The 144,179-nt window shown below is 39.3% G+C and overlaps 1 protein-coding gene across 1 annotated transcript; it reads right to left on the bottom strand.

Moving 5' to 3' along the window:
• Nucleotides 1-21,622: 21,622 nt before the first annotated feature.
• On the bottom strand, nucleotides 21,623-116,865 carry Ets98B (DNA-binding protein Ets98B). Its single transcript, XM_065222261.1, has 5 exons — nucleotides 116,081-116,865; nucleotides 51,949-52,804; nucleotides 51,717-51,877; nucleotides 50,925-51,150; nucleotides 21,623-22,020 (listed from the first exon to the last, which is right to left on the bottom strand). The coding sequence occupies exons 1-5, from the start codon at nucleotides 116,114-116,116 to the stop codon at nucleotides 21,623-21,625; spliced, it is 1,677 nt and encodes a 558-aa protein (XP_065078333.1). The 5' UTR covers nucleotides 116,117-116,865.
• Between the last annotated feature and the right edge of the window lie 27,314 nt (nucleotides 116,866-144,179).

The following is a 144,179-nucleotide window of genomic DNA, read 5'->3' on the forward strand; positions in this document are numbered from 1 at the left end:
ATGAAACCGTCGATTAATTCGAACGAAACGAAGGCTCGCGTAACTCACAACCAGAAGCAATTGAACACACACGAAACACTGCGCACTCTAGTGGGGCACCTCACATTACAAATTGGCACCTCCCCCTGTACAATGAGCAATGAGCCGCACTTTTTTCGGTTTTCCTCTGTAGCACACCTGTGGAATTTGCAATTCGCGTGATATGACGTCATCACTTAGTTTGCATTCCAGTAGTGCAGAACTCGCGCGCAGCTCGACGACGACTCAAATCCCGAACATTCAATTGAGTAAATTAGTTCACCAGACACACACCACTCTTGCGCACAATTAATTAATCCGGAATATTTTGCCAGCGAACCCACGGATGACAATAATCGCTTGATCGCGGCGGCGCACACGTAAACAGCTTAGCATTCGAACAAAAAAAACAAAGGCCACAATCCAAACCTGAATTTCGAAACAATAAAACCAATGAAACAAACTAGCAAAGCACGAGAAGGCGTTAAAATTAAGGGATAAACTCGCGAAATCAAATCCCGACGACGACGACGACAACGACGATGATACACAACAATAAAGCAAAGCTGCACTCTGTCCGAAGCTGTATAGTGCTGTATGTATGAATGGCTGGACGCAGCCTATCGTCGGGAAGTAAAAGAAAAAAAACAAAAACACTCCACCGTGCGTGCAGCTTACATACATCTGTAAAAAGGTGGTGCACACACAAGCACGCATAGCACATCAACAAGCCGAAATGTGGTTTGATTTCGGGTGAGAAGCAGCGGTTGGATGGTTCGAGCGTAGGGGATGAGCGACCAGAAGCCATCGGTCGGTTTGACGTTTCATTTCCCTTTTATTTTGATGTAATTTTTATGGTAATCGTCAGGGCTGTTTCGGTGGTGTTGGTGAGGTAACGATTCTGACGTTTCTCTGATGCAATCGCGAAGCAATGAAGTTTATATAAGGGCCAGGTCAACAGGCAGCTTGCTGGTGTTAGAAGCAAAAATATTGTAAACATTGCTGAGCACTCAAGTGACGACGTCACTCTACCCTAACATTCCATACTGCGAACAGTGAGATTTACGTCACTGCCAACAGCTGTTTCGTGAAAAAGGATAAACATTGCGATGAAAATAATAAATAATACTAAAAATTTGAACACGTCACTAACACCAATAAGCCTGTTGGCCCAGACCTCACATAAATGACATTGATCGAGAATGGCATTTTGACATTTTACGTTGGTAGTGTGGAATGACGACACCTGGTGACTAGTAGGAGAAGTGGAAAAAAATATTCTCAAGGTTATATTTTCAAGCTAGTTGGAAGAGATCAATTTGACAGTTGGTAATGTTGCATGAATCTGAAATTAGCGAACTGACGGCAGTAAAAAAAAATAATAATCATACAATATAATACATTCCCAACAATCATACATTGCCAGCATTGCATGTAGGGGAAATGGCTCTAATGTTGGCCTATGGATCTAAGATTGGGCCCATTGCTAAAAATCTACTATTTATCAATTTTATCTAGATGAACGCGTCATTGGGACGGTACTAATGAATATTTTTGGTCGCTATTGAAAATTTAGTCGATTGCTGAATTTATGTATGGGCCCAAATTAGGGGCATCCTCTTTCACTGTCCCTTTCTTCCAATGAAAACCCCCCGTATGCAAGGTGTTTTTGTGATTATGCTGTCCCCTCGATAGAGTTGAAACTTTGCCCTTTTTTATCAAAATAATCACACTCAAAATCAGAGATGCCAAATTTTTTAACTACTCAATTAACAACTAATCAACTATTTTTTGTTCACTGTGCTGCCATTTTTTTCACCGATAAGAGTGCAGGACATGTTTGAAACGATGGGTGATAATCCTCCGGAGAAGTTAATGCTTGTATCGGCATGATATATCCGATAACTAATATATTACTTTTCGGTTCGTTAATCGATTAATCGATTATTAGAATAAAAATTGGACATCACTAGATGAATGTGAAACGTCATTTCAAATGTAAGGGCTGTTCATAAATAATGACACAAATTGAAAGGGACCGGGACTAATCACAAATTACGTTCCCATGGTAACTGAAATAAACACGAGTGTTGACCGGTTGATACGACCCATATAGTAAGAATTTTCAACAATAGAAAACAATAAAATTGATGATAATTGGCTCAAGTTTGCTCGGGAAAAAGTGATATTTGGTATGGTTAGGTTTTTTTTTAACTTTATTTAAGAGATTTTTAGCCTTAGGCTAGTTCATCTCTTTTGTATGGTTAGGATACATAACAACCCCCTTGTTCTATTGTAGATTTCCCAATATAGCATAGATCCTATTGTGGAAACAATAAATTATTTTGTTGGTTTATCGTTGTGGACAATAAGATGTATTGTATATAAAATCAATTCTATAGTATGTTTACAATACATTTCATTGAACCTCTATGACCCTTTTTTTTTACGGGCGAGCTCTCACGCTAGAATCTTAATGGGAACAAATTTCAATTTAAAATTATCAAACTGCCAGCAAACTCCTAGCTAAAGTCAACTGATACGGTTTAGCCACAAATGAAGTGACAGACCGAGTGGCTCAAAAACATTGGTGACAAACTTGCTATAGGCGAATCCAATAGAAACTAAGCGATCGTTTCAACCTCTGGTGGTGAAAAAGGGAACCATGAAAAGAGCGATGATGGCGAGGGGGTGACTCTATCTACGATGCAGGAAAAATAGTATTTTATTGGGCATAGCTGCGCGCATGCTGAGTAGGTAGAAAAAAGATTGATGTCGATTATGAAGATTTTCTGCAAAAAGATGATGCGCGATGCAAGTAGATGAGAGAAATGAAAGAATATTTTTAGAAGTTTAATTCGCTAGTGTGAGATTTGTTGAGCATCTAGAATTGAAAATTAGATGTGTCGCCCCCCTCAGATGAGGGCTGAATTTTTCGCCGTGAAGCATAGGAAAGAGGCAAACGTTTTTACCTTTTCTGATTAATTTATCCATCGCAGGTGCTTGTAATCATCATCCACATGGAATATTTTGTTTTCTGTATCGATTTTGCAGTGATCGGTGCTTCCATATATTTTTGGTGAGAAAAAATAAAATTTATAAAATTGTCCCAGCGGTTATGATCTTCCGGATTTTAAATGTTTGGTTATTTCAGTTGTAAATCAGTTCAAACACAGCAAAACACAATCTTTTCTGCATCGTAGATAGAGTCGCCCCCCTCGATAGAAACAGCCTATTGCAAATTTTCAGTGTACTACATGGCAACTCTACTACTGGATTGTACTAGCATTTTCACCAAATGTACTAGAATGTTTGGTTCCATCTCATTCACTCTACTCTTAACTGAAATGCATGAAAAATGACAAAATGATGCACTCTTTGCACACTGTCAAAGATCATTGCACACAAAATCAACTTTGTTCGAATCATAACAAAAATACTAGCCCATCTGGTGGCTGCTGGCACAAGCTTCTAAGAAAATTGTATTACAGCGAACCACATTATTTTAATTGATTTTTTCGCCAGTTAGTCGTCTAGGCTAGATCAGCAGCGATCAGCATCACAAACGAAGTGACAAACGGAGCGGCTCGAAAACTTTGGTGAATAACCTGCTATTTCAATTTTTTAGTGTACCACATGGCAACACCACTACTACTGGATTGTACCACATGGCAACACTACTACTGGATTGTACTAGCATTTTCACCAAATGTATTAGAATGTTTTGGTTCTATCTCTTTCACTCTATTCAAAACTGAAATGCATAAAAAAATGACAAAATGATACGCACTCTTTGCACACTGTCAAAGAATCATTGTACACAAAATCAACTTTGTTCAAATCAAAACAAAAAAACTAACCCATCTGGTGGATGATGGCACAAGCTTCCAAGAAAATTCTATTACAGTGAACCACATTATTTAAATGGATTTCTTCGCCAGTTAGTCGTCTGTCAATTAATGGGAGTAGATTCAGTTGACGTCGCAATTGTCCGTTTTTACGGTGAGCTCTTTTTGAATTTCTTGGCGATATCATAATCCGACAGTCCTGGGTTTTCCCTAACCGTTCTCAACACCTTCAAATGCAGCTTCCGATCCTTAGTTCCACTTCGACGTTTGCTATGATCCTGCTGATCGATAACTCTGCACACGGTCAATTAGCCATTTTCAACGACTTCGCGATTTTTAACCTGACTACATCGGATTTTCCAACTGGGTGTCCAAAATTAATTTTCGGTTCGCGGCGTCCATCAAGTATAACTTCTTTTAAACAAAATGAATCGTGACGAAATTTTCAACACTGAAAGAGAAAACATTTCAAAACAAACTGCTGTCAAAACATTCCAGATCCGACCGCTAGAAGCACTGCAGTAAAATAAACAGTGCATCCAGATATGCAGGATTATTCTGCGTGGCGAACGAGGTGAGGTGACTCGAGTCACTCGTGTCACCCGATTCCAGCTGGCGAGTGAGGTGAGAAAAGTCACTTGGGATGAACCCGATGAACTCTCACCTTATTCTCACAGTCGTTTTTCGGTGACAGAAGTCGTACTGAAGTGACGATTTTAAGTGACAAGAGTCGTCACCTTCGCAGCAGTCCACTGGAAAGTAAACAGTTGCAAAAATGGACGAGAGGTGGTTCGCGATCCTGCCATGAAAGTTATCTGGCGGGATTTGCAAAAACAAATTAAAAAGCGATTCTCTGCCCTGAGGAACAAAACTTTTGAAAATAATGTTTCTAAATTAGACCCGAGTTCCAAACCCTTTTGGAAACTCACAAAAATTTTGAAAAAACCTCAAAAGCCAATTCCAGCGCTTAAAGAAGGTGGTAAAATTTTGATCACAAATTTGGAAAAAGCTCAGAAACTTGCTAAGCAATTCGAGAGTTCCCATAATTTCAGTTTGGGTCTTACTAGTCCTATTGAGAATCAGGTTGCTGGGGATTTTCTGAATATTTTCTCTCGGGAAAATATTTTTGATGATTCCTGGGGGACTGATTTGGACGAAGTAAGGTCTATAACTAAAAAGTTTCAAAATATGAAAGCTCCAGGTGATGATGGAATTTTCTATATCCTCATCAAAAAACTCCCAGAGAGTACCTTGTCTTTCTTGGTAAAATTATTTAACAGATGTTTCCATTTGGCATACTTTCCTGATAAATGGAAAAATGCAAAAGTTGTTCCAATTTTGAAGCCGGATAAAAATCCAGCTGAAGCTTCTAGCTACCGTCCAATAAGTTTGCTTTCTTCAATAAGTAAACTTTTTGAAAAAATAATTTTGAATAGAATGATGCTACACATCAATACGAACTCAATTTTTGCAGATGAGCAGTTTGGATTTCGCCATGGGCATTCAACTACTCATCAACTCTTGAGAGTTACCAATTTAATTCGTTCAAACAAATCTGAAGGCCACTCAACTGGAGTTGCTCTTCTAGACATAGAAAAAGCATTCGACAGTGTTTGGCATGAAGGTTTGATTGCTAAATTGAAAAAGTTTAATTTTCCACTTTACATTATGAAATTAGTTCAAAATTATTTAACTGACAGAACTCTGCAGGTAAATTATCAAAATTCCAAATCTAATCGACTACCTGTTAAAGCAGGAGTTCCTCAGGGTAGCATTCTTGGGCCTATATTGTATAACATTTTCACTTCGGACCTCCCTGATTTGCCTCAGGGTTGCCACAAATCTTTGTTCGCTGATGACACAGGCATTTCCGCTAAAGGAAGAAGTCTTCGTGTTATTTGCAGCAGACTTCAGAAAAGTTTAGATATTTTCTCTTCTTATTTACAAAAATGGAAGATTTCTCCCAACGCTTCCAAAACTCAACTTATAATATTTCCACATAAGCCTAGGGCTTCCTTTTTGAAACCTAGTAGTAGTCACATAGTCACTATGAACGGAGTTCCAATTTCCTGGTCAAACCAAGTGAAATATCTTGGATTAGTTCTTGACAAAAAATTAACTTTTAAAGATCACATTGAGGGCATTCAAGCCAAATGTAACAAATATATAAAATGTTTGTATTCTCTTATAAACAGGAAATCCAAACTTTGCCTGACGAATAAACTTCTAATATTTAAACAAGTTTTTAGACCGGCCAAGCTTTACGCTGTGCCAATATGGTCTAGTTGTTGCACTACCAGGAAAAAAGCACTTCAAAGGATTCAGAACAAAATTCTGAAGATGATTTTGAAGTTGCCTCCCTGGTACAGTACTACCGAAGTACATAGAATTTCGAATGTTGAGACTTTAGCACAAATGTCTAACAAAATAATTAATAATTTCCGGCAAAAATCGTTACAATCCTCAATTGCAACGATTAATTCCCTTTATACTTAGATAAGATTTAGTTTTAGTTATTTAGTTTTAAGCTATCAATTGTTATACTGACATGCAGGTTTAAAAAACCTGTTTAAAATACTGAATTGCCAAGACAGGAACAATGTTAAAACACTTAGATATATATCATAACAATTAAGGCTGGTAAGTTACTGTAGTAACTGGAGCACCTAGGTTAAAAATGAAATGTAATTTATTTTGAATTTGGAACAAATAAAGAGTTAAAAAAAAAAAAAAAAAAAAAAAAAAAAAAAAAAAAAACGAGAGGTGGTTGAAATTATTTCGGTAAGTTCTTAAATCAAATATATCGCTGTATTAAGGATTGTAAATTTATTATTTTTTTTTTTCTAGGTTCATGAACATCTTTTGAAGGGCGATGTTGGAACATATGTGGTGATATCTAAAACAGCACGTTTATAAATATGCTCGGAACACCGGACAGGAAGCAATCTGGATACGGTTTAAGAGCTCCTAGAGTGCAATCTTTAAAACCAAACAAGATTCGTTTGCATACTACTGAGTTGCCAGAATCAGGCTGTATTCCGTTCGAAATGGATTTTCCATACAAATTTTGTTTTGTATGGTAAATTCAATTCGAACAGAATACAAAACAGGGTTTTTAACGGATATAGTGGAAAACCTCTTCAAAAAGTTAACTCTATTTGGAAGCTATTGAGCATAGCTGGCTGAAGTTAAGCATCTAAATAAGGAGAACCATAGTGTTCAATGTAAATAGAACACATATAAACATAAGAATAATAAATTGTACAAATTGCTGTATTGCAAGCAATATAATCAACAATCAATACGAAACTATCGATTTTAAATTGGCTCACTACTTGACTAGCCTGTTGGTCCCAAGCAAATCGATTAACGTATCCCATTTCAGTCAAAATTCTAGTACTACTCAATGTTTGTTTTGACTTGCTATGAAGGTTTGACAGATAAAATGAGGGGTTCGTGGATTTAGCTATGTTTCGAGAGGTGCATCGATTAGCTTGGGACCGAAGATAGTACCAGAGCTGAGCCTAAAAGTTGAGCACATTTCTTCGGGACCTTCTGGTCTTAGAGTTACCTCTATGATATAATGTTGTTTAAAGTTTCAACTCTTCTCGCTGAGACTACAACAATCGTTATAACAACAAAATCTTCTTAAATCTTATTTTCAGAAATTCTTCATGAAGTATAACTTAATTATTTTTAAATGGCTTTCTGATGTGTGGTTGAGTAAATTTCCTTTTAATACCGTTATAATGCTATATGTATTGACAGATATGGGTATTTCATTCATTACTTGTGGACTTCCTCAGACTTCCTCAGTGCTCATGGTGAAAAGTCCAAAAGAAGGTTTACCTTTTCTATATTTTAAATGATCACCGCCTTGTTAGGTGAGTTTGGTGCTTCATTTCGCAATTCCCAGATTTATTTTGTTAAATCAGTATAACTTCTAGGCACTTCTAGCATGCTAATACTGATTGATTTCTTCCATCATATTTTTTCAATGACGCTTATAGCACACTTCGTTTGTGCTTATAGAATATCTAATAACTCTGGTACCAGCATCAGAACCAGCATCAGGCTATTGAGATGTTGAGGAAAAAATCTTTCTATCGGAATAAAAGCTTACAAAAACAAATAAGAATTCCCTCCACATATGCGGTGGTTGGTACCGTCCACCCACTGATATTTCTCGGCTGTCCTTCAACCAATTTTCTGTAGATAATTAGTTTATGATTGACACTAATTACATTGTAAATATACTCTATGAGATATTTTGGACATGCTTCATTGCAAAGGACATTGTTGACACGATAATCTTGTAGATCAACAGATTTGAACCTAAACCATCTGTTGATTTGGTAGATCATCTGATCTAAACGCCACCACGATTTGGAGAATCTAGAACATCTGATATTCATGGACATGGATCGTAAATTATGCGGACAGACGGTTTGAATATGTTTAGACATGGATTTTGGCGCTAAGGTCATTGTTGAAGTCGTTGCAAGGAGAAGCCTCGTGAATGATTCAGTTTGGATATGTATCGTTTTGCTTTTGCATTTTTGGTTTTATAGTAGCATGTAGCAGGTATTAGTGTACTGCCTATAATCGCATATCAGTACCATATGGATTTGCGTTAATTTTGAGATAACAAAGGTAGTGGGTCAATTAGCATTTACTTTTCACATTATGTGATAAAACTATGAAATTTGATCATGAAAAATGTGAAAACAATATCAAATCAGTTTGTCCCATCAAGCAAAATTATCGCATATCAGTCCCATCCTGAAATTCAATCGTCTATAGTTCAAGTTATAGTTCAGCTTTTCAAATTGCCATATTTTTTACTGATATAACAAAACAAGCTAGCTTCATTGCAACTGATTTTAGCTTTAAAAATTTATCAATAAATTTTGTAGGATTTTTAAAATATTTGCAAGGAATTTCACTTCGTATTTTTGACGGTAATTTTCTCAATGCCTTCTTTTTCTATATGGGACTGATATGCGATTATAGGCAGTGTGGCACTTAGTAGTTCTGGTAAGTTCTTAATTTAGTTAATGTATAGTTTATATCAACATTTTAATATTCAGATATTATATATTAATTTTCATTAAGCAATCCTTATTCAATTTGTAATATTTCTGTTCGAATCCAAACCCTGATAAATTCCCTTCTGTTTATTGCTATGTATTAAAAGAGAATAAAATCTTTTCATACCACGTCAAATTTATCTAATTTGCACGAAACTACTCTACAGCTGATCAATAAGAAAATTGTAATTCGACAGTGAGCATGCATAAGGGCCTATACGCGATGATCGATTCTCTTCGTCGATTTTCTCTTTTGTTAATAACTCGCTAGATTTAACGTTTCTCGGTGCGTTTGCTGTTGCTTTTGATAGCCAATACAACCTTTTATTACTCTGCATTGAACAAATTCTAGAAAATTGTTTCGCTTAGCTGTAGCAATGCAAAGAGAAAATCGATGAAGAGAATCGATCATCGCGTATAGGCCCTTATGCATGCTCACTGTCGAATTTATATTTCACAACACAATAAGCTCCCTACTGCTCTTATGCCTCGTCTTGCTCGTCTCATGCAGGGAATCAGCACCATCAACTCCACAGACTACCTATTGGAACTTCATGAATAATATGCACGAAATTTCCTTAGATGTTTCACCAAATTAGAAGCATAAAGATGTCTTCAGAACAGGCAGCTGCGTTATGGAAACCGTCAATCCGGAATTATCTCCATGTGCACCGGGACCAGTCTGAGCAATACCGATGGTATTAGATCATGTACTAGATCTTATTTTTTTATATCCCATATCTGATTGGATATTGCACTATCATATTGATTGGATATTGCACTGGTCTCCCTTCGCGTCAAGTTATGATCTGCCGGTGACAAGTTGATCGGAAGTCTTCAGGGCTACTTGGAAACCATCAATCCGGATCTTTCTAGGACTGCCGTGCATAGCATAAACCTATGGACCAATAATGGGTTCGTTTTTTAGAATGCATTAAAAACCAGCAATTAAACTGATAAATAAACCGATAAAAACTGCGAAGATCCTTTTTGAAAAACAAGACAAACTGACATTTCTGCGAATGAACACCGTGTCTTTTGCGGTTCATTTTCTCACTCACCTACAAATGAACCTCTCACGTCACCCGAATCGACTGCTGGAATCGAGTGAGGAAAGTCATGTGACTGCGAGGTGACAATTCGACAGTGAGCATGCATAAGGGCGTATACGCGATGATCGATTCTCTTCATCGTTTTTCTCTTTGCATTGCTACAGCTAAGCGAAACAATTTTGTAGAATTTGTTCAATGTAGAGTTGTAATAGGTTGTATTGGCTTTCAAAATCAACAACAAACGTTAAATCTAGCGAGTTATTAAGAAAAGAGAAAATCGATGAAGAGAATCGATCATCGCGTATACGCCCTTATGAATGCTCACTGTCGAATTGTCGTCTCACCTCAAGTGAACCCTACACGATTGCTTTTATTGACAATAATCGTATTGTCAATACATGCTATATTGACGTCAATATATCAAGATTGACAATATTTCTGAATTCACACCATCAATATTATTGTCAATAATTCCCCTTCGCGTCAATATATTGATGCGTGTGGGGTTTGCTTCACACGCCGCGCAGAATAACCCTGATTAAATGATTCCGACAGTGAGCATGCATAAGGGCGTAAACGCGATGATCGATTCTCTTCGTCGATTTTCTTTTTTGTTAATAACTCGCTAGAAATAACATTTCTCGGTGCGTTTGCTGTTGCTTTTGATAGCCAATACAACCTGTTACAACTCTGCATTGAACGAATTCTAGAAAATTGTTTCGCTTAGCTGTAGCAATGCAAAGAGAAAATCGATGAAGAGAATCGATCATCGCGTATACGCCCTTATGAATGCTCACTGTCGATTCAAGCTTTAAAATACATTCAATTCATTGGAGAACCTGCTAGCTTCGGATCTAGCATCTCATCGATGCCTTTTCGCTGGGATTTGAACAGTGTGTGTGCCTCAGAAGAAAGGCCGTGGTATCATGTTTGGTCTGTGCTAGACCCTTTCAGTTTTTGCTGTTTGTTGTTTTCGATTGCAGCGAAGATTTTTTTTTTCCGATCGTGTTTTTTTTTAATTATTAATACACTGGAACCTTCATTTACGAACCAAACCGGCGCGACGGTTCGTAAATCAAACCAGACGTAACAAAAACCCATTGCTTGGGATTAATTTCATAAAAAAGTTTTTTGAAAATATTATCAAATACCCCACAATATGGGTATTTGTGGTATCGGGGTGACGTGCACGGACCGGACATCGATGTCTGGGGCCGTTTTGAAATTTAAGATGGCGGCTTCCGGTTAGGGAAATACTACCAAATCACTCACAATATTGGGTATTTTTTTAAATCTTGGTGACGTGTAGGAACCGGAAAACCATGTCTGACGCCTTTTTCAAGCTTCCGGGAGGAGAAAAACCTTGGGGATTCTGTGAAAAACATCTCAATGTGGATATTTTTGGAATCTTGATGACGTGTAGGGACCGGAAACCTGTGTCTGACGCCTTTTTCAAATTCTATATGGCTTCCGGTTGGAGAAAAACTCGGAATTTTTGTCAAATATACCACAACATTGGTATTTTTGGAGTCGGGGTGACGTGTAAGGACCGTAAATCGATGTCTGAGGCCTTTTTCAAAATTAATATGGTGACTTCCGGTTAGAGAAAAACTGCCAAATTACCCACAATAGACGAGTGCACGGGTGAACTTTTGTTCATCTACTGAAAAAAATTTGACACAACAGCGGGGCCCTGTTTACTAAAAATGAACACATGAATAATGCTCGCGTAACATTTGAAAAGGGCCTATCAACTTTTGTAAATAATTTGCTAGGTCCTTTCCACGAGAACCGAAGTACGTCCACGCAAACCAAGAGCACTATCGGGAAGGGGATAATTTCCCCTACCCGATGGTGTTGTTAGTTTGCGTGGGCGTATTCGCTTCGCGCGAAAAAGGCTTAACAAGTTTTGTGTACGAAAGTTGATAGGCCGGTTTCAAATGTTACGTGAGTATTATTCATGTGTTCATTTTTAGTAAACAGGGCCCCGCTGTTGTGTCACTTTTTGTCAAGTGAGTGAACTCAAATCCATCCGTGCACTCGTCTATATGGGTATTTTTGGAATCTTGGTAACGTGTAGGGATCGGAAATAGATGTCTGACACCATTTTAAATTCAAGATGCCAGCTTCCGGTTGGATAAAAGCTAGGAAATACTGCCAAATTACCCATAATATGGGTATTTTTGGAGTCTTGATGACGTGTAGGAACCTGAAATCGATATACAAGGCCGTTTTGAAATTCATGATGTCGGCTTCGGGCTAGAGAAAAACTTGAAAATTCTGTCAATTACCTCACAATATTGGTATTTTTAGAGTCGGGGTGACGTCTAAGGACCGGACATCGATGTCTGAGGCCATTTTAAAATTCAATATGGCGGCTTCCGGGTAGAGAAAAACCTGGAAATTCTGTCAAATTCCTCTCAATATGGGTATTTTTGGAATCATGGTAATGTGTAGGGACTTGAAACCCATGTCTGACACCATTTTGAAATTCAATATGCCAGCCTTCGGTTAAAGACAAACTTGGAAATACTGCAAAATTACCCACAATATTGGTATTTTTGGAATCGGGGTGACGTGTAGGAACCGGACATCAATGGCTGACGCCTTTTTGAAATTCAATATGGCGACTTCCGGTTAGAGAAAAACTGGGAAAAACTGCCAACTTACCCACAATATGGGTATTTTGGAATCTTGGTGACGTGGTTCGACCGGAAATAGATGTCTGAAGTCTTTTTGAAATTCAATATGGCGGCTTCCGGTTGGAGAAAAGCTTGGAAATTTTGTCAAATATCCCACAATATTGGTACTTTTGAAGTCGGGTGACGTGTAAGGGCCGGAAATCGATTTCTGCGGCCATTTTTAAATTCAAGATGGTGGCTTCCGGTTGGAGAAAAACTAAAAAAATATGTCAAATACCTCTCAATATAGGTATTTTCGGAATCTTGGTGAAGTGTAAGGACTGGAAACCCATGTCTGACACCATTTTGAATTCAATATGCCAGCCTCCGGTTAGAGAAAAGCTGGGAAGTACTGCCAAATTACCCACAAAATGGGTATTTTTGGAGTCTTGATGACGTGTAGGGACCGGAAATAGATGTATGAGGCCGTTTTGAAATTCAATATGGCGGCTTCGGTTGGAGAAAACTTGGAAATTCTGTCAAATACCCCTTACTATGGGTATTTTTGGAAACGGGGTGTCGTATATCGACCGGAAATCCAAGCCCGGCGCCATTTTGATATCCAAGATGGCGGCTTCCGGTTAAATTAAAACTGGGATATTCTGTCAAATACACCGCCTTATGAGTATTTCAGGACGTGTTGGGACCGGAAATCGATGTCTCACGCCTTTTTTTTTGAAATTCAAGTTACAGAAAAAATTAAAAATACTATCAAATACCCCTCAATATGGATATTTTTGCTTGTGGTGATGTGTAGAGACATTTTGAATTCAATATGGTGGTTTCTGTCCGAGAAAACTTGGGAATTCTATCCAATTGAGGGCTAAATATGGGTATTTTTGGAATCGGAGTGACGTGTATGAACGGAAAACCCATCCGTATTTTTCTATTTTTCTGTATTCGGAAGCCATCAAATTGGATTTCAAAAAGGCGTCAGACATTGCTTTCCGGGCTCTACACGTCACCTCGATTCCAAAAATACACACTTAAAAAATAGTACCGAACTCGGTTCAATTTCAACCGAGTTTTTATCTGCTGAACGCTCGGTAGTCTGTTCGGTTCAAAAAGAAACAACCGAGTGTTCGTTAAAGTTTCTTTTCCCACAACCTGTCAAACTAACCGAAAAAACTCGGTTGACAAAAAGTCAATTCAAGCAGGAATAACCGAACATCGGTTTACCCAAGTATTACCGAACGCTGTCAAACAAACCGACTCACCGGTTGCAATCACGGAATTCGGTTCTTTTTGACAGCGCTCAAATCCAAAAACTTACGATGTTTCGAATCAGAAATAAAACTAGTTTTTTTTTTAATGAGATGCATGATTTATATTATATTTGTCAGATGTTGTTTTAATGCATAAATATGCTTTGTATGTACTAACTATTGACAATAAACTTGAGACGAACCGGAAAATTATGGCTCACCTGTGCGGGAGGAAAGAGAGGGTTAACCCCCTTGAGGGAAACAAAAAACTTCTCACACGTCGTGATAATGCCTCCTACATGGAATTCAATCAAACATGCAGTTCCTCCAGAAGTTTTTCCATTTTCAAATCAATTCACCGTGTGACACTAACAAAAAAACACGTCTTGCGAAAAAAAACACAACGCGCACCCGCGAGAAAAAAATGGCTGACGATATTTGGTTTAGCTGAAAACCGAGTTTCGGTTAAAATTTCCGTCGTGAAGTTGAACCGAAGTTGTGAGTTTGACGTTTGAGAAAGTTTAGCGAATATTCGGTTCAGTTTACTGAGTTTTCTCGGTTTTCAAGTACCGAACTGGTAAATATCGCTACTTTACCGTACTTTTCGGTTCAGTCTTCATTCCTATCTGTCAAATTCAACCGAAATTTGGGTTTGACTCGGAAAATACGCCTAAAAACATATTTTTACACGAATTCTTCGGTTCGTTGTTGGTAACCGATGTAGTTCGGTAGAAAATTAAACCGACTTCGGTATTATTTTCTAAGTGTGTACCCATATTGTGGTGTATTTGACAGTGTTTCCAAGTTTTTCTTCTACCGGTACCCACCATCATGGATTTAAACATAGCCTCAGACATGAATTTCCGGTCTCTACACATCAACACAATTCCAAAAATAATCATATTGAGGGATATTTGACAGTATTTTTATATTTTCCTCTACCTGTAAACTCCCATTTGGATTTCAAAAAGGCGTCCGATATGTATTTACGGACTCTACACGTCACCCCGATTCCAAAAATACCCATATTGTAGAGTATTTGACCGAATTTTCAGGTTTTTCTCCAACCGGAAGCTGCCATCTTGAATTTAAAAACGGACTCAGACATCAATTTCCGGTTCTCACACGTCTGCCCAACTCCAAAAATATCTATATAGTGGGGTATTCGACAGAATTTCCAAGTTTTATAGTTCGCCAACCGAAAGCCGCCATTTTGAATGTCAGAAAGACATAAGACATGGTTTTCCGGTCCCTACACATGTTTGCCAAAACATCAGCCTTATACATTCCATAAGACAAATCACATAGGTTCTTTAAGAATGCATAAAAGGTATGTGTGACCGCTTATACATTTCATTTGACACATGATCTTCATTAACTTTTTGCAAGGCGTCTGTTTATTAGCTGACTTATACATTTTATTTTTTTTGGGCTACAAAATGGTGAGTTGACAACCTGGAAGGAGCGGAATACCTAGCCCTGGTCCTCACAAGTTCCTACTTCACGCCTCCTCGAGTCATATGATAACAAAAGACTACCAGCTGAAACATGGACACAGCTGGTTGGCGTAGCCTGGGCAATGTTGCCAGTCCGGCAATAGCAAAGTGAAGAGGTGCGACGCGAACACTGGCGCGGTAACCATAGTACGGTGATAGAGGAAATGCTTCACCAAACCTGAGCGTCTGCTCACCATGGAGGTGCGGCTCAAAACGGCGTCTGTTCTCCATGTTAGGAGCGGCTGATCACCGTCCTAGTGCCAGCGTGGGACTCTAAACAGAGCTGTGCACGATGGTCCCCCGGCGAGACAGGGGGTTGGGGCAGGCCCAACAAGCCGCCCTGGAAAAAAAACAAAGTTGCAAATACCGAAGAAAGAAATACGGATCGGAACAATCGGCACAGACCTACGCGACGAAATAAGGACTACGATTGGAAACTCGGAACATGGAACTGCAAATCGCTCGGCTTCCCGGGTTGCGATAGGTTAATCTATGACGAACTTCAACCACGCAACTTCGAAGTCGTAGCACTGCAGGAACTTTGCTGGACGGGACAAAAGGTATGGAAAAGCGGGCATCGAGCGGCTACTTTCTACCAGAGCTGTGGCACCACCAACGAGCTGGGAACCGGCTTTGTAGTGCTGGGTAAGATGCGCCAACGCGTGATTGGTTGGCAGCCGATCAACGCGAGGATGTGCAAGTTGAGGATTAAGGGCCGTTTCTTCAACTACAGCATCATCAACGTGCACTGCCCACACGAAGGGAGACCCGACGACGAGAAAGAAGCGTTCTATGCGCAGCTGGAGCAGGTGTCCGACGGCTGTTCGCAACGGGACGTCAAAATCGTCATCGGCGACATGAACGCTCAGGTAGGACGGGAGGCAATGTATAGACCGGCAATCGGGCCAAACAGCCTGCATGCCGTATCGAACGACAACGGCCAACGATGCGTGAACTTTGCAGCCTCCCGGGGTATGGTAGTTCGAAGTACCTTTTTCCCCCGCAAGGATATCCACAAAGCCACCTGGAGATCACCTGACCAACACACAGAAAACCAAATCGATCACGTTCTAATCGACGGGAAATTCTTCTCCGACATTATCAACGTCCGCACGTACCGCAGTGCGAACATAGATTCGGACCACTACCTAGTTGCAGTATGCATGCGCTCAAAACTCTCGACGGTGCATAACACACGTCGAAGTCGAACGCCACGACCCAACATTGAGCAACTACGGGACACCGGAGTTGCCCAGGACTACGCGCAGCAGCTGGAAGTTGCACTACCCACGGAAGAGCAGCTTGGCGCAGCTTCTCTTGAAGATGGCTGGAGGGACATCCGTTCAGCCATAGGTAGTACTGCTGTAGCGGCACTAGGTACTGCAATCCCGGACCGAAGAAATGACTGGTTTGACGGCGAATGCAAACTGTTAGTAGAGGAGAAGAATGCAGCACGGGCGAGAATGCTGCAACACCGCACGAGATTGAATGTGGAGCGATACAGACAAGCGCGGAACAGACAAAACTCGGTTTTCCGAAGGAAGAAGCGTCAGCAGGAAGATCGAGATCGCGAGGCGATGGAAAATCTGTACCGCGTAAACGACACACGGAAGTTCTACGAGAAGCTAAATAGTTCGCGCAAAGGCTACGTGCCGCAAGCCGATATGTGCAAGGACTTGGACGGTAACCTTCTCACGAACGAGTGTGAGGTGATTGAGAGGTGGAAGCAGTACTATGACGAGCACCTCAACGGTGAAGCAGCAGAAAACGAAGGTGGCACGGCAACAGACCTTGGAGCACGCGCAGAAGACGACAGGCTACCGGCCCCTGATCTTCAAGAAGTTGAGGAGGAGATCGGTCGGCTGAAGAACAACAAAGCAACTGGTGTAGATCAACTACCAAGTGAGCTATTGAAATACGGTGGTGAAGCACTGGCTAGAGCGCTGCACTGGGTAATTGCCAAGATTTGGGAGGAGGAGATATTACCGGAGGAGTGGATGGAAGGTGTCGTATGCCCAATCTACAAAAAGGGCGACAAGTTGGATTGCTACAACTACCGCGCGATCACACTGCTGAGCGCCGCCTACAAGGTACTCTCCCAAATTCTATGCCGCCGTCTGTCACCATATGCAAGAGAGTTCGTGGGGCAATACCAGGCGGGATTCATGGGTGCCCGCGCTACCACGGACCAAATTTTCGCGATTCGGCAGGTTCTGCAGAAATGCCGCGAATACAACGTGCCCACACATCATTTGTTCATCGATTTCAAATCCGCATACGACACAATCGATCGAGATCAGCTATGGCAGATTATGCACGAGTACGGATTTCCGGATAAACTGACGCGATTGGTCAAGGCGACGATGGATCGAGTGACGTGCGTTGTTCGAGTATCGGGGACACTCTCGAGTCCCTTTGAATCTCGAAGGGGGTTACGGCAGGGTGATGGACTTTCGTGTCTGCTGTTCAACATCGCGTTAGAAGGTGTGATCAGAAGAGCTGGGATAGACACGAGTGGCACGATATTCAGGAAGTCCATCCAGCTCCTTGGTTTCGCCGATGACATTGACATTATGGCACGGAACTTTGAGATGATGGCGGAAACGTACATCAGACTGAAGGCTGAAGCTAGACGGATTGGACTTGCCATCAACGCATCAAAGACAAAATATATGAAAGCAAGAGGTTCTAGGGAAGACAATGTTAGCCTCCCACCCCGAGTTCAGATTGACGGTGACGAAATCGAGGTGGTCGATGAGTTCGTGTATTTGGGCTCACTGGTGACCGCCGAAAATGATACCAGCAGAGAAATACAAAGACGCATTATGGCAGGGAATCGTGCCTACTTTGGACTCCGGAGGACGCTCCGGTCGAATAAAATTCGCCGCCGCACGAAGTTGACTGTCTACAAGACGCTGATTAGACCGGTGGTCCTTTACGGCCACGAGACCTGGACTATGCTCGTGGAGGACCAACGCGCCCTTGGTGTTTTCGAACGGAAGGTGTTGCGTACCATCTACGGTGGAGTGCAGATGGATGACGGAACGTGGAGGAGGCGAATGAACCACGAATTGCACCAGCTGCTGGGAGAACCATCCATCGTCCACATTGCAAAAATTGGGCGACTACGGTGGGCTGGGCACGTCGTAAGAATGCCGCACGACGACCCAGTGAAAATGGTTCTAGAAAGCGACCCAACAGGAACAAGAAGAAGAGGCGCGCAGCGGGCAAGGTGGATCGACCAAGTAGAAGGTGACCTGCGGACCCTTCGCAGACTACGAGGTTAGCGAACTGTGGCCATGGATCGAGTAGAGTGGAGACGACTTCTTCGGACAGCAGAGGACAACAAGGCCTTAGCCTGATTGGTAAGGTAAGTTTTATACATTTTATGAATAATCAGCAAAAGAAATTTGCCAAAAGGAATAAGAAGATTTCTATCCGTGTTGTAAAAAGTGTCTTAAGTGACCATACAAGGGGGTGGGGCACGTGCCCCCCTGCCCCTCCCCCCTCGAGCCGCTAGTGGCTGAGAGTTGATTCGACACAAAAATGGATTCGTTGTACATCGTTTTCTTAGAAAGAGAAAGTATAGTTTGCTATCTCTATTTACTCGTCACCGATGGCAGACACGAAGCTACTGCTGCCAGCAGTGTCGGTACTATCGGGTCCCGTTCGGATGTAAAGCAAAAATCATGAAACTCAAACTCACCACGGTTCGGTTAGAACTGTATTTGGTGACTTTTGTAAGCTTGATATTCGCAGCTAAGGCTGTGAACCATTTGCCGAGTTAAATTTAACTCGTGGTTAAAAGTGACATTTCGAAAGTTATTTTCTATGTTCGAAAATCCCCGTGCTGTCGATCGACCGGTTTTTGAGCCACAGTTGTCAAAATTTAACTTCTTGTCTGTCAGAAATAACCATGCTCGGATAGCAGGGTTAATCGATAACTTTCCATCTGTCAAATTTTAACCAAAAGTTAAAATAATCCACCAAATGGTTCAGAGCCTAAGGCTGTGAACCATTTGCCGAGTTAAATTTAACTCGTAGTTAAAAGTGACATTTCGAAAGTTATTTCTTATGTTCGAAAATCCCCGTGCTGTCGATCGACCGGTTTTCGAGCCACGGTCGTCAAAATTTAACTTCTTGTCTGTCAGAAATAACCACGCTCGGATAGCAGGGTTAATTGATAACTTTCCATCTGTCAAATTTTAACCAAAAGTTAAAATAATCCACCAAATGGTTCAGAGCCTAAGTAGTCACAGCTTGTAATCAAGCATGATCGTGGCCGTTGGTGTGATTTGATTTTTTGATATTTTCCCATTCTAAATGGAGCTGAGCGGAATGAGTTTTTTTAGACTTTCCCTCATGAGGGCTTAGACTCTTTTGCCAAAGGATTTCTTTTGCGTTCCATCAACGGAAAACCAGCATGGTTCGGTTATCGGTTAGACTACATCTATTAATCATGATTAATAAACCTAAACAATGATGATGATTATGACTGCCTTACACAATGCAAACTCGGCGTTAGCCATCTTAAAACCTAAACCTAAAACGCCCCAAGCATGATAGCTGGAAACACTTTGAAACCTTGGTTCACTTGAAATAGTATATAATAGTACGCTTAGACAACTCCTGCGCTGATTAGATCATACACTTATGTTAACGATAAAAAAAAAGATTTAAGACAATGACATTAAGTGGAAAACATTATAAAAATATCATTAAGGCACTTAGATCACAATTGGTTAATTTTGTTTTTTGATTGATGTGTGTGTTGTGGGGGTAGTGCTTAACGTAGCTAGGCACTCCATGAAACTCTTGTGTTTATAAATCTACCTCGTAAAATAGTACCCTGCCACCGTTTCTTAATAATCCTACGCAGTTGGATTGGTTCATGTGTGTAATACAAAGTGCTAGAAATGTATGGAAAAAGTCTTCGATGAGAAAGTGAGCTCTTGTTTCTGATCGAAGACTTTTGGCCTGACTTCTGACTGACATTCTAAAAAACAAAAACAAAAAGAAGCTAAAACTAACGCTTTCGATCGACCATTCTGCAGGGATGGCGATCGCCTAAAACCTAAGGATTGTATTGCAACGATAGCCTAGCAGGTTTGCTTATTTACATTTTTTTTTCATGAAACTTATCAAGTAAGGAAAAGTAGAAGGAAATCGACGTATTTACTCCGGATTAAATACCATCTTAATTGTATCGTTCATAGAACTTACAATAAAAATATATCATAGATATATGGGACCAAAATTACCGATCCCCAACCTGCGGTCCTTATCTTACCACCCCGACGACGTTTGAATCGTGCGAGGTTTAAGGACCGTTAGAATTGGATGACTCGGTAAACAATACAGCGAAAAACCTACAAAAAAGTTCAGATCTGACGACACTATTCGATATCGTTCGCTTCGGATCGATCCTCCAGTTGGATTCGCGTTCCTTACGGGAATCACACTTCCCTCCAATCGGGAAGTCAGGTCAGTTCCCCGGAAGAACAGAGAAATTACCTTCTCCGCCTTCCGGGCGAATCAAACCCGTTCATGATGATTCCGTCAAGATAAGCGCGAACCCTTGTTTCATGCCGGAGCGATCTCTCCGTAAGCCTCTCGGTTGAACAACAAGTTTGAGATTCTTTAGCGATAGAGACTTCGGCCTGCCCGGCAACTGTTACTGTGTACTTTGGGGGGAGGTTGTTCGTCATACTAACGTTGCTCCCCGCCGTCCGACAGACAGTGCTCGGATGCACTTGGCCTTTCACTTACGAACTAGTAACAAGTGCAGCACACAGTCACCTACGACGGTTCGGTTGTGGACTTGTCAGTTATTGTTATAAATCACATCGTTTTAAGAATATTATCTTCCGCGAGACAAGTTAATACCACTTGCCGCCAGACGGATCTTGGTGCGATAATACAAAAGAGTGATTTTATGTTGTTGCTAAGTTTGAACTTATAGGCTATACTCACGCGGGAAAATCATTCTTTGGGAGGAAATTTTCCATCCACCTCATTAGGTCATAATTTTCCCCCGAAAGAGATTTATGCACTTTCTCACACTCTCACGTTGGTAAATAACTTAAAATAGCTTAAAGTAAACAAACAAACAAACAGACAGACAGACGGATCCAATCTCGCACGCGCATCACTACAAATCATCACACTCTTAAATATCTACCCCTCCTCCCTCCCTCCCCCCGCTTACGACGTCGAAGCCTGGCTTCCCGGCTTACAGCGAATACGGATGACAAAACTGGTACACCAGCCGTTGCGAGCGTTCCGTCTTCTGCATGATGCCCTTCTTGTAGTACTGCCGGATCGAGCGGGACAGCTTGTCGTAGTTCATGGCCGGTCGATTCTTGCGGCGGCCCCAGAGGCGAGCCACCCGGACGGAGTCTTCGATCTTGAACACGCCCTTGGTGCGGTCCATCCAACGGATGGCACTCTGGTGCTGCTCCGGGGTGGCGAGCAGTTCCTTCAGGAACTGCCACAGATGGATGTGCGATCCACCCTGGCGGGGTTTGCCGGTGGGGTTGGCAGAGGTTGGGGTGGCTCCCGCGGTTGATGGGGCAGCTGATGAAGAACTGGGGACTGCAGCTCCTTCCAGGGGCATTTCTTCGTCTTCGTCTGTAAAGGGTGGAAGGGAGAAGAAGAAATGGTAGGTTAGACTATGGTCGCTTCGGTATGGGTTTTTCTAAACGAGAACATTTAATTAACTATTCAAATTGATTAAGGCGCTTGTCCGCTTATAAATTTCTACGATTGACTCAAATACTTCCTTCAGAGACATCTGAATGACATCCATCTATTATGAACAATATTCTCCGTCGATCATCCACAGCGTTGCCAGATATACCGATTGAAAACTTAAGGGCTACTCAATAGACATATAAAATAGAAAAAAATGCTTGTTTTCAGAATTTTAGATGCATGCATGGATTTCAGCTTTTCTACCGCTGTAACAGCAACAAGATTTTGCAAAATAAAAGCATTTCAAGATTGCACTCGTATACCTCCCCGTGGAAAATTTTGAAATCATTATCATTTTCATTGTTTGTTCTACTATTCTCCAAGGGAGCCAACTTTGAGTTGCCAATTGGATTCGCCTATTAAGCTGGGTTTAGAAAGAGCAAGTCAATTGATCAAGTCAGTCGAATTCAATTGAAAATGTTGAACCAGGCTCAACTTTTCAAGCCAATTGAATTCAACTGAGTTGATCATTTAACTTGCCTAGTCTAAACCCAGCTTTATCTTTTAAGAACATCACCAGCAATGTCAATGAAGTATGTAAATCAGCATAGCTTCGATTTCCAAAACAAAGCCACAAGGATCGAATGAGTTGAGTAACTTTCTCCCAGTTTGAAATTCGATTTTCTGCATGTCATGAAGAGCGTGCGGGCTTCCAACCGCAAGGCCTGAACGTTGTTGTTGGCAGCAAACAAGCGGATAGTTTTGTAATGTCATCCGTACATGTGTTTTCAAATCCAGCTTGTATTATTTAGATGGCAAACCCCCCCCTGTCGGAAACCTGCAAAATGCAAGCCAAAGACCTGTAGACCTCATTATACTACGCTCCGGTCAATACATCGATCGCTCGTTGGGTGTTAGATCATCCAATAAATGTAAACAATGCGATTTGATAATTGTTTGATTGGGCCTTATCTCGCGGTTCGCGTGTGCTCGCAGTATCCCCCCGTCCGAGCGTGCTTTCCGAAAAGCCGAGAGAAGAAAGCAAACTATACATGGGACGATCGTGTGCATAAGTTTTGTCTTGTTCGAGTGAATCGCGCACAACCGGTCCCCCCTTCAAACTCGAACACCAATACCATGGATCGAGGAAGAAATTTCGCTCGGATTGCCTAACATGCCACACACCACCGCATGGGGTCTCACATCACAGCCCCCAGCGCGCGGCCAAACGTCCTTGAGAGGTTTTACCTTTGTCCAGAGCGAATGATAATAATAATAATAATAGTAATAAAAGAGCAGCCAAAGAAGCAGCCAGAGTTGCATTTCTCTTAGCCCGACCGTCGTCCGTCCCGTCCCGTGTCGAGGTCGTTTCGTCCGATGGGGGCTTTCTCCGTCGTTCGCTTTTTAAGTAGAGGCATTGGGCCTTTTTACGTGCATGTATTTTATGTATTGTGAAGTCGAGTGGACAACGCAAGCCGTGTAGGTTCGGCGACGTAGGGCGAACGAATGGTCGAGCGGCGGGGGACGATGCAAGATCACCTTTTACTTTGATTACGATAATTACTTTGTTGGTTCGTTGTTTCGATTTGACTCAAGACTCTGTCGCTCTTTGTTGTGGGCTTGAGTTGTGTACATTTTTTTTTATTCATTGCGATTTAAATATTTTTTGCGCGCTCCAGCAATCTTGCCGATTACGGGCGATGCGGCGATGGCTGGTGGCCTAGGTTGGCGAAATGGAGGTTTCTAAATATTTACAACTTGTTGCTTTTAATACGATTAAAGTACCAGCCAAGTGATTAAACACAGAATAACGACTTGCATTCCTTTCACTTTGTGATCTCAGGTGTTGATCAGAAACATGGCTCGACGTGATCGCTGGTTGCTGTGACTTGCTGTGGGTAACGATTAAGGCCCCCGTCTGGAAGTATTATTGATATTATTCCCTTGCTGGGATTTTTTAGAACATCTGGGAAAACCCGCAAAAATGAGCTAGAAAAATAAGCTAATCGAAAAATCGAAGCACACTACGTTATAGCATAACTTTCTGGCAACATGATAGTTGGAAAATTTTTGGGAAAATCCAACCCACAAAAAAACTGGGTTGTTTTTCCGACATGAAGACCACCCAATTCCGGCCACGTGATTGCATAGATGTAGACACCATGTTCTATCTTCCCCCTCTGATAGCTCGTGATCTTTATTCTAAAGTACCAGATAATTATATACTATAAGATTCGTAAGAATGTGAGGAATCTTTTGGTGTACTCCAAAGTACAATTTTCCGACTTTCCTCGCATCGTTTTTCCATTTTCATTTCATGCATACCATTTTCCCGTTGTACCGGTACATGGCGAACAAGGCATGGGAAAGAAAAAAACTACTAAACACGAATACGCGCGAGGAGCTTTCGGCTCACATGATTTCTGCCGACGGCTGACTGCAGCATGCGAATAGTGGTGTCGTATATTTAGCAAAAAATAATTCAAGTTGTTGATAATGAAAAAGGTCATCAAGAAATAAAATGCCTTTCCCTACATCCTCCATTTCACCCTGAATGACAAAGTGTTCTCTGCAGGTCGATGAAACTAGCTAGGTTATTTGTGTTTTCTTTGTTTGGAGTAAACATATAAATATTGTTTGGGAAGCAATATAAGCAATAAGCAAAATATCCTCCCACCTTGATATTGACTATATAATCTACACAGCAGGTATTATTGATTTCCGTATCTAAGAATCACATTCAAAACGTCATATGGTATAATTGCCAATACCTCAAAAAGCTCCGCGATGCGGACAGAGTCCCTATTGACGGTGTGACTTGTTGTAAGAATCACCGAGCTGATTCAATTAATAATTACGATATTACAGCCGATAATGACAAGACTTTGCTATGATGTATTCTGAAACTTTGCATTAAGTTATCAGCAGAAAAAATAAATGCATCAGTTAGTTACAACATAGGCAATTGCTTTATTGCAAATGACAGTAACGTTTATTGATAAAGTGAAAACATTTCTCAACTGTTGTAAAAAGTTAATGCTTCGTTCAGAGTTGGGCACATTTCAGTTAATCCACTAGGAACATTTTCGATAGCGATTATCGCTTCCGCTAATTTTTAACCGATATAAAAAATCAGAGCAACCTTTATTTTGAGACATTCATGATTATAATTTATAATTTTTACACTAAAAGACTCCTGAAATAAGGTTGTTTAGCAAGTATCGAATTATACTGACGTATTATCTGTAATAGAAGTAATAGTAATAGTTTTTGGTTAGTTTGACAAACCTCGACAACTTTACATAGATAGTGTAACCACAGCGGTGCCGGTGGTGTAGTGGTAAGCGTGATTACCTCTCACCCCAGCAGGCCTGGGTTCAATCCCAGTAGGCACCGCCGGTATGTTCTGAGGCATAACATCTCACGTCTTCCTTCGGAAGGGAAGTAAAGCCGTTGGTCCCCGGTTCATGAGTTGATGGGTCGAAAGGTAGGGTCCAGGTGTGGGAGCTGCCTTCCTGGCGTCGGTAGCATTGGTGCTCAGCACGGAAAACAAGATCGACGGAAAAAACAAACAAAAGGAAAAAAAAATCATGCATTTATTTACATTCATTTGCCTCTAACTTTTTTCATCAACAGCATTCCACAAAATGATGTATAGAGCTTTAGTAGGTTTTATTATTAGCTACAACTTTTGTCCGTAACTCAAATCTGTATCTTTTATGCATCACGAATTAGCGCGGGCAGATCATGTTCCTGTTTTTCAGTGAATGTTAAATACATTCACTGAAAAACAGTAGTGGCTTCTGTTCGCTCTGGTTCGTCATGCATAAGATAAACGGATTTGAGTTATGTACAAAAGTTGTAGCTACTAGCAAAACCTACAAAAACTCTATACATCATTTTGCGGAATTCTGTTGATGAAAAAAGTTAGGGGCAAATGAATGTAAATGAATGCACGAAATGAATGTAAATGATTTTCCATGCCTGAGTGTAACAGTCAATTTCCGGCAGATATGAAAAGCCACAATTACTTGCGACTACGATACATATCATTCTCATGAGAAGTGATCATCCCTACTTTCAGAAGAAAGAAATATTTATTTGCTTCGCGAAGAACCTCGTCAGCTTAGCGTACACTACTGTTCATAAATTTGGGGTTCCCTAGATGTTTCACTATCATGTATCTCGCATAATATCTCTCAAAATATCATAATATCAGGCATAACATTTGATAACGGCACAAAAGCATTTGTAAACAATCTTTCTATGCCCTTTACACGCGAACCAAAGTACGCCCACGCAAACTAATACCACTTTCGGAAGGTGATAGTGGCCCCTATATGATGATGCTGTTTGTTTGCGTGGGCGTAGTTTGGTTTGCGTGTAAAGGGCCTTAGAAAGTTTGTTTACAAATGCTTTTTTGCCGTTATCAAATGTTATGCCTGATATCATATTATCTAACATCAGCGTAAAGGTACTTTACAACATTACTCGAAAAAATTACAAAGATTATCATCAACATTTATTCATCATATCATTTTATCCTTCATTTCCACATCAAGGTCAGATAGGCTAGGTGATGTAGAATTTAATTTTTCATTTATGTGTTCCCGAACTTATCCTTGGTAGTGTACGAACAGAAACAGTGCAATGACGTGTACTAAAACCGAATATGAGCAACAGTTGTTCGTATTTTTGATTTTCATAAACCGGACCGACGCATCGATCAGTTCCAGTCTACAGCATGATGTGCTCCTCTCTACACATATCAGTCGGGAGTACGTAGACTTTTAAGTATGATGGTCAGCATTCTTATGTTGAACCGGCCTTCCCCGATACTGCGCCTTGAAGGATGTTGCTTATGACCATTTCTGAGATCCGAAAATATTTTTCCAGCTTTCCGAGAACGCCAAGTAACCAACTCCAGTGATATGTAAGAAAAAAAAACCCGTGGTTTCAATACCTACATGTGGTGTTCAGCATTTTCCCGGAGAAGCTACCTCCCCGATACTTGAAAAATTGTTCCTGTGAACATTCCTTAGATTCGGTAATATTTTTACGAGTTTTTCGAAATGCCAAGTGACCATCTTCATTCATTCAACTACCGGTGTTTTCAGTAAGAGGAATTTATCCTAAATGTGGGTTCAGCATTTTTATGGAGAACCGACCTTCCTAGATACTGAACCATGAAGTTCTCATGGCCATTCCTGAGCTCAGGAAATATTTTTAAAAGTTTCTTGAAATGCTAAGGGGCCAACTTCATTGATATTTCATTTCAAATACCGGTGATTTCAGTGGGAGGAAATTTACCTAAATGCGGTTATCTTGAAATGCCAAAGGACCAACTGCATTTATATTTGACTTCATATACCGGTGATTTTAGTGAGAGAAAATTAACCTAAATGTGGTGATCAATATTTTTATGGAGTATAATTCTTTCCTTATAATTGACCTTGAAGAATAGTTCCTGCGGCCATTCCTGAGGTTCTGAAATATTTTTCCGAGTTGTCAAGGGACCATCGTCAATGATATTTGATTCCCCCACATCGCTGTTTTCAGTAAGAGGAAATTATCCTTTATGTGGGTTCAACTTTTTCCGGAAATATTTTTAGTTTTTTGAAATGCTAACGGATCAACTGTATTGATATTTGACTTCAAATACCGGTGATTTCAGTGAGAGGAAATTTACCTAAATGTGGTGATCTATATTTGTATGGAGAGTAGGTCTTCCCCTATACTGAACCTTGAAGAAAAGTTCCTATGACCAGTCCTGGGATCCGCAAATATTTTTCCAAGATTCTTGAATATACCAGCTATTTCTACACAGGGGAATCAAATAAGTAGTGATCAATATTTTTTATGAAGTTCCTCCCTTCCCCGGTAGTGCACCTTGAAGTTTTATTTCCTGTGGCCATTCCTGAGTGCTGGGTTTTTTTTCAAGGTTATTGAAATGCCAAGGGACCAAGTGCAATGACATTTGAAATCAAATACCATTGATTTCAGTGAGAGGAAGTTAATCTAAATGTGTGTTCTGCATTTTCATGGTGAATAGGTCTTCCCCGATACTGTACTTTGAAAGATAGTACCTATGACTATTCCAGAGATCCGGAAATATTTTTCAGAGGTTTTGAAATGTCAAGGGACTTACATCAATGCTAATTGTATGAGTTCAAATACTGGTGTGTTCCGTAAGATAAAATCAACCTAAATGTGGGTTCTGCATGTTCATGGAATGCCGGCATTCTCCGATACTGTACCTTGACGAATAGTTCCTGGGATTCAGATATTTTTTTTTGAGTTTCTTTAAACACCATGAAACCAACTGCAATGATATTTGAGCTCAAATACCGCTATTTGCAATAACAGGAAATCATTCTTAATATGGGTGTAGCATTTTCATGTAGGCCTCCCTTTGCTCAGTCGGTAAAGGCGCAGCTACAAAGTAAGACCATTCCTGAACGTCACTGGGTTCGATTCTCGGTCCGGTCTAGGTTTTTTTGGGTTAGGAAATATATCGAGTACCCTGAGCATAGAGTATGATTGTACTTGCTACTCAATTATACAATGCAAAAATAGTACAGGCATCGCAACTCTCAACTGTGGAAGAGCACGCAATAAGCTTGAAATGCGAACAATAAGAAGAAGATTTTCATGGGAAACCGGCCTTTCTTGATACTGCACCTTGAAAAATAATTTCAAGGCCATTTTTGAGATCCGGAAATATATTTCCGAGTGTTGTGAAATAAAACGTGATAATCTTCAATAATATATGAATTCAAATAAACACAGAAAAACATTCTGAATTTTACTGGTGATGTAAACATCTATGCATGCAAACATTCATGCATGTAAACTTCCATTTCACGTAAACTAGCAACTTGCAAGAAATGTTGCTTACAAATATGGACAGTTGGATAGAACAAATGGAATATTTCATTTCATGTCTCATAAATTTACACGATTTATGATGTAAACTTATAGAATATATCACACTCTATTTATGTGCGGTTATTTACGCTACTTTTTTTAAACTGTGAAGGCAATTTACATACACGTGAATTTTCGGAGCCTTTCTTAGCTCAGTCCGTTTTAGTATAGTTCCATTTTGGAGGCGGCTGGGTTCGATTCCTAGTTCAGTTTGGTGGTTATTCATCTATGCAAACATTGTATAAATTTACGTTATTTGATAAATCTCAGCTAATCATGCACACCAAAAAAATTATGAATTTTAATGGTGATGTAAATATCCATGCATGCTAAAATTGAAGTATGTAAACTTCCTTTTTATGTAAACAAGCAACTTGCAAGAAATATTGCTTACAAAGATTGATGGTTGCATACAATATTTAGAATGTTTCATGAAATTACTCATAAATTTACACGATCTGTAATGTGAATTTGTATGGTATGTGACGCTCCATTTATGTGCATCATAGTGACAGAAATGTACACTACTTTTTCGAACTGTGTGATATTCACTTATTGCAAACAAAATTAATGAAGAAAAGAATAGTACTGCAGTCCTGATTATCAGAGTTAAATAATGTAAATATTATAGACCTGTGCATCCAAGAATTGAGTATGATTGTACAGCTTTCCCCCGAAGACGCTTTTTCTTGACGGGTTTTCAACGAACCGCTCTGATTTTCAGCGAATGGCTTGTTAAAACCGCCGGGAAAAGCGGTGGGTAGACCGCAGTGCACAGCTAGAAAAAGTAGTGTAAATTTCTAATCAATATGATGCACATAAATGGAGCGAATCTCTGATACTGCACTTTGAAGAATACTTCCTGTTGCCATCCATGAGATCCGCTAATATTTTCTCAAGTTTGGAAAATTCCAGGCGATTAACTTTAAAGATATATAATCGAAATACCGGATAATTCCAGTAAACGGGAATTTAGCTAATTGTGGGTTTCAGCATTTTCATGAAAAACCTACCTTAACCGATATGAAAGATAACCTTCCCCGATGCTGTACCTATTGTATTCTATGAGCATTTCTGTGAACTGAAAATATGTCCCTAAGATTCTCCAACAGCCAAGTGACCAATTTCAATTATATATGAGATCAAATACCATTGATTTCAGTACAAAATGTAGCCATAAGAATTTTTATGGAGATGCAACCTTCCTAGATACTTCACTTTGACGGAAAATGGCCATTCCTGGGATCCGGAAATATTTTTCAAGTTCCTTGAAATGCTAAGTGACCAACAATGGTGACCATATTCGAAGTCTATGGTCACATAGACCTTCCGGGACATAATTTGGTTCCCCTGGGAGCTGAGATAGCCTAGTCGGTAAATGCACTGTATTATTAATTCGATGGCGGTAGGATTGATTCTCGGTCTAGTAGAGGGAATCTTTCGGATAGGAAATTTTCTCGACTTCCCTGGGCATAGAGTATTATTGCGCTTGCCATACAATATACAAATGAATGCATTGATTGGCATAGAAAGATTTCAATTAATAACTGTGACAGTGCATTTAGAACACTTAGTTGAGAGCCGGAAATCGTTCGCTACAGAAGTATGAATCTGGTGAATAGATAACAATAGCGTAAATGTGACATTTACACATAAAATTTCGTACAAGTTTCCCTAACATTGATGAAAATTTACATGACACAATCAAAAATATCGCTTTAAATCGAATCCCAAGAAAACCTCATTTCTACACTATTCACCATTTCATAAGATTGATCCATTGTGTTTTTCTTGAAAGAAATGCTGAGTTTGCTTAGTTGAATAATACATTTTTAAATATTTATTTATTTTATAATTATTGTAATCAGGTCAATCGTTATAACTTAAAGATCCATAGAGAACAATACTTCAAATACGGTCCACGGTTAATATGTGCCTACTTCATACATATTTGAACGGTGTAGTTCTTCTATGATTGCAATTGTTGGGATTATGTTCCGATCCATGAAGCTTTGACGAACAACAATTGGGCAGTGAGCGTTGAAGGATCAGTGCGGAAAACCATTGATTTACTTGTCCATAACACCACATTATGAGCCTTCAAATTATATGGAAGCTGTGGTTTGATAAATAGCTGTGATATCAAGGAAAAATAACCAACATCATCCTGATGTGCTCCTACAGTGCATTAGTTGGTCAAGAATCAGTCATTCAAGCAATGATGTTCATAGTAGCCAAACATCTAAACAGGACATCTGATGTGGCATTAACCACTGTGCTGATTCTACACCGTACCATTTCATGTGTTTTCATGTGTTTTCATGTGTTTGAAGAATAAATACTTTCATGTCATAAGTCGTTCGCAATAAGAAGTCGGTATCTTGTCCGAGAAAAAAATAAGTCACGCCTTTGAAAACTTGTTTAAAAGAAATTCACCTACCAGCATGGATATTAGTACGTTGATAAAATACTCAACTCAATCATTGACCAGTGGAGTTGGTGGTTTAATTGTGCACAGTATAACCTTTTCGAACCACTTATTTGTAAACCATATAGGGGAAATGACTCTAATGTTGGCCTATGGCTCTAAGATTGGGCACATCGCTAAAAATCTGGTATTGATCAATTTTATCTAGATGAAAGCGTCATTGGGACGGTACTAATGGATATTTTTGGTGGTTATTGAAAATTTAGTCAATTGCTGAATTTATGTATGGGTCCAAATTATGGACATTTAGGCCAACATTACATCCACTTCCCCTAACTTGGGTAGAATTTTGTTGTACCAATAAGTATCATCATATTCGACGATATATGTGTTGTATATAGTTGGATCTTCCACAAAATAATGTACAAAATACATTTTAGTATTTTGGAACAATGCAGTACTGTTAGTGCCTTATTCATGGTTTTTGTGTCCATTTCAGCTGTTGTAGGTGAATTGCACCTGTCCGACTGTCTACTGCGTTTAATTAATGCAATATTATCCCCATCATTTGAAACACCTATTGCAAAAGTATAATTAACAAATTATATATAATAGGGACCATAATACGGTGTCAATTTGGTTTGCGGTGTGTGTTTGATCACTGAATTCCTCATTATTTTTCATAAAGTTTAATATTTTTGTTGTTTCAAGAGGATAGAATACATCCCATTTTAATGTCTTTCAGCAAGTATTGTATCACAAAAACTACGAGAAAACCCAGAAATCAATTTCAACCCGCTGATCTATTTTACTTCCTTGACATTTAAAAAAAACTCTGAAGAATATTTCCGGATCTTCGGAATAGTCATAGAAACTATCCTAGATTTAGATCTCAGATTCACTTTCTCTCACTGAAATCAGTGGTATTTGATTTCAAGTGGCATTGAACTTGGTCCCTTGGGATTTCAATAACTTTGAAAAAAAAAAATCCAGCACTCAGGAATGGTCACAGGAAATATAAATCAAGTTGCACAATCGGGTAAGGGAGGAACTCCATAAAAATAAGTTGATTACCATGTGTAGAAATAGCTGGTATTTAACCTTATATATCATTGCAATTGGTGACATTTCAAGAATCTTGGAAAAATATTTGCGGATCCCAGGACTGGTCATAGGAACTTTTCTTCAAGGTTCAGTATAGGGGAAGACCTACTCTCCATACAAATATAGATCACCACATTTAGATAAATTTCCTCTCACTGAAATCACCGGTATTTGAAGTCAAATATCAATAAAGTTGATCCGTTAGCATATCAAAAAACTAAAAATATTTCCGGATTTCCGGTTTTCCATGAAAAAGTTGAACCCACATAAAGGATAATTTCCTCTTACTGAAAACAGCGATGTGGGGGAATCAAATATCATGGAAGATGGTCCCTTGACAACTCGGAAAAATATTTCAGGATCTCAGGAATGGCCGCAGGAACTATTCTTCAAGGTCCATTATAAGGAAAGAATTATACTCCATACAAATATTGATCACCATATTTAGGTTAATTTTCTCTCACTAAAATCACCGGTATATGAAGTCAAATATCAATGCAGTTGGTCCTTTGGCATTTCAAGATCACCACATTTAGGTAAATTTCCTCCCACTGAAATCAACGGTATTTGAAATGAAATATCAATGAAGTTGGCCCCTTAGCATTTCAAGAAACTTTTAAAAATATTTCCTGAGCTCAGGAATGGCCATAAGAACTTCATGGTTCAGTATCTAGGAAGGTCGGTTCTCCATAAAAATGCTGAACCCACATTTAGGATAAATTCCTCTTACTGAAAACACCGGTAGTTGAATGAATGAAGATGGTCACTTGGCATTTCGAAAAACTCGTAAAAATATTAACGAATCTAAGGAATGTTCACAGGAACAATTTTTCAAGTATCGGGGAGGTAGCTTTTCCGGGAAAATGCTGAACAACACATGTAGGTATTGAAACCACGGGTTTTGTTTTTCTTACATATCACTGGAGTTGGTTACTTGGCGTTCTCGGAAACCTGGAAAAATATTTTCGGATCTCAGAAATGGCCATAAGCAACATCCTTCAAGGCGCAGTATCGGGGAAGGCCGGTTCAACATAAGAATGCTGACCATCATACTTAAAAGTCTACGTACTCCCGACTGATATGTGTAGAGAGGAGCACATCATGCTGTAGACTGGAACTGATCGATGCGTCGGTCCGGTTTATGAAAATCAAAAATACGAACAACTGTTGCTCATATTCGGTTTTAGTACACGTCATTGCACTATTTCTGTTCGTACACTACCAAGGATAAGTTCGGGAACACATAAATGAAAAATTAAATTCTACATCACCTAGCCTATCTGACCTTGATATGATGATGATGATGGTCCCACCTCTTACCCCTACAAAGGTTTGAGCTGGACGATTTATCTATAAGATAATTAAATATAAACATTTTAACCAGGTTAGCAAACAAAAACAAGCTGGTTACAGTTACAGATATAAATTCCCTCTAGACTTTACAGTTGCTTCACAGCAATATACATAAATGTGAAAAAGCTTAGGCGTCCACCTCTTAGTTCGCCTTTTTGTCCACCTAGAATATTCATAAGTATTACAAGCAATCAAGAGTTAATGAACAATCAACAAAGCATCCTATACACTAGCAACCCCGCAATGATGCTATTATAATTTTCAGCAATGTCAGGAATGCTCACGAACCCCCGACATTCAGCCAGAAAACTTAATACTAACTCAAAGTATCTTCCAAATAAGCTTCAAAGTTGCATTTTTTTTATCAAATGTTAAATTCAGTCCTCTATATCCGTAATACGCGCGCGAGGCTCAAACCTTTGTAGACTACTACTTTTTTTTTTTTAACTACTACTTTAATTCAAATATAAAAAAAAAATCCATCATCACCATCGTGGCGAACAAAATAGTTTTTGCAGTGCTACAATAATTATTAAAAAGTCGTTATGACAGCTATCCATACAAAATAATCCGTTATAAATAACTTCGTCAAGATACATACTTCGTCCATTCATAAAAAAAAATGAAGGATAAAATGATATGATGAATAAATGTTGATGATAATCTTTGTAATTTTCTCGAGTAATGTTGTAAAGTATCTTTACGCTGATGTTAGATAATATGATATCAGGCATAACATTTGATAACGGCACAAAAGCATTTGTAAACTAACTTTCTAAGGCCCTTTACACGCGAACCAAAGTACGCCCACGCAAACCAACAACATCATCGGATAGGGGCAACTATCACCTTTCCGAAAGTGGTATTGGTTTGTGTGGGCGTACTTTGGTTCGCGTGTAAAGGGCCTTAGAAAGTTTGTTTACAAATGCTTTTGTGCCGTTATCAAATGTTATGCCTGATATTATGATATTTTGAGAGATATTATGCGAGATACATGATAGTGAAACATCTAGGGAACCCCAAATTTATGAACAGTAGTGTACGCTAAGCTGACGACGTGCTTCGCGAAGCAAATAAATATTTCTTTCTTCTGAAAGTAGGGATGACCACTTCTCATGAGAATGATATGTATCGTAGTCGCAAGTAATTGTGGCTTTTCATATCTGCCGGAAGTTGACTGTTACACTATCTATATAAAGTTACCGAGGTTTGTCAAACAAACTAAAAACTATTACTATTGCTTCTATTACAGATAATGCGTCAATATAATTAGATAATCGCCAAACAATAAAATAATTATGTGATTATCGGGAGGTAACGATAATCGATAGTTGCTAACCAGTTTCATTACAACCTTATTTCAGGAGTCTTTTAGTGTAAAATTTATAAATTATAATCATGAATGTCTCAAAATACAGGTTGCTCTGATTTTTTATATCGGTTAAAAAATTAGCGGAAGCGATAATCGCTATCGAAAATGTTCCTAGTGGATTAACTAAACTGTGCCCAACTCTGAACGAAGCATTAATTTTTTACAACAGTTGAGTATAGCATATAATTATCACGTTTTCACATTATCAATAAATGTTAGTGTCATTTGGAAGAAAGCAATTCCCTATGTTGCAACTAACTGATGCATTTTTTTCTGCTGATATAAGTTATTAAAAGTTTCTGAATACATCATAGCAAAGTCTTGTCATTATCGGCTGTAATATCGTAATTATTAATTGAATTAGCTCGGTGAGATCTACATCTTACAACAAATCACACCATCAATAGTGACTCTATCCGCATCGCGGAGCTTCTTGAGGTATTGGAAATTATACCATATGAAGTTTTGAATGTGATTCTTAGATAAGGAAATCGATAATACCTGCTGTGTAGCCAATATATAGTCAATATCAAAGTGGGAGGATATTTTGCTTATTGCTTATATTGCTTTCCAAACAATATTTATATGTTTACTCCAAACAAAGAAAACACTAGTAAACTAGTTAGTTTCATCGACCTGCAGAGAACACTATGTTTCCCAGTGTATATTTGGACCCATTGTCATTCAGGACGAAATGGAGGATGTAGGGCATTTTATTTCTTGCTGACCTTTTTCATTATCAACAACTTGAATTATTTTTTGCTAAACATGCGACACCACTATTCGCATGCTGCAGTCAGCCGTCGGCAGAAATCATGTGAGCCGAAAGCTCCTCGCGCGTATTCGTGTTTAGTACAGTTTTTTTCTTTCCCATGCCTTGTTCGCCATGTACCGGTACAACGGGAAAATGGTATGCATGAAATGAAAATGGAAAAACGATGCGAGGAAAGTCGGAAAATTGTACTTTGAAGTACACCAAAAGATTCCTGACATTCTCACGAATCTTATAGTATATAATTATCTGGTACTTTAGAATAAAGATCACGAGCTATCAGAGGGGAAAGATAGAACATGGTGTTTACACATTTGCAATCACGTGGCCGGAATTGGGTGGTCTTCATGTCGGAAAAACAACCCAGTTTTTTTGTGGGTTGAATTTTCCCAAAAAATTTCCAACTATCATGTTGCCAGAAAGTTATGCTATAACGTAGTGTGCTTCGATTTTTCGATTAGCTTATTTTTCTAGCTCATTTTTGCGGGTTTTCCCAGATGTTCTAAAAAATCCCAGCAAGGGAATAATATCAATAATACTTCCAGACGGGGGCCTTAATGGGGCAGTACAACATATACGTGTCATGGGATTACTGTTCAATGTTGAATTGGTCCTAATTGCAGGCCGTGGAAATACTTTCCGTCAGCTGAGTTGTTTGAGAACGGGGTTTTGCTAAAATATAATCAGCTGTGATCCGTTTGTCAGGGCGGGTTTGCGTATTCAAGCGATTTAAGTTATGTCTAATTTCACAATTTTGATTGATACACACTTAGAAATAACTAATGTTACACGTCCATTTTCGACATAAAAGATGAGACGTAAACATGTCATGTAATATTAAGTGCTCCGGAACTGAAAAGTTCGTTGCTCGACCAAAAGTACGTTTGATTGAGCTATATTTCCCGTCTGTTACGACTCAAATTTATGTCAAAATTGACACTCGTATATGTCACTCTCAGAGCACCTAAATTTACATGTGTAGTCATGGTTGACATGCTCTTATATTTTAATAAAAATTTCTTTTTTTTAATAACGTTTACATGCGTCATATTCTGTTTAAAAAAAAGCAAAATGGAGCATGTTATGAAATTGTACAAGTAATTTTACAACTTTCAGGTATGTAACTGCATCAAACATGTAAATTTACAAGCTTGTGCTCCAAAGGCGTGCCCCTTTGTCAGTCAAAATTGGATTCCTTACCAACAAAATTAAGCCAATAATGATCATGCATCAGAACCCTACACACTTGGAAAAATTGATGAAAATTTAGCTGCTCTAAGACTGACATATACGAGCGTCAATTTTGACATAAAATTGAGTCATAATTGGCTCGAAATTCAGCTCACTCAAACGTACTTTGGAACTTTTCAGTCTCGGAGCACTTAATTTTGCATGACATGTTTGTTTACGTCTCATCCTTTATGTCAAAAATGGATTCCGTCACGTGTAAGATTAGGTATTTCTAAGTGTGTAGGTATTTCTAAGGGTGTAGTCTCAACCACTTCAAACTAGAGAACATTGAATAGAAGATTAGGAATCACATAGATGAACTCTAACTAACTCATTTTTTCCTAGTTTCAAGATCATCGTCGGTCCATGCAACCCGAGGACTTATCGCTATTCACAAAGACTAATATCCCAACTAACATTTTCAGCTTTATAAGTCAACTTTTCCAGCATTGTGCTGTGAAATAGCTGAAACAAAGCTGCAGATACAGCTACAAGCAGGGATGGAAAATCATTTACATTCATTTCGTGCATTTATTTACATTCATTTGCCTCTAACTTTTTTCATCGATAGAATTCCGTAAAATAGTGTTTGAAGCTTTTGTAGGTTTTCAAATTAGCTACATCTTTTGTTAACAGCTTAAATCTGTATCTCTTATGCATGATGAATCAGAGCGATAAGAACCCACCATTGTTTTGCAGTGAATGTAAATTGCATTCACTGAAAAACAATAACATGTTCTGTCAGCTCTATTTCATCATGCATTAGAGATTCAGATTTTAATTATTAACAAAAGTTGTAGTTAATATAAAAAGCTACAAAAGCTTCAAACATCATTTAACGGTATTCTGTTGATGAAAAAAGTAAGAGGCAAATGAATGTAAATGAAAGCACGAAATGAATGTTAATGATTTTCCATCCCTGGCTACAAGCAGAAGCTAGCAAAATAGTTTTGCAGCGCGTTTACTCAACTTTTTCACAACCATTATTCAATTTGCCAGTCGCACTGAATAACAGCAGCCAATAATCGCTAATGTCACTTCTATGCAAATATTAATCAACTTTCAACTTGTAGCTGCAAAACAAAGCTAATATAGTGAATATATTACTAATTTGATGGCTTCTACACAACTAACCATTCTTGCTGAATAACATAAATGTCAAAAGTGCTTTTTCAACAGCTAAACAACCTGTACTCAGCTTATAAACTGGGTTAGCACTACTTTGGAAGCATTTTTACAGTCAACTAGGTTTATTTTTAGACGTGTGCAGTTTTACAGCTTCTACTCTGCTCCTTTACAAAGCTGTACAAACTAGTCGGGAAAAGTGATTCATGTGCACTATTATAAAGCCTCTACTCAGCGATATTGTTGAAGAAAGTCATGTAGATTATTTTACGTAGTGTCAGGATTTTTTGGTAGTGTCAAGGTTTGCTAATGCGTCGTCTCGAGTTCGATTCCAGGTTCCGGTGCAGGGTAAATACTTTGGTGGTGTGCTCATAACTAATTTCGATTAATTTGATTCTCCAGTGGCGTCGCGTCCACATGTGCAACCAGTGCACAACACAGGTGCAAATAAAATAAAACTATGGTTTAGATTTTATAGATTTTATGGTCACATTATAGCTATAATTCTATACTCCAGACCACAAGTGACCAGTGCTGAGACAGACTTTTGCGCGATATTGACATTGAAATGTTTTTCACATAGTAACTGACAGACTTGATCCTCAAAAATACCTTCGTCAAAATCTCATTCATATTTTCGTTAATGACAAAGATTTACCTGGTAACAAAAAGTGTAATTTCATGGATTCTGTGTCACTTATTGTTATCCAAGCAGTTCAGAACGTAGATGCTTGCTCAAGTCATTTAATTACGTTACAAATTTAGTTAATAAAAACATCTTCACATGTTCGTCACTGACAGTATTGTCACTGACAATTGACATGGTTTGCCTTGACGATGACTGTTAGCTCAAATGAGTGACCAAAGCAGAACTATCAATATCACCGTGTATTATCGAGATTTTGCAGCACTGCAAGTGACCATGAATATACTATTTTATAGTTTGGCTTAATTAAATCTTTGACCTTGGTTTGCTTCAAGAAGGATTAAATTCAGTTCCGATGGTCTGCCTTATCCCTAATGCATTGATTTCTAAACATGTCGATATCACTACCATGACAAAACTCGTTAAATAGTGGCAAGTTTGTGAATGGTCAAATGTCTGATGTAAGCTTAGTGATTGCCAGACATTCTATCACATGGAGATAGAATTAAATCATGCTTGAAACATACCACAAATTGACCACATTGTATGCGCCACTAGTCTTAATTAAAATCGACAGTGAGCATGCATAAGGGCGTAAACGCGATGATCGATTCTCTTCGTCGATTTTTTCTTTTGTTAATAACTCTCTAGAATTAACGTTTCTCGGTGCGTATGCTGTTGCTTTTGACAGCCAATACAACCTGTTACAACTCTGCATTGAAAAAATTCTGGAAAATTGTTTCGCTTAGCTGTAGCAATGCAAAGAGAAAATCGATGAAGAGAATCGATCATCGCGTATACGCCCTTATGCATGCTCACTGTCGAAATAAACAAGCACGCGCTAAACGGGAGCAACACGGAAACAGCAGTTTGGTACGCTTTGGACGTGTATCATACTTGCAGACCGGCTTGAATGTGTGAGTATAAATTAGAAGAACATTGGTAATGTATGGGTGCCTAAAGCGTGCAGTTCTTGCTGTGCACTTTGATGTCTGATTGTCGAGTAACAGAGAAAGGGAGTGCCAAAGCTTTCTCAAAATGTTCATTTGGAGAAAATATTACTAATTCTCACTCTCTTGCCAGCTTCAAATCTCTCAATTACCGATGGTTGCCGGTTGCGCCTATCAAAACTTAAGAGCTTTCTGTGTTTCATATAGATAGTTTTGTTCTAATGAAATAAAGTGTTGATTAATTCAAGTTTGCTACCCAGGGGACTTCATGAATTTTCTCTAGATTTCGACGTCTTGTATCAAAAAATGTTTTCGGAAGTGTTTGACGCCCAATTAAGAACCGTTTTAGCACTGTGGAGCGAAAATTTCAAATTTTGCACCAGTCTACTGTGTAGTGATTATTGTATAGCCGGGAAAATGTGGAATAAGCGTTTTTCAAGTTCACACACAACTAAAAAACAGGATAATAGCTGTTTAGAAGCGTAAATGGAAGTGCAATAAGAGCATGTTCCAACCGTCCCAACAGCCATAAGTATCTAACTAAGTTTGCCAGATTTGCTTGTATAGAGGTTGAGTAAAGGTTGCCTCACGTTTGAATACAGGTTGAGGCTTTATCAATGAAATGAGTAAAGCGTTTACATTGTGACATTTTTTAGTTGGGATGTGTTCATTTGATTACTAGAAAATCCTGTTCCTCTAGTTTGAAGTAGTCTGGACTACGAATCGGTGGTAGATCTTATATCCCGTAACGTACCCCAAAAAAGGTGATCTACCCACGTTACGGGGCTATTACAAACCAAAGAACTGAATCACTTCAGACATGTCCGAGAATACTTTGGAAAGCACTTAATCACTTCAAAGATTTTCGGAATCACTTCTAAGAGAATTGAATCATTTCGCAAATGTTCGGAAACACTTTGGAAATGATTTAATCACTTCAAACAAGTTCTAAATCACTTTGGAATGTGCTGAACTTTTTGGAGGCGAACCAGCCTCAGGCTGAAAGTCTCCCTGATAAAGATAAATTAATTAATTAATGTGCTGAACTACTTTTAAACATTCGAGATCAAATCGGAAAGTACTGAATCACTTCAGAAATGTTCGGAAATGCTTCTACTTCTCGGCTTTACGGAATCACTTCTAAGATAATTGAATCGAAGTTTTTGTGAAGTGCAAATGTTCAGAATCACTTCGGAAATTACGTAATCACTTCAAACAAGTTCTAAATCACTTTTGAATTTGCTGAACTATTTTTGAAAAATTCGGCATCACTTGGAAAAGTACTGAATCACATCAGAAATGTTCATAATCCCTTCGGAAAGTACTGAATTTCTTCATATAAAATCGAAATCACTTCTAAAAGAACTGAATCACTTCAGAATTGTTCGAAAATACTTCGGAAAGCACTTAATCACTTCAAACATGTTTGGAATCACTTCTAAGAGAATTGAATCGCTTCAAAAATTGTCGGAATCACTTCAAACAAGTTCTAAATCATTTTGGAATGCGCTGAACTACTTTCGAAATGTTCAGAAATGTACATAATTCCTTCAGAAAAAACTGAATCGCTTCAGAAATGATCGGAATCACTTCGAAAAGTACCAAAGCAGTTCAGCAATGTTCTAAATTACTTCAGTAATTTGAATAACTTCATACAAATTCGGAATTACTTCTAAACATTAACGCAGGGGGGTCACATATTCTTCCTCCTCTTCTTCACACTTCAAGTTTATTGCTTATCGCGTACCGTAAAACGGGGTATCTTTGATAATGCAGGTAACTTTGATAGTAGAATATAATGATTACATTAACTCTCTGCGCTTTTTCCGAATAAGAAACATTGGTTGCATATTGTAGCATAGGGTGTTTCCGTTGTTAGGGTATATAGTTTTTACATTGGAGGTGAAATGGATGTAATGTCGGCCTAAATGCTCCTAATTTGGGCCCATACATAAATTAAGCAATCGACTAGATTTTCAATATCGACCAAAAATATCCATTAATACCGTCCCAAAGACGCGTTCATCTAGATAAAATTGATAAATAGCAGATTTTTAACGATGAACCCAACCTTAGATCCAAAGGCCAACATTAGAGCCATTTCCCTTATCTGTTACACATTTTACAAATATATTAAAAAACAATTTTTTTGTTTTTCGTCTGTTTGAAAAAGCAAGTGTTTGAACTTGCTTTTGAAGTGATGATCACTTATGAAGTGATGATCACTTATGAAATGTATTTCCTATAAAGCGATCACAAATACAATGTTGAATGCTTATTGCTTATGATGTATTCTGATTATATACTCATTCAAAGGACTAAATTGTTTGAGTTTCCCACATTTTTTTTTCTATATTCATCGAGCATTATCAAAGTAACCCCAAATCAAAATACTGATGTTCGGACACAAGACTAAAAAAAATAGTACAAATGCTTTAATTTCCGTTAAACATGTTACTAACAAATTGACTCTAGGATCCTCAGTATTTGTTTAGAAAAAATATTAAGAATATACTTCAAAAGACTTTCAAGGTTACCCCGTTTTACGGTGCCATTTTTGTATTTATATAAATGCGTGGCAAGTGCAATCTATACCCAGGGTAGTCGAGAAATTTTCCAATCCGAAACATTCCTAGACCGGACTGGGAATTGAACTCAGCTACCTCCAGCATGGTCTTGCTTTGTACCTGCACCTTTACCGACTGAGCTAAGGGAAGCTACAATTTACAATTACTACAATTACTTATTTTCGAATATATAAATTTAGCCGCCCCTAGGATTTTTCCTAAGTAGACGCTAATGTTTCAAAATGAACTAACTCACTTCAGAAATGATCAGAATCACTTCGAAATCTATTAAACCACTTCAGAAATGATCTAAATCTATTAGGATAGTACTAGATCACTTTAAAAACATTCGAAGTCACTGTGGAAAGTACTGAATCACTTCAGAAATGATAGAAATCACTTCGGAGAGTACTGAATCACTTCAAAGAAATTCGGAATCACTTCTAAAAGAACTAAATCACTTCAGAAATGTTCCGTTCGTACTGGCAACAACGCTTGGATGAGACATCAAAACCCCACCCCACGCTCCTCCCCTGATTTCATCCTTCGATAATGTACCCCTCTAACCTAGGGTAAGCCTCGAGTATTCGTCCCAACTCCAACTAGATATTGAATTAAGTGTATTTTGTTACAAACAATGAACAATGAATTACAGACTCAGTAATGCTGACGCGATCAGGGTGGCCACATCATTATCGGTAGCTTCTCAAAACTTTGACCGGTAGTTATCGGTAGGCCGTCTTAAGAAGGCTTTCTGAAACTTAAAACCTTTCCAACCTCACACATTTGATAGTCTAATCTAGAGTCGGTGTATAATGAGTCACGCCAAGAGTGAAGCCATAGAGGTAACTCTAAGACTAGAAGGTCCCGAAGAAACGTGCTCAACTGTTTGGCTCAGCTCTAGGTACTCTCTTCGGTCCCAAGCTAATCGATGAAGCCCTTGAAACATAGGAAAATCCACGAACCCTCATTTGAGCTGTCAAATTTTTATAGCGAATCAAAGCAAACATAGTGCAGTACTAGAATTTCGACTTTAATGGGGTACGTTAATCGATTTGCTTGGGACCAATAGGCTAGTCAAGTAGTGAGCCAATTTAAAATCGTGAGTTTTCATCGGTTGGTGAAGCCAAGTCTACCTATTGAACTGTCAAACTGGCTAACTATCGTGCAAAGTAAACAACCATTACGATGCTATGAAAGAATAATTGAAGAAATGATCATAAACACGCAGTGAGTATTAAATTGTCATGGGATACGATTGGTTATTATCAGTAATGAAAATTTCTACTATTTTTTGATAAGATAATTTGACAACATCACTGATATAATGATTCACTACAGCCGCAATTTTTTTTCTCTCTAGAAGTCATTTGAAGTTGATGTAGAAGTTCTCTGTTGGCAAGTGAAAAGAAAGGGAATCTTTCGAAAACCGTGATGCGAGTTCAACTGTTTTTCTCTTGGCGTGACTCATTATTCACCGACTCTATACTGAATCACTTCATAAATGGTACGCTGAAACAAAATCCATTGGAAAAAAAAACACTATTTTGCAAGTTTTAATTAAATACCTTCACCAATAGATTTTTGCAGAAAACAATGTCACTTAATTTTACTATTATTTCTATCAAAATTACTATGCATTTTGAGCAAGCATAGTAGTTTTGCCAGAATTAAAGTAAATTTGTTAACATGCATAGTCAACTATACTGAAATCATACTAGATGTAACAGTAATAAGCGTGGTTATATTGACAATAAGTGTTTTCTGCAAAATAGTATTCTTTGTTTCAGTGTAGTAATCACTTGAAAGAAATTCGGAATCACTCCTAAATGAACTAAATCACTTCAGAAATGTTCGCAATAACATCGTTCATACTGGCAACAAAGCTTTGATGAGCCACCCCACGTCACGCTCCTCCCCTGATTCCATCCTTCGATAATGTACCCCTCTAACCTCGAGTAAGCCTCGAGTATTCGGGCCAACTCCTACTAGACATAGAATTAATTGAATTTTGTTACAAACAATGAACAATGAATTACAGGCTCAGTAATGCTGACTCGATTGAGCCTTCCAAACAAACGAACTAGATAAATAAAAAAAAAACAAACAGGCAGTTGAAAATCACGACAGTAATCACTTCGGAAAGTATTGAATTCATTCAGAAATCACATCGGAATGAACGGAATGAGTTCAGAAATGTTCATAATCACTTCGGAAAGAATTGAACCACTTCAGAAAACTTTGGAGTCAGTTAAGATAGGGTTAACTACCCCATTTTCGGCCTATTAAGCACAACCCGCACTTACTCTTTCTTAATCTAGCGCAGTTTAGCACCAAACGGAATGCTATTATTACTGATGGCTTCCAAATTTATTTACCTTTCCGTACGTACCGTAAGATTTGATAAAGAGAAACCAATCGTTGAGATATTGTCAAAAGTCTAACACTGCTTCTCGACGCCAAACTCGGTTTACGGATTTTAAACTCGGCCTAACGCATTGAAACGCTATTGAAACGTTAATGAATTCACATCGGCCTATCGGATGAAGATAAAAATTGATTCGGTTGGAGCGCTTCTTTTACTTTTGGGAATCATGGGTGCAAACCTTCATATCACGCGTTCTCATTGACTTCGTTCGGTAGTTTATTAACTAAAGTATCGTACCAAACGCATAATTGACTTGTTAACTCTGAAATCATGGATTTATTAGAAGTTTTCTGCTCCATAGGCCCAAAATGGGCGATTAGGCCGAAGTAGTTCCCTACCCTAATACTGATTCACTTATAATTTTTTTTAGATGGTTTAGAAAAGTGCAGAATCACTTCGAAAAAATGCGGATTCTCTTCGGAAAGAACTGCTCCCTAATAATATTTGTTTGGTTATTTTGCTTAACGACGCGTTCAAGGTATTATCCAAAGCATTTATGGAATAATTCTATCGTTTTGTTATCGTTCGGGAACGGTATTTTTGTTATTAGGGGGATTCACTTAAGAATATATCTAAATCATTTGGGAAACTCCTCAATCACATTGAGCAGTTCCAAATGACGAATCGGAAAAACTCGACCTTCTCTGATTTGCATGAAATGTTTGCGTATTTTTTTGATTTGACCAACGAAAACTGATACAAATGTCGCTAGAAACAAATTTGTAGGGATAACTAACGTTTTTCTGTGAAAACTATAGGGTATATGTCCCTAAGCTTGGTCTAATATGAAGGCTTCAATTACATTGTATGCCATATCTTATGTAATGATTGAGCTGCCGTCGATATTTCACTGTGAACATGTAAGCTTAGATATTCTTATTATTTATATATTGATTAGACACGACTGAAAATTGTTTGATCTCACCATTTTCACTTGAAAACATTCCAGGTACGTGGATGTAATGTCGGTCTACTGTACTCAAAGTGGGTATATAAATGGATGCAGCTTCGTCCTAACGAAAGTGCACCTCGATCTACAAAAGATCGGCAGGTGGAATCTCGCCTCTTTTTCACTCCTTATCGTTCATCCAGATAACATAAATCACGAGCCAAGTAGATCATCTCACGACCACACATATAACGAACTGTCAAGTCAACTGATAGCAAGCCGAACAATGCATTGGCTCCTAAGAAACATTGTCAGCTTCACTTAGTAGATTTTCTCTTTGCGTCCCAGACACCTCCAGCTATTTTCAACACATAGTTCGATAAAAGAAGCTATTATCTAGCATCTAATACGGCAAACACGGCATGAAACGGATCTGTAGCCAAGTTATTAACGACAGAGAAAGTGGACGAGAAGAATCGATCAATGTTACTTAGGACCTAATGCATTGTTTGGCTTGATAGTTTTTCGAAGGGTCTATACGGTAAATAATTATGACTCATATTTGAATCCCGTTCACTCAAATTCGCAAAAACATTTGTCACTGTTTGAATGAGTTCGAACATTGAGCAAAAATAAATTGCACAAGATGACAACCCGAGCAAAGTAAAATCCTTATATCATCTTGAAAATAGGTCTTGTTATTCCATATATCAATTTGTTTTCAGTTGTTATCGCATAACTGATTTAGTTATCAACCTCAAATATTTTTTTTTATCAGTTATGATATAATATGAAATGATGCAAGGTTAGTTCAAAACTTCAAATATTATCCACATGGTGAGAAAAAAACTGCCAATCATATTTTAGTTATCAGCGTAAGACTTTAATACTAAATCGATACAATAATTTGGAATTTTGTTGAAAAAATTGGCATGGATCATAAGATGGTAACTAAATCAGTTATTTTTGTGATATCTCAGAAGAATTCTTTTGTTATAATTTTTGTTATGTTGGCTGTTTATTCAACCACAAAGATAACATGTTCAGTTATCAAATCTTGATAACCGGATATCAGAGCTTGTTATCAATGTGGTATAATCCTTTGCTCGGGAAGATGCACAAACTTTGTTTACTCAATTTGGGGTACCCTACTTTTAACGAATATGAAAAGATCCTTCTCAAATTTGGGTTGTTTAGAAATAGCGTGTGTACCGTGTTGACCCCTCCTTTCACGCAAATATTATCATTTTGCCTACGGGATTTTTCAGTGGAGTGAAAGGATAAGAAACGATCCGATATGTTTCTTGAAACTGGACATTTGCTTATGGGGTTTTCCTTTAGTAGGGAACAGTTGCAGAGCCATCGTTTACGCGAATGGTTTCACCAATACCAAAACAAAGTTATCAAATAAAGTTCGTAGCATCAAAATTACGTCCCTAATGTTCGGTTCATAGTTATAAAGCGCTAAAAGCGTTAATTCTTTTATATTAGTAGTAAGAGTGAAAAGTGCCATATTGATTTATTATTCTAGCATGTGGCAAAAACGTAAATCCTTTTAATTCATGAAATTATCAGGCTAGAAATTGAAAAACAAGTAAATTTCGATTAATTTTTTCTTTGAAAAAGAGTACTAAATGCTCAAGTTGTGTCTCAAAAATGAGCAATTAATTTTCAATTACAATTTTACAGCAGATGTGGTATTAGTTTTTCATAACTATTGCTGAATTAATGACTTATTTTCTTGATAGGCCGAAGCGAGGGGCTAGGCTGACATTACATCCCGTTACCCTACAACAAAATATGTTTTGTAATTTCTAGTCAATAAAAAAATTAAAAAACCTAACTATCTAAAAATATTTTCATCAGTGATTGATCTTTCAGTTTTTTTTTTAAAGAGTTCATGAACAATGCAAATTTTAAATGAATAAAACTATGCACACTTAAAAATTTAAACACCCTTTAACAAGAACTTATGGTAAAATTTTTAAAATGTTTGAACTTTTTGTTATAACGTTTTTCTATGTAATGCATGCGTAGAAAATATTGTTTGAGACATTTTCAATCATATTCATACCAAATCAATAAGACAAGAAACTCCGAAATTATTTCAGTTTAGAATCTGACCTTCGTTGGAACACCGGCAGTGTTGGCAGGAAAAGCGATTTTTGGCATTTAATTCAACATCGATCATTGAACATCTATTACTATTTTTAGAGACATTCTCGCACCGTACATCCTTCGGAAAAGTTACTGGACTATACCATAGAGGTAACTCTACGACTAGAAGGTCCCGAAATAACGTGCCCAACTTTTTGGCTCAGCTCTGGTACTCTCTTCGATCCCAAGCTAATCGATTCACCCCTCGAAACATAGGAAAAACCAATAACCCCTCATTTTATCCGTCAAACCTTCATAGCGAATCAAAACGAACATTGCGTAGTACTAGAATTTTGAATAGAATGGGGTACGTTAATCGTTTGCTTGAGACCAATAGGCTAGTCAAGTAGAGAGCCAATTTAAAATCGTTAGTTTCATTTTGATTGTTGACTATACTTTACATGATTAGTTGTATAGTTCAAGCAAAATTGTGATCTCCAGGAATGAAAATTCAAAAACCTATGTTTTCCCATGCTGATTTCCTAATTTCAAACGCAATGCGGAAAAGACGGATTACCGTCTTCAAATTTCGCACAGTTGTTTGGGACCCCAAATGGAACCAACAATTCATTTTTCTAAAAAAAATGATGGTGATGACCCACGCACCCAGTATCCATCGACAGGATATGAATTTGAAAAAAAAAGAACCTTAGGCTGTCACTTAAGGTTGTTTTGTTACAAGCAATGCCTACTTTGATTGTATGTTATCCTGATTTTTTCAATGCTTATTACACACCAAATTTGAGATTTAGATTTCAGTCAAACGGATTGCTGGATCATGATCAGCAAAGCAATGCCTTACTGAAAGTCAGCAAACAATATTTTTTACCGAAAAATACAGCTAACAAAAACGGTTTGCTGGACACCCAGTAATGAACTGTCAAACTGTGAGCGTCACAGTCGCAGGTACGTACGCAGCAGCGCTGCCATTTATACAGATTTATCTGTATTATACAGATTTTTTAATCTTAATACAGACCCGATACAGAATACAGATTTATCACAGATTTTTAAATTACAATACAGATTTATACAGATTTTTATAAAATGCTTGAGAAAAAAAATTCAAAATTTATAAAAACAAAATTATTGCTCGATTTTATCAGCGTACCCCCTTCTCTCCAAAACTAATTGTTGTGCTAATAACCATATTTTTTGCAGTGGGATCTGCTCGAGGCGTTGCTGCTGCTGCGTTCTTATGCTTGGCTCAAAAGACTATGCTCCTCTAACATAAAAAAAATTAAAAAGTTTATGGAACATTTAATCGATTCCACTGTGCGTTTATATAGCTGCCTTTTAATAACTCATGATGACATCAAAATTTGATGTATTTTTATTTTGTTTTTTCGGCATGCATGCAATAACATGTTGATAACTAAATTTGTAATCTAAATAAAATATCTATATCAAAATAAGTTATCAAGCAGTTCTCACTAATATCAATATATGTTATAATTTTGATATTCTTCGCATATCTTTTAGCTCTCATTTAAGTTCTGTTAGCCATCAACTCCATCAAAATGAAATCAATTTGAGTTATCAGGAATAATGAAAACAACATAATTCTTGTTTTCATTTTGTTCTCACCCTCTGCTCGGGAACCTATCAAATTTCCATCGACAATTAATCATGTTATGGTGTTTTTGACAGCATTCACAACCAGAGGACCAACCGCTTTCGGATACATATGGAGCTGGTAGTAAACGATTTGAGATTGTATGGGGATTTACAGTATTAATTGAATATTTCCAATATAAGCATGTATGTTAAATACAAGAAAAGTGCCCGAGCACATTAAAATGGTACAAATACAAGTACTCGTAAACATTTTACTTGCATTGAAAATGTATTTCGTAAGAAATTGCGGATTTTCTGATATTCTCCATACTGCAAAATTGATTTTACCAGCACTGGCGGGGCGACATCTCTCGACTTTTCGGTGTAACTACCACACAAATGATGTAATTAATTGTATTGATCTATATTAAAAATATCAAATAGTAATGAACTCGTGCACTTTTTTTGCATTTAAAACTGCTTATCAGGAAGATAATGAATAGAAACTAAAATCTCCATACATTTTCAAACGGCTTCATATCAGTTTTATAAATAAGTACGGACGATATCACAAATGGCGCAATTATATCCCGTATGGTTAGTACGATAGCCCGAATAGGTGGTTAAGCACTTTTTATGGTTATTTTGTAGGCACTATATTTGTAAAACAACAAAACATGATTAATTAAGAAAAAAATCGTCAATACAGAAAATACAGATTTTTTTAATAGAGTGGATACAGATTTTTTATAAAACCACCTGGCAGCTCTGACGCAGCTCCGTCTACATCGGAGGAGGACGAGGAAATAAATAAAATTATGTTGGTAAATACATTGGTAATATATAATAAAATATAAAGGGCAAAGAGCCAGGTGATCTTGTTGGTGATTCTATATTATTTGTGTATTTGTATGAAATCCGAATTTCAGTAAAATGTTGTCATTTTGACAGGAGTTGGAATTGCTAGAAGATACAGCAGCATTATTTTGCTGGAAAGTTTGCTGATCTTTCATCATGTCTAAAATCAGCAAAATTTCACTGATTTTCAGCGATTTAAATTTGGTGTGTAGTATGTAAGCAAAAATACCAATTTTGGCTACATAAAAACATTCTAAAACATAACAAACTATATATCATGTCAGAGCTATTCAAAAATAACTCCAATTTTAATCATTATGAAAAGCTGTCTTGCCCCAAGCTTAGCTGATTCTGATGTTCTAAATTATGTTTAAGATAACTAGTCATGGCATGGATAAGACCTAGACCATTCATCGAGAATCATATAGATCATAAAGAATAAATCCGACCACGACTTGGGAAACAAAATGCAACTTACCATCGCTGATGTCATCGTTGAGGGACTCCGTATCGAAGGAACTGGAGTCCTGCTGGGTGGACGCAACCGCCGCCACTGTCGATGGCGATGATGCTTGGACTAGCGTGGGCACCGACGCCGGACCATCCGCCGGTGGCGTTTGGCCACTGTTATTATTGGTAACCACAATCGTCGTACGGTAGATTTGCTTCCACAGCTCGAGATGCCCGTGCAGTTTGTCACCACCCTAATAATGGCGAATCGAAGAAAGCAAAGTTTAAGGTTATTGTGTTTCGCGTTCGCTTCGGCGGTAGGTAATTGCGGTTTGCGTACTCGACGTTCCCTACCGACGACGGTTGCTATCATTTGAATGGAATGTTGTTGAAATAAACAAACATGTTATGAGACGGAGGCAGGGTAAGAAGGAAGCATAATTTTATATACAATCGGTGAAAGTGAAAACCCGAGTCTGACACTTGGCGAAGACGACGGCGACGACGACGACGACGCCGACGGTGGAAGAAGGTGTTGCTCTCGGTAAACGAATTGAGCGAAGTAGGTAAAAAAGTGCTCCAGTAAGCAGGCAGGCAGGCAGCCAAGCGAATGGCGAAACTGAACGATCGGTGAGAGATCGGAGAGTGAGAGACGGAGAAAGAAAGAAAGAGAGAGAGAGTAAGCAACTGGATTGGATCGAGGGCGAGTGGGCGGCGGGATGGATAATTCGACCATGACGTCAGAATTAGGCAAGGCTTATGAAATCGACGACGATGGCCTTGCTGGTCGAGGTGAGTGTGTGTGAAGTGCATCTCTTACCTGCGGTATACGCCGTACGAATTCGTCCATCGTGAGCTGGGCCAACTGGTCACCGCTTTCCGGGAACAGGGCGCCAATGTTGATCAGCGGGGGCAGGTTGTACTTGTTCATAACTAGCTGTAGCCACTGTTGAACCTGCTCCGGGGACCACTGGCGGGGATCTGCCCGGGGAAAGATAGAGGAGTTTTAGATGATTGAAATTTGATTTGATAATCGAGACCGGAAAACTTACCGGGTAAGATCCCGAGGGCATTGCAAGCCGTCTGAATACCATCCTGCGCGTCCTTCAGGGCGAGTTCGAAGACCGAGCCGATGTCGGCGCGTGTCGTCAGACCCCCAATTAACGACTCCAGCTCAACGGGTTTCAGGTTGTTTTTGCGCTGGAAGCTATAGTCCTGAAGGTGTTCACGCAGGATGTGGAACTCCTGGGGTTTGTCGGAGGGTTCCTCTTTCGGTTGTTTCGGGGAACCCAACAGGGAATCGATATCAATTGACGGCTCGACGTCGAACTCGATCTTGATCTCGCTGCAGTGCACTGGCGAGGGAGCTCCGTTCGAATCCGGCGGCGACGGGGGAAGCGAACAGTACTCTTGCTTGATGGCGACGAAGCCTCCAGACGATTGCGGAGTGCTGAAGTTTTGGAAGTCCGGGATGGATGGCGTTGGCGACGGTGGGAAGACGGTGTACGTCTCTTGTGGTGGACTTAGCAGTGGACTGCTGTAGTACTGATACTGGGGACCAGCCTGAAGTTGCTCCAACAGGGCCGATTTCAACGAAGATTCCGCAAGACTTTCGGTCCAGGATGAGGGCTTTTCCTGTTTCATTTGCAACAAGGCTTGCTGAACCGATGCGGGCACGTCGTGGAAGATCGTGGCCGGAATGTACTGCGAAGACGCGTTGACACCGGCTTGGATCATCGATTGTTGCTGCTGTAGCTGTAGCTGTAGCTGTTGACGCTGCTGCTGCTGCGACTGCGGACTCAGCGGAACTTCACCATCACTCGGCGTCAACAGCGATAGGTCAAACAGCTCTGCGTACGATGCGAAAAAGTCCGCCGTGTAATCACCAGCCGGAACGGTCTGTGGAGTCTGCGGAAGGGAATAAGACTTGCATTAGCACTTTCGTTAAAGCTACAATCTACACTGTCACTTGATCCGACCCCCGAAAATTTGTAACGAACAGTTGGGACGCTTACAGATCAACGGTCCGAGCGCGAAACTACGTTCAATGTCTTCCGCAACATATCTATGACTGATGACCGGTTCTAATCCCATTCAAGCATGCTCTGACGTTAGCAAAGTTTCGCAAACTAGTTTCGCTCGGTCTCTAGTATTAGTGGCAACGATCGAGAATTCCTACAAATTTATTAATCTTCTATTCCACCCGTCCCTCGCCGGAACCTGACGAATTAATTCATCTTATTGTTCTCCCCGTTTTCCAGGTGATGACGACTTTTAGCTACAAAACCCTCCACCCGCCTCCGGTTCACCAACGCCAGAGAACGATTAGCATTCACTTTGATTGCGCTTCCCCCCGAGTTTCGTCTTCAAAGATCGCAACACAACAACACCCGCATTGTAGTGGTGGAAAGAATCGTTTGACTTGAACGCTAGCCAGGTGCTGAGCACAACCACTAATCCACTTGAAATCAGTTCCAAACACACTCGGATTAAAAATAGATCTTGTCTCAAAAACGTGATTCATCTTCCTCAACGTCAACGTCAACGACGACGACGACCACGACGTCATCGCCGCACTCATCTTCGCTGGGAATTCTCGGAAGTTGCGCGAGCGCCGCGCCACAGTTCGTGTTCTAATTACCTGCAACAGGTCACTTAACATGGCTTCGCTCTATTGTGAGAATTTTTCTGCTTCTGCTAATTATTATTCTTCTTCTTCTTCTTCCTCTTCACTTGAAATCACTTGTCTATCGAAATTTGCTTGATACTTCCAACTGTCACCAGGAACGCATCCAACGAGCTAGGAAGTTGCGGTTAGACTGAGCCGAAATGTTGACACCGCCCAAATTTTATAGATCTATCTTCACGGCCCTGATAAGATAAGATTGGTAATATTTGACTACAAAGTGTGCGAAAGCAGAATCGGGAGGGCTTGTCGCCAATCAAAGTACAACGTAACACCTTATATCACCCGTGTCGATCAGTTGTGCCCACTGCGAAGCGACTAATTGATATTAGATAGGTGAATGCGGGGGTGGTGTGGAACTGGAGGCGCTTTGAAAATAGCATCTGTTGTTCCCTACCAGGAGAGCAAGCTTTGAATTCTGGTGAAAGAGTGACTTTTACCCTGATTGGTTTCCCCAGCAGACACGTAGGCCAGAAGCACATTTTCTTCCGTCGGTTTAAGTCGCGCAGAAGGGTGTGTCACACCGATGTTCGCTGGTGGCTTATCGAAGAATGTCCTGGACCACGACGATTGAACTCGGGCGGGGTTTGAAGAAATGATGAAATTAAAAGAAAATGTTGTTCGATTTAGAGAAGAAACAGTTTTTTATACATTCTTAACTCTATGAAGAACTATCGCTAAATTTAAAGTAAAATTTCGAATGGATGCTGGTGGAAACTTTTTAGGAACTCCCGGAGAAAGTTATAAGATACTTCCAGAGGAAGTCGACAGGCTTCCGACATCCAAGAGGGCAGAAATTTTCGGGGCATGCCAACAGGACCTCTGGAGCTTTAATGATAAACCGGTAGAATTTGCCAATATCAGTCAGAAGAAACTTCCAGATCAAACCTAGAAAAATAAATTGCAAGACTTTGTCGGTGGAAGTCGTAAAAAACATCCTAATAAAACTGTAACAAGCTTACGTGGAAGGATGGATGAAAGTTGATGGAAACATTCCAGTTAAACTAAAGTAAATTTCCAGGAGTGGCCTGAAGGCTTTAGGGGAATACAACCATTCCAAAGCAAAACGATAAAGTGGATCACAGAGTTATGTAAAAATTTGTAGTTTTGTTCCTCATTAGAATATAAGAACCGTATTTGCTTATTTCGCCATTAGGGTGATCATGTCCATGTTAGGGTGGTGCTAAAAATGTTTTTTTTTTCAAAAGCTTTCAACTTTTGAACCACTGAGCCGATTTCAAAGCTCAAAATACCAAATAAAAGATAATAAGAAATAATTTTTAGGAAAAATAAAATGGTATAAACTAATTGGGATTTTGTACTAAAAACATTCCTTTAAATTTGTCGAACCTCTTAACGGAATCCTTTTCTGAGGAGCTTTGAGTGGGTTGGTTTATTTTCTTTAAATTCCGTTATAATTGCTTATCTTTTGACTGATACGCGTATTTCGTCTACTACTTGCAGACTTTAAATTGGCTCACTACTTTAAGTAGTCCCAAGTAAATCGATTAACGTACCCCATGCTAGTCGAAATTCTAGTACTACACTATGTTTGTTTTGATTCGCTATGCATGTTTGACAGATAAAATGAGGGGCTCATGGATTTTCCTGTGTTTCGAGGGGTGCATCGATTAGCTTGGGACCGAAGAGAGTACCAGAGCTGAGCCAAAAAGTTGAGCACGTTTCTTCATGACCTTCTGGTCTTAGAGTTATCTCTATGCTACTAGTCTTAGAGTTACCTCTATGGTTACATCGTCCTTCTCGTCCTTCGTCCTACATGAACTTAGAATATAATTTTGAAATTTTGTGAAAATATTTTTTGTAGATTTTTAGAAGTGATGATTTTTTAAAAGAACATCGTTGGATATACATCTTATAGTTATTTAAATTATAAAACTAGCATCCACTTGAATCTACTAACAGAATGTCTGTTAAACCGATGAACGGGAGTTAATTGCATTCATTCGTCAGCGTGCAGCTCCCAATAGACGAGTGCACGGATGGATTTGAGTTCACTCACTCGACAAAAAGTGACACACCAGCCGGACCCTATTTACTAAAAATGAACACATGAATAATACTCGCAACATTTGAAACGGGCCTATCAACTTTTGTGCACAAAACTTGTTAAGCCCTTTTCGCGTGAACCGAATACGCCCACGCAAACTAACAACACCATCGGGTAGGGGAAATTTGCCACTTCCCGATAGTGCTCTTGGTTTGGGTGGGCGTACTTTGGTTCTCATGAAAAGGAACTACCTAATTGTTTTAAAAAAAATGATAGGCTCTTTTCAAATATTACGCGAGCATTATTCATGTGTTCATTTTCAGTAAACAGGGCCCCACTGTTGCGTCAATTTTTTTTTTCAGTAGTTGAACAAAAGTTCACCCGTGAACTCGTCTATAGGATGCTGCACGCTGACGTCACGAATGAACGCAAAGAACCCGCGTTCATCAGTTTGTCATCCGGTGCCGATGTGTTACCTTTGCTTGTTAGTCGATTCAAGTGGATTTGAGTTTTTATATAAAAAATAATTAAGAAGCATGATATCCGACTATGTTTGTTTGAAAAATATTCCTCTCCAAAAAATCTAAAAAAAAAACATTTAATAAATTGTTCAAATTTTTTTCTAAGTCCATGTAAACAAACCACTGCCAGATGTCAAAAGAGTAAGGTTAACTTGACGGTGTAGCTCCCTCGCGGAAGCGGCCAGTTGAGCCAATCGAGCTGCGAGATCTGTCGAAATGTGAGCCAAACGAGCATGTTTATCGTTTGCCTGAATGCTTCAGTTGAAAAGTATTGTAATCAGGGTGAAATAAATTCATTCAGAAAATAAATATTAAAAATATATAGTTGTAAAAAGAGTTTTTGATATAGTTGGTCAAAAGCATTGAGATGTCAAAATTCGAAAAAAGTTGCCTCAACTCAACAGAAAACGGCCCAAAAGTGGCAAAACCGAAGATGGATCCGGAAACCAGCTCGACTAAACTGGCGGTGCTCCGTCGTTGCTGATGCCGATCGCTATATCATTCTCCTGCACACGTGACTTCAAAAGATCAACGAAAATCCGAAATGGATTCTGAATCCATTCCGGATCCTCCTGCGACACCGAACGTAGAAAGAAACCGGTATGAGGACCAGTGGCAGAAACGACAAAACGACGTTAATATCACAAATTTTCATCGGTTCCACTGAACTGGGACCCACGGACACCCACCCCGACGGGTCCTCGCATCCCGGACCAGGACCTCGCACCCGAAAAAGAGCAGGAATTTAGATGCCCTGCACGAAGATTTTTTTTCGCATAGCTGTCAAACCAAACAAAAACAAATACGTTTATTTTCAACACGAATATTTTTGAAATAAACGTAACATTATTTTTATTTTAAACATTGATTTCACATGACTTCAACCATGGAATACGTTTGAAATCAACCTAATTTATGTTTGTGGCCAGAACAAACTGAGTTTACATTTAAATTTACCTCAAATATTTTTGTTTCGACGAAAAAAAATTCTGCTGTATGAGGGTTCGGTAGACCATGAATTAGGCTTGTAGAATGATTTAAAACCTCTATAAAACTTGCAATCTTACTTGGGTTGTCACCCCAATGGTTCAATCCCTGCCGAGGTCGGAAGTTGGTCCCGGCACATGTGTGTTTGAATGGGTGCGATATCCTACGCAGGTGTGGAAGCTGCCTTCGTGCACATTCGATTGCCGTCAATGGATGGCAATCGATGTCCGTCGGTGATTGGCACTAGATTGAAAAACAGAGACCGTCCTTAAATAAAGGAAGAAGAAGGAAAAGAAGGCTGACACAGTTTGCTCCGCGGCAAGTATTTCCAGCTTTAGTAAACAAAACAAATCACGTTGCAAAATCGTCTGATAATATGTTCGCTTATCTCTGTATATAGGATTACTAATTCATAGCACCTCAGGCAGTAAGCACGGCACTCGTCCTCTTTCGGTCTAGGATTGTGCGACCTTTAGTGAAAGATCGATCTTGGAAGATCGGTTTTATTAATGGTACTAGAATCGATCCATCGATTTAATCAGTACAAATCAAGCTGAACATTGTATTAGGTCCTAAGTAACATTGATCGATTCTCTTCGTCGACTTTCTCTTTCGTTAATAACTTGATCACAGAACCGTTTCTTGATGTGTTTGTCATATAAGATGCTAGATAAAAGCTTATGTTATCGATCTGTGTGCTGAAAATACCTGGGAATGTCTTTACATGGCCGTGGGGATGCAAAGATAAAGTCGACGAAGAGAATCTGTCAATGTTACTTAGGACCTAATTCAATGTTCAGCTTGAAAAGACCCGAGCTTTGCAGGATCGATTTTTTCTTCATAATACTGAATTACCGTAATGCACCGAATACCGGACGATCAGTTAACCCGGACATTCCAATTAAATAAATATTACGTCTATTTTGCAAGATAACTCTAGATAAACATTTTGAAAGGTCCAATCTGCATTGATCGACTATCTTCATCGACTTTCTCTTTCGTTAATATCTCAGCTGGAAAACCTTTTGCTGTTGTATTTGAAGATTTGGTCGCTAGATAAGAACCTCTTTTATCAAACTATGTGGTAAAAATGCTGTTTGCATAGCAGTGGTTATCAAAAGAGAAAGTCGATGAAGAGAATCGATCAAAGCAAACGTTCATCGAGAACTAATATGTGCGATTCAGATCGATACTAAAACACTATGATAAGATTACGTTCTTTTTTGAGCGTAGTTGACAGTGATAACACAGACAAACAGACATAACACTCACCATCACATTCCTCGCAAATAAGGTTTTAGTTGGGAATGTGCTCGCCTTTTGTCATGGTGGCGCCACTGAAGCGTTAAGCAAGCCACTACATTTCGAACTTATCAGTGATGCCAGTTCTTTTTCAGGTCAATTTAGTATATGTCAGCTCTTGATAATGATAAGGGGACCAGGGCATTCCACTGGGGACATATACAGTCATTACCCGATTTTGCCAGCCCCTTTTTTAAATCTTTTCTAATGTTCTACGAAACCCATGCGCTTTTTCAGTGGTCTTATTGGATCAAAGTATACATTAAACACCCATCTTGAAGATGCATGAGAATGATTTGGAATTACGATTTTATGAAATTATTTAATGATAAAAGTCTACTGCACGAAGGGGTTGACAAAATCGGGTCATTACTGTACCACATACTAATCTGACGAATACAGCAAAAAAGTAGTTGAATATTACACCCAAACAGTCGATTGGTCATTTCGCTTGTTTTGAAATGCTACGCTGTACGATATACATAGAATTTGCGAACAAATAATTTTAATGAATGCAATATTGTATCCAATTTCAGTAATTGGTGTTCAATACATCATGAATAACATTGATTGATACATATTGTTTGCTCTGTATACATTAAAATGATGAGCGATGGTAGAAAGGGCACTCATTAGCGATGCATTACCACGTTTAAAAACTTTTTCCAAACTCACTGCAATAGTTGTTGTCAACCAAGGCTACTTCCATTCATTTAGCACGAAAAATATTTTAAAAACAACGATATTTTGTATTTGTAAGGTTACAATAAGAGATTATAAGGAATGAATTGTCCACATAAAACCTGTCAATTTTGCTTTCAAAGAGTCTAGTTTAGGGTGAAAGGAAATCAGTTTTCCAAAGATCTATACAAGATCGCTCACTCCTATTTCAGTTGCAGCTCATCAGGCAGACAGGACACTACCGCTGGTGCTGCCCATTAGCGCTGGGTGATTCTCATTTGAAGAAATCTAGATAGAGCTGGAATTAGGGCGTAACAACTTTTGTAAACAATGACTTCTATCGATGATTTCTAGAAAGTTAAGGCTCGCCAACGCAAATGAAGAACACCATCGGGTAGGAGAAGACTTCTCCTACCCGACGGTTATGTTGGTTTACGTGGGCGTGCCTTGAGTTCTTAGAAATTATCGATAGAAGTAATTGTTTACAAAGGCTGTTACGCCCTAATTCCAGTTCTATCTAGAAATATTAACTTCCACAATTCTGACTGTGTGAATTGATACTGACGTCAAGTGACTAGTGAAATTCAGCATTTTGTAGGTATTAACATTGATATCTTGCAGCACGGAATCAAATGTTTGATTGATAAGCAGTCGAGTGGCATATGTGATTCATTGCCCTTTTTTCAGACCAATCAATGGAAATTCAATCCAATGTTCAAGATGACGAAAACCTATTGTCCGCTGTGAAATTGATCACAGGAACCGCATTTCAAACTTATCTCGCTGGCCAATGAAGACGTTAGCGATATGTTATTTGCTGTACTTCTGTACTTTGCATTTTATCGGGTATTCAACTGTCGATTTAGTTTCTAAAAACTGCTGGAAATTACAGTTTCAAATTTACAGACAAGCTCGTCGACTTCTAGATGAAGAGATTAGTGCCCTTTAAAATGCGAAGTGGATGGCCTCCGGCAATCGTATCCAACCAAAACCAAGCGGTTCGTAAACGTTGAAAACTAAAAACTTTGACCAAATTTCGTAAGCTTGTGGTTTTCCACTTGGTCATAAAGCAGCCCTTAAGATCCCTTAATTTTCCAAAATTTATCGGTAATGTCTTGAAGTTCGCTTAACTTTATTAACATTCTACAGCGTCTAAGACAGGGAAGTCCTTGAAGTTCATTGGACTTCCCTGAAATTGCTTAGGCTTGCCTGAAGTCTTCAGTATTTCTTAAAAGTTTCCACAGTTTTCCATCAGTTAAAGGGACTGCCTTGATGGTCTTTAACCTTCCCGGAAGTTTCTTCATTTTAAGTAATGTTCATGGAGTTTTTTGCAATTTGTGTGGAATTTTCGAGATTGAAATATATAGAACATCTTTTGAAATATAAAAACTTCTCAACAGATCTTAAGATCATTTTTTTCGTTGATTTGTTTTTCGTCGATCTTGCTCTTGATTAGTCTTGAGTCGGGATACTTTCGAGTCCCTTTGAATCTCGAAGGGGTTTACGGTAAGGTGATGAACTTTCGTGTCTGTTATTCAACATCGCGTTAGAAGGTGTGGCACGATCTTCAGGAACTCCATCCAGCTTCTTGGCTTCGCCGATGACATCGACATCATGGTACGGAACATTGAGACGATGGCGGAAACGTACATCAAACTGAAGACTGAAGTTAGGCGCATTGGACTTGCCATCAACGCATCGAAATACATGAAATACATGAGAGTAAGAGGTTATAGGGAAGACAATGTTAGCCTCCCTTCCCGAGTTCAGATTGACGGTTACGAAATCGAGAGGGGCGACGAATTCATGTATTTGGGCTCACTGGTGACCGCCGAAAATGATACCAGCAGAGAAATTCAAAGACAATTATGCCTACTTGGACCTACGCTCCGGTTGAATAAAATTCGCCGCCACACGAAGTTGACTATCTACAAGACGCTGATTAGACCGGTGGTCTTCTACGGCCACGAGACCTGGACTATGCTGGGTGCTTTCGAACGGAAGGTGTTGCATACCATCGACGGTGGAGTGCAGGTGGATGACAAAACGTGGAGGAGGCGGATGAATCACGAATTGCACCAGCTGCTGGGAGAACCATCCATCGTCCACATTGCAAAAAATGGGCGACTGGGGTTGTTTGAGCACGTCGTAAGAATGCCGCACGACGACCCAGTGAAAATGGTTCTCGAAAGCGACCCAACAGGAACAAGAAGAAGAGACGCGCAGCGGGCAAGGTGGTTCGACCAAGTAGAAGCCTACCTGCGGACTCTTCGCAGACCACGAGGCTGGCGAAGTGTGGTCGTGGTCGAGTAGAGTGGAGACAAATTCTTCGGACAGCAAAGGACAGCAAGGCCTTATTCCAATGCTACCTATGCTACCTCCTACACGTAGACCCTACCTATACCCATCAACTCATGTACCGGGGACCAACGGCTTTACTTCGCTTCCGAAGGAAGGCGTGAACAGAGATGTTATGCTTCAGTAAAAAATCAACGGCGCCATCTTGGATTGAACCCAGGCCCTTTGGAGTGAGAGGCAGTCAAGCTTACCATTACACCACCAGCATCGAACATTCCCTTTAAGGTTAATTAACTTCCATGAAGCTCACCAGACGATCTTGAAATTCTTTGAACTACTCTGATCTTTTATAAAACACTCAAAACTTTCCCAATGATGTTCCTGCAGTTAAAAGAACTACCAGAAAGTTCTCAAATTGTTTTGAAGTTCTTCAAACTTCCCTAATGTTTATCATGGTCGTGGAACTGAGCTGAAGCTCTCAGAACTGCCCACGTAATTTTCCTTAAGATATCTCAACTTCTTTGAAGATTTCTGTACTTTTTCTTCTTAGTTCCTGCAATGTATCTGATGTCCATGGAAGTACTATGAAGTTCTCAGGTCATTCCTCAACAAATTTATTTGAAGCTTTATGAACTACCACGAAGTTCTGTAAAGTCCCTTTATTTTTCTTGCAGCTAATGGACCTGTCCTGGAGCTGTCTGCTCTTCGAAGAGGTTTACATATTGAGTCTACACGAAACGAAAATCAATTATTTAATTCGTGTGTTTCACTTATAAATTTTTGCCAAAGCATCAGCCTTATACATTCCATAAGACAAACCACATATATGTCCTATTAGAATGTATAAAAGGTATGTGTGACCGCTTATACATTCCATTTGACACATGATCTTTATTAACTTTTTGCAAGGCGTCTGCTTATTAGTTGACTCATACAATTTATGAACAATCAGCAATGGAAATTTGCCAAAAAGTATAAGGAGATTTCTATCCGTGTAGTCGCGGAGGAGTACCCAAGTAACCAAAAGTTCTGATAAAAGGCTATTTGTGGCTTAAGCAGCATGGTTGAAGGTGGTCTATAGAATTCCAAGCAGCCTCATTTTTAAGTCGTTATAAGAACTTGAAATTTACGATACCATAACTGAAGGACATTCTAAGCAGCTTCTGGTGGAACTTGAACGGAACTTTTAGAAAATAAATTTAAAACGGTTTTTGTCCTCTACACCAATTCTATATTTAGTTCGCACTTTTATGAAAGTTATTTCTAAAGTCAGATCTTCATGAAAGTTAATTCTAGAAGCAGATATGAAGTGTATTGGTTTATCAGTATCAGTAAAAGTATTGAATCTGTTTGAAGAATTAAACCCAGTCTTTCTGCGTCAGAGCCCCAGCACAAACCGCTACGCCATCTGAGATGTATTAAAGTGAGCTGTTGTCCCGTCTGCTGTTGGAGTTTTCAGTGCCAGCTGATTGACTTGAGTACGAAACACAACACCTTGATGAATTTTAAATTGGTGTTTGCCTGCATTGTATCCCAACACACTTGTGGCGCAGTGGTTATCGTTTGTAAATCGTATGCCAAATACAAGGGTTCACATCTAGGAAATTGCTCCTTAATTTTTTTCCATGTTTGGATTGAATTTTGATGCACTGCATAAATATAAGAATTATGATTTATTTGATGACCCACTGATCATTTCATAATTTTTTAATTAATTTTTGTTCCTTAAAAGTACAGAAATCCGCACTGCTTCATGTGGGCTAAGAAACTTTCAAGTTGCTGAGAAGTTCCGCAGGGTTCTTTTAAGATACTTTAAAGTGGCTAAGAAGTTCCGCTGGGAACTTGTTCGGAACTTTGTTGTAGCCATGTTTTCAGCTTTGTCTGAAGTTCCTAAGAAGGGCATAAGGATTACTTTGAGTGTGTTGGTTTATTTCCTTTCATTTCCGTTATAAAAAAAAGAGAATCATCTTTTGACAGATACGCGTATTTCGTCTACTACTTGCAGACTTCATCAGAGCCAAGTACTCAACACCTGGTGTTGAATACTTGGCACTGATGAAGTCTGCAAGTAGTAGGTGAAATACGCGTATCTGTCAAAATATAAGCAATTATAACGGAATTAAAAGGAAATAAACCAACACACTCAAAACTCTTCATAACGGGATTTCGTTAAGAGGTTCGACAATTTTAAAAGATTGCTTAGGGATGCTTTTTGGAGCTTTTTTTTTGAACTTCAAGAGCCTAAAGTTCCTCGTGTGCTTTCTATTGCTTCTAAAGTAGCCAGAAAGTTGTGTTGGATCTTTATATGCACTTTATGAAACGTGAAAGTGGGTTTTATCGTTGAATGCGGATTTTTTGCTTGCTTGGGAAGAAAGTACTGTCGGAACTTTATTTGAACTTTATGGAACTTGAATGCTCTGTCGGAACTTTAATTGAACGTTATGGAACTTGAAAGTTCTGTCAGAGCTTTATTCGGACTTTAGGGAACTTAAAGGTTCTGTCGGAACTTTATTTGAACTTTATGGAAATTGTACATGAGTTTTATCGTTGAATGCGGAATTTTTGGTTACTTGGGAATTTAGCAAATACCCAAGATTTGATAACTTCATATAATATAACTCAAAATTTAAAAAAAAAAAACGCATTGGTAAATTTTTTTTATATTTTCTGTAAAAAAGCCCTAATTGTCAAGTAAAAATATAAAAACATTGCTCCTTTGAAAACCATAAAAAGCGAATACAATCAATGTTTATCAATATAAAATCCCATTTTTTTAAAATCATTATATTTTTTTAAAAAGTATTTTTAATTATCTTTCATTTCACATTTGAATTTGAAGCGGCTATGAATTAAAAAAAAAAAATCGTTTCTGAAAAAATAAACATATTTTTTGGACCTCTCTAACATGGAAATAGACACCCTAATGACAAAAGGAGACAATACAGGTCTAATATTTTGCGATAAGGAACGAAAATACCAATTCCGTGCCAACATTTCAAAGGGGCGTAACCCAAGTAACAATTCAAGCTGAATTGTAAGAACAAAGGTTGATTATTGGTTGATTTAAGGTGTACGAAGCTGATTAACAGCAGGCTGAATATATAGTTGATTAGTAGTGCATGAAGCAAATTGTATCCCCATAATTCAACCTCAGTAAGTTAGCTGATATAAAGACTGAACAAGACTTATTTAAGCTTAATACTACTCCACAAACCAGCAATACGCTACAAATATTATGATAGCTTGATAGAATAATATGAATTTATTGCACAATATTGTTAAATGTTGTCAGTTGCATTTCCGACATTTTAGTTATTTTAAATTCACTGCCTACCTTTCTAATCCCAAGCAGCACCAGCAGTAGAGACAATTGACAAGGAAGTGGAGCTTTTTAAGAATAGTTCCACCTAGAAGTGGACTGCGACGACGTCGGAAGTATTAACATTAGTATTCCTGTGTTTTGTCTGTTCACCACTTTATACTGCACTTTATTTTCATACCGCATTTCAAAAATAGAATTCAATAATAGCACTAAAATAGCATCGAAATACATCGCGCACTTGTGTCCACATTGTGTTTACTGCACTTGAAATGAGAGGAATGTTTTACTGTCACAATTTATTGTTTATAATTCAGCATTGCTGTATAATACTCTTCCGGTTGCTATTATTCAACTAAATTTTGACGTGCTTCATGTTAATGATCATACCTTCTGCCTCAAATAGCAACATTATAAAGCAGTCTCATAAAAAAATATAAGATATGAAGCGGTCTTCCATTATATTTTTTTAAATAAAAAATTAAGGCTGAACAAGAGTTGGAAAAGACTGTTGGTTAATGCATTGAAAAGCTTATAATTTAGATTGTTGTTAAGCTTTGGGCTGATTAAAATCACCAGATTTAGATGTTTAAAAGCTGAACAAAGGTTAAAGTGGTCTATGTACAACAATTAGTAAAACTAAGCCTGAATTAAAATCGTTAAAAGAACACTTGTTAAGCATCAATGTGTTACCTGGGAATTGTATTTGTAAACAATGGCTTCAGCCGTCGATTTCTCGCGAATTAAAGCTCACGCATGAAAATTAATGACACCAACAGGTAGAGGAATGTTTTCTGTACCAGCTAGCATTGTTGATTTGGAGGAGTGAGCTTTTATTTGCGAGAAATCGACGCCTAAAGTCATTGTTTACAAAATCAATTACGCCCCTTTGAAATGTTGGTACTGAATTTATAAGAAATTCTGGGAACCACTATATCGTTGTGTTGACATGACTGTATATACTCTTTGAAAGTCAACACTGTGAATTACACGGGGGTCCAAAGTGTTCAATGCATTTGATTTCTGAACTCTAGTACGCTTGTTTACGTCGCTTTTGGCAATACACAAGTACCCACCACAAAAATCCACAGCTGAAAACTGAAATACACGATCGCATACCATTTAAAAGGCTCGAATTGATTTGATACACATTGAACCCGTAACACGACCGCCACAACGCCCGTAAGGTAATTATCGTCGATGAGATCATCCACTGCAATCAAATCCACCACAGCTGCAGCTGATCGCGGTGTGAATCCCCTGCCCACCGAAAGCGATTTTGTTTGTTTACTTGTTTGCTGAAAATCACAATCGTAACGCGAGCAACAATGTACGTACAGACAACCCCCGCATAGCACGGTGGGTGGTGCACTCTGTCTTTTCTCCAACCAAATGAGCTGATTGTTGTGTGTCTATCATTATACTACACAGTTCGAAAAAGTTCTGTAAATTTCTGTTCAATATGATACACATAATCGGTGTTGTCAACTACAAAAAAAAAAAAAAAAAAAAAAAAAAAAAAAAAAAAAAAAAAAAAAGTTTAACGGCGCCGGTGGTGTAGTGGTAAGCGTGATTACCTCTCACCCCAGCAGGCCTGGGTTCAATCCCAGTCGGCGCCGCCGGGATGTTCTGAGGCATAACATCTCTGATCACGCCTTCCTTCGGATGGGAAGTAAAGCCGTTGGTCCCCGGTTCATGAGTTGATGAGTCGATAGGTAGGGTCCAGGTGTGGGAGCTGCCTTCCTGGCACGTCGGTAGCATTGGTGGTCAGCACGGAAAACAAGATCGACGGAAAAAACAAACCAAAGGAAAAAAAAAAAAAAAAAAAAAACTACAAAAAATCAGCACAATCGGTTGGGGACAGCCGATAAAATGGCGATGGGCGGACTGCACCACCCACCGCGTTAATCAGGGTATTCCTGTGTTTATGAAAATTTTACGATTTCATTCAGTAGGTCGACCCCATTGATTAAGCTTCAAGTGCGTAACTCCCATTAGTACCGATGATAAGATCTACAATCGGAGTCTACGTGCGTCTACCCTCCACCTCCACACCAGTCCTCCTGACGTCAATCCTGCCGTTCTGTGTGTAAAGGCGCTTTTGTGGCATGCAACGCTTCTAATTAATTTATTTTTATGAATTCAAATCGGTCGGCAAAGGATTTTCTACTTTGAGCTAAGATCCTGATTCGGTTCAAGTCCAAATTTCAACTTGTCAAATTAAAATTGCTCCAGATTTGTTAGATTCAATGCAAAAATCACGGAGCGACTAGGGATTAGAACTGCTGCCGGCATCAGCTACCGCAGAAACTTGTCAACCTTGACAAGCTCGGGTTCGATTGGCTGGTGGCACGGCGGTCCCAACTAGCGGCAGAGAACAAAATGGCGCGTCATTCTAGTAGGCACTAGGCATGCCGCTCCTCAGAAGTGGAGCTCTCGGCGTTTGATGAAGGGGATTGGGTAGGTACTTTTATTTCGCATTTGTTATGCTACGTTGTTGCTGTTTTTGCTGTCTGCCTGTCTGTAGGCAGTAGGTATTTACTTTTGTTGGCGCTGCTGGTTGCTGCTGTAGCTCGAGTTGGATTTCTCTTCCTTATTGCTTGCTGCGACGATTGGAATTAAGAACGAGTTTAAATGTTAGAGGCTCCGTTGGAATGCGGGTCAAGCCCATTTTAAGGTTCGCTGGTAAGTTCTACGGGTAGTTGTTCGTTTGTTCGCTGATCGATTGAGCCTTAGAATTGAACAAGAGACGAACCCGTTGAAGTCTGTTTTTTTTTAAATCACTGATCTTTCCACGAGTTCACGGCAAGTCACACAAACGCCTCATGCAAATTCTACCACGTCGCCAATAACCGTAATCGTGGTCGCCGTCATCACCACCGAAAAGGTCAAATCAATTAGATAGGCCAATAAATATATGTCCAGCAGAAAACCAATAAAAATCAATCCCAAAAATCAATATCGCTTCACGGCACGAAAACACCACGCGAAACATATTCTCCATGCTCCACAACTGCGATCGGCCTCCCGAACCGGTTGGTCTCCGTCCAACCAGCTGCTGCGCCCCGGCAGCATATCTCCTTGAGATTGGAGCCCAGCGTAGCATTTTGGCGAATAAATAAAAAAAAAACTCGAAAATCCACCTTTCGGCGTGAAGTTTGAAAATTTTGCATAATGTTACCAGATTCCTGCATACGGAATTCTACTCACGTTCACCGCACTGTGGACGTGAGCACGCGGACTGGCCACCGCACGCTATCGTTTCAAGTTTTACGATTTTAGAAAATCGATTCGCCGTTTTTTTTTTTGTGAAATTGCTGAGAAAAATGAACTCACGGCCGTTGAGAGTAGCTCAGTAGCTGAGTCGACTTCAACTCAAAATTGCAAAAAGTGGAAAATGTGGGTCCAGGGAAAATTGCTTGAACTATGAGGAAAATCGAGCACCATTTTTTCTCAGTCCAGGAGTATACTAATAGATTCGATGTTCTTCATATTCAAGAAGTTTTTCCTGGAAAATCAAGTACTGAGTACCGAACAACTCAATTTTGGGTTACTCACATCGGTCGTGCACGGCATCAATTATGGATCACCATCAACTATGCCTACCAAACGGCATCATGGGTAGAATAAGTTGCAACTTATTGCGTGAGGTGCACGTTCGCACGCGAAAGTCTTCACCGACGGCTGAGCAAATATCCACTACTGGGTGCATCGATCATCGATTGTTTGCTCTGCCATCGGTCACACACACACACACACACATGTGTTATGCCTCATTAGCGTTGTTAATCTGGTGTGTTTGGTTATGTTTTGACCCACTTCTGGCCAGACGCGCTCGAATGAGTTCAATTCTTAGATGTGAGATATGAAATTTCCAGAAATATCTGGATGTTGCTGATAGCTTTATCATTTTCAAAAGGGGTAGCTTCACGAACGCCTGGCTAGTGTCATTAATATTGAAAAGTACATGGCGTGATCAATCGGTAATAGAAAAATATGGTTACATTTTGCACTCGGGAAAGCGGATGTTGGTGGGAAATTTTGTTTTAATTTTATTGATTTACTCAGTTCCTAGAATACATTTGATTGTTGCCATGTACTTTCACCTCCAAGATGACGACGATAACGACTGATGAAAAGTTGCACGAAATGTAAGCATGGTCCACTTTTGATTGAATTTCTGTTTTATCGCTATCTTCACTTAAATATAAGATAGGATTCAACTTATAAAAAATGACTCGGAAATTCTCACTCAATCTTGATATTCGCCAGTAGCAAAATTGCACGCAACTACATATGGGCCATTCCATCTCAAGTGACCGAGCGATTGCATCGACCCTCGTCGATTTGAACCAAAATTGGTGGGTCTACTTATTTTAGGCCAAAACTAAAAAAAAACAAAATTTTGTCCTGATCGGCCTACCTTCCGGCTCTGGGAACTGAACACTCTTTTGGCCGATATTTAAGAAACACCAAGTTTCAATTTTACATACCTCTGGAACCAATAAACCAGTCCACTGAAACCTCCGTTTGCGTAATCCAAGGTGGCGGTTTCCGGCTACAGAATAACTGGGAAATACTGTCAAATACCCCTCAACATGGGTATTTTTGCAATCGGGGTAACGTGTAGGGGCCAGAAATCAATCCATAAGAGCATAAGCATAAGAGCCCAACTAACAATTTTCACAATGTAAACGCTTTACTCATTTCATTTATACAGCCTCAAGCTGTATTCAAACGTTATACGATATGAGGAAACATTTACTCAACCTCTATACAAGCAAATCTGGCGAACTTAGTCAGCTACTTATGGCTGTTGGAACGGTCGGGAGAAGCTCTTATTGCATATCCATTAACGCTTCTATACAGCTGTTATCCTGCTGTTTAGTTGTGTGTGAACTCGAAAGGCGCTTATTCACCCTTTTCCCGGTTATCCAATAATCACTACACAGCTTTCTTTTGAAGCCGGGTTAAATACTGTTTACGCTTTTTTATGAAGGAATTTATTGAGTTTATTTTGCTCTGAATCAAATTAATCGAAATTAGTTACAAATCATCACCAAATTATTTACCCTGCACCGGAACCTGGAATCGAACTCGAGACGACCTCATTGGCAAACCTTGACACTACCAACTGTGCTACGCCAACACTTTGAACTTATGTAAACAAATCAACATTCCCTTCTGCAACAAAATTGCTGAGTAGAGGCTTTATAATAGAGCACACGAATCACTTTTCTCGACTTGTTATAAAAGAGCAGAGTAAAAGCTGTAAAACTGCACACGTCTAAAAATAAACCTAGTTGACTGTGAAAATGCTTCCGAAGTTGCTCTAACACAGTTTATAAGCTGAGTGCAGGTTGTTTAGTTGTTTGAAAAGCACTTTTGATGTTTATGTTATTCAGCAAGAGTGGTTGGTTGTTTAGAAGCCATCAAATGAGTAATATATTCACTTTGTTAGCTTTGTTTTGCCGCTACAAGTTGAAAGTTGATTAGTGTGTGTATAGAAGTGAGATTAGCGTTTATTGGCTGATGTTATTCAGTGCGACTGACACATTGAATAATGGTTGTGAGAAAGTTGAGTAAACGCTCTCCAAAACTATTTTGCTAGCTTTTGCTTGTAGCTGTATCTGCAGCTTCTTTTCAGCTACTTTACAGCACAACGCTGGAAAAGTTGGCTTACAAAGCTGAAAATGTTAGTTGGGAGATACAGTTGTAGCTAACCATAAAACCTACAAAAATTTCATGTTCATTTTACGGAATTCTGTTGATGAAAAAAGTTAGAGGCAAATGAATGTAAATGAATGCACGAAACTAATGTAAATGATTTTCCATGCCTGCTCAGAGCTGACAGCAGTAACAGCGAAACAGGCGAGAAACTGAAAGAATATGGAAAACGTTCTCACCGTATGAACGATTAGCACTAAAATCAGCGAGTGAGCCCTTTTTGGCACAGATTCTACCCATTTGGATTGATGTTATCTACTAAAACTTATCACAATTGAGTAATTTCACGCCAACTGACGAATCAATCTGGTGCAACCTTCTCCAACTTGCTTGAAACGTTGCATATTATTTTTTTTTACTATGTCAATCATTCTCATTTGAGCTAAAATTTGACCATTCAGATTCTTTTCAACAAATCAAACAACTCTAAAACGTCACTTCCAACCGAAATGACGTTCGAGACACAGTTGTAGGAAAAAAACAAAAAAATGTGGGGTTGTGTATAAGACAGGACCGCATGGTTGACATAGACTACGTTAAGCTGTTTGTGAAATTCTCGTGCATTTTTCTAGATATTGTATACAGTAGAATTTCAGTTCGGTCCTATGCAAATATTATGGATTTCCTACTTAGTAAAACTTGGCTAAATTCAGGACCTCATAAAAATGCGAATACACATTCTATTATAATTGGTTCCTAAGTTTCAAACCAGATATGAGTAAGGCTTTCTTCAGGTGATTAATTGAAGCGTCCAACAATTACCGTCATGATGGTTGATATTCCCTATCACTTCAGGATTTGTAGGGGGACAAATCTTGGACGTTTGTGACATCACTCATGAAATTGAAACTCCTTGTGTACTGCACTGCAGCAAACGTGACTAAGACTGAGTGCGGCTTGTGCTTAATAGGCCGGAAATGGGGTAGTTAACCCTAACGAGATTGATTAGAAATAAGATTTTCACAGCGATTCAACTTCAAAACGCAAAAAAAAGTAGAAGGGTCTGTGCCTAGGGGCACGCACGGAAGCTTGACGTAGAACCGCTAGTGGACGGAATAAATAAGAAGAGCATTTAGTTCTTTTAATTGATCGATTATCTATTATCTCAACTCTTTCCGTTTTTGAATTGTAGGCGTACCAAATTTGTAGTATTTTTTTTTTCAAAGAGAAAGTTGATTAAGAGAATCAATCAAAATCACTTGCACCCCTGCTTCCAAGTTTGGTTACAAGATTACAACTCTGAAGAGCATTTTGTGTGGTCGTTGGGGGCCTGTGGTTCTGAATATGAACAAATAAGTACAGATAAATTCTATTCCAACTCTCTACTGATGTAAGCTTGATGGCCCTGAAAAGGGCCGTTTTATTGAAGAGGACATCCATGGCCACTTACACTTGGCGTGTTTAGTGTAGGTGACAGCATCACGGACCTCATTTTCCAGGAACACCTTCAGCACACCTCGTAGATCAGACCGGAGATGCGTTTGACACCACCACGGCAAGCCAGACGATCGATGGCGGTTATCTCGAAGAACTTTGCGATGACGCTTGGCGCCTCCTTTACCAGACCTTTTCCTCCTTTGCCACGACCAGTCAATTGTTGCTTGTTAGGTGTGAAGGAGTGGACTAGCCACCACCTTCCTACTGCTGCTATTGCTGCTCACCACGTCGTCCGAAGCGAAAATGAGCTAATGCCATACAGCAGCGCTCTTTCATATCTTTTCAGGTTAAAGCAGAATGATGTGCAACCAAGTGGTATAACAGCTACAAAGACTCCTCCCGTTATGAGTAGTTTGCTATCAAGTAGCGACACTGGCTCTTTTCCTTTTGCGTACACGGCGAATGAGAACGACCCAAATTTGAGTTTAGTTCACTCATAATCGCCAAAAGTGCAGGAACTCAACGATGAGTAAATTTGTCTCATGGTTTCCTGTGGAAAATCTAAAAAATCTGCCAGAAAATGAGGAAATTGACGAAAATTTATTCATCGCGGAGTTCCTGCACTTTATTTCTAATTTCTGAGATAACTAAACTCAAATTCGGGTCAGTCTCATTCGCCGTGATATCACCTTGAAAGACATTGGCGCCGGTGGTCACCCCGGCAGGCCTGGGTCCAATCGCAGTCAGCGCCACCGGCATGTTCTGAGGCATAACATCTCTGATCACGCCTTCCTTCGGGAAGCAAAGCCGTTGGTCCCCGGTTGAGTTGATGGGTCGATTGGTAGGGTCCAGGTGTGGGACCTGCCTCCTTGGCGTCGGTAGCATTGGAGCTAAGTACGGAAAACAAATCTCGCGTCACTTTTCAATAGGTCCTATCTACATTGATCGATTCTCTTCATCGACACTCTCTTTCGTAAATATTCGGCTTCACAAATGTTTCCTGCCGTCTTCGTCGAATTATATGCTTCTTCCATCGAAAATATCCGGCCGTGGCAGATAAATTCTATTCCTACTTTTTACTGTAATAAGCTTGGTGGCCCTGAAAAGACCCGTTTGGCAACAATTTCGTGATGATTTAACCTCCGAAACCAAACAGAGTGCATCTCTGTCACTTCAAAACGTAGATGACATCCATGGCCGCTTACGCTTGGCGTGTTTAGTGTAGGTGACAGCATCACGGATCTCATTTTTCAGGAACACCTTCAGCACACCTCGTAAATCAGACCGGAGATACGTCAGACACCGCCACGGCGAGCCAGACGACGGATGGTGGTTATCTCGAAGAATTTGCGTTTGGCTCTGAATATGGTGATGAGTGTGCAACATATTACTCAATTTCATCCTCCCTATTCGCACGCGCCCGAGGATCGGAGGCGAATGCCACTTCGACTTGTTTCGTCTACTTACTACTCTTTGGCGACTGTGCTGGGGAAGCAGCATATGCAGCATTGGTGGATTTGTTAGTTAATTCGACGCTTTTGGACAATGCTGGACATTTTCCAGTTTTTCAATAGTTTCTTCTTAAAAATCAACATTCGGGAGCATTGTTATCGATGCGTAGCCATATTTCTGATCGATTGGTGATAAAATTATTGAAATTGAACCAGGAGCAGCTGAGTTATCAACGTTCAAAATCTTTCTTAATTTGTTACATGTTCCATTTTCGGTTTTCACAAAGTGTACCCCCATATAGAAATCAAAGACGTAGTCCTACGTCAAAATGCACAGACAAAAACGGAGCGCACAATTTTGCACCAATGTTATGCAACATTTCGTAGTTGATCGGGAATATCTTGTTTAGCCTTAAATACCTATTTCCAATAAGTTATCGGTACATCTATTTTAAAGACTTTGTTTGCGTTTTCTTGACGCACATACATCATTTGGCATAAAAAAAACTGGGTGTTTCTTAGATGCGAAAAAATTGACTTTTATATCTATTACAGATATAGATCGATGATCGATTTTTTTTCTTTTGTTAATAACTCGCTTGGATTAACATTTCTCGGTGCGTTTGTTGTTGCTTTTGATAGCCAATACAACCTGTTACAGCAGAACATTGAAAAAAAAATCAAATTAAATTCAAGCTGAACATTGCATTAGGTCCTAAGTACCATTGATCGATCCTCTTCGTCGACTTTCTCTTGCGTTAATAACTTGAGCATATAACCAACAATCAATACGAAACTAACGATTTTTAATTGGCTCACTACTTGACTAGCCTATTGGTCCCAAGCAAATCGATTAACGTACCCTATTCTAGTATAAATTCCAGTACTACACTATGTTTGTTTTGATTCGCTATGAAAGTTTGACAGATAAAATTTTTCTATGTTTCGAGGGGTGCACCCATTAGCTTGGGACCGAAGATAGATCAGAGCTGAGCCAAAAAGTTGAGCTCGTTTCTTCGGGACCTTCTGGTCTTAGAGTTACCTCTATGATATAACCGTTTCTACCTGGGAATGTCTTTAAATGGTCAATGATAATTAGGACCTGATGCAATGTTCAGCTTGAATTGTTTTGCTTAGCTGTAGCAATGTAAATCACGTTTTATTTGTAAATTTTTCAACAGTTTTTTTTATGGAAAACAAAACAAACAATCCTTTAAATTTGTCGAACCTCTTAACAGAATCCCTTTATGAAGAGCTTTGAGTGGGTTGGTTTATTTCCTTTAAACTCCGTTATAATTGCTTATCTTTTAACACATACGAGTATTTCGTCTACTACCTATTGATTAGTATATAACTCGTAGATAAAAGATGGATTCTTCAGTGGTGTTGAGTACTTGGCACTGATGAAGTCTGCAAGTAGTAGACGAAATACGCGTTTATTTGCATCGGAATATTAGAGTTATTTCCTATCGGTTGGTGTATTTGGATTAAAATTTCATCAATAAATGACAAAGTTATAAGCGTTCAAAACCTTACGCCTTTTCGTGACGGTTGCAATTTTAGATTTTCAATTTACCCCCAGTTCCTTCCCGTAAGACGTAGTCTACATCAATAATTGATTTTCAGAAAAAGCATACCCAGTAAAACAATTGTGTAATGTTGACCAGAAAAATCAAAAAGATTGATTCAACATTTTTCGAATATGTTTCACTGGTGGCGCCGGTGGTTTAATGGTAAGCGTGATTGTCTCTCACCCTAAAAGCACCTGGTTCAATCCCAGTCGGCGCTGCCAGCACTTTCTGAGGCATAAAAATCTCTGATCACGCCTGCTTCGGGAACTAAAACCGTTGGTGCCTGGTCTTTGAGTTGATGGGTCGATACGTAGGGTCCAGGAGTGGGAGCTGCCTCCCTGGCGTCGGTAGAATTGGTACTCAGTACGGAAAGCAAGATCGACGGAAAATAAATCACAGAAAAGAAGAATCCAAAGCACAATAAAAATTGGACACGCTTTATATGTTGTATTTATTGTTCAGAGTGGCGTCTTTTTTTGTAATTGTTTATAAAAATCAAAAAAAAAACTCACGTTTTCCGAAATGTCCATGATCAATTTATATATTTCATTACAAAAGCTTATAAAAATGCTAACTTTTAAATATTGGAAACCATGGACACTTGAAAATTTTCAAAAATCGTAGAGGAAAAACTTTTATCAAAATGTTTGAACTTTTTTTAATACGCTTTTTTGTATTTTGTTTTCACAGAAATATCTCAAATATTGTTTCCTGGGCAAACATTCCACAAAAAAATTGTCCAAAAGCTATTGTTCTACAATTTTTGTCAATTTTAGTCCAAGGTTTCCAATATTTAAAAGATTGCATTTTTCAAGAGCTTTTTTTTTTATTAAAAATATAAAAACTTATTTAATTAATATTAATTGAACTGTTTACGTTTTAAACACATTTCTTTTTAATTACTAATAAAAAATTACTCAACAAATTTACCGTGTTGATGTTACAATTCATTGAAAAATTTCATAGAATAAATTCACATGCTACAAAATGGCCCCATTTTTTTTAGCACAAATGTAAATGATTGCCTACAACAAACAATTGTGCAAATCAAAGAAGTTCGAGTCTGATCGATTCGTCATTTCGCGTGGAACTGCTCCATTTGGAATTGAAGCTCATAAGTTGATAAAATTGATATATCTATGGGTCAGAGATGGGCCAGAGCTCAGTCGGTAGAGGCGCAGCTACAAAGCAAGACCATGCTGGAGAGGTGGTTGGGTGAGCTTCCCGATCCGGTCAAAGGATTTTTTTGGGATGGAAAATTTCTCGACTTCCCTGGGCATAGAGTTTGATTGTACACACAATTATACTAATGCAAACATGGTACAGGCAGCGAAAGCTCTCAATCAATAACTGTGGAAGTGCATCTAGATCTAGAAAACTAAGTTGAGAACATGCAATAAGCTAATATGCGATGAGCAATAAGCTTGAAATGCGAAGAAGAAGAAAATGAAGAAGAAGGGCCAGAAATGCTGGCGATATCAGAATTTAAATTTGTACTTTATAATAAGTACGTGCATCAACAAACACACATTATGACTTATATAAAACTTGTATATTCATAAATAATAAAAATACAGCTTTTTATTTAAGTGACCATTGATATTAAAAGTTATTGACATTTCCCGATTTCCCCATAAAATTTCCGGGTTTTTCCCGGTTACTTTCAAAATTCCCGATTAGTTCCCGGTTTTCCTGGATTTCCGCCTTCACTGGCCACCCTGAATTCTTGGGGCAGAAAACATCCATGGTAAGTACATCCCGCTTCTGGAGGATCCTAAGAACTTCCGTGAAAAATTGAGAGGACTCTTTGAGCGATTTAACAAGAACTGTAAATCGGTTTGATTGAAACCCGTCAGGAAATCACAACGGAGACAGCATAGAGCGGGGGGAGGGCAAATGTCCCGGTTTGTATTTTTTTTTAACTGTCTACGAAGTTTATGGACAATTCATAAGATCTCCATTGTATTGGATTGGAATCAATGTTTTCTCCTCAGCATTATTTCTGAAAGAAGTCTGACTGAGAATTTCAAAAGAGTCGTGAGTGTCACTGGTATCCAATCTGCGAAGAACATCATAACAACGCTAACGCTAATCCATAAGATCTCCATAAGACTGATGCAAAATTTAAAATTTTCGCTCCACAGTGCTCAAACGATTCCAAATTGGGTCCTTATTAGCCTCCCAATATTTGAACTCATTTAGTGAGAAACTGACTTGGCACAAACCATTTGAAGTTTATATGGGAATTACTACAAAGAAACCATAACCCGTTCACACTACTTTAGTAATTAATAGCTGAGCTTGTTGAAAATTTTCTCTGCTACAACTTTGTTCAAGACCACTTTTCGATCAAATGTAAGGAACAAAAAATATTAATGATTCAAGTCACTGATGTCTTATGATTATGCCCAATCAACTGTTCAGCAGGCAACATTGGTGTTTATGGCGCGTAGAATAGAGGACAAAAATCATGGCTACTATGTTACACTGCAGAAACCAGTGTTGCCCACAATACAGTTGCTTAATCTTGTCATAAGATTATCAATCTCTTAAACAATTAATAACTATTTAATTTGACGTTTTTCTGAAAAATGATATTCTGCAAAGTTGTAGCTTATAAAATTTCCCATAAGAATAGCAATAGAATTTGTTAACAGTACAATATGTAAAATGGCTAGAAGACTATGAACAAAAAGTTTTGTTTTCCCATAGTAATTTCCATATAAACTTCGAATGGTTTGTGCCAAGTCAGTTTCCTATCAAATGAGTTTAAACTTTCGGAGGCTAATCAGGGCCCGATTTGAAACCGTTTGAACACTGTGGAGCGAAAATTTCATGTTCAGAAGACCTCCAATTTAAGTTCAGAAGACTTCCATAGCAGAGTGACTATGAGGTAAATCTAGAGAACATCCAAAGCAAATTCAGGGGAACTCCATGCCAACACTGAAGAGGATTTAGATCAAATCCATGAATGTCAACAGTAAGCAAGCTCAAAATATTCCTAAGTCAAATATATAAAAGCTTGATTCATCCGAAAGCATAAACAAAGAACTAGCAGGATAAGTCTGGAAAGAGAATCCTCAGACAACCTCTCGAGCGTCCAGCTCACTAAGGGGAGCTGATTCTTATGAACAGCTCTTCAGCTTAAATTCAAAATCAGACAATAAATAAGTGGTTTTGGTGACCCTATATAAGTTTAAAACTACACACCTAGAAAGAACTAATTTTACACGTGGTGGAATCCATATTTGGCATAAAAAATGAGACGTTAACAAACATGTCATGTAATATTAAGTGCTCCGAGACTGAAAAGTTCGTTGCTCTACTAAAACTGATTTTTTGATATTTCGCATCTGTTATGACTTAAATTTTTGTCAACATTGACGCTCGTATGTGTCACTTTCAGAGCACCTAAATTTACATGAGTTTTTAAAGGTGTGTACATAAAATCGAAAAAGTAGCCTAAACCAGTAAATCCGTAGCTTACAGTATGACTCTACTTGTCAATTGCAAATGCCACTAGCGTAACAACTGAACAGCAGAATCGCTCTCACTATTCTCGGCTTTAGCTCCAGATTCAGACTCCAGCTCCAGACCTTAGGTCCGGATCCGGAGCTGAATCGTGGAGAATCGAGAGAGAAAAAGATCCGAGAGCAGGACGGGTCCAAGATCAGGACGGGTCCGATAGCAGGACGGGTCCGAGAGCAGAACGGGTCTGAGAGCAGGACGGGTCATAGAGCAGGACGGGTCTGAGAGCAGGACGGGTCTGAGAGCAGGACGGGTCCGAGAGCAGGAAGTTTCCGAGAGCAGGACGGGTCCGAGAGCAGGATGGGTCCAAGATCAGGACAGGCCCAAGAGCAGGACGGGTCCGAGAGCAAGACGGGTCCAAGAGCAGAGCAGGTCCAAGAGCAGAGCAGGTCCAAGAGCAGAGCAGGTCCGAAAGCAGGACGGGTCCAAGAGCAGGACGGGTCCGAGAGCAAGAAGGGTCCAAGAGCAGGACGGGTCCGAGAGCAGGACGGGGCCGAGAGCAGTACGGGTCCGAGAGCAGGACAGATCCGAGAGCAGGACGGGTCCGAGAACATGACGGGTCCGGGATCAGGACGAGTCCGAGAGCAGGACGGCTCCAGATTCAGACTCCAGCTCCAGACCTTACGACCGGATCCGGAGCTGAATCGTGGAGAATCGAGAGAGAAAAAGATCCGAGAGCAGGACGGGTCCAAGATCAGGACGGGTCCGATAGCAGGACGGGTCCGAGAGCAGAACGGGTCTGAGAGCAGGACGGGTCATAGAGCAGGACGGGTCTGAGAGCAGGACGGGTCTGAGAGCAGGACGGGTCCGAGAGCAGGAAGTTTCCGAGAGCAGGACGGGTCCGAGAGCAGGATGGGTCCAAGATCAGGACAGGCCCAAGAGCAGGACGGGTCCGAGAGCAAGACGGGTCCAAGAGCAGAGCAGGTCCAAGAGCAGAGCAGGTCCAAGAGCAGGATAGGTCCGAGAGCAGGATGGGTCCGAGAGCAGGACGAGTCCGAGAGCAGAAAGGGTTCGAGAGCAGGACGGTTCCGAGAGCAGAACGGGTCCGAGAACAGGACGGGTCCGAAAGCAGGACGGGTCCAAGACCAGGACGAGTCCGAGAGCAAGACGGGTCCGTCGAGCAGGACGTTTCCGAGAGCAGGACGTTTCCGAGAGCAGGACATTTCCGAGAGCAGGACGTTTCCGAGAGCAGGACGGGTCCGAGAGCATGATGGGTCCGACAGCAGGATGGGTCGTTGAGCAGGATGGGTCGTAGAGCAGGACGTTTCCGAGAGCAGGATGGGTCGTAGAGCAGGACATTTCCAAGAGCAGGATGGGTCGTAGAGCAGAACGTTTCCGAGAGCAGTACGGGTCCGAGAGCAGAACGGGTCCGAGAACAGGACGGGTCCGAAAGCAGGACGGGTCCAAGACCAGGACGAGTCCGAGAGCAAGACGGGTCCGTCGAGCAGGACGTTTCCGAGAGCAGGACGTTTCCGAGAGCAGGACGTTTCCGAGAGCAGGACGTTTCCGAGAGCAGGACGGGTCCGAGAGCAGGATGGGTCCGACAGCAGGATGGGTCGTAGAGCAGGATGGGTCGTAGAGCAGGACGTTTCCGAGAGCAGGATGGGTCGTAGAGCAGGACATTTCCGAGAGCAGGATGAGTCGTAGAGCAGAACGTTTCCGAGAGCAGTACGGGTCCGAGAGCAGAACGGGTCCGAGAACAGGACGGGTCCGAAAGCAGGACGGGTCCAAGAGCAGGACGGGTCCGGGAGCAAGACGGGACCGAGAGCAAGACGGGTCCGTCGAGCAGGACGTTTCCGAGAGCAGGACGGGTCCGAGAGCAGGATGGGTCCGAGAGCAGGATGGGTCGTAGAGCAGGATGGGTCGTAGAGCAGGATGGGTCGTAGAGCAGGACGTTTCCGAGAGCAGGATGGGTCGTAGAGCAGGACGTTTCCGAGAGCAGGACGGGTCCAAGATCAGGACGGGTCCGAGAGAAGGACGGGTCCGAGAACAGAACGGGTCCGAGAGCAGGACGAGTCCGAGAGCATGACGGGTCCGAGAGCATGACGGGTCCGAGAGCAGGACGGGTCCGAGAGCAGGACGGGTCCGAGAGCAGGACGGGTCCGAGAGCAGGACGGGTCCGAGAGCAGGACGGGTCCGAGAGCAGGACGGGTCCGAGAGCAGGACGTTTCCGAGCGCAGGACGGGTCCGAGAGCAGGATGGGTCCGAGAGCAGGATTGGTCGTAGAGCAGGACGGGTCGTAGAGCAGGACGTTTCCGAGAGCAGGACGGGTCCGAGAGCAGGAGGGGTCCGAGAGCAGGACGGGTCCGAGAACAGGACGGGTCCGAGAGCAGGACGGGTCCGAGAGCGGGACGGATCAGAGAGTAGGACGAGTCCGAGAGCAAGACGGGTCCGTGAGCAGGATGGGTCCGAGAGCTGTCATCCTATACAGCTCCCAGATAATCATTCGGGTCGATGATTCGGATCCGGAGCTGAGTTGTGAGGTGGAGATCTGAATTTCGCTTTTTGGTTATTTGCTTTTATGCCGATCTTCCGCTCCCACAGAGGATGAGGAGAGGTGAGAGCAATATCGTCAGCAATAAGAGCCTGGTACGTAAATACATAGCACAATGATCCCAAAGCCGTATTTAGGAAGACAAAAATGTTTGCGCTCAAATATTCTGATTTAGATACATAGCGTGTTCGGAAAAGTTTCTTCAGATATTATGGCTGATCTTTTTACGTTAGTGAATTAAAAGTTCAAACTTTTTTATAGACCAATGAAATGTTCAAAAAAGTTGTAGAAAAATCTATTTGAAGCAAATTTTCTAATAATTTTAACGAAGCAGGTTAGGGTGGCCTTAGAAATCGGTTTTCTTTAAATATCTTTTCATACGTTTATTTCTCGTTGAAACTTTGTTAAGGACACATTTAGAACTTTTGATGACACATATTTTTGCTCAAGCAACCAAGTTGCAATCTTTTTTCATTAGAAAGTTAAATGTGTTTTTCTCCGAAAAAAAGGCTCTTTTCAATTGTCAATATCTCCTAATGGAGTTTACTGATTTCCAAACCTTTCATTCTATTTTAAATAATCTTTTTTTTCTTTATTTATTTTTGGTGGAACGGCTGCGTGAGCTTTTTTTGTTTAACGCAGTAAATTTAATTTAAAAAAAAGTCATACTTACAGCAAAAACAAGCCATGAATTTTCAAATATAAATGATAACAGCTTAGTTGCTGCAGTAAAAATATGCGTCATAGAAACTTTTAAAAGTATTTAGAACAAATTTTTTACGAGAAACAAACGTATGAAAAGAAATTTAAAGAAATCCAATTTCCTAGCGTATTAACCGTAAGAGATAGAAATTTGATGTCTTGAGCAAAGTTGCTTCAAATTAATTGTTCTTCAACTTTTGCAACACTACATTGGTGTATCTCGAATAATAATAAAAGATTGTATTTTTAATTCACCAATTTTATGGACTACCCTAATTTCACTGACATGAAAAGATTGGCCAAAAAATATGACGAAACTTTCCGGAAGACACTCTATATCTAAAACTGATGGTTTGGGCACTAATACTTATGTCTTTCTAAATACGGCTTTGGTTCCATTGTGCATTGGTTAATACCAGTAGAAATTTAACATTTAATTTAATGTCTCTCTCTCCCCCATACATCCGCATGGAAGTTTGCTTTTACCGTTGATGTTATTGATCAGTAGGCATATGTCGTATTACGGTGGCTGTTCAATGCATAAGCGGAGTAACCTAATAAAATTGTTATGGTTATTTTGCTTAACGACTTGTTCAGGGTATCATCTAAACCATTTGTGGAATAGTTCTATTATTTGGGTTATCGTTCGTTTATGGTAATTTTGCATTAGGGTGCTGAGTTCTTTTTTTTTAAATTCCGCTATACATACATAAGTGACGGATTGAAAAGATTAGACTTGCGGCATCAGCTCACTTTAGTGAACCGGATTTTTAGAACAGCTCGGGAGCGGATCGCCCATCTCTAGTCCCTAGAAAAAAAAAATGCAGGATACATCTATGGGACATAAAAACTCCAGAAAACGTGCAGAAGACACGGGATAGTGTTTCTTACCCGGGAAATTTGCCAAAAATCACGTTTCCCGGTTTCCAGGAATCTGTTCCAATTTCCCGGTAAACAATTTTAGACGGATTTGTATGTGAACGTTACAACACATGTCTCAGAGGAGCCAAACAAAACTTCTCAAAAGAAAGTTTGGATTTACTTCCGGAGAAATCTGAAGATCTTCTAAGGTAAATCGGAAGAATGTTCCACACGGTCAATGAGAACGATCCAAATTTTGGTTTAGTTTACTTATAATCGCCAAAAGTGCAGGAACTCGCCGATGAGTAAATTTGCCTCATGTTTTTCTGTGATAAAACCTCATAAATCTGCCAGAAAATGAGTAGAATTGACAAAAATTTACTCAGTCTAGGAGTAGTACCAATAGACTGAGTGAATCCATTCTTTACTCTTCTCATATTCGGTACTTTTCCAAAGTCACGAGTTCAAGTCTCACCCCCGTACAAGTAACAAATGACCCAAAAGTGTTAAAATGATTATAATTTAAAAAAAAAAGTGCACACGTTATTAACCCTAGATTTGACGCAATATCGCATAAATTAGAACTGCTGTATACAAGCTTGTGAGAAAAATTGTTGTTTATGCCAACCATAGCTTAAAAATAATGGAGAGGAGATTTTACGTGACAGTTAAAATCCAGAATTTAGTTTTGTGTGAAATCAGATGAACATTTCTAGGAAAGTTGAAAGAGACTTCTGGGAGAATTCGAATATACTTTCTGGGTCAAAAGAAATTCCCGAAAATATTCGTAACTAAAAATTACGGAAGAAATTGACAGCTCGGAAATGTTTCCCAATAAAAGTCAAAATATTAAAATTAAGTGGTTAAATTATTTTATACTTTATAAATCCTTACACAGAAGCTAACTAAAAAATTCTGTTGATTAACTGTTATGAATCCAATTTTACACTTTTCTGGCCTCTGAACTAAAATATTTCCAGATTCTAAGAACTAAGATATTTCCAGGAAATCCCAGGAAGAGCAATTTCCCGATTCCCAGGAAATCAATACTGACCGGGAAATGAAAACACTACACAATTTTCAAAACACATCTTGGAAAATCCAGACAAATACAAGGAAATTTTCAAATGTCCTTCAGGTCAAGTCTAATGGGGCTCCATATCAAATCCTGAAGTTTTTCAGAGAAAGTCCTGATAATTTTTGGGACAAGTCTAGAAAATCTTCAGATCAAACTGAGGGAACTTTAAAGCAACCGTTCGGCTGGAGCATGTCCAGAAGGCCTCCGGAGCACGGTTAAAAACTTCCTAGTTGAATCCGGTGCAATTTCACCTCCAGATCATGGGTAGATGATCTCCAGGAAAAGCGAAGTCCAAAAATCCTGAAATCAAGCTAGAAAAGGAATTCACAGACTTCAGATACTGCGAAACTATTGTTTGCATTAGGAGAAACCGTCACCATCCCATCCCCAAACTCAATTGCTAATTTGGATTTCTACACCAACCCCCGTCAACCTTTGGCACCTGTGGTCTGTGTGTGCGACACCGAACGGTACTTTTCCGCGCGCTCGCTCCTAGACGACGACGACGACGGCACAGCACACAAAACTTCATTTCATTAGCACTCATCATGATGGAAGCTCATAAATATTCATCCCACACCGCGTTTCTCCCGGTTGACCGTTCCTGACAATTGGCAAGCCAGAGTTTGAAGATTTAGTGGCGCAAAAACTGCTACGCTGCGAGGCAACCTAGGTGCGATTCATAGAAAGATATATCAACAAACATCCATCCATCTAGCGAACGACAGTTCCTCGAAGAAAGAAAAAAAAAATTTCTCCACACTAGGCGCGAGGAGCGTTGCGTTTTATGAACGAACAAATCAACAACTTCTTGTGGTCGGGTGCGAAGACGCACGCTGCAAATCAATGAACACACACGCACCTGTCCCGCATGGCGGAGAGTTTTTTTTTTTTTTGTTTTGTTCATAAGCGCTAGTGGAGAAATTGTCGTGGGGTTGGTTGTGAAGCGAAATACACAGCTGAAAGCCTTCAAACTGCTGAGGTGATGATCGGTCAGAACTTGTCGACGTCCAATCGAATGGGATTATGATCTGATTTTCCTTTCCAGTCGCGAATGTCGTTAGTCGGGTTTGTGTTTGTTTTGTCGAGGAAAAGCTGCAGCTGGACCAGTTTTCCCATATTGTCACTTTTGCTGTGGCCCTCTTCCTGGTTTAGGGCATGCTGATGATAGTGAGAGCCCGAGGACCTCAGTATGGAAGGGGTCAGTTTTGAGCGCGGAAAATAAACTCCAAGAATGGACGTTCCAGGACGGGTCCTATCAAGGTCGATTTTCTCCTGCGATATGAAGTTGTGAATGAGTTCCGAGCACTGCTTCAATGGCGATAAGCAATTGAAACTGTTTTTAATTTACACATTCCACAACCTCAACCATTGCGGTGGAAAGAAATCGAAAGTGACTTCCCAGCCTTAAGTGAAAAGAGTCACTTCACACCAGCCCAGCACCAAGCAGCCTATCAATCATATATTCAAACTATTATCGAATGGCCGCACTAAGTACTCGGCCGAGCCAAAGAGCATGTCTCTCCTCGGTTCTTTGGGTTTTCCCCAGCGCAACTCCGAGCTCGATCCATCGAGCGATGATGATGTTCATACATAGGTGTATGTTCGTTCGTTGCTGATTTTCGCAAGGCTGAATACAAACCGCATACCTCCACCAGCCCCTACCTTCTGCCAGTATGAATAGTTTCAACCAAGCAAGTAAACAACCGACCGAGCGAGTGTTACATAAGCTGACTCAAGCGAACGATGCATTGCTGAGGTTCGTCGCTTGCTGCGGCGTCAAGTCACTCGAACGATTTTATTTTTCTCAGCTTCGTAGGTACCTATACCGACGCCATGCACAACCGCCGCAAAGCGATCAAATTTTTCTGAATTCTGTTGCCCCTCCTGCAAGTCAACCAACAGGACAGAAGCGTCTTGGTTCGGTGGTCACCGATTCTGTGAGTCACACCGAAGTTGCAGCACGTCAGCGGTTGGTTTTGCAATGGGGTAAAAACCAAAAAAACGTTACCATACCAACGTCATCGACCGTCGGCCTTGTGGGATTTCATTAGCACCCGTCGTTCGTGATTTACCATTCGTGCATTTATTAATGACGAAACCTAGACTTAGCTCATGGTTGGAATCTATCGAACAATGCCGTCACTGATTTGACTAATCATTCTCACTTTCACTCGAATCGAACCAAGTCATCGCATCGAGTGGTTTGAATTTTCCCCACACGGATAAACTACTTGCAGGACCTGTACCCGAACGAGGTCACTTGACTCACTCAGCTTCGAGGTTGTAGGAGATTCTGGGAAATTTTTCGAAATCAACTTTCAACATATGTAACTCTGCGGCGACATACTCGGTCGTAACAGTTACGCAACTATTTGGCGTCGCCGTCGTCGTCGTCATCGCTGTCAGTCTGACTATTTTGGGGAGGCGAATCGAAGGAGGAAAGCAGGTCGTCGCTGCAGGTTTCACTTTCATATTCATATTTTCACCATGTGGGACACACATTAAGTGAGTGAATGAGCTGTATAGGGTTTCAACACGCCGTCAGAATCCAGGAAGTTTGTCGGAGCCTCAACTTGATGGTTCTTTGTTCGATTCCCAAGACCCCCTCCAGAGTAACTGGATGTCATTGAGCAGCGCGTTCGGTACAGATAAATCTTGCCGTGTCGTTGTTTGGCGTGAGGAATGCTGGCTAGTTATGAACAGCGAACGGCTTTCGATCGTGACTGGTTCTCGGGAAAGATTAGCATCTTGTTCTAGATTTACGACCAGGTACCTAGTAGCTGGAGCTGGATCTGATCAGTTTACGATGACGGTCTGGACGGCGTTAGGTCGATCTAATTCGCCATTTAATTCGATTTGCGGAGGTTTAATATCGGCGATCGTTACGATCGTCACCGAATGGCAAAAGGGCGAGCGAAGGAGAACGCGTGCATAATTGATTGTTCTGCACGTGCCTGTTCCCTTCTCTTTCGGGCTGTCAACCTATGAAATCGGGATCTAAATCTGCCAAGCCATTCGATTAATTAATTCTGTCGAGCAATAGCTTGTTTCAGCCTGATTCAGCGGTTTAGAGACAATGAGCCTAATGGGTCATTAGACTGAAAACCATTAATCCTACCGGGTCATTTGATCGAATAATGAAATCGTGAAAATGTTGAGATCCAGGTGGAAATGTTTTGGAAGTATGAGAATTTGAAATTTTCCCCCAATGCATCAACAATTAAGATTTAAACTGTCTACAGGGTTTGCCTCATGGTACAATTTTTTGCTAAGCAATTTACCACCATATAGAAGCCTTAGGGCTGGTTTCTTCAACTGCGCATAAGCCTTAAATCAGGTTTAACTTTATGGGTAAACTTGGTATAAGATTTAAAGGTGTCCGGCCATTAGGCTGAATGATTTCCAGCTAAGCCACACACTACCAAAAAGTCATGTAAATTTCCGTGCCCTGAGACCGACACATGCAAGCGGCCCAAATGACATAAGAATCAGTTGAAAGAAACGAGAAAATAAATTCAATCAATCGTACTTTTCGTCGAGTTGCGTATGTTTCGGTTTGGGAACACTTAATTTTACATGACATGTTTGTTTACGTTCCATAATTTACATCAAAGATGGATTACGTCTCGTGTAAAAATAGTTATTTTTAAGTGTGCAGACTTAACTAAATTTTGCGAGCTTCCAAACACAGCTATTCTTTAACAAATTTCAGACCTTTCGGACTTTGAAAACTTTTTGAGAGATCTCGTACTGTGATTTTTGGTTTTTCCGGAATAGAAGAATTTTCATTCATCTCTCAATATCACCCGAAGCGCAGCTTTGAAGTGCGATATCTTTTTCATTTTTGTATGGAAATCTTCAATTTACCGTACATGTATACGATCAAGTGTTAGGCCAACAACACACACAACCCCCACAAGTCATCACCTTTGTTAGACCCTTGATACTATTGATCGATCTTCGGGATTATGGGAGGAATGGATCGTCAACCATACGGTCGAACAGGGCGAAGCCCTCGTGGACGCTATTTGTTAGTACTTAAGAATAAATTTGTTTAACGTAGCGTAGTACAAATAAAATGTGTTTAGTATATGAGACCTTAGAATAGACTGTTTTCGTGTGTTAAGTGTTGTGTAATTGATTATGGAGGCCCAGTGGGCAAATAGACAAGAACACGGAATACGACCCACACTCCAACTGCTGTCATGCAAGGGTCATCGCGCGGAAGTAGGCAGCTCGATTGGCTTGGGCTCTCGATCAAACATTGCTGGTCCTTCGAACCGGATCCATTCCGGCAAATTTCGGATTTCGAGACCCAAAGAACGCTACTGGAGGAAATTCCGCCATCGCGGCGACACAACTTCGGCGTCGTCCCCATTGAGCACAATTGCCAGCAGCCCAACAAAGCTCGGCATCATAACTATTGTTCCAGCGCACACAGCAGCACCACAAAGGGAATAAGGCGTCTTCGGCCATCTTCCCTCAAGCTTTCAGCGTCGTTCTTCCTGGAAAATGAGGTCACCGAGGTCACTCAACATTTGTAGAATAATCAGGAGATTGTTCTACTTTCCTATCAGGTTAGTAAGAACGAGTAAATGTGCAGCCAAAGCTTCGATCTTGGGACTGAGATTCCCGTTTCGACCACTTCGAGTGTTTGGTTGGTTCAACCGTTACCTACCGACCGATGCTTCATCCTTCGATTGTGTCCGTGGACTGCCGAATACTGTGGAAAGATTCGGTGGAACCGATTCCTGATTTCAAGACTTCAATCCATCTTCTGACGGTGACTGAGATAACGCTACGTTCTACGACATCGCGGAGCCATATTTTCTGGCAGGTAAATTTTTATACAAATATATGTCCAGCCGTTGCTGGGTTTATGAATCATACTACAACAATAAATTGTACCTTTTCGACGAACATTCGATCGCTACTTTCTTGCGCACGAATCCCTGATTTGCGAGGTTTCAAGATTAAATCTCTCAACTACTTTTGACGATTTTCTTCGTGGAATTTCACTTTGGTTGGATTACCCTGCGGCATCATTGGTTATCCAGGCGAGGCATAGTATATGTCTACCGAAGCTAGTTTATTTGGATACTACATAAGGGCCTTATTCCCTTCACGTACTGGTTGATTGGTATTGTGGAGTCATTACGGAATATCTGGTGCAGTTGGAACAAAATTACCTCATTCATTATTGAATTCCATCGCTTCTTGTCGAACTAACGATCTTCGCACTGGTTTGGGACCACCGTTCTTTGCCCAGGTAAAGCTAAACGGTGTATTTCCGGCCGTAGACGGCTTCATTTTGATACTGCATCTGTCATTTCCCTTTCAACACTCCTAAATCGGTGATGTAATCCTTAACGTGTGGAGGAAGCCGATAAGCCCAGTCGTGTTTGCTGATTCCTCCTGCCAACGTAGTCGTCTTGGACCTGTGGTTGTGGCTGGTGTTGGTGGCTCTCAGGCAAGTATACGTATGTTAGAAACGCTATCTTGCCTAATTGCTTTACGAGTTCCAGTAACCCTCGGAGTGCCATTGATGTCAGCTCCAATGCGCCTGATCTTCCTGCTGAGCTTGTAATTCGTGGCTGGGATTCCAATTCCACTGCAGTAATGGACATCCGAATTCGGACAAAGTGCACCCTCAAATTCATTTGACACCACCAGGACGCACTGTATACAGCACTTTGGAAGCCCCTGAGCCACTCGACCCAGTCGTGTTTGATGCTGTTTCCAGCCATCGGAGCCGTCTTGGTCCTGCGGTTGAGATTGGCGAAGGGGTCTTCCAGGCTGTGTTGCCAGGCAAGTATTCTACACATCAAAACATTTCTCTGCCTGACATACATTCGCGTTGCAGTTTACCTGTGCGGAATGGTGCATCTTCTGGTCTCACTGCACCCAACGTCGCCGATATATCATCTGAGCTACACCTGTACTACCAAAATGTTCGTGGCCTCAGGACTAAAATTGATCAAGCTTTTCTTGCAACCGCCGAATTGGATTACGACGTGTACTTGTTCACAGAGACTTGGCTGGAGAGATCGTATACAATCTTGCCAGCTATTCAACAACGACTACTGCGTCTATCGCGTTGACCGTTGCGCCTCCAACAGCTTGCGTCAACGTGGCGGAGGCGTACTAATAGCCGTGAAGCGAAAGTACGCTTCTTCAGTTGGCCAACTTACAAGCAACATTGAGCAGCTGTGGTTGAAAGTCGCTGTCGAACCACTACCTCTGTTTTTTTGGTGCACTGTACCAGGACCAGAATTTTGCTCAGCTTCATGTAGATGCCATCTTTGAAGCAAACAGACGGCACATCGATATGGGTGAGCTCGTTTTGTTCGGTGATTTCAATCAACCTCGTCTGTTCTGGAAAAGTTCGAGCAGTGGATACACCTTCGCTGATCCGATACTGTCACAGACTTCAATGGCCAGTCAAATTATTCTTGATAGTATGGCATTTCTTGGATTGAGGCAGCGTAATTTAATTCGAAACTGTTCTGACCGAGTAGGTACTAGATCTAATATTTTCAAACGATTCAATTATGACTAACGGTACCGTAACGTTAGCAGCTGAAGAAGTTGTGCCAATTGATCGCTATCATCCAGCTCTCTCTTTCTCTGTGGTTTGTCGGATCACATCGGATGCCTTCAACATCGGAGCAGGTGTGCCCCAAGGAAGTATCCTTGGGCCCATCATGTTCAATCTATTCACCTCCGATATTCCGGCTCTCCCTGATGGTTGATCGTTGTGTCTGTTCGCAGACGACACATCCATCGTCTACATGTGTAGGGTCATCGGAGCTCTGACTACCAAATTCCAGAGAGGCTTGGATGTCCTGTCTAAGTATTTCAATAGCTGGAAGATCCGTATCAAAGTGGCGAAGACCCAGGTCATAATTCCACACTTAAAATCCCCCAGACTGGTTCCGTCGGAGAATAACAACATCTGTCTAAACGGCATAGTGGTGGAATGGTCCAAAAAGGTAGTGCACGTTAACAAAACGAAAACCAAGTGCAACATCTTTATAAGTATCTAGTTATCAACAGGAAGTCCCTGAACAATAAGCTTGCTGTTTACAAGCAAATCATCCTTCCCGTAATCGAGTACGGGGGATTTGCGCCAAATGCCATCACCTTAAACTCCAAAGGATCCAGAATAAGATCCTTAGGATGACCCTAAACTGTCCTCCACGGACGCGAAATCCTGAGGCCCACCCTGGCTGGTCCTCAGTCCCTGGTAGAGCAAAGATCGGTCTTCTTGGAAAGTTTCAGATTAGATCATCAGATCATACGTGATCTAGCACGTAAGGTTAAGTTATACTAGGTAGGCTATCACATTTCTCAATTAAACCGAAACACACACCCCGAGCGGTATTCTGTAAACTAGATGAAAAACGCAAATATTAAATTAGAATATCCAATTAAACAATGATGAAGAGTCATGTAGGCTACTCAATTGAAATGTCAAATCAATAAGACGATCATAATCAACAGAAATAAACGCAATTTTACTACTAACTTGTTTGGTACTTTTACTTTAAAATTTACTTGTTAACTAACTGTTAATCAATCAAACAGTTCATTCCCATACACTTTACTTTCAACCTTACTAGAAAGAGAGTAAGCTATTTTGTCGCTCACACTATTATCTCTCTCTCTTACGAGCTCAATATCTGTACATGCCATGTTATTTGATGACACTCGATTCGTGATTTCCCTCTCACAGACTTCAAAATAGAGTACTGCAAAACATGCCTGGTACCTCTATATAGGGTAAAACATATCAAAACCTGACCACTTTTCATAACGCGGTCCATTTTGGTTTTTTGAAAACGCACCTGCAATATGTTGCCGAAAGACGTAATCCTACGTCAAAATGCACATCCGTGAACATAGCATAAAGTAACCATGGCTTCTGATATCAACTGTAGTCAAAACATAAAAACTTATACTTCAATCAGCTCCATTGGAAATCCATCATCCGAAGCAATCCTCGTCTTACACAGTAAAGAATGTCACTCGATCCGTTAATGCAATTCAGTCAGTCAGTCAGTTGAAGTCGAAGAAAATGTAGACTTCATTGAACCTAGCCGACATGAAATGGACAGGATCATGAAGGCCGTACAAAGAGTTCCGAGGCTCAAGCAGCAAAAAATTCAATCGTTCAGGAACATAAAGGTTAAGTTGACCTAGGATCTCCGGTGCGTCCGTTTCTCCTGTGAGAATTTCAGCAACAAACACCGCTTGGGCATCATTCCGTCTTTGTTCATGCGCCTGCAGTCCCAATAATCGGCATCGATCTCCATATTGTGGTAAGATCAACGGATCTCGCCACGGAATTGCTTCGATCCTACCAGTCCAGGTTGACTGCTACGGGAACCATACTACATAGTTGGATTCCAGAATCGATCGCACCAGAGTGCAGTACAGAGATCGAAGGCAGAGAGGATCGGCAAATTTGCAGGATATTTTGAACATAAATCCCAGCTGTCGTTTGGCTCTACAGATAATATCGTTGTAGTGCGACCGGAAGGTTAGCGCTCAATCTAAGATGAAACCAATATCACGAACTTGAAGAACACGCTCAAGGGACTGACCATTGATTGAATAATCGGACGTAATTGGGTTGTGTAGTAGATAGAGTTAGTGTTGAATAAATAATGAGTAGAATCGAGTGAGCGTGAAGCGTGATAGTTCGTATGTAAACGAAATCTCATTGGTTAGAGAATTTTGATAGGTTACCAGGTATAAATATGAAGTACCTAAGCTCGTTGAAGTCATTCTTGTAACGAATTTTGGAGATGACGGGCCACCAGCAGCAGCAGAAACAGCAGCAATAGAAGCAGCCGCACCCGTGGGAGCTGCATCGCTAATTCGTGTAGCCGTGGCAGAGGCTGGAAACCTCGGTCCGGTCACGACAGGTTGAGCTTGCGATGAAACGATATAATGTTGCTCATCGTCAGCATGTTCCGGGTGCTCTAATCAGCAAAACTATTCAGCAGCAGTTGTAGAGCATAGCAGCCCTCGATACCTTTAATGATCATGTATATTTTGAAGTCATCAGCGTAAAACACACGGCAGCTAGATGGTAGTACGAGGTAAAGCTCGTTGATGAAGTGAGAATAACAAAGGACCCAGGTTGCTACCTTCTGGAACACCAGATAAGCTTAAAAATTGTTCCGAAGTTTCAAATCCGATATTAACGGCAAGGTTACGATCCGCAAGGTATGATCCAAACCAGCAAGATCCGCAGAGACACCAAATCTTCCTAGACGTTTCAGTAATATTCCGTGGTCAACTCTATCGAAAGCTGATTTCAAATCAGTGTATGCGGTGTCGATCTGAGCACCAGCATCAATGTTGAGTATGCAAAACGAAGCAAATTGGACGAGATTTGTAGATGTTGATCTTTTGGGGTAGAAACCGTGCTGATCCGTAGAAATGTAATTCTTGCAGGAGTCGAAAAGTACATCATTTATTATGATTTCGAAAACCTTTGAACACGCAACGAAGTTATTCCTCTGAAATTCTCGGAGTTCTGTCGATCCCGTTTTTTAAACACGGTAATAATACGCCGAAAAGTGTCATAAGAGGGAAAATCAACTCTTCGCCGCAATTTTTCAGGATGCATGACGGAACGCCATCTGGACTGGACACAGATTATTCCAATTTGTTTATTGCGGAGTCCATCAGATTCGAAGTGATCGTAAAGCTTCTCAGAGAACAGACACCTCTAGGTGTATCCCTACAGTGATTTGACGTGCAGATAACGTAGAATCATTGAATGCCCTTCTAAAGTGAGTGGCAAACAAATGGCACTTTTCTGAAGCGGAAGTGGCGATTTCATTGCCCAGAAACATCTCAACGGGTAAATTCACTTCCCGTTAAGATTTGACTAATTTTTCTGAGTTTGTTTGCAGTAGCGTTCAGGCATGGAAAATCATTTACATTCATTTCGTGCATTCATTTTCATTCATTTGCCTCTAACTTGTTTCATCAACAGGATTCCGTAAAATGGCAGATGAAGCTTTTGTAAGTTTTATATTTAACTACAACCTTTGTGAATTACTCAAACAGACATAACTTGTTTTTGTTTTTCAGTCAATGTAATTTACATTCACTGAAAAACAATTGTGGGTTCTGTTTGCTCTCCCAAGTAACAATTTCGGTTTTATAAGGGTTCTGTAGACCATGATTTAGAGTTGTAGCATGCTTTAAAACCTCCATAAAACTTGCAATGTTACTTGGGCTGGTTCATCGTGCATAAGATATATAGATTTGAATTATTTGAAGCTAATCATAATACCTACAAAAACATCATGCATCATTTTACGGAATTTTGTTGATGAAAGAAGTTAGAGGCAAAAGAATGTAAATGATTCTCCATAGTTGAAGATGCTAATTTCAAATAACAGACTAAAGTGGTAATTTTTATACGATAGATGAGGAGATGAAAGAATAGAATTGATAGTTCCGTTAGAGTATGGCAGTGTGAAAATTGCATACAGAGAGTAGAAAGCGAGCAAGTACAACTATAGGAAGGTACAAATCGGTTTGATCATCTCTCTTTACCAAACTCCTCCGTTGGAGAGGGATGGTGAGGGGTATTCCGATATAGCGGATTTTCCATGCCGTTTGTACAGATAACGATTATACGTGCGATAATTGTTACTAGAACGTACGAAATGTTGCTTGGCAAAAGGACAACGAGACTGGCAGTAGGTTCGGAGTGCTTTGGATCTTAAACATTTGAGTCGTCGTAAATGTGTATTTCCCCAAGGTGGTTTCGAAGATGGTCTGCGCAGTAGAACAAAATCAACCAAGTAACTCTTCAACTCTACAACAATGTCAATATCTTCAGCGGATTCAAGGATGTGCTTGTCAGTGTGGCGAAGCTCTTCAAGTAATCCTTCAAAATCAGCGCGGTGAAAGTCAAGTCCAGATTCGTCCGAGAAACTCTCAAATCCAGTAGGATGTGAGAGACTAATAGTTACTTCAAAAGCGGGATGATCGGCATCAAGAATAGAGAGCGGTTCTACAGCTTCTTCAATCTGGCATCGAGAGAGCGTTGCTTCATTCACCAAAGCGAAATCCAAGATTAGCATGTTCTGATTAGTAATATAGTTAACTTGAGACAGACCATATTGAAGCCGTCTAGTAACGAGGTGCTAGCAACAGAGATTTGAGACTGCAATGCATTAACGGAAGGGTGCTCGTTGCTTGGTGTGTTCCAGACAAGTCCCGATTGATTATAATCGCCAAGCAGAATAGCATCACGATGGAAAATGAACAGGTGGGCAGGAACTCACAGTCTCCCAGTGTTGGTGAGTTCTTTGCCGTTAATGTTCACGAAAAGTTCACTATTTTGCTATACAGAAATTCAAAACAAAAATTTTATCTGCGGATTTGAACAGTTTTTGACCTGTTTCATACTACCGGAAGGTGTATGCTGGTCACAAATGCCTTGCCAAACTGATTTCCTACTCAATTAATCAATCTTTGATGTGAAATTCGCTAATAAACACGAGGCGCATTTCGTATAGCAAACATGCCATAACAAAATGGGCATGGTTCATTTAAGTAAACAAACTAACACTTCTTCCGTCTGTTACACCTATGTATTAGCCGTCTCGGAATAGCATGATCGTTGTTCCCAAGGTGTGAATGAATTGCTTCTATAGACTCGATATGGTTATTCACGCTAAGAAAATCATTCTTGCGATCAGGTGGAAGGTAAATTACACCAATACTAACTGAACAGTGATGCAGTTTCAACTTGACCCAGAGCTATTCTAGAGACACATTTCCCGGAGTGAGATCAATGTATCCGTTGGAATTAGTTGAAATAGCAATCAACACTTCGTGATTTATGACTGTTTACATTGCTGCGGTCTGTTTTGTAAACGGTGTAGGAATCTCCGAAAAGCTGTGGCGAAAATATTTTGTCATCAAGCCATGTTTCAAGTTAAGAAAACGTCGTCAATTTTCGTGCACACTCCTCGAACATTCTGGTAGTACACCCTTAATTTGTTATTAGCATCTGAGATCGGTTCGTTGCAAGCAAGCGTACCTGGACTTGACACAGAAGAATCGTTCTGGAAATTTGATCTACTTGATTGGCGTGCGTGGAAGGATGCACTAGCAGTGACATTGGGTCCACTGACTAGAAGGAATGCTGATGATGTTTGCTTTGGTTCGATGACCGGTAATGACTGAGCAGCAGGCACGAGGCAGGCATCAGAGCGTGGTACAGTATCAACCACTCCATTCATAAAAGTGGCGCTGTCAATGAGACAGCGAAGAAGCGGTAATAGGTACCTGGAACATGGGGATTTTTCGACATGTTCGAACTGAGGATAAGTTCTCAAGGCTCATCGACTTGCCTTTTTTTTTTTTTCATGACACTGGCGGAAAGTTTTTCAGGATTCTTGAATTAAAATGTTTGATAAAATTTAGGAACGTAGTAGTTTGCAAATTATTTTAATTTGCATGAAAGTCGTTGTCGCCCTAGAGGTCATCGCCGGAATTGAACGGTAGAAACTACCAAAACTCGATTGGGGACATGATTTTTTTTTTCATGATGTAAGGAGATTGGTGACCTAGAAGTGACCGTTTTTGATTCGGGTTCAAAATCATAAATAACACTTTGGACGTGAGCCTCGTCCCAGATCACCATGGCAATTCAGTGACAAATGGTGGACATGAAACCGACCACACCGAGGAAGGAGTCAACATCGTACCAGGAACGGAAATTACTGCGGATTTATCTCACTCGGAAAACATGAAAAACCCGGAAAAGGGCGAATCATGTTTGAACCAACCAAAGACGATCTACAGAAGGAAATTGCCTGTGAAGCACGAAGCGTTAGAGAAAAAATGCAAGGAATTCCGAAGGAAGCAATTGACGGCGACGGAAGAGCAGAATATGGTGAGAGAAATGTCTGGACGAGGGTCAGTTCCCTGATAAGTGGAAGGTACAAAAGCTTGTCTGTTGCCAAAGCCTGGAAAACCGCCGGGGGATCCTCGATCGTATAGGCCAATATGCTTGCTGGATACTGCCGGAAAGCTTTTGGAGATGAACAGGCTGACGAAATGCACGGATAGTGAACACGGGTTGTCGAAGAGGCAGTTCGGATTCCGGAAAGGGAGATCGACGATGGATGCAATTCGGACAGTGATTGACAGAGCCGAGAAAGCTTGTAAACAGAAGCTGAGTGGAAATTGATACTGCGCCGTGATTACGATTGATGTGAAGAATGCATTCAATAGCGCCAGCTGGGAGGCCATCGCCCAGGTGCTCCATAGAATCACGGCGGGAGTTCCACAAGGCTCCATTCTAGGTCCCACGCTGTGGAATAGAATGTACAATGCCCAGGAAAAAAATTTGAAGCTTAACAAGTATTGTAAATGATTTTAATTCAGCCTTAGATTGAATAATTGCTGTACATATAGGGGAATTTACGTATTCTCGGCAACCTAAGCAGCGACCTTCTTTCTATAGCCTTTTTCTCTAAGGAACGCACACATATGCAGTATTGGTTTGTTTACAATCTTTTGCTGCCAGCTGCTCTAACAATTTCAGTCGAAAGAATTGTCAAAAACTGTTTTGAAACGCTTTTACAAAGCTCCAATCTTCTCTAGTGAGAGCGAGTATTGTCGGCAACCAGTTTTTCTTCGGCAACCGTTCCATTTGAACTGCATGTAAATCTGCTGTTCTATTATCGGCAACTCGAAATCAGCTACAATTTGTAGTGCGTGTGTTGCATTTCAAGAAAACCTTGCTAGATTGCTTTTTCTCAGTGGTAAAAATATAGTCAAATTGAAGCTGAAGGCTGAAGGCATAAAGAATCGTTTGCATGCATTCAGCGAAGTGTTTTCGTAAGAAAATCCAGTGAAAATAGTGTTTCAATTTGGGTTGCCGAAAATAGTCTGTCATGCCGAAGCCGTCATTTCCCCTACCTCTTTAACCTTTGTTCAGCTTTTAAACATCTAAATCTGGTGATTTCAATCAGCCAAAATCTTAACAATAATGTACATTATAAACTTTTTAATGCATTACATAGCAGTCTTTTTCAACCCTTGTTGAGCCTTCTAGTTTTATTTCAAAAAAATTATAATGGAAGACCGCTTCATAACTTGATGTACATATTTATATTGTTAATAGTCACTGATTCACAGACGTCAACCATATCTACTGAACCATTTAAGCATATGTGTGGCAAAAGGTATGGTCATTAACTTGAAGCACGTCAAATTTAAGTTGAATAACAGCAACCGGTAGAGTATTATACAGCAACACAGAATTGAAAACAACAACTGAGCACAGTAAAATATTCCTCTCATTTTCAAGTGCAGTGCGGTCTGAAACTTCAGTGCAATATAATAGACAAAACACAGGAATACAAATGTTAATACTTCCGACGTCGTCGCAGCCCACGATTCCTAAAAATCTCCTCTTCGTTGTCTCTACTGCTGCCACTGCTTGTAATTAGACAGGTAGGCAGTGAATTTAGAAGAACTAAATGCCGGAAATGCAACGAGGGACACAGACACTGACGACATTTAACAAATCCAGCTATCATAATATGTGTAACGCATTACTGATTTGTGGAGTTGTGTTAAGCTTAAATAAGACTTGTTCAATCTTTAGATAAGCTAACTTATTGAGGTTGGATAATGAGGATACAATTCGCTTCATGCACTACTAATCATCTATACACACTAATCGAGTCAGTACGGTTTAACCGAGTTTTTGAATTGCGGAACTGTTCGGTAAAAGTTTAAAAATCTGTGGAAAATTTATTAATGAGAAAATTTGTTCTGAACTTGTACATACTTAGTTCTGTTAACCCCATTTAATGATAGAAAATAAAATTGATCGATTTCATTGATTCCTTACGGATAACGGTCATTTGAATTTTTACCGACTTTTTCAGCAATTCAAAAACCCAGTAAAAAAATACTGACTCCTGTAAAAAAATCTTAGTGTGTATATTCACCCTGATGTTAATCAGCTTTGTACACCTTAAATCAACCAATAATCAGCTTCTGTTCTTACTGTTCAGCTCTAATTGTTACTTGGGTGGTGTGCTGACGCTCAAGCTGTCCAAAGGAGTTGAGATCGTTGGCTTTGCGGACGATGTCGTCTTGATGGTAACCGGTGAGACGCTGGAAGAAGTGGAAATGCTGGCGGCCGAGGCGATCGATACGATTGGTAACTGGATGCAAGGAGCGAAGCTGCAAATAGCCCACCACAAAACAGAAGTGATGTTGGTCAGTAACTGCAAAGCAGTGCAGCGGGCAGCTCAGTCGGTAGCTCAGCCGGAAAAGGCACAGCTACAAAGCAAGACCATGCTGGAGGTGGCTGGGTTCGATTCCCAGTTCGGTCTAGGAATTTTTCGGGTAGGAAAATTTCTCGACTTCCCTGGGCATAGAAGTGTGATTGGACTTGCCACACAATCATATTAGTGCAAAAATGGTACAGGCATCGAAAGCTCTCAATTAATAACTGTGGAAGTGCATCTAGAACACTAAGTTGAGAGCACACAATAAGCTAATATGCGATATGCAATAAGCTTGAAATGCGAAGAAGAAGAAGAAGCAGAAGAAGAAGAAGAAGGGCAGAAATCACCGTTGGAGAGCACATCATTGCTTCGAAGCGCGTGCTGAAGTATCTAGGAGTGATGATCGACGACCGGCTAAATTTTAACAGCCACATCGAATATGCTTGCGAGAAGGCGGCGAAGGTCATCAACGCAATAGCCAGAATCATGCCGAACAATTCTGGTCCAAGCAGCAGCAAGAGGCGTCTTCTGGCCAGTGTGTCCTCATCGATACTAAGGTATGGAGGTCCAGCCTGGATTGAAGCGCTGAAAACAAAGCAGAACCAAAGGAAATTGAGCAGTACGTTCCGGCTCATGGCCATGCGAGTCGTGAGTGCGAAGATCGGCATTACCTTGGCGGAGGACTACGAGTGCTATATGACGAGAAAAACCAGAGGAGTACGAAAAATGGTGAGAACGGTGTCGATGGCTAAGTGGCAGCAGGAGTGGGATACAGCAGAGATCGGTAGATGGACACACAGGCTAATACCGATTCTTTCGACCTGGCTGAACAGGAAGCATGGAGAAGTCAACTTCCACTTGACGCAGTTCTTGTCTGGTCATGTCTGCTTCAGGAAGTACCTGCATCGGTTCGGACACACAACGTCACCCTTCTGTCCGGAGTGTGGGAATGTGGAAGAATCACCAGAGCACGTGGTCTTCGAATGTCCTAGACACAATCACACAATCAATTAATAAATTGATGAACAATCGTGTTTTAAGCATTGCCAATTTGCTGATACCCATTTTACCGGAGGCATCGTGTTCGGGGTGTTAAAGGGTGACTCCAAACTTATGATCGGGAGCGTATTTTACAACCATCAAACGCCATACCAGGGAAAGACGAGTAACTGTAGAAATCTCGAAGAAGGAGAAGAAGTTAAATGAAAGGGTGGTAAATGAAGAAGATCGGTCAGGGCGGGTGAAGGGAACGAAGACTGAACTGAATGCAGTTCTAATCTTGAATTAAATTACTATCATGAGAGTCACAAGATGCAAGGGTAGAAAGCGAAATAGCAAACCAAACTGGACGGTCGCTGCAGAAAGGGTTGCACCTTCTCGTAGTACTAGAGCCTGTTAGAATCGAATGTTGACTGAGAATCACTGTGGGAGGAATCGTAGTGAACCTAGAGCGAATTTTACGACAACTTTTGGATGAGTTGAAAGATCTTTAACGTATCGAAATGGTTCACGTAGCTATAAGGCTCATGTGGAATATGACGTCTGGCTCAGTTCTGCTGATTATCCTGATCGAAATTGTGCAAATTCTCCTGCCTTTTTGGCTGCATTAACGCATTTGACCTATCATCCCAAGGAAGAACCGATAACTAATCGATAGCATATGAATATCTTAATGTGGTATGATATCTTATTTTGGTATGCATGTGAGATAAAACCTTGTTTTGATATTAATCAGAGATCGAAATATTTTGAAAAATATCAAATAAATGCCAAACTAACAAAATGGGATCTTTCCGATTTTAGACAAAAATACCTAAAAGAGGTAGCGGCGCCGGTGGTGTAGTGGTAAGCGTAAATACCTGTCACCCCAGCAGGCCTGGGTTCAATCCCAGTCGGCACCGCCGGTATGTTCTGAGACATAACATCTCTGATCACGCCTAGATCACGAAGTAAAGCCGTTGGTCCCCGGTTCATGAGTTGATGGGTTGATAGGTAGGGTCCAGGTGTGGGAACTGCCTCCCTGGCGTCAGTAGCATTGGTGCACAGCACGGAAAACAAGATCGACGGAAAACAAATCAAGGGGAAAAAAAACCTAAAAGAGTTATTGGATTGATATTAAAAGACCTGTTAAATAATAAATCATAATACGTTCGCATCAAAAAGGCGTTTGTAATCCGTCAGTTATTACAATAACTCAGTATTTTATTGATTCCTTATTCGTAGAGCATTTTTGAGGTACTACTTTTGGTATTTTACCTCTTATGTCAGGCTCATAAATGCCATATTTAGGCATCCAGTTATCATACCTAATATCATTATAGAATTTATTATTCATAAGTTACTTTCTCCTGTTCGGGTTGTGCAGGAAACTATCCAGTCCCAGCCCGAGCAGGAACGAATATCTCGATAACTTTGGTCAATACCATATCACCCTTATCACCAGTTATGTTTTTATCATACCTGAATTAGGTATTCATAAGTGATTTTCTCCTGCCAGGGATGCAGCAGTCGTCAATGAAGGCCACATCCGGCTCTTTTACAATTCGCTTTTGATTCATGGAAAAAAACCACAATGTAGATCGAAAAGGCAGATGAAATTTAGCACCTCAACATTTTTCCCAAAACACGAGCTCCAAGTTACAATCAGACCCCACCAGTACCGTTGTTAGGCCAGTTCTCGGAAATCGCTTCTACATGAAACTGGATCAAACGAGTATTTTTTCAATTATTATCTAAAATGTTGTAGGTACCTCTTTTCTGATGAGTTCTTATCAGACATAAGAGTTTAATGTGTTTGATTTTCAAAACAAAAATAACGTGCCACAGTAGGTACAATTTCTGAGAACGAACCGATAAAACTGACATTGGGCTTCTTAGAAAGGACAATGTATTTCCGCAGAATTCTTCCAAAAGATAACAACGGAATGATTTTGTTTGATGTGCTTTTACGAACAAGAACAAAACATTGCAGCTTGACCGTTGCTAGGTAGAGTATGTTTGCGGCGATTGAAAACCAACATCGGCGACAGAAAGTGAAAGTCACCACCCGTACAAACTTGTGGTGGCGAATTTGTTGTTGACAATGTGACTCTACTACTAAGCACTGCACGGCGCTGGACACTTTGCCTCAAAGCCGGTGGGGGGGAAGGTGGGTGGTCAGAGCAATCGTTAAAAAAGCATTTCATTTTCAAATCAGGTACCACCAAGGCGTGGAGGGAAAAAGGCGTTTTTATCATCATTTCGAATAAAGGTGAAATAGTTTAGGACCTGAAAACTGCCATCATCGATTTGCAGTGGCCGTTCCGGAGTATGAGTGTAGTTGCGCACACAGGCAGGCACACACGGGAATGAATAAAGGCGGCGATGATGTCATATTCCAACAATGGACACGAACGGCTCGGCGGAGCAAATCTCTTCAAGTGTAAGAAGAGTGCCTCCCCTCTAAGCCATCTCAAGCTTCGGGTTTCTGGTTGTAGTGGTGGCTGGACGGCTTGATGGATGCTGCGATGATGATGATGATGATGATGATGATGCTGCGGCAAGACAATTTGCAAGATCATCGTGTAGTTATCAACGCCCGACTCACACCCCTCACCTCCCGCGGGACCTAAAGTGTGCCTATTAATGTGGGCAATAATTAAAAGAAATAACAATAATGAACCGCAACAATGTAGACTTCAATACAAAACCAACCAAGCACCACGCGATGATGGTGACGGAAATGGGAAGGTTAACAAAAGGTGCTGCATGGCCAGTCGATTTATGTCATTTGTGGTTGCCTGCTCCCTCAATGATGGGAGGTATTTGTTTGAAGGGTGCTTTATTTTCACTCAATCGGTAAAGCTGCAGCTATAAAGCACCACCCCTTTTCTCGTTTGTATCTCTATTGGTTCCAGAGATGTGTAAAACTGCAAGTGGTTGTTTATTAAAAATCGTCAAGGGCCAATTGACACAATTATTTTTTTATTTTTGCGTTTTGAGCTGTTCCAGGGAAAATAGCGAACAACCCATTTAAATTTTTGAATTGACGTTTTCTGATTTGTATGAAAATTTGGCAAATTGTTCTGTCGAAATGACATCTGAGACAAAGTTGTAGAGAAAAATAATATCCTTCTGGGAAAAATAAAAAAAAAAAATATTATATAAAATAAATCATAAACCCAAATAGGCGAATCAACGTACTCTTGTCAATATAAGCAGCATCCAATGTTCTATGAGCATTTTCTCAGCGTCTCACACACATATATGACGTGTTTGTTTGTTAACATTTATCTACTGCTTGCTTCTCAATTCATTCCAATCGACAGAATTGTTCAAAACTGGTTGAAAGCGTTTTTTCAACGCTCCAAACTACTCAGGTGAGTGTGACTATTGTCGGCAGCCCCTTTTTTTCAACTACCTTTCCATTTGAACTGCATATTAAGTAGCTGTTCTATTATCGGCAACTCGAAATCAGTCGCGTATATTTCATTAAATGAAAAATCTGGCAGGATGGTTCAGTCTTGAAAACATCATCGAATTTTAGCTGACAGACTAAGGCATCGGTTGAACACGTTCAGCGAAGTGTTTTGTAGGAAAAATGCAGTCAATGGGTGTTGAAGCTGACATTTATCCTATCTCAAAATGTCTTTGATAGATTAAAAAAAAAAGTATGAAAAATTCAATGTTGATATTTTGATCTTTGAAATTAAAAGTTCAATTTTGAAAAGAAAAACTATTTCTTGGACCACCCTAACATGGAACTGTTCAACCTAATTACAAAATAAAAAAAATACGGGCCTTATATTTTGCGATGAGGAACACAACTACAAATTTTAACGAAATTCTGGGAACCACTATATCGTTTTGCAATGGAATGTCTGTAATGCTATAATAAAAATTACTGGTTTGCGGCTCCGTGGAGTCCTTTGGACATTTGAGCCTAACAATTAAGCTTATTGAAAAAAAAAAAACTCTGGAAAATTCCCTGATGGCTATTAAACGAAGTTCAGAAAACTTCCTGGAAGTCCATTAAGTTTCCTTGAGGTAAGATTTCTGACAAACTACTAAAATTTTAAACAAGATTGCTGAACTTTAACGATTATTGTCTGATTTACTAGAAATTCCCTACACTAATTTTCACAATTCCCCATGAACTTCTATGAAATACAGTTTCCTTAATTGCTACATCATTTTCTGAAATTTCACAAAGTTTGCTGCACTTTTACGTTTTTCGTTGATTTTCAGTGAAGTTGCACGAAGTTTCCTGAACGGTTGTAGGACAAAAGGTCGAATGGACAAAAACTCGAAGGCAGGCTTGGAAATACTTATTACAGCTAAAATGCTCCTTTTTGAAATTATGAAACTATAATAATAATAATAATAATATATAATAAGATGTAAAAGTGTTGAAAGTCTCCTTAATAAGGATATTAAACAATTAATAAGATATATAATAAGATATAATAATAATTTTTATATGCAAGATGCAAGAAGAGGAGGTAAAGTTGTTTTATTGGTCATACACAAACTTTACCTCATGTTCTTGTATGTTACATATAAAAATTATTATAATAACTTCCTGGGAGCTTCATAATTTCTAAAAGTAGAATTTTACCTGGAATGAGCATGTTTAAGCCTGGTAGAAGAACAAAAAGTCGAAGCACAAAAGGTAGATTAACAAAAGGTCAAAATGAACAAAAGGTCGAATGAACAAAATTCCGAATGGACAAAAGTTCGAATGGACAAAAGGTCGAATGGACAAAAGGTTTAATGGGCATAAGGTCGAAATTGACAAAAAATAGAATGGACAAAAGGTCGAAATGGACAAAAGGTCAAAGTGGACAAACTGTCGAATGGACAAACGGTCGAAATAGACAAAAGTTGAAATGGATAAACTGGCCAACTCTTAAATATTTTTCCTTCTTTAAATCATGAACAGTTCTTTGGAAAATTAAATGATCAAATAGATACTGTGCTTGTCACTGTTAGTTTTAGAGACAAATAACTGCCATTCTCTGCAATATACACAGATAAAAATTCTGAATTTTAATTGTGATGTAAAAATTCATTCACTTAAAATTGTATATAATTTAACGCAACCGAGCAACTTGTAATCAATGTTGGTTACAAAGATAGGCTTTTGTATACAATATTTGCAACATTGCTTGAAATGTATCAGAACTTTACTTGATACATAACTGAAACTTATATGATATGTGACGCTCCATTTATGTGCATCATATTGAATAGAGCCGGCGCCAGTGGTGTAGTGGGGTAAACGTGACTGCTTTCTCACCCTAATGGGTCTGGGTTCAATCCTAGCCGAGGTCGATGGGATTTTTGTGAGGCATAAAAATCTCTGGTCACGTCTTCCTTCGGAAGGGAAGTAATATATCCTACGCAGGTGTGGAAGCTACCTTCCTGCACTTTCGATTACCGTCAATGGATGACAATCGATGTCCGTCGGTGATTGGCACTAGATTTGCGGAACAGAGACCGACGTTAAATAAAGGAAAGAAAAAAAATATTGAGTAGAAATTTACACTACTTTTTCGAACTGTGTATTCCATCTTTAAATCATTAACAGTTCTTTGGGAGAATTTGCATTGTATTTTTTTATTTATATTTTAAACTCTGAGCGAAAATTTTCTAAACAATACTTTGTCAATTTTGATACTGGTTTTTTTGAACAGTTTTTACTGAAACTAGCTAAGAGTGTAATGTTTACGCTGGCAGACTTTCATCACAATCTGTCAAGTGGTTATCGAGATGGCATCGGAGCAAGAGTAGATCCGCCAAAAAATCTGGTGCGCTGTCGTGGAAAATCCGACTGCGTCTCACAGATGGATCGGGAAACACCTGTGAATCCATCAGTCAACGATTTCCCAGGAACTGCGGCAGAAAACCGAAGACAGCTGACCCGGTGAAGGCCAGGAAGGTGTTGAGTCTGTTCAAGCGTCGGCCGAATCTTTCGATCCGCGATGCGGCGAAGAAAGTGGATGTTTCCATCTGGTTTGTTAAAAAAAACGATACATCCACTCCACATCTATAAGGTCCGGAAGGCTCCGAACCGAAACGAAAAACAAAACACGGTTATTAAAAACCCGCGCCAGGAAGCTGTACCGGGAGTGGCTGACGGAACCGAGGTGCGTCGAGGTAGTCCACGAGACTTACATCAAGGCGGACTCAAAGCAGTTGCCGGGGCAGGAGTTTTACATAACCACATCACAATTGGCCGTTTCTGAGGAGGTAAGGAAGCAGAAGTTGGACAAATTCGCAAAAAAGTTCATGGTTTGGCAGGTCATCTGTGGGTGCGGTACCATCAACGAGGTTCAATTTTGACCGAACTGGGTTGATTACCTAATTTTGAGTAGTTTTCAAATAGCATGTAACCCAAGTTTGTGGAGGCGAACCAGCCCAAGGCTGAAAGCCTCCTTAATAAAGCTAAATAATAATAATAATAATGTAACCCAAGTAACATTTTAAGTTTTATGAAGTAATAATTGCTATAGAACCAACATTCATAAAACCCTGGTCAAGGCTACTTTGCCATCAATGCATCCACCAAAACCTCATTAAGACTAGAATGTGTCTAGTTGGCCCATCCTGGAGAAGGTTATGAAGGGTATATGTTCGAAGCTCTTCAAGATTGATTTACTGCAAAAAGGTTGTACGACAAACGTATTGAGTACCATTTGAAACCCGTATTTAAGCTACAATAAAAGCTATTTGGTAACAATAAAAACCCTTTTAAAGCCATTTTCGTTCAACATTTGCTGAATCGACTAGAAAAATCATCAATCAAGATAGAAAAGGATTCATAAATACCATCCGATCTTAACAAAATAATTGAAATATAATCTGATCATATAAAAATCCTATTCAAATTTCAAAATTATTAAAATTGTTGGTGCCATATTAAATCTTACGTGAAATGTACTTCAAACGCCCTCGGAAAACGTCGATTTTGCTTATTATTTTTAATCGAGCAAAAAATTGTTATTCTTCAGATTAATCATTAAGCTCAGCCGAGATATTTTTATGATTATCGTATTTCAAATATCTGCCCATTGCCAAATTGACCACAGTTAAAACAATTCGGATTAGATTTAGTTTTCACCAGTAGATATAACCAGTTGAAATCATTGTTAGGATCCACTAAAGACCCAGTTAATGTTTTAGGTGAAGCAGGTATATATAAAATAAGCTGTAATCATTGTAACAAAGTATATGTAGGACAAACCAAGAGAACTTTAGCAACTAGATTTAAAGAACATATAGCGGAGGTTAATAATGCCAAAAAGCAAGAAGAAAAGGGCCTAACATATGATTTCAAATCAAAGGTTGCAGAACACATATTCACAGAGGACCACCAACTATCGACGGAGGACATAACGATTTTACGAACCGTATCTACACCATGGAAATTGGATGTTGCAGAAAGCCTCGAGATCAACAAACAACGTAATTCAACTTTACTCAACAGGGATCAAGGAAACGGACACACATGGCTTTTCAAGTTACTACCTAGGACACATCAACGAGTAAGCAGCGGAGTAAATTTAAGTTTACCTAGTTTCTAAGTGAAAATGTACCTGTGTTAATATATATTCGGTAAATGCGATGTTTTTCTTCAGTCGAGTATTAGTACAAGACACTGAAGAAGTCTGCACATTGTAGACGAAATACGCGTATCTGTCAAGGATAAGCAAATAAAGTAGTGGAATTAAATGGAAAATACTAATCCTTCTCTCTCTCATTATAAAATAAAGTTATATCCAAGGAAATACACATTGAAAACGAAGCTCGTAAAAATCAAACAAAATAATTGTAATATGGTGGTGGCTTAAAAGTTTGTTTTCATTGGCCATTTGTGAAAAAGTTGTCTTAAATCCCTTACAAATTCATAAGGTTTTAACACTGTTTTTATGAAGAAAACTTCCTTTTTCTTCTTCTTTCCTTTATTAAACGTCGGCCTCTGTTCCGCAATCTAGTGCCAATCACCGACGGACATCGATTGCCATCCATTGACAGCAATCGAATGTGCAGGAAGGCAGCTTCCACACCTACGTAGTATATCGCACTCATTCAACACACATGGGCTGGGGCCAACGGCTTTACTTCCCTTCCGAAGGAAAACGTGAACAGAGATTTTTATACCTCAGAAAAATCTCACCAAAGTCGGCTGGGATTGAACCCAGACCCATTGGGGTGTTAGAAAGCAGTCACGCTTACCACCGGCGCCGGCAAGAAAACTTCCTGACTGAATTGTATTTATCTAAATCCATTTTGCTTGATCCTAGCCCGTTCTGATTTATGGCAGCATTTATGGAGGCAAACTGGACAAAGTTAAACGTCAAAGTTTGTTTACCTTTCGATAGTTGTGAGGTTTTAGTCCAACGTTCTTCCAGGCAATTTTCTCCCGCTGGATTGGAAGCAGTTACTAAGGAAGTGTGCGGAACTGTTTTGCAACATTGCACAACATTTCGCATATATAATGGAACAGCTGGAAGCTCAATCGTTCCCGTAAAATATCCCCTTCTTCCGGATAGTTTCCGAAGTGCTCCATCAAACGATGCAGCTTAAATTAAGTACGCTTGAATGACATTTTGAACCTTTCGCTGAATAAAATTACTGCTATGAATCGGAAACCAGCCAATCTCCACTAGCTGACAGTTTCGGTGGTTTACTGTAGGTTCAAATGCAAATTATTTCGTTTGTCCGATCTGAAGAAGACTAGTTTGTTTTTAGACATAAAGGACATAAAGGAGACGGTCAACACCGGTCAGTACGTGATGCAAACACCAGATGCTCAGTCGTTGCTGAAATTGACTTCCCTTCGGTCGTTGACATCGCTTAAATTTTTCAGCCTACTTCGTCTACCTTTCGAGATTTCCTTGTCATAAATTTTGGTTTTATTCACTATGCGGATCCAACTTTTAAGGCTCTGAACCATTTGGTGGATTATTTTAACTTTTGGTTAAAATTTGACAGATGGAAAGTTATCGATTAACCCTGCAATCCGAGCGTGGTTATTTCTGACAGACACGAAGTTAAATGTTGGCAACCGTGGCTGAGTTCTTCTCGAAAACCGGTCGATTGACAGCACAGGGATTTTCGAACATCAAGAATAACTTTCGAAATGTCACTTTTAACCACGAGTTAATTTTAACTCGGCAAATGGTTCACAGCCTAAGTTGAATTTGAAAACATAGTAATTGGGGATTTTATGATACACTTTAACAAGTCTAATAAACAACAATATATGGTTTTAGCTCTCATTTCTCTCTTTTATAATGAAAGTACAACTTTATAGAGTATTTCATCAAAGCATTAATAAACAGTTGCTAATGAAGTTTCAGATTGATTTACAGAACAGTTTTATGGAGGTATTGAGAGCTGCTTTAAATTTATTTATAAAACAAGAAAGATTTTGACTTTCTATAAAAGCTTTTTAAAACAGCAATAAGCTGAACTATTAACTAGAGATGTTTTACGCTTTCGAATCCTGTATTTAAACTAAATGGATTCAAGTGTTTTTATGTTACTTCATACGCGAAGTTAGCGATTTTCAGAGTTGGTTGGAAATGCTAACATGAAGCTATTAGTGTGATAATTTATTAGCTAGAGAATGATCTTTAGAAGAGAGATTATCACACTAAAAGCTTCATGTTAGCATTTCCAACCAACTCTGAAAATCGCTAACTTCGCGTATGATGTAACATAAAAACACTTTGAATGTAACAACTCAAGGCGGGAGTAGCCGTCAACAATGCTGATGATGGTACAGCACGCAACAACCACCCTACTGCTTTCTCTCTGAGATGATCACGTTGGTCATGACGAGAGGAGCAACACAATAGTTGGGTAAAGAAGAACTGCATTATAACACACCATCGACTGGAAATGCTCTCGCAACGTGGGGCTTTAGGTAGTGATGAAAACGTCGCTAGAACTATTCCACAGCCGCAGTCAGTTTATGAGCAAAAGAGGGACGCACATTTTTGCCTGTAGACTTGGAGACATACTTCAAGTCTCCGCGTACATCGTACGGGTTAGGCAAAAATGTGCGTCTATCTTTAAAAACTGTCGCATTAATGGCCCTTCGCTCATTTTCAACTTCTATTCAATTTTCATACTGCCGTACTCTAACGGAACTATCCACCTACTCTCTTCTTAAGATCATTCTCTAGCTTATAAATTATCACACTAAAAGCTTCATGTTAGCATTTCCATCCAACTCTAAATGGATTGTTCATTTCCGTTATGAAACCATCATAAATCAGAGTGGATGCCAAGTAGCTGCTAAATTGTAGTGTTTCTGTAGTAAGAATTTTGCCGACTCTAAACTTAAAAAAAAACATCTAAGATAAATGATTATTCGTATAAGACTTTTTTGTTTTTTTTTCTAATACTCATTATATTCTGCTTAACTATAACCTCCAGTTTGAATAAAGTTTTAATATAATTAAAATCAGGTAATTTTTCACAATACTGAACCATATTGTTAATTTGTAATATTTGGTAAAATTTACTCAACTGTGAGTTGTTTTTGATAGCCTTGTTGATATTGAGCTGTCAACTGCTAAGCGCTCAATTTACAGTGTACTAGTCACCTTTTGTTTCACTAGTGCTGCTAGTGTCGGGAAAATTCGTGTCTTGGGGATAATAGAAGAGTGAACCATATTGTCGATTTATAATATTTGCTGAAGCTCTACGAAGTTCCCTGAAGTTTTACAACGTTCGCTGTTCTTTTATGATATCAAAAGATGTTCCCCTAACTTTCCTGAACTTCTGTATATACCGGGGGTTGAAATTTATGAGTTTCCTTGATTTGTTTTCCATCGATCTTGATTTGCGTGTTGAGCACAAATGCTAGCGACGCCAGGGAGGCAGCCCTGAACCTATCGACCTATCGACCCATCAACTCATGGATCGGGGACCAACGGCTTTACTTCCCTTCCGAAGGAAGGCGTGATCAGAGATGTTATACCTCAGAACATCCCGGCGGCGCCGACTGGGATTGAACCCAGGCCTGCTGAGGTGAGAGGTAATCACGCTTACCACTACACCACCGGAGCCGAGCAGGGGTTGAAACGCACCTCTTATTATGAGAATAATTAAAATTCTTAAAAATATAACGTTCTTCGGCGATAGTGCCGTGGTAAGAGACATTCGTGTGACATTTTAGATTGGAACTCTATTTTGACAGCTGGTTTTGCGAATGTCGGAAGCAAAGGCAGCCTATTATCATAGAAAATGCGCCGACTAATGTGACCACTTACAACAATGGTAAAGCCTTAATTTTATAAATATGAACTCAACTTCCCCTCTCCCTTCATCCTTCTTACCCAACCGGCCGCAAAACTGGAGAACTTCGAGATTAGGGCGTGATTGCTTTTGTAAAAAAAAAACACGTAATTTGCCGATTTCTCGCGAATTAAAGCTCAATCTTAAAAACTATCAACACAAACAGGCAAAGGAATGTTTCCTCTATCATTTGGTATACACACTACGAAAAAGACATGTAAATTATAGTGCCCTGAGACCGACACATGCAAGCGGCCCTTTTGACATAAGAATCAGTTGAAAAGGACGAGAAAATCAATTCAATCAAACGCACTTTTCGTCGACTTGCATGTGTTTCAGTTTCAGGACACTTAATTTTACATGTCAGGTTTGTTTACGTTTCATGATTTACGTCAAAGCTGAATTACATCTCGTGTAAAAATAATAATTTCTAAGTGTGTAGTTTGTTTGTAAGATTGTTCTTTTATTCGCGAGAAATCGGCGATTGACGTGTTTGTTAACAAAAGCAATTACGCCGAAATCTCAAAGTTCTACGGAAATCTGAAAAGTATCGTTGAAGTCACGTCAAGACATTTCAAAATACACCGGCCATCCATGCATAATTCCAGAATAGCTATTTATGCAACAAGTTGCAGAAAGAAATTCTTTTCAGCACGAGTCGTAGTTTATCCAACGAGGCTTGCTTTGTGCAACTTGATGCATAGAGGAAAGTGGGGCAGTTTGGACACCTTAAGACAAAAAAATTAAGTGGAAAATTCGAATGATGTCTAACCAAGTGGATAGTTTCAAGCCCTATTTACATCATGAATACAAATTGAATATTAAAAGTAAACTTTTGAATCTTATGCAAGAAGATATAAAAAATGTTCGTTATTTAACCGAAATTAAACCGTTGGGGTAAGATGAGCACCCTGTCGGGGTGGTATGAGCGACCTTGTAAGCAAAGGGTAAGAATATTATGTTCTCTTGAGACTTCATGAAGGGTCAACAATGAACAGTTATAGCAAAAAAATATTTACAAGAAACAATTATTCTCTGTAGAATAAATTAAATTTCAGAAGTACTGCCTATTTAAGGTTATAGTTTATCATTCTTGTGAATGACTGATTTTTTACCAAAGCAGCTGTTTGAAAACATGGTTTCATATGATACAGTCATATTTATGAAAGGAATAATGCAAAATTGAAGAATTTAAGTTGAAATATCAGTGGTGCTCATATTGCCCCGAATGGACATAGTAATATTTTGTTAAGAAAATCTTGAATGCTCATTAAAATCTAGATAAACATCGTGTCATATAAGAAACCAATGACCATTTATAAAACTGCTAAAGGAATATCAACGATAAGTTATTATAAGCTACTGATAGACTTTAGTTTCTGATTCAGAAAACTTATAACATTTTTGAGCTAGTCCAATATTTTTAGAATATTTGCTCTAGAGAAAAGTATTTTATTAGACTTTAATGAAATGGACAGTAGAAGTAAGTTTCAAGCATTAAGCCTGCAACAGATTTTTTTTTTGTAAAATATGTTCAATAAATTAATTTTTAATCGGGTGGCCACATTGCCCCATTCCACAGTGGTCCAAGAGGGTGTTTTCAGGTAAAAACTAATAAAAATGCATAAAGATGCAGTTCAATCAAGTTGGTGTCTGCAGACCAGTGCTGAGATTTGTCATTGTCATTGACAGACTTTTGCGCGATATTGACAAAATTGTTTTTCACATAGTCAATGATAGACTTGATCCTCAAAAAAATCTTTGTCAAAATCTCATTCATTTTTTCGTCAATGACAAAGATTCACCTGGTAACAGAAAGTGTAATTTCTTGTATTCTGAGACACATTATTTTTATCCAAGCGGTTCACTGCCGCTTTTCGCATGTCGGTCCCATGGCAAAAATCAGCAAGCCGAGAAAATCGCATTTTTAGCTTGATTCGTACCATTGCTTCTTATGTGATGAGACAACCAATTTGGCTGTCTTTCCAAACTTTTTCAGAACAAAGTTATTGAGTTCATCCAGTATTAAGAAAATATGAGTGATCAGCTACCATTTGCATTGTAAAACTCAGTTTTGACAAAAACTGCTATGGGACCGACATGCGAAGAGCGGCAGTTCAGGACGTAGATGCTTATTCACTTTAATGGCTCCATGTAATTGTTTTGCTCAAGCCATTTTATTTCATTTCATATTTAGCTAATAAACAAATCAGCACATATTCGTCACTGACAAAAATGCTACTAACAATTGACATGGTTTGCCTTGACGATGACTGTTAGCTCAAACGAGTGACCAAAGCAGAATTTTGAGTATCACCGTGTATTGTCGAAATTTTGCAGCACTGGTCTTCAGACAAGTTTAGATTTAAAAATGAAGCGCATCTGATGAAGCGGTCGTTCATTATTTAAATCCCGTAGGACAAAAAATGAAATTTATTTCTTTTTTTCTATGAAATGTTCCACAAAGTTGTAGATCTTATCATTTCCACAAACATTGTTAGAAACATCAATGGTTCAAATCTTCGTTTTCATTGAGATATGAAGTATTTTTTAAGGAAGGTCCCTTCAAATCGTTTCTTTTTTCATAACTTTTTTATTCGATTTTTTCATGGCATACTATTTTAAAACAAGTTTTTTCATTTACCAAAACAAGCAACTTTCTAGAATACTTCAACAACGCTACCTCACAAATGCAACATGTTAAGAGCGTTTTTTGTGTTGAAAACATACTATATTATGGTGGATAATTTTCAAATTGGGGCAACCAGTTTTTCAAACGAATGACGTGATCAAATTTTACGTGCTTTGATTAATATTTTCATATGAAAGTATTAGAGGGGAAGTTATTTTTCATTACAGGAAAGCTATGTAATCATGTTTTTTAGCTCAATTTTACTTAAAATTGGCTCTTTTCTGAACTAACTTTTATACATGGTGGGGTTCGGATCAAGTTCCCCTTCATATGATGCGCCTTTTTTCAAATCTAAACTCGTTAAACTGCATCTTTATGCACTTTTTTTAGTTTTTACCTGAAAAACACCCTCCTGGACCACTGTGCATTGGTCATCTTGCCCCACTTTCCCCTACAACATTTTTTGCACTCAAAAGAGTGTCGAAAATTAGAACTGTTCGGCACTGGCATTTTAGTTAGGAAAAGTAGGCCATTATGTTATGTCGAAAAGTAACACTTTTCAGCACTGAGTGCTAAGCTGCGCTGGTGGTGTAGTGGTAACCGTTATTGCCTCTCACCCCAAAGGGTCTGTTGTTCATTCCCAGTCGGCGTCGCCGGGATTTTCTGAAGCATCAAATCTCTGATCACGCCTTCCTTCGCCGTTAGTTCCAGTTTCATGAGTTGATGGGTCAGTAGGTGGTAGGGTCCAAGTGTGGGAGCTGCTTTACTGGTGTCGATCGTAGATCGACGGAAAATAAAATCAAGGAATAAAAAAAAAGCGCTGAGTGCTAAAAAAACGCATTTTTTCCAATGATGTAAAGTTTAACAATCGTCTAAATAATGCCCTTTTGTTTTAAAAACCAAATCGGCAGTGTTTACCGATTTTCACAAATGTCATCCATTCGCAAGAAATGCCCATTTTCAATTGTAGCTTTTTTATGCTGGCAGTTAGGGTTTTCGACTGATTTCCGTCCTACTAAGCACAACCCGCGCTTTACCTCAGTTTTCTGAACTAGTTTAAACAAAAAATGGAATATTTCTATCGAATATGACTTTTAAATGTATTCACCTGGATTTAATAAAGAGTTGCAAATTGTTGAGATATTGTTTAAAATCTAATAGAGGAAATGTTGACCTCGGCAATACCTTAACCTTTTATCGTCAGGGGGTAAACAATGTCCTAGAGCACTCAAATTTGGCCAATAGATGCTCTGAAACACAATGTATCCACATTCAAAAATTGAGCTCTCAAGGATGTTGTACTGACGATAATAGAATAAGGTTTTGCCCTACTACTTCTTGATTCTAAATTCGTTCTACGAGTTTCAATTCCGTCCTAACGCATTGAAACACCATTAGATTTTTTCTTCGTCCTACGGATAAACGTAGAAAAAGGGGATTCGCTGGAGCGATTCTTTTGTTTTGAGAACAATGAGCGTAAATATTCATACAATGCGCTCTAATAGGATTTATGCTGTAGTTAATGAACTAACGCATCGGAACAAACCTATTATTGATTTGTGTATGGTGAAATCATTGAAATTATTGATCCTTTTTGATCGATAGAACGGATGAGTGATAACGACGAAGTAGCGCTGTACCCTATGCCGAAAAAGTTCCAATCAAAACAATTTAGTAATTCTAAGAAATTCATTTTTCGAACATCGGAGTGCTTGAAATTGACAGATAAATTCGCTGTTTTAATCATTGAAATGTTTAAATCTAAGCAGCAAAAATTTTCCACAAAAAGCAATAGTACATACTGCCAAAACCCTTCGGCCCCTTCGTCACCGCGTCACGCCACATCGATTTCGCGCGGACCAACTCTCCCCCGTTTTCCTTCCTCACCTTCCCGCAAACCCCGTCCCGAATGAAGCTCGCATCAGATTTGGAATACTAATGAAATTAATTATCATATAATAGCCCAACCTCAACCGACTGACTGACTGACTGACGACTGCTGGCGTTGTACCCTGCTGATACCTACCTAGTACCTCTGACGTTTGTGTGTGTGTGTATGTATCACGGTATCAGGGTACCTACATATTTAGCAACACAAACGACAACTGCTGGCTGCTGATGGCGATCGCCGATCGCCGACGCTCGAGATGGTTGGGAGTAATTATATTAGAAATCACCATGTTTGAGAAGGAACCTGTTTTCTGGATGTTGATTTGATTTTTTTTATAATGTATTATTCAAATGACAGTGCTGCCAGCAGTCCACATTGGAGGACTCTGGCAGTTTTGAATTGCGTCATCGGATAATTTGGGGGGTCGGATGGCAGTGATGCCAAGGTTACAATTTTAAATTTAGCGATTGTTAAGGGACTTACCGATTCTTTTGGGTAGAACATCATTTCTTGGGCCATTTTCGACTGTTTTTTTATAACTTAAAACTCACGAATCAATAAATAGACAGTGAATAAATAAATAACTTAGTTAAACGTTTTCTAAACTGCGTACTTTCGCTGCTCTTTCGTATGCACCACTTGCGCCGCAAAGCAGTCTGTTCATATAAATAACTAATATAGCTTCAGTTTGCACGCTTTTTCACTCGCAACTTTGTTTATGCGAAAACGCCTCCTCCCGCTATCGCTCTCGGCCTAGGCTTGTGCAATTTTCCACTGATTTACACGCCTCTGCTCACGCGCTCGTTAAATGTGTTCACTTTGCTTGCAGCGCATTAAGCCAAGCACCCAATATGTTGTATGATAACAGTTATCAGCGGTGTAAACTCATCTCTTGCTCACTTCTGGCGAATAATTACAGACAGAACTTGTGCGCGGATCGTGCCACTTGTCTTCTCCCGTCTCTCTGTCTATTAGGTGACTGCTATTTTTGCGATAATCTTTCACTTTCGATTTGCACGTTCCACCGAATTATCACCGCAGTTTGAATTTCGTTTGTTTTGACTATTCCGCAAAGGTCGCGCCACTTGCTGCTCGCACTTGATTTTGAATTTGACTCTTCTCGACTACTATCTCTTCTCAGCGCACTATCTCCAGAGACTTTCAAAGTTGTCAGAGTTGATGCTAGTGGAATGGAATTTTTTTTAAATCCTCGCGAAAGTAGCAATAATCAATCCGCTCTGTTCAGCTTTCGACTCGTGAATAAACGCGAAGTTGATCGCGCAAAAGCCAACCACTCTCCTGCTGCTGGAGTCGCTCGTTTGCTCACTCGCGCTCGTCCAAATGCATGTGTGTGTGTGTGTGTGTGTTTGTGGGTGATCGGTAATCCACTGCTCTCATCGTAAATAGTCGTCGCATGCTGCTCCGCGCGGTCTGTAGTTGTGGTGGCGACTCCAACCTACTCATTCACATGCTTCGCCAAATCCCTACAAAGCCCCCAAGAGTCAAAACAAAACAAGTTTTTGCTCGCAGAGAAACACGGCTTTGTGAATGTGTTTGTACCTATATGAGAGGTTTTATGCACGGGGAGCCAGCTCCAAAAGATCAAACCACCACCCCCTGCCCGGCCTGATGCCTTCCTACGGCCAGTGGGTTGCTTGGTTGCGTGACAAACGAGAGAGCGAATAAGGATGGGGGAGGTGGACGGCGACGACGACGAAAGCGACTGATTTTAAAGTTTTGTGTTGTCGTTTTTTTTTCTTTCTCGAGAGTCACGTAACTTTTTGCCACCATCGATATCGGTGCATTCCAATCGACGGAAATTTGGTTGAATTTCATAAATTTGAATTTAATTTCAAAATTTGTAATTCATTAAAACCATCATCCACGGTGAGAGTCGCACAAGAGTCAGTTTTAAACTTTGAACAGTCATCGATTTTAGTAAACGAAGCTAAAACCCATTGCGAAGCGACGGTGATGGTGCCATAAATTCAAATTCGCCATAAAGTCACCGGATCATCAAAACCAGTCGTATACCTACCATTGTGCTTATATCTACCAAACAGGGTTGCTTCAACTCACTTCGCTATAAGCTATGTTTTTTTTTATTACTCATGTTATGATTATATTTTGTACTTGTAAGATACAAGAATATGCTGTAAAACTTGTTTTTGCACATTTAACCTATTAATTCGCTTCCAAAGAGTCACAACCATCGATTTAATGAGTTGCAAGCGTTCATTCAAAGCGAGCACTCGCGAATCATAGAATCACATATTGTGACTCTTTGAAAGCGAAATGGCAGGTATTGTGTGTCAAACACTACATTACAGTCTCTCTTATAGCTTAGCGGCCGTTCATAAACTACGTAACGGGTGTTCAATAAAAAAAAATAAGATTTTTTTCATTCATATAGGGGAAATGACGGCTTCGGCATGACAGAATATTTTCGGCAACCCAAATTGAAACACTAATTTCACTGGATTTTCTTACGAAAACACATCGCTGAATGCATGCAAACGATTCTTTATGCTTTCAGCTTCAATTTGACTATATTTTTACCACTGAGAAAAAGCAATCTAGCAGGGTTTTCTTGAAATGAAACACACGCACTACAAATTGTAGCTGATTTCGAGTTGCCGATAATAGAACAGCAGATTTACATGTAGTTCAAATGGAACGGTTGCCGAAGAAAAACTGGTTGCCGACAATACTCGCTCTAGAGAAGATTGGAGCTTTGTAAAAGAGTTTCAAAACAGTTTTTGACCATTCTTTCGACTGAAATTGTTAGAGCAGCTGGCAGCACAAGATTGTTAACAAACCAATACTGCATATGTGTGCGTTCCTTAGAGAAAAAGGCTATAGAAAGAACGTCACTGCTTAGGTTGCCGAGAATACGTAAATTCCCCTAGCTTAAAAAAAAATCAGCGAGTTCAGTATTTTTTTAATAAAAACATAATGTTTATTCTTAAAAAAAAAAACGCCAATGAATATTGGAGAAGGGGCCCTGGTCAGCCGTATGACGCAACTTAGTCGCGATGCTCTCATAAGAGCGCTGGACGGCACTGACGTCCATTTTCCGGATACAATTCTGGATCCTCGTGGGCAACTGCTTCGTATCCCTGGCCCGCCAATTATTTTTGTACCCTAGGGCACTGAGGGAACCGAAAAAATCCTCAATGGGACGGCACTGGGGTAAGTTGGTCGGGTTTCCTTTCTGCTCAAGATACTCCAGCGTCTTCTTGGCGTACTTCCCATCCGCATGATGCTCCTTTAAGAACGGCAGAAGAATTTTCTCAAGACACTCTGGTACACTTGTTGATTGATGGCCAGACCGCTCGGCTTGAACCACGGCTTTGAAATCCCTCTGTCCAATATGGCGATGTACAGCATAACTTTTTTTTTCAAATTTATGCTTAAACTTTTATTTTACTTCGGGGGGTGTGGCCGACTTGTCGCTGGAATAGTAGCTGTCATTTCCTGGAATGTGGGTCTTCGAGAGCGGAAAGTAACTTTCGTCGTCCAGCACGAACGACGTCCCGCGGTAGTTCTCCGGCACTTCTCCGGCACTGCGATTTCACGGTCGCTATCGCCTCGTCCGTGTACTCGGGGGACCGAGTCTTCTTCCGACAGATGATGCCCTCCATCTTGAGGGTTCGGTGAATCAAGGTATGGGAGCAGTGATATTTTCGGCCTGCGTCACGCAAACTCGTTCCGTCCTTGTTGTCGAACAGCTTTTTCAACGCTTCCTTCTTCTTCTTCGTCATTATCTTCGCCGGATGGCCTCTACCGGCCTTCCGGTTCACGCTCAAGGATGCCAGGATCCGGTAAACTGTACTCACGGGCACGTTTTCGTCTGACAGCACCCGAGCAAAAAGAAACATGCCACCCATTTTTAGGGAGTCCATACACGGTAATTCTAGAATACTCCTTTTATGACTATATTTTACACATTTTTGAGAAAACGGTTTATACGTCAAAAAATGTTTAGATTTTAGTTACAAACGAAGACTACTTTTTATGCATTTCCGAGTATGTGAACGGCGAACAAAAATGTGTAAAAAGTATTCCCCGCTGAGAAAAGAAAATTTACGCCGCGCTCGACGCCGCGACATGCCACCATTTTCAAAACAGCGTTCATTGAAAAAGCAGCGTTTTAATTCAGTTCCCGGTCCAGGATTATTTTTGTAAAGTGTCAGCGGTGGGTCACCGAAAAATGGAGGAACTGTCAAAAACTTTAGAACAGGACGTATTCACGACACTGGCAGGTAATTAAAGCATTTACTTTTATGGTCAAGCAAATTTTAACCAAATATAAAAGGTCTCCCCTGCCCTGTGGCCGGATGCAATTTACGCATATCAGGTTGTGTGCAACAATTGAGAACAGACATTAAAAAATACCACAAGATGAAGACCAGCTCAAAGAATGCAGTTCCTTTTCGGTGTGGCGATTGTGGTACTATTTTTACGTGCTTCAAACGGCTCAAAGATCACATAGTGAACCACTATCAGCCCCTCACACCGCCAAAATTGGAGTTCACTAATCCTCCGGAAGCAATGGAAACGGAAACTGAAGACGTAGTGGTTTCCCTGCCTAAGGAAGGAATAACGAATCCTCATTATTTTACGGTATCCATTTCACGAGAAGGGCTGGTGGGAATCGCTTCAGCTTGCATCACTGCAGTTCGATCAGATGTTTCACTTACTGAAAACAAAATCAAGTTATTTATGGAACATTCCATTAATATGTTGAGCAGCTATCAGCGTTTTTTTTTAAGTCTCTTAAAGAAATTTCTTAGTGCTAAAAAACTCGCTGTAGACGATAATGTAGTTCAATTAATTAATGCAATGGCGATTCCAGATTTGTACTCAGATGTTAAGAATCGTGATAGTAATGTAAGTTTTCTTTCTGGAACTACTCAATGTAGCGTTCCGGAACCTGAAGAAATTCTGCTAGGATCTCGGAAGATTGTTAAAACCACATGCTATCAACAATATACCGACAAGAGGGCCAAGAAAACAGTCCGATCTGTCAAGAAGACAAGTACAGTGAAAGATACCATGCATTATATTTCGGTGAAGGATACTATTTCCCTTATAATGCAAAATTCAGATGCTAGAAGTATGGTTACGAGTGAACAAAAAGCAGACAGCAACGTGCTCAATAGTTTTAAGGATGGTTCTCTATTCGAAGCCAATGATTTTCTCAAAAAATATCCATTTGCTCTTCGCATATCTTTGCATGTTGATGATATTGAAACCTGCAACCCTCTCGGTTCACGGAAAGGGAAACAAAAACTTATTATTTTTTCATTTAAAATTCAAAATCTTGACGATAAAATCAACAGTTTAGTGGACCACGTATATGTATGCCTAATGGTTAAGGCTAAACTGGTTAAAAAGTACGGGAACGAAAAAATTGTCGAACCACTGATAAAAGATTTAATGTCCTTGCAATCCAACCAAGGTGTACAAGTGAAGGTAAACGGTCAAAATTATGCTTTGCGAGCTACTTTGATTCATATTCTGGGTGATACTGCCGCCATGCATGAGCTACTGCATCTAATGCCTCCCCAATCAAAAATGTTCTGTAGAGCACATAGCACGACAAGACCTCCATAACGGACAATTTGGTAAATAAAATACGCCAAGAACTCGTGAAAGTTATCAGCTTGATCTGGCCGCTATTAAAAATGGTTCGACTACTCCAGCAATATGTGGAATCATTCGAGAAAATGTCTTCAGTTCATTGAAATATTTTCATATTTCAGAGAACATTTCATTCGATCCCATGCACGATGTGTTGGAAGGTCTAGTCCCTCTGGTCCTCAAGCAAATGTACAATTTTTTTTTGTCAATGTTTCGAAATCCGTATCTGAACATGAGCTGAATGCGAGAATAATTAACTTCGATTATGGTATTGCGGAGAGTAGGGATAAACCATGTGGTAACGTTTCTGTTAAGGGCTTGAAAAAGTCTGGACATGCGTTATCTCAATCTGCCTCGCAAACCTGGCTTTTACTCCGTGCGACCCCTTTCCTTTTCACTGACCTTTTAACCAAAAAATGAAAAATTCATGAGTATTATACGCGACATCCTAAAAATTACATTCTATTCGTTTTCAAAGTCACTGTCAAGAGAAATGATCGAAGATTTCAAAAGTGCTATCTGTAATTTTCATTCTTGTTTTAAGCAATAGTTTCCTTCAATCAGGCCAACTAACAAAGTTCACCGCTCACTATCCTAAAATCGTGGAAAATAATGGTCCGTTAGGTAAGATGAACTGTCTTCAGTTTGAGGCTAACTTTAAGATATCAAAAGCGCAATCAAAAACTTGTAGAAATTTCAAAAACATCACATTAAGTTTGACGAGCAGAATTAATCTTAAGCAAATCAATTCAATTATATTTATCAAACTGATAAAGTTACTGTTGCGTCTGCAGTGATCGTGAAGAAGTCCTTTTTTTGATTTTTATTTGATTCTATTTGATCTACCTGATAATGTCAGACACATTAAGCATTTAAAAATCAATGGTACATCTTTGCGACCTGAAAAAGTGGTCAAGTATAAGTCATATGCCTCTGAAACATATGGCATTTTAAACGCAATAATTGAGAAAGACACTAACTGTATTTGTATTATTCAGGTTTTAGAGTTGCAACAATTTTGGGCAATGTATAATAGTTACGAAGTGAGATTGGTGGATCTAGAGTGATGCAAAATTTGAAATATTTGCTCCACAATACTTAAACGATTCCAAATCGGATCCTGACGAACCTCTCAAAATTTGAACCCATTTGGTGAGAAACTGAGATGGCACAAACCATTTGAAGTTTGTATGGAAATTACTATGGTAAAACCAAGATTTTTGTTCATGTCTATCTAATAATTCACCATATCCGTCTGCTTCGAAAACTTTCACTTTTACTTGTAGTAAATTTTTCCAGCTACAACTTTGCTCAACACCACTTTTTGATTAAATGCAAGGATCGAAAGTTATCAATGGTTCAATGCGCTGATGTCTTATGATCATACTCAATCAACTGCTCAGCAGGCAACATTGGTGTTTCTGGGGCGTTGAATAGGACACAAAAATCATGGCTACTATGTCCCACTGCAAAATACAGTGTTACCTACAGAGCAGCTGCTTGATCATGTCATAAGTTTACCAATCTCTTAAATAATTAATAACTTTTTCCTGTCTCTTTTTACATAGAAAATATCTTCAGCAAAGTTGTAGCTGAGAAAATTTTGTATAAGAATGGCTATCGAACTGTTTCACAGCTCAATATGGAAAAAGACTCGAAGTCAATGAACAAAAAAATTAGATTTCCCATAGTAATTTACATGTAAACTTCAAATGGCTTGTGCGAAGTCTGTTTCTAACCAAATGAGTTGTAGCTTTGAGAGGCTAATCAGAACCCTATTTGAAACCATTTAAGCACTGTGGAGCGAAAAAGTCAAATTTTGCATCAGTCTAGTGGATCAGGTTGTGCGTATTCCAATTGACACTATTTCGACTAAAAAAACGTACAGTTTGTGGAAATGTAACGGCTTGAATGAAACACTATTCATAAGTTTGAAATATGTAGATTAGGAAATTTTTTACAATAAAAATGCTTAATGTTCCAGTGACAAGCTTTGTGTATTTGTAGTATGAATATCCAGAGGTACATGAATTATGTCATTATTTCACATAAAATAAAATCACATAAAATTTATAAAAAACACAATAGTAGTAATAATTTATTAATTTATTTGCGATCAACTGAATTTAGCCATCAGTACTGCATTTGAAGAATATAATGCAAAAACTGAACGTGAAATAAAGTCCTGTCCGAAGAACTTCTTTAATTACGTTAAAACGAAAATAAAATCTAACAATTTTCCTTCAGTAATGCATCTAGACGAAAATGTCGGTGATAGTTCGGAAAAAACTGTAATCTATTCGCAAATTTTTTTCAAGAAATTTATACGATATTTTCTGAAGAAGATCGTAACCGCGATTATTTTGCATTTTATCCAGAATTTTCAAGGGACATTGGCCTCAATCAACTTCAAGTGCAGGACATTTTGCAGGCTTTAAAAATTTAGATGCCTCAAAAGGTCCTGGACCTGACGGAATTCCTCCAGTATTTATAGAATGTCTAGCAATGGAACTCACTGCTCCATTGTTTTGGCTTTTTAATATGTCCCTGGAATCCGGAACCTTCCCTAACATTTGGAAAAGCTCATTTCTAGTACCTATCTTTAAATCTGGTCGAAAATCTGACGTACGTAATTATCGTGGTATAGCCATTATCTCTTGCATTCCTTAGCTTTTCCAGTCAATTATCAACGAAAAATTATTTCTCCAAATCAAAAATAGAATTACTGACATTCAACACGGCTTTTTCAAGGGTCGTTCGACCTCGACCAACTTACTTGAATTTATAGACTATTCATTGAATGCAATGGATAATGGAAACCACGTAGAAGATCTCTATACAGACTTTAGCAAGGCATTTGACCGCATTGACATACCAATGTTACTCTTTAAACTGCAAAAAATTGGAATTAAGTCAGGGCTCCTGAAATGGCTTGAATCATATTTAACTAACCGCCAACAAATAATTAAATTCAACGGAAAGAAATCGAGCCCAATTCAAGTCACTTCAGGCGTCCCCCAAGGTTCTCATTTGGGACCTCTCCTTTTTATTCTATACGTAAACGACATATCTTACATTCTCAAAAAACTTAAATTGCTTATTTATGCCGACGACATGAAGCTCTTTTTGGAAATAAGAAATGAAGAAGACATCAATATATTCCGGAATGAAATACATATATCCTACATATGGTGCAAAAAAAGTCTACTAGAATTGAATGTAAAAAAATGTAACTTAATATCATTTAGTAGAAAAAGAACAACTTCAAACATTTCAATTGCATTAGGAAATCAAACTGTAGACAAATGTGAAAGAGTTAGGGATTTAGGAATTATCTTAGACTCTAAGCTAACTTTCATAGACCATTACAATACAATTATTCACAGGGCAAATAACATGCTAGGCTTTATCAAGCGCTTTTGCTATAACTTTCAGGACCCTTACACAATTAAAACACTATATATTGCCTATGTGAGGTCAATACTGGAATATTGCAGCATTGTATGGTCTCCATTTTCAATCACGCACGAAGAAAGATTAGAATCAGTACAAAAACAATTTCTATTATACGCTCTTCGTAAATTAGGTTGGACTTCATTTCCTCTTCCATCATATGAAGCACGCTGCATGCTTATAAACATACAAACATTAAAAGAGCGTCGTGAATATGCAATGGTTTCATTTGTAAATGATATCGTTTCTCAGCGAATTGACTCAACAGAACTTTTATCAAAATTAAATTTCCATGCACCCACTCGGCAACTCCGAAATCGAAATTTATTTGCCATAAAACATCATCGCACAAATTATGCAAAATATGGGCCATTAAACCGCATGATGGCCTCTTACAATAAACACTGCAAAACCATTGACATAGTATCTGCATAAACTAAAGCAATATTTTTATTCCATAAGAAATAACAACTCATAAAAGAAAAGACAAGAAAGCTGACACTACTTTTTTTTATATAAATATATATTTAAGAAAACAAAACTGTATTAGTTGTACTAGTCTACGTTGGTTGACGAAATAAATAAATAAATCTAATTACCACATTTTTTTTACAGCGCAAAAGTTTTCAGATCAGTCGTTGATGTTTCTCAGAGATGAGCACTTAATTTCCATTGGCATAGAGGAAATGGGACCTCGGCTGATAATTCTATCGGTCATCGCAAAACTGAAGCGCAAGCCTTTAGCAGAAGCAGTTTCAAACTCGGTTCCAAATACTGCAAGTGCCTCGTTAGCAGGCCCTGAACCCACGTCGTCGTCTTCAAACGAAGAGGAAACAACTAGAACAAATCAGGTAACTAGATAACAATTTCATTTCAATTCAGATAAATAATTTCATACCTCTCATTAGATCCGCGATTTGCTGGAGCGGGATGCAAGATTCAGGAAGGTTCTCTGCACCAAACTGGATGCCAACATTATTCCTAAGCACACAGAGTTGCTTTTGATGGTGCGAATCCTCTGCAACGATTTGGTTTCCAATTTGAAGAACGAAAAAATGTAAGCAAAACGTATTTGATAATATCAGCCCAGGCAACTCGTAGACGCTTGTAGATTTCACTCCAGTTTTTTGTTTGTTTTGGTTGTGTAACGCATTCACATATCCCGTTACCAAAGTCTTCTATATTTTCATTTTCATTACGTATGCTATGAAAGCAAAAACTGTTCTAGTGCTAACTTTGAACCGGACGAAAGTCATTTGGGAAAGAAATTAAGGTTGTGAATTCGGCATTCGTGCTCAGCACGGAAAACAAATCAAGGAAAAAAAATATCCTTCATATACTATTCGGATCTCATTTTATTTATGATAACTGTAATATGTTATCACGAACACTTATATCAAAATATCAAATTAAGTTTTCATTTTTTTTTTCATTCTCTGCTCGGGTTTTTTTTTTTCTTTTAAGGCTTTATTAAAGAGATTCTCTGCTCGGGCACCGCCGTACACAATGATTGTTTTTGTTGAAAACAAGCTAGAAAATGTTTTACAACACCAACTATACTATAGTCATATATATTTTTTTCAGTTGATTTTTCCGGTCGTAGCTAACACGATTGTTAATTTATATTTTTGAACTTCGCAACGGTGGTTGCTAAACCTATCGTCGTACTTCGATCTGAAACTGATGGCAGAGCTTCGTGACTATTTTTGACGAAGGATTACGTCTTTCGGCAACATATTGAGGGTGCAATTAAAAAAAAAAAACAAGATCGATCTCGGTATGAAAAGAGGTCAGGATTTGACCACTAACAACTCTGTCAATAGTGGATGGATAGTTTTTCGAATATCATCTAAGAATCTGCTAAAATGAACACTTTATCAATTTTCAAAAGGTCACTATTGAAAATTGCACGAATGTGCATCTGTTGCTATAATAATGAAATTTTTTACCGATTGACTGCAAACGCGCTTTCCCTAACACAGATTTAAAAATCGAATTCACTCCGGCCTCACCGAACGGTGTTTATCATCAGCAGCAGCAGCAGCAGTTTCGGCGCATGGCGTTGTAGATTGTTCTACAGTGCACGACGAAAGGCTGCCCGCAAGCGCCAGCTGCAGCCCACTGAGCGATCCATTCGCCGAAGAAGGAGGAAGAAGTTTCACCGCTGCTGATCGGATTTCAGTTGTTCGTCATGAGCCGTTGTTGGCTATGTATTCCAAGCGCGTCACTGTTCCAAACAACATACACAGCAAAAAATAAATTTTAATATTACATCCAAGACGATGTGCTTCAATAAGGTCGAAAATCTCATGTAATTTTTATGGCCACAAAGATAAACAAATGCAGTAAAAGCATCGTAATGTCAGTTCATGCACTGTATTAATGATAATTTTGTCCTTTTTGGCAAGTAATACTACACCATATTTTTGACACGATTGAAGTGTATCCACTTTGATGTGACATCAAAATAATTTTTTGATGTGTGTTATCAGTGTTGAACACCTTAATAGCTCGGCATTACTCAACCATCACGACAAAACGGTCCTTTTCAGGACCACCATAAATTTGTTGAAGAGTATTTTCTGGACACTTCTTGCGTTACCTTTCAAATAGACCAATCTACATTGATCGACTCTCTTCATCGACTTTCTCTTTCCTTAATAACTCGGCTACAAAAACATGTTAAGCTGTTATCATCGTCTAATACGCTTAATAATAGTTTCTGTTAATAGACTATGCAGAAGAAATATCCCGAAATTAGAATGAACTTGGCTGCAACGAAAGAGAGAGTCGACGAAGAGAATCGATCAATTTAGATTGGTCTATTTTAAAAGTGACGCGAGACTTGTCATTGTCATCAATCGGATATCAGTTCCCATAAGTAGCGGCGCCGGTGGTGTAGTGGTAAGCGTGATTACCTCTCACCCCAGCAGGCCTGGGTTCAATCCCAGTCGGCGCCGCCGGGATGTTCTGAGGCATAGCATCTCTGATCACGCAGCTGTAAAGTAAAGCTGTTGGTCCCCGGTTCATGAGTTGATGGGTCGATAGGTAGGGTCCAGGTGTGGGAGCTGCCTTTCTGGCGTCGGTAGCATTGGTGCTCAGAACGGAAAACAAGATTGACGGAAAACAAATCCAAGGAAAAAAAAAGTTTCCCAAAAGTTTAAATCTAACATATCATGTATTTTTAAGGCGTAATTGGGGGTGCAATTTCAAAAACCAAAGTCAGTCGCGGCATGAAAGTGGTCTGATTTTGATCCAGAGATGATGGATTTTAATTCTTAATACGCCAATCGATAGGAAATTTTTCTACGAATCTGTTTAAATTAAGACTATCAATTTTCAAAAGGTCACTATTGAAAATTGCACGAATATGCAACTGTTTCTATAATTATTAAAAATATCATCGATTGCCCTTTTGATGCAATAAAATTCTTCCCATATTTTCTTAATGTTAATGGTTTAAAATTTGCATCAAAGAAAGAATTTCACAGCATTGTTGTGAACTGAATTCCATGCTTTCAACCCATTTTCAGGACCACAAATGACTGATAAAAGAAGACTCCAAGTAAGACCTTGTATCCAAGACACATCGTCCAGGATTGACTACATGGACACCGACATAACGAGTGAAGAAATCAATTTAATATTTACTATACTTTTGCTGTGACATCAAAACAACCTGTTGTAATCCCTACGTCAAATCTACGGTCGTGTCTTGGATACAACCTCTTACTTTTTTGTCGGTCGATTCTTTTCATGACAGGCTGCTGCCGCCGCAACCGTCTTGACGACTCAACGGTTCAAGAGAGAGTGAAGCAAAATATTCGGGTTCACAACATTTATACACAACCCACCTCATGGAGCTCCACCCTTTTGTTATCATTTTGAATGCTTTTCTTCGAAGCCCTGCCCAAAATTATCTAGGACGCACCATATAGCCAACCGGATGGCACTCCCATACCTAAGATTCCCATAGCGGAAGACGGGGTAAGAAAAACCTCCACCCTAATCAATAAATTAAGTAGCTCAAAATGAGCAAGAAATTTATCATGCTATGCTACATATGAAAAAGTATAAGACTGATGCAAAATTTGAAATTTTCACTCCACAGTGCTCAAACGGTTCCAAATTGGGTCCTGATTAGCCTCCCAAAATTTGAAATCATTTAGTAAGAACCTGACTTGACACAAACCATTTGAAGTTTATATGGGAATTACTATGGGCTAACCATAATTTCGGTTCATATCTATCTCAAAATTCACCAGTTCACTCTACTTTAGAAAATGATAGCTGCGCATGTTGAAGACCACTTTTCAATCAAATGTAAGGAACAAAAATTATTAATGATTCAAGTTACTGATGCCTTATGATTATGCTGAATCAACTGTTCAGCAGGCAACATTGGTGTTTATAGCGCGTAGAATACATGACAAAAATCATGGCTACTATGTCACACTGCAGAATACAGTGTTGCCCACAGAACAGCTGCTTGATCATGCCATAAGATTATCAACCTATTAAACAATTAATAACTATTTAATTTGACGTTTGGCTGAAAAACGATTTTCTGCAAAGTTGTAGCTGATGAAAATTCCCATAATAATAGCAATAGAATTTGTTAACAGTGCAGTATGTAAAAAGGCTAGAAGACAATGAACAAAAAGTTTTGTTTTCCCATAGTAATTTCCATATAAACTTCTAATGGTTTGTGCCAAGTCAGGTTCTTATCAAATGAGTTTATACTTTCGGAGACTAATCAGGACCCGATTTGAATCCATTTGAAAACTGTGGAGCGAAAATTTCAAATTTTGCATCAGTCTAATAAGAATTCTTTAATCCATGCACAAAAATTATAAAATTTTCTGATTTATCACATGATTTATGCTTTTTCATTAATTTTTCGAACGATAAAAAAATACTCGTTCTTTTACAAAAATAACCTACAGTCCACTCATAAGTCCGATCCAGAATACGGGGTAAAAATGACCACCAATGGGGTAAGACGGAGCATGACGGATTTTTTGACAACCATTGCACAAAATTGGACGCAACAAGCGCCCCATGAATGGTACTATGGTCACAATATCTTTGGAATCGGTCAACTGGTTCCACAGATATGGCCGGAACAGGTTCCAGTGACCATAAGTCCTGTGAGCACAGATCTAGAAATGATCAAAACCGATACAAACCTATATTTTGACACATAAAATCACATGAGAATTAGAAAATATGATCGATTGGAGTCATATTGTGTGTCCAGGGCCCCATTTTCTACACCCTGACATGTTCCGGTTAAATTATATTAACTCGAAATCCATCATGTGACACATCAAATCACATGAGGACTCTAAAAAATTGTCATTGGCCACTCACGAACATGTTCCGGATATCACCCGAGAGCAAAACAAAATTTATTTTATTGTGGGAATGTAAACTAATAAGAATGGTCACATCTCACCATAGATGGATGAATCCAGGTTTTTATTCTTGGTTATAGCTAAGAGAAATCAATGTTACTTAATACTTAATCTGGAAAAATATCATTTCAGTTTCAATCAAAGTCATTTCGCAATAAAGAAGGGTGACGCTTTTACCCGGTCTAAAGTGGTCCGTCTTACCCTTTGCTTTTTCATTTCCCAATATGGTATATTTTCACATCTTTCATGCATTTCTACATACTTTTATCTACAGTCATAGAAGCAGTACTGAAGGAAACAGGTACCAACAAACGTCAGAAAACATCGTTTGTTCATCAAAAAGTCTTATATTTGTTGCTTTCAAAATTAGATCGTGAAAACCCCACTGTTGGCACTGGGAACACTGCTTGTGACGATACAGTAGCGGCTCGGGCGAACTGTCAGCTAAACTGTCACGTTGACAGAGCTGAAGGAGAGAAGGAAGAAAGACTGTGAAGATCTGCTGTGTCATCTATCTAATTATAATAGAATTTCATAGTGAAGGTACGGACTGAAGGAAAAGAATAATTAAAAGTGAAATTTATTTGGATAAAGCTAAATTAAATTGTCTCTTACAGCTAGTTAAATTATCTTACCGCTATATACTTAAACCTAGTAGTTCTATCTTTTTGAGTCTGGGTTTTGGATTGTCCTTAAAACTACACATGCAAACCGATTTTTGTAAGTAAAACTAAACCTAATGAACTATTCCAAAACTAACCTAAAAATAAACTAAAGCTACATTACTACACAAATACCGTCGTTGTGATTAGCTCGAAGAAATCGTACCGTGAGACATATTCGACCGACAAACATTGGGAACACCCACCGAACGAGAAGTTTGCTTTTATTTATTGTTTTGAAGATTCATAAGTTCGGAGGCATCATTTCTGTATTGAGTAATGGTAAGAATTATGAGGATTTCATATAGAACTCGCTGTGGTCCCTCTTACCCCGTCTTCCCCTACTAGTGTCTTTCAGCACGCTATGACATTAATGAAAGCGAAAGAAATATGAAATATGATATGATATGAAAGCGAAAGAAATAGAATCGTAGAGGCGACACCTTCGCATTTTGTGACGACACCTTCTTGGATTCGTTGTGGTTTGTGGAACCCAAGTTCCCAGCATTTTTACGATGGTAGAATCCAGGTCGTGGCTGGGACGTGGTTGAGCATTACCGGAGAGTTAGAAGTTCATTTACGAAGGCTGAACCCAGCTGATTGTAAAAGTCAATCGAAATAACCTTTGCTCCAGCAGGATGAGACGAGTGAACTTTCCTTGCGGGTTCCTGGAATCGGTTGGTAGTAATATAGGGTATGGCAGAGGTCCCGTAGCAGACTGGAAGACCCGAATAGGTTCACCTGGTTCGTCTAACTACTGAATTTGCTGGAGAAGGCAATCGAAGAAGTCAGATATTCTTCGATGAACGCCAAGTAAGCTGATTCGAGGTGACGGTTCAGCGAGAATGTTTATTTATTTTTTTGTTAATCAAGAGTTGCGAACAAGTTGATGTTATCTACACGGATCTCTCTGCTGCGTTTGATAAAATGAACCACAATATTAAAAACATTTTTGGCCAAATAAAACAAAGAATAACTAGTGCACAACACGGCTTTTTTAAAGGCCGTTCAATCACCACAAACCTTTTGGAATTTATGGACTTCGTATTAAATGCAATGGACAGAGGTAACCAAGCAGAAGCTCTATATACAGACTTCAGCAAAGCGTTTGACAGAATTGATATCCCAATGCTGATTTAAATGAGAAAAAATGGGAATTGAGATGAAGCTCCTTACCTGGATTAAATCGGATTTAGTTGATTGCCAGCAAATTGTAAGATTCAACGAGAAAACATCTAAGCCAATTCATGTCACGTCGAGGGTTCCCCAGGGCTCGCACCTAGGTCCCATTTTTTTATTTTGTACATTAATGACGTCTCTCTTATGTAAAAAATATCAGAGTGTTTATATACGCTGATGACATGAAGCTATTTTTAGAAATAGGAAGCGATAACGATATGAATGTGTTTCAGAATGAAATACATGTTTTTTTTACAGATGGTGTAGTAAAAGTTTATTGAAACTAAAAATTAAAAAATGTAATCTTATAACGTACAGTAGAAAACTCAACAAACAAAATCTTTGTATTACATTAGGTAATGAAAATGTTCAAAAATGTGAAAATGTTTTAGATTTAGGTTGTTATTTTAGATTCTAAATTGACATTTGTGGACCATTATAACACAATAATACATAGAGCAGGCAATATGCTTAATTTTGTAAAACGTTTCAGTATCCACTTTAAAGATCCTTTTACAATAAAATCACTTTACGTTGCTTATGTGAGGTCAATTTTAGAATATTGTAGCGTTGTTTGGTCACCCTATATGAAAAAGCATGAAGAACGAATAGAGTCAATTCAAAAGCAATTTTTATTATATGCACTACGTAAGTTAGATTGGATGGCTTTTCCTCTCCCGTCATATGAAGCACGTTGCATTCAAACATTGAAAGAACGTCGGGACTACGCAAAGATGTCTTTATTAAACAATATCATTTCGCAACGCATTGACTCAGCTGATCTATTGTCAAGGTTAAGAGATGAACCAGCCCAAGGCTGAAAATCTCTCTAATAAAGCAAAAAAAAAAAAATTGTCAAGGTTAAATTTGTATGCACCTTCCCGACAATTACGCAATCGACAGTTGTTCGCAGTAGATCGCCATCTGACCAATTACGCTAAATTTGGACCTGTAAATCAGATGATGACTGTTTATAATCATCATTGTGAAATGATTGACCTAAATATGCCCTCAACAGAATTAAAAATATATTTCAGAACCCTGCGAAGTCATAGAACATAAGTCCTAATGTGAATATGTAGTCTACGATTTGATTGATTGACGAATAAATAAATAAATAAATATTACTGTTGCCAAATTAAAGCGATTAGGCTTCCATGGTCCCCTTCTTAGTTGGCTTCGTTCTTACCTCACCGGTCGTCAAATGTCAGTGAAAATAGGTGACCGTATTTCTTAGTCGTTTCCGGATTCTTCTGATCTACCCCAAGGTAGTCATATTGGGCCGTTTGTATTTCTGCTGTATTTGAATGACATTCACTATTCAATCAAGTGTCCGAAGCTATCTTATGCGGATGATTTTAAACTGTATTTTGTCGTAAAGGATCGAAGTGATTCAGTTTTCCTTCAACAACAGCTGGACGTCTTTGCTACTTGGTGTCACAAGAATAGGATGGTATTGAATGCTTCCAAATGTTCCTTCATCACTTTCTGCAGAAAAAAAATCACCCACCTGCTTTACGTACAGCCTTCATGGTCAGACACTGAATGGGGAGACTACAGGCAAAGACTTAGACGTCATGTTAGATTGTCAACTAACCTTCAAGGAGCATGTGCCATATGTCGCCAGTAAAGCATCTTTTCAGCTTGGCTTTATTTTTCGCTTTGCTAAAGATTTCAGAGACACTTTGTGCTTAAAAACGCTTTATGGTTCACTAGTCCGTTCGACACTGGAAGACTGTTCAGTAGTTTGGGCGCCGTTTTACAACAATGCCACGAATCGACTTGAGTCTATTCAGAGGAGATTTGTTGGCTATGCTCTTCGTTGGCTACCCTGGAGAGACCCTGTAAACCTCTCTAATTATGAAAGTCGATCTAATTTGCTGAGCCTACAACTTCTCAGTATTCGTCGTGATGTCACTAAGGCTGTCTTCATCGCCGATCTCCTGCGTTCAGATATTGACTGTAGTCCACTTTTGCAACACCTTAACATTAATATAAGACAAGCCAATTTGCGAACCCACTCTTTCTTTACGATCCCGACTTCTCGCACAAACTATGGTGCAAACGAACCAATTACTAGCATGTGTAAAATTTTCAATAGATGTTATAACTTTTTGACTTCAATGCTTCCCGTGCTAGTCTGAAGTATTTATTCTATAATGTTGTATCATCCTGATTAAGTAAAGATTAATGTTTCCCGATTAAGTTTAAGTATATATGTATCTGTAGGATTCTATGTTATCTGTTGATATGAAGAGAAGAGGTGTTCCGCCCACTTGAGAAGGGGCAAGGTTGGTCCTTCTGAAGTGAGCTTTTCCCTCTCAAATAAATAAATAAATAAATAAATAAATAAATAAAAAGAGTAGATCGTTTTGATACAACGATAATTACATTTTTAAACAATATTTTATTAAAAAAACTAGGCTAAACAGTATATTGTTCACATTGCATTACTTTTGCGTATTCGTAATTAAGGAATAGAATTGAAGTATTGCTAATTGATAATTTGGCTTTTGTCTTTGTAAAGTCAATAGTTTCGAGGAGCCGATATCGTTGCCAAACTATTTAGTACTTCAGACTTTTTCGGCAGCGTGACAACGTAATGCCCGTCTCATCTCTAGTCGTAGTAGCAGAAAAATGAACCTCGCATGTTGACATTTCGACGGACTGGATACTGGAAGGCTGACAACCAAAATCTGCCTAGCTGATGCCCTATAGCAATGATGCTCAGCTGAAGGAATATGGAAACTTGGAAACTTGATACCGATATTCAGATAAGGTTTCTCAAAATACCGATTTTTGAGATTTTATACCGATTTATCGATATTTTTAAATAATTAAAATGTGTATTGCCTACCCACTAGAGTGATGCAAAATTTGAAATTTTCGCTTCACAATACTTACACGATTCCAAATCGGATCCTGACTAACCTCTCAAAATTTGAACCCATTTGGTGAGAAACTAAGATGGCACAAACCATTTAAAGTTTGTATGGGAATTACTATGGTAAAACCAAGATTTTTGTTCATGTCTATCTAATAATTCACGATATCGGTCTGCTTCAAAAGTTTTCAACTGTACTTGTAGGAATTTTCCCAAGCTACAACTTTGCTGAAGACCACTTTTAGATGAAATGCAAGAATCGAAAGTTATCAATGGTTCAATGCGCTGATGTCTTATGATCATACTCAATCAACTGCTCAGCAGGCAACATTGGTGTTTCTTGGGCGTTAAATAGGACACACAAATCATGGTTACTATATCACACTGCAAAATACAGTGTTGCCTACAGAGCAGCTGCTTGATCATGTCATAAGTTTACCAATCTCTTAAATAATTAATAGCTTTTTCCTGTCTCGTTTTACATAGAAACAATCTTCAGCAAAGTTGTAGCTTTCTATAAGAATGGCTATCGAACTATTTCGCAGCTCAATATGGATAAAGACTAGAAGGCAATGAACAAAAAGTTGAGATTTCCCATAGTAATTTACATGGCACTTCAAATGGCTTGTGCGAAGTCTGTTTCTATCCAAATGAGTTGTAACTTTGAGAAGCTAATCAGGACCCGATTTGAAACCATTTAAGCACTATGGAGCGTCAAAGCGAAAAAGTCAAATTTTGCATCAGTCTACTACCCACGCTTAACTATCGGGAAAACTATTGTAAGAGACATTAATCTTTTTAAATAACTTTCATCTTCTCCCGCCAGTATTTTTTTTTTTCAACTTTTCAGGAAGTTCAGGGATGCTTCCAAAGCTTTATTTCAGTTTCATTAGCTTCAGGAAATTACAGGAACTTTGTTGGAAAGAAGTTGTAAAGCTTCAGAAGGGGCCAAATTTTTGGGTAAGTTTAAAAATCTGTAAGGGTCAAGGAATCAAATGACAAACGATCAACGAACCGAACGATAACGCTATGTCAGAAGTGGAAAACAACAATGATAAAATCTTCTTTCTTTTTTTCATGACAAGCAGCCCTTGCGACACAGCTCACTGGGGCGTTAGAAGGAAACGAGCAAATTGTTGGCAAGTTGCTTCACGAAGTAAAGCCGAAGATGATACACGTGATCAAGCTATATCCAGTTATGCCACATTTTATTGATTTTCAATCTGTATTTTCATCGCAAAAAATCTTTTAAATCTGTATATGGCTGACAAAAATCTGTATTTTGGCCACAAGCTTGAAAATTTAGTGTTGCCAAAATCGAACGGTTTTTTTCTTTTTTTTAATTTAATTTATGATTTTGATGGTTATGAACCACCGGGAGGAAGTAGTCTTTATTACATAGATGTTATTAATAATTATTCTTTTTTTTTTAAATTGTAATCACATGGAACAAAAGAACATTATTTTCAAAATCTTTTCGATTTTAGCATGGTGCTAAAATCGAACCCCGTGCCAAAAACGGACGGTTTTGTGGTTTTGTTGCCAAAATCGAACGTGTACTGTAATTAATTTATTATGGCCTCAGTGTGGATTTACCAAAATCTTCATTGAGTTCATTGATAGTTCAGAAGGAGCTTGTTCATTACATAAATGTATTCGGCAAAGTTTTTCAGGAAGTCAAGATCTTTTTGTTGGGTGACAATAGTTTAGAATTTTCTCACTATGCGGTGGTTCCTTTCTCCCATATTCAATAGCTCGAGATCTTGATCAGCTAGAAAATTGCTGTCTTGGGCAAAGTTGTTTAGGGGGTCAAGACTTTTTGGCTGGTAAACAGTAGTTAATAATTTTCTCACCACGTGGCGTTAGTATACATGTACACTTCTCGTATATGCTATATCTCGAGATCCTGATCAGATAGAAAGTTGTTCAGGAGGTCAAGGTCTTTTGGCTGGTGGACAGTAGTTCAGAATTTTCTCACTTCATGTCGCTAGTATACATGTGAAATTCTCGCATATAAAATATCTCACGTTCTTGACCAGATAGAAAGTTACTGTCTTGAACAAAGTTGTTCAGGAGTTTAAAGCCTAGAGTTTATAAGAAAATTCTAAACTATTGTTCACCAGCCAAAAGACTTTGACCTCCTGAATAACTTTGTTGTAGACAGTAGCTTTCTATCTGATTAGGATCTCGAGATATAGCATATGCGAGAAGTGTACATCTATGCCACGTGGTGAGAAAATTCTTAACTACTGTTTACCAGCCAAAAATGCTTTCACCTCCTGAACAACTTTGTCGAAGACAGTAACTTTCTATCTGGTCAGGATCTCGAAACAAACCACATGCGAGAATGTCACGTGTATTCTAGCGCTACGTAGTGAGAAAACTTTGAACTACTGTCCACTAGAGAAATCTATCTGATCAGAATCTCGAGATATTTTACATGCGAGAATTTCGCGTGTATACTAGCGCCACGTATTGTGAAAATTCTGAGCTATTGTGCACCAAGCAATAGGCATTGACCTCATGAACAACTTTTTTGAAGACAGTAATTTTCTACCTGTTCAGAATCTCGAGCTTAGCATACGCGAGAATTGTACACGTTTACTAGCGGCATGTGGTGAAAAATTTCTAGGCTACTGTCCACCAGCCAAAAAGTCTTGACCCCCTGAACAAGTTTGCCGAAAACAAAAACTTTCTATCTGCTCAGGACCTCGAGCTATTGTATATGCGAGAATTGCATGTGTATACTAGCACCAAGTAGGGAGAAAATTCTGAACAACTGTCCACCAACGAAAAGATCTTGACTTCCTGAAAAACTTTGCCAAAGACATTTATTCTTTAACTCTTCAGGATCTAGTGATGTATCACATGCGAGAACTTAACATGTATACGAGCACTACCTAGTGAGAAGATTTTGAACTACTGTTAATCAGCAAAAAAGCTATGATCTCCTGAACAGCTTTGCCTAAGACAGTAACTTTCTATCTGGTCAGGATCTCGAGATATTTTATATGAGAATTTCCCGTTTATACTAGCGCCGTGTAGTGAGAAAATTCTGAACTACTGTCCACCAGCCAAAATGACTTGACACCCTGAACAAGTTTGCCGAAGACAGTAACTTCTATCAGCTCAGGATCTTGAGCTATTGTATATGCGAAAATTGCAGCGTCACGTTATTAGAATTTTCTGAACTACTCCACTAACGAAAAGATCTCGACTTCCTGAAAAAACTATGCCGGCGACAGTAACTTTTTATATGGTAAGGATCTAGACATATGTTATATATGCGAGAATTTTACATGTATACTAGTGCCGCGAAGTGAGTGAAGTGAAGTGCGGTTTCCATTCACATTTTCTCTACTATCCGCATTTTTGTGGGTTAACTGTGATAAAATTTTAGCCTGTTTAGTTGGTTTCATATCGATAGCTAGCTCGGCTGCAAAATGGCAATGGAAAACTCACACTGTTGTACAAAGTACAACGCGCGAGTACTCGTGTTATAAAAGTTGGCGTTAGTAACGGAGAGGGCGGTTTCGTGAGAATTAGTCTTTTGGTGGCTTCATACCTGAAAATTTATATCAATTTTCTTATCTTATTTTGTAGTTCAATTCATTTATTCATCACTTCAGTAAAAACAGTAGTTCATCAGTAAAGTGATTCAGTAAAAACAAAGAGAATTGCAAATTTGATCATAAATCAATCCTTATTGACTATTTTATCAAGAATATTTCCCCTGATTTCACGAAGTAAAAACTGCCATTCCAACGGCAATTGGTTTTCCTCAGCCCATGTGATGACAGTGTCAATACTGTTCAGCGATGATTGATCTGGAACTGGTTCGTACTCTTCATCTTGGTTGTCATCTGCTGTAGAAATGTTTGCAGTTTCATCCAGAGTGGTGTTCGTCACGCTTTCTCCTTCATAAAAATGTGAATCATGGTTAAGAACAGCATTGACTATGCCAGCATCAGACATGACATCGAATTCCGCATTCTCGTCTTCATTTTTGCCTGCAGCCGCTTTATCAGCAACCATCAGTTGAATTGTTACACTATCATCCCTAGAGCACCGGAACTAATATTTGCAATGTTAACGTTTCAAAAACATTAATGGAAAATTGTCGAAATTGATCGAGTGCGTCTAGTTAGGAACCGCGTCAAATATGGTGCCTTCACGGTAGCCGTGATTTTTAGCCAAGCTCAACTTTGTCTCTACACACTCGTGAGAGTCGCGAGACTACGATTTTTCTCAAGTTGAGGGGTCCCATGGCGTGATTGACTACACGTTCGCTTCTCAAGCGGATGGTCCATGGGTTCAATTCCATTGATCTTCTTATCGTATTTTGATGTATTTTAATGTGCCTCATGATAGGTTGTTATCCAAGTCCGATTCTGGTCACTTTCCCGGGGCACCTGGAACTTGTCCGGAAGTGGCCAATATGGTCCAAGGTACTTAATTTTTTCCACCATTGATCTGGTTCTCGAATTTTGATATAATCTGATGTGTCGCATGATAGGTTATGATTCAAGTCTGGTTCTGGCCACTTTTCCGGAGGCACCCGTAACTTGCCCGGAAGTGACCAAAATGGTCCAAGGTACTTAATTTTTGCCACCATTGATCTTGATATCAAATTTAGATTTAATTTGATGTGTCGCTTAATGGGTTTTGTTCCTTTCAAGTCAAATTTAGCCTCATGGCCCATAAACGCCGAAACTTGTTCCGGCCATATCTACAAAACCAGTGGTCCGATTCCATAATCCTTCAATAGCGTTCAATGGGCCAACTAAAAACATTAAATGAGACCATATAAGACCAAAAAAAATATTTTTTTTTAATGGCTCGATTATTTTTTCAAGACTCCGGATAATCGAGTCCGCCCTGTATTTAGAATCTTGAAAAATGATTAAAGTTTGCTTTCTAAAGAATTTGGCTTTTTTAAATCACGAAATCCAATAATCTTGATTTTTCAAGTGATTTTAATCTTTTCTACACATTACTAGAAAGTCATGTAAATTTCGGTTCCCTGAGACCGACACATGTAAGCGGGCCTTTTTACATAAGAATCAGTTGCAAGAAACGTGAAAATCAATTCAATCAAACGTTCTCTTCGTCGCCTAGCTGATGTTTTGGTTTGAGAACACTTAATTTTTAATGAAATGTTTATTTACGTTCTATGATTTACGTCCAATATGGATTACGTCTCGTATAAAAATAGTTATGTATAAATGTGTACAATTCAGAAAATACAAAACATTAAGTTCCTGTTGTAGTGAGAGACAAATCTGCTCCCAACGGAAAATTTCCTGGGCTTACTATTTAAAATGACTTGTTTCCCGATTTTACATTTAAATTTGTTAATAAAACATTGTATCTGTTGCCATATGACATAGTTAATTGCAAAAAAAAAGAAAAGAAACTAATATCCCTTCCAACGAGAAATCATAATATCTGAACATCAGAAGTCCATTCAATAGATTCCAAGCCCAATCGAAGATAATACAATCATATTTTATTTAGTTAAAAATACGTTTTGGGTTTGATAATCACATATTGAAATCAAGCTCCCTGCGCTTTGGCTAGATAGTGTACAGGGCGTCGTTGTGCCAATTTGGTCGTGGCACATTTTGAGTATGAGTTTGCTCAAAAGTGCCTGAGTAAAATGCAAGTACTTCAATGATTACCCGTAGTTGTTACAGTGAAGATATACAGTGTTCAAACGGTTTCAAATCAGGTCCTGATAAGCCTCCGAAAGTTTAAACTCATTTGATAAGAAACTGACTTGGCACAAACTATTTGGAGTTTATATGGAAATTACTATGGGAAACAAATTTTTTTGTTCATTGTCTTCTAGCCTATTTATATATTGTACTGTTAACAAATTCTATTGCTATTCTTATGGGAATTTTTATCAGCTACAACTTTGCAGAAATTTGTTTTTCAGCCAAACGTCAAATTAAATAGTTATTAATTGTTTAAGAGATTGATAATCTTATGGCAAGATTAAGCAACTGAATTGTGGGCAACACTGTATTCTGCAGTATGTGACATAGTAGCCATGATTTTTCCTCTATTCTACGCGCCATAAACACCAATGTTGCCTGCTGAACAGTTGATTGAGCATAATCATAAGACAACAGTGACTTGAATCATTAATAATTTTTGTTCCTTACATTTGATCGAAAAGTGGTCTTTAACAAAGTTGTAGCTGGGAACATTTTCAACAAGCTCAGCTATCATTTTCTGAAGTAGAGTGAACTGGTGAATTTTGAGATAGATATGAACCGAAATTATAGTTTCTTCATAGTAATTCCCATATAAACTTCAAATTGTTTGTGCCAAGTCAGTTGCTCACTAAATGAGTTCAAATTTTGGGAGGCTAATCAGAGCCCAATTTGGAACCGTTCGAGCACTGTGGAGCGGAAATTTCAAATTTTGCATCATATTCTCGTTTATGTCTGGACGTGTTTGTCAAACAGAAATTGGACAGTTTGATGTTTATAAAGTACCATCAGTTAAAACTGTATTTTGAGCTTTATCTCTATACATTCTAAGGTGTTTCTTAGAAGATTATAATGTTGATGTACGCTGATTCAAAGAGTAAATGGTTTTACCATTGAGCTGTTCATAGCTAGGCGTTGTTGAACTTGTGGTACTTGCACAACATTTCATGTGAGTACCAAAGTAACCATATAATCACAAAATAACTTTTAATGTAGGTTCAGACTGAGACAATGTCACTGAGATATGGTTAGTTAGGTATTCAAATGAAATTATTACTTTAAAAAACTAATCTTGGTTGTACCTCATTTTTGTTTGCATGTAACACTGTTTGATATTACTAACCGCACCGAGCCTTCATTCCGGGTGGTGAGCGAAGAGAAAGAGAGAAGAAGATGACCATCAACCCCTTCTCGGAACGAGTGTATTGTTGATGGACCTGTTCTACGATTCATGGTTGGATTCTGTGATGATGAGTATCACAAAAAAGGTAAAATAAGTAGCACGATCTTCACGAACTGTAAGTATTATTGACAATAATCATAACAATCAACTCGTATATGCATTGAAATACATATATAAAAGGGAAGGGACGGTCCAACAGGGCAACCAATTGAAGCGATTTGGACGGGACGGCCAACTCCCTGTTGATAACATTTCGTGGATAAAGGCCGGGCTCTTCTCCCCACTCATTGGGGCATCTTTCTGTTTGGGGGCTTGTCTTTTTGACTAATTGGCTGATCAAGTTGCTGGAAGGAGATTCTTTATTGTTCCGTAGATGCGTATGGGCGACTTTGCCTACCGATCTACCCAATCCGTTTTTGGCCCTTCATACAGCGACATGTTGAGGGTAATCAGAGGTTAAAAGACCAAGACAAACAGAGAAGAGAGCCCACTGCTGTCGGACTTAGTTTCCATGCTACAATGGGTGGTAAACAACTATCATCATATATCATCACAGATTGCATTCAAGCTGTGTTTGGATTCGCTGGTAAGAGACACCAAAGACAGTTTAATTAATATCTGTTAAAAAACGAGATCCCGGAAATTTCAGAACAGTCCAGAAACTCCAGTGAACTTAAGGAAACATCAAACACATTATGGAGACATCACAAGTCCAAAGAATTTAAAGGAAACTTAATGGTTTTCAGGACAGCTCCATTTGTTTCAGGAGAATCTCAGATAGTACAGATCAATTAATTTCAAGGATATTGCTGAAGCTTTTAAAGGAGTACCGAGAAGCTCAGGGAACTTCAGAAAACTTCAGCAAAGTTCCGAGAGGTAAGTTACATGCGTTATTAGAAAATAGAGAAAACAATTTAAGAAAGTTCCGTGCTTTTTATTGGCTGGGAAGGAAGAACCATTACATTTAAAAGTATGTGACGAAGAATGGATGAGACTATTATCCAAGTACATAGGTACCCTCTTGTGTTTCGCCTACAGGAAACCCTGCCGCGGCCTTCGAAAGCACCCATTGCACAATCGTCAGCTAGAATCAGCTGTTAAATATAGATCGAAATCCGTACAGTAGTAATTTTGATAAATAAATACCCTGATGAATGTGGGCGGCTTAGTGGAATGCCTGTATAAAGAGAAAGAGAGAGAGAGAGAGAGAAGGATTAGTGATTTCCATTTAATTCCACTACCTTAACTCGACTGGAGTATTCGTACAAAACACTAAAGAAGTCTGCGCATTGTAGAAGAAATACGTGGATCTGACAAAGAATAATCAATTAAGATAGTGGAATTAAATGGAAATTACTAATCTTTCTCTCTCTATTTTTTTTCCTCTGTTCGGGACCAAACACTACTGCGACCAGTAAATTGATCTATTGTAGTATATCCCGTGTCCTTAGTTTAGTGCATGTCGTATTACTCCATCACTATTGAGAAATGATGAAGTATTCGATTTTTTTACAGTTGCCACTCTTGCATTTATCGCAAGGATCTGACTCTAATTGAAAGGTCCCGCTATGTATACCCTTCGGAGTGTTGAAACACCCTCCAAAGGCGCGCCCCTTTGTCAGTCAAAATTGGATTCCTTAGCAACAAAATTAAGGAATGACACCGATAATGACCATGCATCAGAACCCTAGTCTTAACCACTTCAAATTAGGGAACAACGAATAGAAGATTAGGAATCACATAGATGAAGACAACTAACTCATTTTTTTCCTTGTTTCAAGATCATCCTCGGTAGACAAAGCCGAGTCTTGTCACTATCAACAAGGCATAAAAAAGTAACAAGGACTAAGATGTGTTCCTTGGATTACTGAAAAATCCTGTTCCCCTAGTTAGTCAGGACTAGGAATCGGTGGTAGATCTTACATCCCGTAACGTACCACGAAAAGGTGATCTACCCACGTTATGGGGCAATATTTATATTAAATATATATCATTTGAATGATCTATTGTATGGAATTGCTATATGAAACGTTAAACACTTGCCTTTCTGATCGACCTTTAGAAAACTACTTGCAAAAATCACTTAAATACACTTATCAACTGGAAGTAAATCCGGCTTATTTTCTTAGAAAATCGTTAAAAACGCAATTGATTGACAGCAAAGTTTTTTTTTTTTTTTTTCTTTATTTTTGTGATTTTTAGCCGTAGGCTAGTTCATCACATTTGATAATCGAGGGTTAGGCTTAGGGCCTGCCTCGAAAGAAAGCGTTTCAGTCTATCATTACATAACGTACAACTGGCTCTGATTACCCACCAAAAGGGACAGACAACATTTTAAAAAACTTAATGTAAAGTGGGAGTTACATCGGGACTGTGGTGAGGAATGGATGCGCGAACAAGGTAGAGCTCCACCGTAAGAGACAGTGCCCCAGTCCGGC

The sequence above is a fragment of the Ochlerotatus camptorhynchus genome, unplaced genomic scaffold (assembly GCF_037179485.1).
Source record: "Ochlerotatus camptorhynchus isolate MF236.1 unplaced genomic scaffold, CSIRO-AGI_Acam_v1.1 ptg000162l, whole genome shotgun sequence".
NCBI classification, from domain to species: domain Eukaryota; kingdom Metazoa; phylum Arthropoda; class Insecta; order Diptera; family Culicidae; genus Ochlerotatus; species Ochlerotatus camptorhynchus.

Excerpts from the sequence above, each read along its gene's own strand:
- Ets98B (XM_065222261.1), bottom strand. The coding sequence starts at position 116,116 with ATGGCCCAAGAAATGATGTTCTACCCAAAAGAATCG. Across the intron at positions 52,805-116,080 it reads TGTTCTACCCAAAAGAATCG|ACTCCACAGACCGTTCCGGC; the intron begins GTAAGTCCCTTA and ends TCCCTTCCGCAG. Across the intron at positions 22,021-50,924 it reads CAACGATGACATCAGCGATG|ACGAAGACGAAGAAATGCCC; the intron begins GTAAGTTGCATT and ends CACCCTTTACAG.